The 135,771-nt window shown below is 58.6% G+C and overlaps 6 protein-coding genes across 27 annotated transcripts; 2 read left to right on the top strand and 4 right to left on the bottom strand.

The window, feature by feature from the left end:
* Nucleotides 1–410: 410 nt before the first annotated feature.
* On the top strand, nucleotides 411–46,848 carry UNKL (unk like zinc finger). 14 transcript variants are annotated; one of them, XM_044747683.2, is made up of 15 exons: nucleotides 411–564; nucleotides 1,687–1,896; nucleotides 12,140–12,316; nucleotides 12,730–12,863; nucleotides 16,980–17,115; nucleotides 17,793–17,910; nucleotides 19,296–19,380; nucleotides 20,157–20,242; nucleotides 24,196–24,258; nucleotides 29,764–29,941; nucleotides 40,781–40,873; nucleotides 41,595–41,816; nucleotides 42,635–42,837; nucleotides 42,921–43,178; nucleotides 44,163–46,848. In XM_044747683.2, exons 1-15 carry the CDS (start codon nucleotides 488–490, stop codon nucleotides 44,316–44,318), a joined length of 2,196 nt encoding a protein of 731 aa, XP_044603618.1. In that variant the 5' UTR covers nucleotides 411–487; the 3' UTR covers nucleotides 44,319–46,848. The 14 variants fall into 14 exon arrangements, with proteins under 14 accessions (XP_044603618.1, XP_070341368.1, XP_044603619.1 ...); XM_044747684.2 differs by having other exon boundaries at nucleotides 412–564; nucleotides 1,790–1,896; XM_070485267.1 differs by lacking the exon at nucleotides 41,595–41,816.
* On the bottom strand, nucleotides 46,700–58,579 carry GNPTG (N-acetylglucosamine-1-phosphate transferase subunit gamma). Of its 2 annotated transcripts, XM_044747693.2 has the most exons (11): nucleotides 58,442–58,579; nucleotides 58,288–58,345; nucleotides 58,143–58,210; nucleotides 48,277–48,331; nucleotides 48,127–48,210; nucleotides 47,953–48,046; nucleotides 47,748–47,862; nucleotides 47,595–47,677; nucleotides 47,383–47,514; nucleotides 47,219–47,300; nucleotides 46,700–47,127 (listed from the first exon to the last, which is right to left on the bottom strand). In XM_044747693.2, the coding sequence occupies exons 1-11, from the start codon at nucleotides 58,512–58,514 to the stop codon at nucleotides 47,030–47,032; spliced, it is 942 nt and encodes a 313-aa protein (XP_044603628.1). In that variant the 5' UTR covers nucleotides 58,515–58,579; the 3' UTR covers nucleotides 46,700–47,029. The 2 variants fall into 2 exon arrangements, with proteins under 2 accessions (XP_044603628.1, XP_070341375.1); XM_070485274.1 differs by lacking the exons at nucleotides 58,143–58,210; nucleotides 58,288–58,345 and having other exon boundaries at nucleotides 58,442–58,568.
* Nucleotides 58,580–58,590: 11 nt separating this feature from the next.
* TSR3 (TSR3 ribosome maturation factor) lies at nucleotides 58,591–61,214 on the top strand. 2 transcript variants are annotated; one of them, XM_014848917.3, is made up of 6 exons: nucleotides 58,591–58,762; nucleotides 58,858–59,077; nucleotides 59,448–59,641; nucleotides 60,138–60,314; nucleotides 60,482–60,545; nucleotides 60,816–61,214. In XM_014848917.3, exons 1-6 carry the CDS (start codon nucleotides 58,651–58,653, stop codon nucleotides 60,997–60,999), a joined length of 951 nt encoding a protein of 316 aa, XP_014704403.3. In that variant the 5' UTR covers nucleotides 58,591–58,650; the 3' UTR covers nucleotides 61,000–61,214. The 2 variants fall into 2 exon arrangements, with proteins under 2 accessions (XP_014704403.3, XP_014704404.3); XM_014848918.3 differs by having other exon boundaries at nucleotides 58,595–58,762; nucleotides 58,858–59,056.
* BAIAP3 (BAI1 associated protein 3) lies at nucleotides 61,062–76,527 on the bottom strand. Of its 6 annotated transcripts, none has more exons than XM_070485264.1 (35): nucleotides 76,411–76,527; nucleotides 71,297–71,437; nucleotides 70,935–71,022; nucleotides 70,656–70,736; nucleotides 70,190–70,297; nucleotides 69,706–69,765; nucleotides 69,496–69,562; nucleotides 69,199–69,394; nucleotides 68,781–68,825; nucleotides 68,575–68,652; nucleotides 68,350–68,452; nucleotides 67,937–68,044; nucleotides 67,745–67,840; nucleotides 67,512–67,615; nucleotides 66,974–67,094; nucleotides 66,555–66,679; nucleotides 66,387–66,477; nucleotides 66,147–66,203; nucleotides 65,958–66,055; nucleotides 65,805–65,856; nucleotides 65,583–65,713; nucleotides 65,003–65,120; nucleotides 64,781–64,924; nucleotides 64,577–64,669; nucleotides 64,301–64,492; nucleotides 64,161–64,229; nucleotides 63,983–64,062; nucleotides 63,806–63,914; nucleotides 63,387–63,458; nucleotides 63,176–63,256; nucleotides 62,970–63,090; nucleotides 62,765–62,888; nucleotides 62,483–62,688; nucleotides 62,003–62,398; nucleotides 61,062–61,198 (listed from the first exon to the last, which is right to left on the bottom strand). In XM_070485264.1, exons 2-34 carry the CDS (start codon nucleotides 71,425–71,427, stop codon nucleotides 62,295–62,297), a joined length of 3,453 nt encoding a protein of 1,150 aa, XP_070341365.1. In that variant the 5' UTR covers nucleotides 71,428–71,437; nucleotides 76,411–76,527; the 3' UTR covers nucleotides 61,062–61,198; nucleotides 62,003–62,294. The 6 variants fall into 6 exon arrangements, with proteins under 6 accessions (XP_070341365.1, XP_070341366.1, XP_044603615.1 ...); XM_070485265.1 differs by having other exon boundaries at nucleotides 64,577–64,636; nucleotides 65,003–65,126; XM_044747680.2 differs by having other exon boundaries at nucleotides 65,003–65,126.
* Nucleotides 76,528–83,066: 6,539 nt separating this feature from the next.
* UBE2I (ubiquitin conjugating enzyme E2 I) lies at nucleotides 83,067–97,387 on the bottom strand. The gene is made up of 7 exons (XM_044746666.2): nucleotides 97,232–97,387; nucleotides 92,674–92,750; nucleotides 92,432–92,515; nucleotides 91,160–91,232; nucleotides 86,832–86,941; nucleotides 86,613–86,692; nucleotides 83,067–83,690 (listed from the first exon to the last, which is right to left on the bottom strand). The coding sequence occupies exons 2-7, from the start codon at nucleotides 92,737–92,739 to the stop codon at nucleotides 83,627–83,629; spliced, it is 477 nt and encodes a 158-aa protein (XP_044602601.1). The 5' UTR covers nucleotides 92,740–92,750; nucleotides 97,232–97,387; the 3' UTR covers nucleotides 83,067–83,626.
* A 30,406-nt stretch (nucleotides 97,388–127,793) lies between these two features.
* Nucleotides 127,794–130,865, bottom strand: TPSB2 (tryptase beta 2). 2 transcript variants are annotated; one of them, XM_014848912.3, is made up of 6 exons: nucleotides 130,585–130,865; nucleotides 130,311–130,371; nucleotides 129,998–130,169; nucleotides 129,626–129,891; nucleotides 128,471–128,634; nucleotides 128,057–128,395 (listed from the first exon to the last, which is right to left on the bottom strand). In XM_014848912.3, exons 1-6 carry the CDS (start codon nucleotides 130,675–130,677, stop codon nucleotides 128,231–128,233), a joined length of 921 nt encoding a protein of 306 aa, XP_014704398.3. In that variant the 5' UTR covers nucleotides 130,678–130,865; the 3' UTR covers nucleotides 128,057–128,230. The 2 variants fall into 2 exon arrangements, with proteins under 2 accessions (XP_070341376.1, XP_014704398.3); XM_070485275.1 differs by lacking the exon at nucleotides 128,471–128,634 and having other exon boundaries at nucleotides 127,794–128,395; nucleotides 130,585–130,665.
* Between the last annotated feature and the right edge of the window lie 4,906 nt (nucleotides 130,866–135,771).

A 135,771-nucleotide genomic window follows, 5' to 3' on the forward strand; every position in this document is an offset into this window, starting at 1 on the left:
GGACCTGTCGGCTCCAGCTGCTCCTGGGGCCCAGCTTGGGGTCGCTGTCAGGGTGTGCAGAGTGCGCGGGCCAGGAGTGGAGGGGTGAAGGCAGCAGTGGGGGTGGGGGACCGGGGCCGAGGCCCTCTGTGCGCAGGATGGGGTGTGGACCTCGGGAAGCCCGCGGGGGTGGGGCGATGCTGTGCACGGGAGATGCGGGACTGGCAGCGGCGGCGCGCGCGGGGTGTGTCCCTGGCGGGGCCGGGGCGCTGCGGCCCGTCGCGCGGCGGAGTCGGGGGTCCGCGCGGGTCTCCCCCAGGTGCTGGCCGCTGCTGCGCGCCGGGCCGCCCCCCGCACCCGCGAGGCGCCCGCTGGGGGTGTGGCCTGGGCGTGGCGGGTGGGCGTGGCCGGCCGGCCGGGGGGCGCGGGTGGGCTCGGCGCGGGGGAGATCCGGAGGGGCGGGGGCGGGCCCGCGCGGCGCATGCGCGCTGCATTGTTTTGACTGAAAATGCCGTCGGTTTCGAAAGCCGCGGCGGCGGCGCTGAGCGGGTCCCCCCCGCAGACGGAGAAGCCGACCCACTACAGGTCAGTGCCGGGGCGGCCGCGGCGGGGGCGGGAGCGGAGCGGAGGGCGGCCCCGCGCGCCCCCGGCCCGCGCGCCCGCGCCCCTGCGCCCCTGCGCCCCTGGGCCTGGGTGCCGCCGCCGGGTGCGGCCTGGGGCCCCGCGCTGCCCCCGCCCCCGCCGCGGCCGCCCCCTGCCCGGCGCCGCGCCTGGTCTCTGGGCGGGTGGACCACCATCCGACTCCGGCTGCCGCCGCCTGAGGTCGGGAGGCGGCGCCCAGAGTCTTGGGGTGGCACCTGGGTTTGGGGGCTGGGGAACGCGCCGGGGGTCGGGGGGCCACGCGCCTCTGCTTGGGGGTCGGGGAACAGCGCCTGGGGTCGGGCGCCGCGGAGAATGCGCCTAGGGTTGAGGATGGGGTTTCCGCGCCTGGGCGCCGGGGGAGGGCGGCCATCTGGACTTGGGCTGCCTCCGCCTGGGGTCGGGGATGGCACCTGGGCTTGGGGGCTGGGGCGCGCCCGGGGTCGCGGGGTCGCACCTGAAGTCAGAGATCGCGTCTGTGGTCGGGATGGGTGAGCTGCGCATGGGGTCTGAGGGATCGCATCTGGGGTCGGGGAAACGCGCTTGGGCTGGGAAGGGGGGCGTCTTGGGCCGTCTGGAGTCGGAATGAGAAGTCGCGCCTGGGGTCGGGGATTGGGGTGCTGCGCCTGGGGTGGGGGGCCGCGTGTGCGCTCTGGGGGTGGCTCTTGGGGTCGGGGGCCGTGCCTGGGATCCGAAGAACGCGCCTGGGCTGGAGGATGAGGGTCTGCCGTCTGGACTGGGAGTGAGGGGTCACGCCTGGGGTCCCGGATGGGGGCTGTGCCTGGGGTCGGGGACCGTGCCTGGGGTCCAGGATGAGGGGCTGCTGCTGGGGTCGGGGGCCGTGCCAGGGATGGGTGAACCATGCTTGGGATCCGAGGAATGCGCCCAGGCTGAAGGTGGGGAGGGGAACGCGGTCTGTGGCTATCTGGACTCGGAGTGGGGGGGGGTCGCACCTGGGGTCGGGGCGCCCCGGGCCCGCGGGGTCGGGTCCCCGCCCACGAGTTCCCAGGGCCGCCCGCCGGCGGCGGTGGCAGCGGAAGCGATCCGCAACGCTGTTTGTCTTTTTAGGTATCTAAAGGAGTTTAGGACAGAGCAGTGCGCCCTGTTTGTGCAGCACAAGTGCACCCAGCACAGGCCATTCACCTGTTTCCATTGGCATTTCCTAAATCAGCGTCGGCGCAGACCGCTCCGCAGGCGCGACGGCACGTTCAACTACAGCCCGGACGTGTACTGCTCCAAGTACGACGAGTCCAGCGGCGAGTGCCCCGACGGCGACGAGTAAGTGTGGGGGGCAGCGCCGGCCTCGCGGGGCGTTGCCTGCCGCCCTCCTGCACCTGGCTGACCGGCAGGCGGCAGAGCCCTGGTTCTTTTGAACAGTTGGCACATGAAGGGGGTGTATCTTTACTCTGAAGTTTTTCTGTGACCAGTAAGGGGGCGGGGTGGGGGGGGGGGTGGAGGGGGGAGACGGGACGGGACATTTCCTTGTTTTTAGGCCAGTGCGGAAAAGAATATATGTGTTTCAAGGATAACCCTTGCATAGTTCAAATCGGTTTTGCTGCACTTCCCACTTGTGATTGCAGCACAGTTCTCCAAATTTCTTGCATTAGAACCAGCCTTTTTGAGGTATGGCTTTCAGGCTAGGGACCATTTTGTGGTCGGCTTGTTAGAAGGTTTGCTTACACTATGCAAGTCTATCTGGAATGTTTCCTTCCTTGCTGTTTACATGTTTGATTAAATTGATAGGAAAGTTATTTTATTCGCAGAGTGTCATTTAGGTAGCACTTTTAAAGTTTAAGAAATTAAGATTTTGTTTTGGTTGCCTTTTTTTTTTTTTTACAAGTTTTCTAACCGTGTTATGAACAGATGTCTTTCTTTTGAAAGATGTAGAATGGGAAAACAGGGAAAGTACGGTTGGACTGTATCTTCATGTACTGGGCAGAAATTGGTAGATCTGGGCTTTGCTTTTTTCCTGTGGGCTGTTAGAGGAGGGAGGGGGGCCCATCCTTTTCTGCCTGGAGGTGGCGCGGCATCACTGTGCCCTGGGGCCCTCTAAAAAGAGCTGCTTGTTCAGTTTCTGTCCGTATCTGGGCCTGATTTGTGGGAGGTCCTCAAGCCCCCATTCCCTGATGCTCTGGAGGGAGGTGATTCTCCAGGTGTGCTCCCTTTTGAAGATAGCTTTCACGCTGCCCCACATGGAGGCCAGTGTGGGTCTGTTCCCCTTCATTTTACAAAAACGCTTAGGCCAGGGAGTACACTTTTAATCTATGGTGATCTTGTAAACTTCATACACTTACTGAAAGGTTTTTAGCTGAACACCAGAAAGTTAAAGTGTTGTTGGTAAGGCAGCTTGATGCCTGTTGAATAATGTATCCAGCTCCACTTTTGGTAAGATGGTGTTATATTTTTGTGAAGTTTTAAAAGTGCATTATTTAGTTGCTTCTTGAGCTGATATTTTCTGAAAATGGGTCTTCAGAAGAGATGTTTTTGTCTAGGTGAGGCCTGGCATCAGTTCCCCTGTTTCCCTTGGCCACTTCAGTCATCTCTCTCAACCTTGGGTCCCTGAGTTGGCCAGGGGGGCCACTGCTGCTTGACCCTGGTTCGGGGATCCAGGCACCGGTGTGTCTGACCCTGTCCCAGTGTCCAGTATGGGGGACCAAATGGCAACATTCACTGGCGATGCTTTTAATGCATGAAAAACATGTTTTAACAGCTGTTTCGGGTTCCAGAATCTGGATGTCCTGGTGTTGATTTGGCCCCATTGTTGGGCATCAGGGTGGTGTCCAGTTCTTGTGGGATGAAAGGTGCTGCCGTGAACACCTATCTGTATGTGGTCATTTTAAGCTGGGTTCAAATAGTGATTAGAAATATGCAGGGGCTGGCCCCATGGCCAAGTGGTTCAGTTCACGTGCTCCACTTTGGCGGCCCAGGGTCTCGTCAGTTCAGATCCTGGGTGTGGACATGGCACCGCTTGTCAGGCCACGCTGAGGTGGTGTCCCACATGCCACAACTAGAAGGACCCACAACTAAAATATACAACTATGTACTGGGGGGATTTGGGGACAAAAAAGCAGAGAAAAAAAAAAGAAGATTGGCAACAGTTGTTAGCTCAGGTGCCAACCTAAAAATAAAGAAATATGCAATTATTAGGGCCAGCCCTATGGCTGAGTGGTTAAAGTTCCACACTCTCTGCTTTGGCAGCCAGGGTTCACAGGTTCGTATCCTGGGCACAGACCTACTCCACTCATCAGCCGTGCTGTGGAGGCATCCCGCATACAAATTAGAAGAATATTGGCATAGATGTTAGCTCAGGGCTAATCTTCCTCACCAAAAAAAAAAAAAAAAAAAGCGCAACTATTTATTATAAAAATATTAACGTAGTCTAAATGGCATCCAGGTTATCATTGGAAAACAGGATGAGTGGGAGGATTAGGATTCTTCTTTGACATTTTCTGTTTTGAATGCATCCTGTGTACATCCATACCTAGTAAGGAAGTCCCATGTGTCTTGTTAAAGACTTTGTATCTAACTTTCAATGAGCGCATGAGATGACTTGCTTCAGCCCTTTAGGAAGTGTTTCACAGGCTAGACATCTCCCCTGGGAACCTCTCCTTAGTAATTACTGCTCATTCCATGGCAGAGGGACTTTCTCATCACCCACAAATGGAATGGCCTTGAGTTCGTCCTGTTGAATCACAGAGTCTGGTTCACACAGGGTGGCCGTGGAATTCGTAAATAGGCACTACCTTTCAGAGAGAGCAAGGACAGGGCCTTCCTTTTATTTTAGTTCATTTATTCTTGAAATTTCTATTTTGGGCATATGTACTACTGGCCTATTATTTTAAAATATGAATATGTGTGAAAGAGCTAAGACCCTTCAGCCAATGTCAGGTGATGCAAGCATCCAGCGTTGTCCTTGGTGCTGGCTGGGGGCCCTGTGGGGCTGAGTGGTAGGGCCGGAGGGGATGGGGACCCCAGGAGGTCTCTCTTCTCATGGCCCCCTCCCCTGATGCCACACTCTCACTGTCACCCCTTTTCCTTGGCAGGCAGTCATCCCCCGCCCCTGCTGTCATTCTCCTCCTGTGGGCACTCCTGCTGTCACCTTTGCGTAGCCCCCCACTGTCATCTCCCCCTCTCCACATGCACTCCCGCTGTCAACCCTTTTCCTCATCTGGCGGTCACCCTCCCCCCCGCTCTGTCACCCTGCCTTCCGTGGCCCCCTCCCCCACTGTCACCCCCTTTCATTGGCAGGCGGTCAGTCTCTTCCTCTGCTGTCATGCCCCCCCACCAATGTCACACCTTGTTGGGCAGTCACTCTCCCCGTCTCTGTCACCCTGCCTTCCGTGGCCTCCTCCCACGTTGTCACCCTCCTTCCTCGGCGGGCGGGCACCCTTTGGGGAGGAGGCCGCCTCTGCGCTCCCATCCCGCGGTCCTGGGTCTCCCCGTGCCCTTTGTTCTGGCGGACACGCCCCCTCCCCGGCGCGGCCCGCGATTGGCCGTCCGGGTCACGTGCGCCCGCCCCGCCCCCGTGGGAACTGGCCTCCGGCGGCTGCGGCTGCGGCCGCTCGGTGTGCGCACTCGGTAATCCGCGCAGAGAGAGTTGGCGGTGCCGGACGCCGCCTCGACCCCGGGGTCGGGCCCAGCTCCACCGGGTCGGTGTTCCCACCTGTGTGGATCCACCTCAGGTACTTCTTCGGCTGGGGCTTCGAGGAGAGCGACTCTCTTCCGGAGGTTTCGGGGTCCAGCCACATCCCGGAGGATGCTCTGAGAGGCCTCGGGTGTGGACGGCCCCAGGCCCCCAGCTGTCCTGCTCCCCGCGGGACCGTGGACCGTCCGGGCCGGCCCGGGTCTTCGCACGTGGAGCCCGGGCGCGATGGGCGCCTCTGGCTGCAGGAGACTGCGCGTGCGCGGCTCTCAGCGACGGTCAGGCGCCTTCACAGACGTCGGTTCTGACGTACAGAAAGAAAAGGCCATCCCGGGGGTCCGAGGGGCCCCTCCAGGGGAACATTTTTACTGGAAAACAGTTGGAGCAGTCCCCAACTATACTCTGGAGAAAGTAAACGCCCTCTTTCCTCTGTTAACCCTCCTGCAGTAGACAGGCTGTCGGCGGGGTGGCCCTCCAGACCCCACAGATAGAGATTTTCTTGTTTTGAGGGAGAAATGCTCCCGCCCCATTACCGTGGGGTAACTCTCCAGGTTGGCCTAGAGATCAGCCTTAACCGTTGTAGGGCTCCCTGCCTGGTTTCATTCGGTGGGCCTGGCCCTTCTCCCCACGGGTCCCTCCCTCCTCACTGCACTTGGGGCCTCTGGGGGCACAGGCCCCTCATCCGGGAGGCCCATGACATGTGACTCAATTGGCTTTCCCTCTTGAGTCTGGGAGCCTGTTGACTTAGAGACACTTGCATGTGCTCGAGGCTCGGTGTGCCCGCTGTGTCATATTGGTGCTTCGTCTGATCTTTCTCTTGAAAGATGCTCTTGCAATGTTTAACTTTAAAAACTCCAGTGTCTTAGGACCTAAGGCTTAGGTGAAATTCCATTCACTTCAAGGTGGTTATAAACTTGCTGTTTGAACTGATCTTGTGAGTGACCTCTGCTGGGGTTTTTGGGGAGAGGTGAAAGCTAAGGGCAGGTCTGGAGCGCTAGAGCAGAATGTTTAAGAGGCGGGGGCTGCTTACAGGGCAAAAGACGACACATGCATTTTGGTTACAAATTAGCCGGCTTAAGGGAATTATGGTGAGGTGACTGAGCTGGGTGTGTAAGAGCTCTGTGGGGAAACGTTGAAATCCCTGAGTGATTGCAGCACTTCCATCCATCTGTCCATCGTGCTTTGAGTGAAGGGCAGGGGACCCGGAGGCAGCGCCTGGCACAGGAGCTCTGGTGCCCTCTGCAGGGGCAGCACAGGGTCCTTGGGAGAGGGTGGCAGCTCTGTGGGTGCAGAGGAAGGAAGTGGACTCGTTGCTGGAGCTGATGGTCCATGTTAGGGACTAGTGAGGGGTCACTGTCCTGGCTCGGGAGTCCAGGGAAGCCAGAGGCTGGGGGGCACAATGCTGAACAGATAGCGTGGTCAACATGGGGCTAGCTGGCACTCCCCACCCCCAGTGTCCCAGAGGAGGGGACAGATGTGAGATGACACTTGAGCATCTCCCACCAGCCCCACCTTTTCACCATCCCCACCTCCCTACCCTCCTGACCTCTGCCGTGCCCCCCTAGTTGTCTGTGGCGCACGGGTCTTCCCTTTTCCTGTCTTTCTGCTGTCACTCATTTTCTGTACCGCAGTGGGTTGCTCGATTCTGTTTCATTTTGCCCCAGTCATTTCTGTATTGTATTCTGGTCTCCCGCCTGTGCCTGAGCTCCTTGAGGACGGGGAGGGAGTCATGTTGTACCAGGGGTGCGGGGGTGCCCTCTAAGCCCAGCGTTTCTCCCACCCTGGCCCCAAACCCACAGCATTGGCGGCACCTGGGAGCTTGCCCGTGGTGCACGCCCAAGGGTCCACCTGGCCTGTGGGACCCGACGGTCTGGCCTTAGCAGGCCTGCAGGTGCTTCTGATGCATGCTCCGGCATGAGCGCTGTGCCCAGCCCGGGCTCCCAGACCACGTTAACGCACAGTGGATCTGGGTCTACTGGGCCCCCCTTTGTTTCAGGCAAGAGTGGCCAGAGCACAGGGGACACTTTCAGGCTCTCCTGGGCACTTAGGTGGCAGTCTGGAGCCCCTGGTGTATTCCTCTCTGTTCCTCCCATTCCGGTTCAGTGGTTCCAGAGCATCGTGGAGCTGTGTCCGGCCATGCCACTGATGGAGCCCTGTTTCAGTTACACTGTTCAGGTCACTACTTGTTGTGGATGGGTTTGAGAACCACGGGTATCACCCTGAATTTGGCAAGCTGCGGAACTGTGTCACCCCGGGTCACGTCACTGGTGCGGCAGGGCTGACAGTGGCTTGACTAGTCAGCTGCACGGTGGCCCTGGGGACAGATTAGTGAACTCCCGCTTGCGGTGTTGGGCTGACCCCTGGGGTCTCCCCAGCCTCCTCCCCTCCCTGAGGCGGGTCCTGGAGTTGCCACAGTCTTCTCTGAGGTTCTCCCTTCGGCTCTTACATGTCCTGACGGGAAGCTGTTTTCTTTTCATTAAACGTTCTCTACGGGGCTGGCCCTGTGGCCGAGTGGTTAAGTTCGCTCGCTCTGCTGCAGGCGGCCCAGAGTTTCGTTGGTTCGAGTCCTGGGCAAGGACATGGCACTGCTCATCAGGCCGCGCTGAGGCAGCGTCCCACATGCCACAAATAGAAGGACCCACAATGAAGAATATACAACTGTGTACTGGGGGGGCTTTAGGGAGAAAAAGGAAAAAAATAAGATCTTAAAAAAAATAAATTAAAAAAACCCAAAAACCTTTTCTAGTATCTTAAGGTCAGCTCGTGCTTTTATGTCGTGTCGTAGGCAGAGGTGACATGCTCTGAGTGAAATGACAGTGCCTGTTTGGTGCTCTGCCGGGCAAGGGGGCCGTGGCCAGGCTTGGTTGCTGTGGCGATAGTGCTGGAGAGGAAATAAAGTGATGCTCGGAGGGAACCTGAGGGACCGTTACAGAGCGAGCGAACATCGAGATGGAACATTAGGAGAATCTTAACTTCCCTGGAGCTCAGAATGTGCACGACTCCGGCCGTGCTCCACAGTGTGTCAGCACAGGGACACCCGTGTCCCCCCTCTGCATGTCAGCGATGCTCGGCTGTCTTCCTGCCCCGCTGCAGCTGTGTGAATGGGTTCTGTAGAAAACCCTCGGCTCTGGTGCGCTGGGCCGCTCTCCCCAGACGGTGGGATCCTTAGATGCGACTTAGAGTAGAAGCCTAAGTATTTCTGAAGATTGGAACTGTCTTTGTAAAGTGGCGGCTTTCCTATTAGCTTAAATTATTTTACTTTTTATTGTTGCAAAATGTACAAAACACAAAATTTACCATCTTAGCCTTTTTAGGGGCACCGCTCAGCTGCGTTAAGCACATTCACATTGTTGTCCGGCCACAACCACCATCGTTCTCCAGAACTTTTCCATCTTCCCCAAACTGAAATTTTGTCCCCATTAAACCATAGCTCCCTCCCTCCATAATTTTTTATATGAGCCCATGTATATGTATTCTTGGCCCCACATTCCATTATCAACAGCATGTGGCTCTCCCTTTTCTTGGTGTTTTTGCCCCGACAATACATCTTGGCTCCCGCTCAGTAGTCCACACAGACCCTCTTATTCCCAGAGCGGCACCGAGCTCCCTTGACATCTGTCCACAGCTTGGGTCGTCTCCAGCCTCGCCGATTACAGACGTCTTGCGGTAGCTGCGTTGTGCTCACGTCTGTTTGCTCTTCTGGCCGTTCTGTCTTTGGGGCAGGACCCTAGAAGGGGGATCGTGAGGTCAGAGGGTAAGTGTCTCTGTGGTTTTGTTACTTATTGCCACATTTCCCTCCAAAGAGGTGGCAACACTGGGGGTTCCTGCCGCCCACCCGCACTGTCTGCCTCTCCTGCTGGGAGGTGGGGGGAGGCGACTTTCCAGTATGTTTCTTTCATCATCACAGTCAGATGAGCGCCTCTTGGTGGCCAGGAGCCGTTTGCATTTTCTGTTCTGTAAATTCTCCGTTCCTTTCTCTGGCCCATTGTTCTGCGAGTTCCCAGTCTGTTTCTACAAATTCTTTGTTTATTAGTGACATTGATCTGTATGTTCATGTGAGAAGTGGAGGAGGGTCCTGTGTTCTAGAAGGTTCTCTGAGTGGCAGAGGGTCCTCCACACCAGCCTCAACCCCGTGGGCACCCTGAATCTGACGGAGTGAACGGTCACTCTGTGGTGGGGATTGACCCAAGGGCGCGTCCGTGCTCACTGTAGGAAATAGCGAAAGTGGATGCTCACTGTTTCCCTTTCACCTCCCAAAACGCTTCCCGGAGCTCCTCATCGGGACACGAAGCAGCAGCTTACGCCCGGGTTGTCTTCCGTGCGGGCGCGTAGAGCGCTGTGCGCATGCGGAGTTTCCTTTTCCACTTTTATATATCGAGTGATATAGTAATGATTCTGTACCTTTTCCTATTGTCACAAACTGAGGACCAAGTTGTCTTGTAACCTCCTCTCTCCATTTTCCGCTTTTCCTTTTTCTCACGGATCTGGAGTGCTTGCCAACCACTGCTGGTATTCCGCTGGGAGAGTTTGCCGTGACTGTTCTGGAAGGAATTGACGCTGGGTGGACACTGGCCTGATTTCCAGTTTCTGCCACTTACGAGAGCCTGCCACCGGCCTGCTGCATGTCTTGAGTGGTCCCGGGTGCTGCTTGTGTTCTGTCCTCTTGATCCGGGTTCTGTTACTCAGGTGTGTCGGTTTGTGAAAATGCCACGTGAGGTGTAGGTCTGACCTATGTGCTTCTCTGTGGGTATATTATATTTCGAGACAAATATATAAAAGATCCCTCTCTCCTGTCTCTTCTCTATCTATCTGTCTCCAGTGGGCTTTAAAAAAAATGGTGGGGCAATACATATAACATAAAATTTCCCATTTTAACCATTTTTAAGTGTGCAGTTCAGTAACATTAATTACATTCATGATGTTGGACAACTGTCAACACTATCTTTTTCCAGATTCTTTCCGTCACTCCAGACAGACACCCTGTCCCATTACAGAGTCACTCCCCATTCTCCCCTCCCACAGCCCCTAATAACCTCTGCCCCACTGTCTGTGTGAATTTGATGACTTTAGGGACCTCATAGAAATGGAATATGCAATATTTGTCCTTTTGTGTCTGGCTTCTTAGCATGATGTTTTCAAGGGTTCTTCCATGTTGTGGCATGTCCGTGCTTCATTCCTTTTTTATGGTTGAATGATATTCCACTGTCTGGATGGACCACATTGTGCTTATCCATTGTCTGTTGATGGACGTTTGGGTTGTTCCCAGTTAGAACGATTGTGAATCATGCTGCTACGACCACGAGGTGACAGATACCTCTTTGAGACCCTGCTTCCAGCTCTCTGGGTGCGCGTCTGGGGGTGGAGCTGCTGGGTCCCACAGTGGGCTTCTAAAGTGACTTTAGCTTGGCTGGCTCTGGGAACCTGGGGACTCGCCAGGGCACGGTGTCCTCTCTGTCTGCCCCTCTTGCCCACACAGCCCAGGTGCCCAGTGAGGTCTGGGGTGAGCTGTCTGAACGCAGAGCCTCCATCTCCTCGTCTTACAAGATAGGGGTTCAGAGTGGATGATGGCTAAGGCGCTTTTCTTTTACTTTTGGGTCTTGCTGGTTGCAGCACACCACCCAGCTGTGGTCTTTGTGGGGCGCCGTCCCCACTAGTGCTCCCCGTGCCCATGTCCACAGCCTGCTGGACAGTGAGGCAGCAGCAGGCCTTTCCAGGCCCCACACGGTTCTCCTGGCTGTGGCTGCAGGTGAGGGGCCATGTCCTTAGATTTGGGGACATGCTGTCCTGGGCCCCTGCCTTGCCTCTCGGGCTGCTCAAGGGGACATTGCCGCCTCAGAGTCCTCCTGTGTTTGTGGCTCTTGTCTGGAGGGACCACCCTCAAGGCAAGCTCATTCCCTGCGCTCCACATGTGCCAGAACCTTCTAAACCACCCCTGCAGCTGCCAGCTGCCTGCAGCATGAGCCCCGTCTCTGCTCGGTGAGCCGTACGTGGCTCTCCCTTGGACTTCTGGCTCTGGGGCTGCGCATGGCCCATGTGACACTGTCCCCTTCGTGCCTCCTACCCTCTGGCCAGTCTCCCCCAGTGTCCTCCTCCAGCCATATCCAGGCCCCTGTGTTTCCCCCCAGGCTCTTCCCTCCTTCCCTTGAGGGGTCCCCGAAAGCACTCGGACTCGGGATGGGAGAGGCGCCCACCCTTTATCCGATGGCGCTCGTCAGGGAAAATGAATGAACTGGCTGTGTCCAGGGGGTGAACTTTACTTTTCCAGACTTTATTAAAAAAATTATGCAGGATGATTTTCATGGAAACTCGGTGTTCTGTTTTTATCTTGTTTCATGGAGGGGTTTGCAGGGGTCTGAGCACCTTAGGGGAGGGCCCCAAGTTCAGGGCCGGGTGCTCTGCCCAGTGTTGCAAATCCTTCCATTAGAGCAGGTATTTGGCTGAAGGAAGATAGAACCAGCTGCTGACTGGGTGCTAATGAGAAGCAGAGCGTGGGGCCAGCCCCGTGGCCGAGTGGTTAAGCTTGCGCACTCTGCTTTGGCAGCCTGGGGTTCGCAGGTTCAGATCCTGGGAACTGACCTACACACCCTCATCAGCCGTGCTGTGGCGGCGTCCCGCATAGAGGAGCTAGAATGACCTACAACTAGGAGATAGAACCTTGTACTGGGGATGTGGGGGGAAAAAAGAAAGATTGGCAACAGATGTTAGCTCAGGGCCAATCTTCCTCACCAAAAAAAAAAGCATACTTAAAGGTAAAGTGGGACATGTGGGACTTGCGAAGCTTTGTTAAAAAAAAAATTAAGAGAAGTGGAGTAGGTTGATGCTGAGGGTGATCCCCAAACCGTAAGGCCCAGATGGCGTGTCCCCCCCTCTGCTTTCCAGGTGTCCGTACCTGCACCGGACAACTGGGGACACGGAACGCAAGTACCACCTGCGCTACTATAAGACGGGCACGTGCATCCACGAGACGGACGCCCGGGGCCACTGCGTGAAAAACGGGCCGCACTGTGCCTTCGCACACGGTCCCCTGGACCTTCGGCCACCCGTGTGTGACATCAGGTGAGTGGGCGGCAGAGAACTGGCTCACCTTCCCAGTGTTGCAGGAGCCGAGTGCCAAAGCAGCTCCTTTTCTGGGCCTTGGCTTTATTTCCAGTGAGAAAGTGACACGTTTCCTTCCTTGTGACCTGCAAGGCCTTGGGAGCTCCCAGGGAACAGCCAGTGAGGCCCCTGACACCCTCTGGGAGAGGAACTGAACACAGCCAGCTCTGAGTGTTGGGATTTGGGTCAAGACCTGTTCCAGTACAGGGGTGCACCCGAGGCCCGCGGGACCCCCTCCCAACCCCCCGGGCAGCCAGCGTCTCTAGTGACAAGTAGGCGGTTCCATAAAGTCACAGGAGCAGGTGATTCCATCACCTTCTGGAAGGGCTTTGGCCGCGCCCCCAAACTGTGACTGATATGCTGTTTGGTTGCAGGGAGCTGCAGGCCCAGGAGGCCCTGCAGAACGGCCAGCTCGGCGCTGGGGACGGTGTCCCGGATCTGCAGCCTGGGGTCTTGGCCAGCCAGGCCATGATCGAGAAGATCCTGGGCGAGGACCCCCGATGGCAAGGTAACCCTGCGGCCGCCGCGGAGGGTGGGCAGGGGGCAGCCCTCGCTCTGTCTGTAAAGTGACCTGCACGGTGGACCTCATAGCCCTCGTTTCCAGGTCAGATGGGGAAACTGAGGCTCATTGAGCCGAGTACTTCGCCCTCGGTCCTCAGGTAGCGGGTAGCCGAGGGGGCTCTGAACCCCACCTCTGCGCCCCCCGACTCCCAGCTGCTGTGGACCCCTGTGCCGGCAGCTTCCCTGGGGTGGGGCTTGCATGGCTGGCACGGCTCCTTCCTGCACCCGGTCCCAGAGCCAGGCCGATGGTCACTGCGCCCTGCTCCCGGAGGACGCCTGTGGTTCCGCCTTGTCCCTACCCTCTGGGTCTCCGTGTGGCCTGAAGATCACCAGCATCTGGGTCCCTGGGGTTTGTCAGAAACAGGAGTTCCTGGCCGTGTCCCTCAGGGCTGTGGGACCCGAGTCCCTGGCAGCCTCCACAGATAATGGCTGTGGGCAGTGGTTTTTTTTTTATTGTGGTAAAGTACACATAATGTAAATTTACCATTTTAACCACTTTAAAGTGAATATAATTCAGTGGCATTTAGGACATTGACAGTGTTGCGCAACCACCACCTCTGTCTAGTTCCGGAACATTCCATCACCCTGGATGGAAACCCATCTCCATCGTCAGTCTCTCCTGTCCCCCTCCCTGACCGCTGGGGCCACCAGTCTGTGTCTGTCTCTGTGGACGAGCCTGTCCGGGTATTTCCCGAGGGCAGCGAGGTTTTAGGAAACCCCGTCAGTCACCATGCATCTCCCTGACCCGCTTGGCGGGCACTCACGTGCGGACATGATGCTTTAGGACTGCAGTGTCTCCAGCGATGGGTGCTCCCCTCGCAGGCACCTCCCCACTGCTCGCTGAGCACCCGTGCGGGCCGGGGGCCAGGGAAACTGAAAGTGGTGATTGCGCAGGCCACTCGGGATTCCCTCCCGGCGCCAGCACCTCCTGCTGGGTGCTGTGCTCAGTGTTCCCCCGCCCTGGCCCCCGAGCTACGGGTGGCACGTGCCCAGCCGGTGCTGGGACACTTGACTGGGCCCCTAGTCGGGGTGGCGCTGGGGAGGTGGCCTTTGGTCACGTCTGGTATGGAGACAGCCGGGGGCCCTGTCTGCGTTTCCGGGAACCCGCCTGTGCTGTCGTGCTTGTCCTCGTGTTGCGATGCCTTTGCTCGTTGCTCGGGGCAGAGGCTCCCCACGGAGGAGGAACCACGGGCCTGTGGCTTCCTGCTTGCAGCCCTGAGCAAGGACAGGGCTGTACCAGGTTGTTGTCGCTCTGGAAAAGGCCTGCAAGAAGCTCCTGGTTGTCACTTTGCACCCGAGGGCCTCCCTGGTCGGATGAGCCCGGTCTCACCTCCCTGAGCTGGTGCTCTGGGTCAGGGCATGAGGGGCCCCAGGCCGCCATCAGGTGGGCCAAGTCTGAGGAAGGAGAGCGGGGAGGAGGCAATGGGGTGGGCACAAGGCTTGGTCGGGTCATGCAGGGTGAGCTTGCACCCTGGACTCCTGTCGGAAGCGCCCAGTTAGGAGCTCTGGCTTCTGGGGTCCCAGTGTTCCATATAAAACCAGTGGCATGGAGCTCCACCACCTCCTTCAGCAGAGCCCTTCCAGACTGAGGCTTCCACATTTTCATTTTTCTTTCTTTTGTTTTTTTGGTGAGGAAGATTGGCCCTGAGCTAACATCTGTGCCAGTCTTCTATTTTCTATATAGAATACTGCCTCAGCATGGCTTGATGAGCAGTGTGTAGATCCACACCCGGGATCCAAGCCTATGAACCCTGGGCTACCAAAGCGGAGCACACGAACTTAACCACTGTGCCACCGGGCCAGCCCCAGATTATGTTTCTTAGGGCAGTTTAACAATTGCACAAACAGTAGCGAGTTCCCACGGCCCTCTACTTCCCACATGAGCATCTTGCGTTGATGGTACGTTGTTACAATTGAGGAACTGGATACTTTGTTGTCACATAACATCCAGTGCTGACATGAGGGCTCATGCCTGGTGTGTGCCTCTTTGGGTTTGGACAAATATGTACATGTATCCACCGTTATAGTGTCACACAGAGTAGTGTCACTGCCCTAAAACCTGCCTGCTCAACCGCCTTCCCCCCACCCCTGGCGCCCACTGGCCTTTTTTGTTTTTAAAGATTGGCGCCTGAGCTAACATCTGTCGCCAGTCTTCTTTTCTTTTCTTTTTTTCCCTTCTTCTCCCCAAAGCCCCCCAGTACATAGTGATATCTTCTAGTTGTGAGTGCCTCTGGTTGTGGCCTGTGGGACGCCGCCTTAGCATGGCCTGACGAGCAGCGCCATGTCCGCACCCAGGATCCAAATCAGCAAAACCCCGGGCCGCTGAAGCGGAGCCCGCAAACCCAACCACTCGGCCACGGGGCCGGCCCCACCCACTGACCTTTTGCTCTGCTCTTTTGTCTCCATGGTTGTGCCTTTTCCCAGACCGTCACGTCATTGCAATCATCTGGGACGTGGCCGTTGCAGACTGGCTTCTCTCACTTAGTCATATGCATTCAAGGTTCCTGCGTGTCTTTTCGTGGTTTGGTAGCACATTTCTCTTTAGCACTGAATGATAATCCACGCAAAGACGGACCACAGTCACTTGATCCATCCCTTCCTGTTCCTGAAGGACGTCTCTGAGCCTCGGTGTTCACGGTCACCATGGTGTAGCTCATTTCTGTGCGTTTCGTGTCACTTAGCACGGGACCTCCTATCTGTTCAAGGCTCTTGGTTGATCCTTGTGAACAAATGTTTCACAATTTTTATTTTCTTAAAATCAGTTTTTTGTCCCCCAAACCCCTCTGTTCTCTCCACGCCCTGCTGTGTGGTTAACATCTCTTGTCATTAACATATTATTTGAAGTTGAATTTGGCGTGGACAAATGGGACGGTAATGTTAAATCTCGACTTGGAAACATCCCGCGTGTCGCGTCACCTGCTCCTCCTCCTCTCTCCCTCCGTTGCTCACAGAGGTCAGCTCCCTGGGCAAGAGTCATTGAAAACAGTGCAGGTAAATAAGGTGTCACTTATTAACCAGCCCAAGAACGGATATGATTTTTAGGAATCTTCTCTCATCGGTTACTGCTTTTAAATGATCCTTGGTGGGTTTTTGTCTGTTTTTGTTTTGAGGTAAAATTCAGATAACATGAAATTAACCATTTAAAAAATAGACTTCATTTTATTTTACTTTTTTTTTTTTTTGAGAAAGATCAGCCTTGAGCTAACTATGGCCAGTCCTCCTCTTTTTGCTGAGGAAGACTGGCCCTAAGTTAACATCCATGCCCATCTTCCTCTACTTTATATGTGGGATGCCTACCACAGCATGGCGTGCCAAGCGGTGCCATGTCCGCACCCGGGATCCGAACCGGTGAACCCCGAGCCACTGAAGCGGAATGTGTGCACTTAACCGCTGCGCCACTGGGCTGGCCCCTAGATTTATTTTTTAGAGCAGTTTTAGGTCCACTGGAGTGGAAAGTACAGACTTCCTGTACACCCTATGCCTCCACATACACGACACCGCCCACCACAGCGAGATGTTTGTTACGGTCAGTGAGCCTACATTGATGTGTCGTTGTCACCAGAAGTCCATTGTTTACGTTAGGGTAAAATAAGTATGTTTCAGTGGTTTTTAGTACATTCACAGTGTTGCACAACCTTCACCTTTATCTAGTTTGAAACTCTATTTTGTTCCCCAAAAGGAAACCCCGTCCCCATCATCAGTCACTCCCCAGCCTCCCGTCCCAGCCCCTGACACCCACCAGTCAGCTTCCGTCTATGGACTTGCCTGTTCTGGACATTTCCTGTCAGTGGGCTCAGCCTCTCTGTGGTCTTTAGTGTCTGGCCTCTTCACTAAGCATCGTGTTTTCGGGGTGTGTCCAGGTTGTAGCGCGTGTCGTGCTTCACTCCTTTTTGTGGCTGAATAACTTCCCACAGTGCGGATGGACCGCATTGTGCTTGGCCGTTGATCCGTTGACGGACACTTGGGTTGTTTCTCCTCTTGGCTGTGTGACTCGTACTGCCACGAGCACGCATGTACTCTGAGCACACGTGTGCATGTGCCTGTGTGGACCCCTGTGTTTCAGACACGCACTTCGTGCTGGGCAGCTACAAGACGGAGCAGTGCCCGAAGCCACCACGCCTGTGTCGCCAGGGCTACGCGTGTCCGCACTTCCACAACAGCAGGGACAGACGGCGGAACCCCAGGAGGTTCCAGTACAGGTGAGCCCGGGCCCTGGCCCCTGGGCCTCCTCAGGCCGGAGCCCCGTGTCCAGCTTTTCTCTGAGCAGAGAGCCGCTCTGTTCGTCCAGTGCTGCCCCGCGTGCCCAAGGGCACCGTCCTCCAGATGGGGAGCAGGCTGTGGATGACGGGCACGGTGCCTTCTCTGAGTCACTTCAGAGTCGGGGGACAGAGAACCACGTTCTCTGAGTTTTGGTCACCAGATGTCATCTTGAGAAGATCAGGTGACTCTACTGCATATTGACGGGATGGAGAATTGTCACAAAGTCTTATTTTCTACTGGTGGTAATTTTTTCTATAAATCCAAAGAAGTTACAATGAAGCTGCCAGAGTATTTAAGGAAAAGGATTTTGCTTGGGATTTTCATATTGTGAGACCCAAAGTCTCAATTTTGAAACAACCCCATGAGAGGCAGAGAGCGCTCCCTGGGCCAGCTCTTCTCTGGATGCCCTCATGGCAGCCTGGGAGGCTGGCTCAGACTCGCTGTGCATTTTATGGGCAATGAAAGCGAGCTCCCAAACAGCTCCTGGGCTCAGGACGCCCTTGTGCCATCACGAGGAAAGGGCTGGGCCTCCAGCCCTCGGTGGGCAGACCAGCACCCGAGGATGCGGGAAGGATGTGTCCCCTCGTGTCCTTGGTGACTCCTCCTTGTCCCCCAGGTCCACCCCGTGCCCCAGCGTGAAGCATGGTGACGAGTGGGGCGAGCCCTCGCGGTGTGAGAGTGGGGACAGCTGTCAGTACTGCCATTCCCGCACGGAGCAGCAGTTCCACCCCGAGGTACGAGCGGGTGGGGGCTTCAGCCCCAGGTCATTGTCCCTCACAGCCCTGCTTGCTGTGCTTGGGGGTCCCCAAGACCAGCCTCGGGTCGGGTGACTCACTGGAAGGACTCGGAAAAGCTGTCGTGTCCAGTTATGGCTCACAACGCTGAAAGGAGACAGGTTGAAGCCAGCCGAGGGCAGGTCCACACGGTCCCGCCTTCCGCTCCCCGTGAGTCGTGTGGACAGCACTCACTTCTCCTGGTGACTGTGTGTGGCAATGTGTGTGACAGTACACAGAGTGTTGCCAACCAGGGAGGTCACCAAGCCTTGGTGTCCAGTGTTTTGCTTGGTGGTCGGTGGTGTAGACATGCCTGACCTCGGTCTCCAGCCCCTCCAGGGGTCGAGCCGACGCTGTGTGGCCCAGGCGCCCCCGTAAATCACGTTGTTACTGTCCAGCGCAGCCCACAGCCCAGTAAACAGAGACACTTACCAGGCAGGCAGGACATTCCGGGGGCTCAGAGGTCACCTCCTGGGAGCGGGTCAAGGCCAGTCTTTCCTTTGGACTGTGCGAGTGTGATACCCCAGGCCTGCCGAGCTAACCCTTCGCTGTCCGGTTGCTGACTGGACCACACTTCGGCGTTTGTTAAAATGAGCACACAAACCAGCCCCATTCAGGGCCTGAGACCGTGGGAGAGGAGGGCACGGTGACCGGGGAGGGTGGAGGGCCAGGACCAGGGCCAGGCTGGGGAGGGCCAGGGCTTCCCGTCAGGATGGGTGAGCAGGGGCCGTGGGTGTGCACCGTGGTGCTGCGAGGCGCTGATCCTGCACCCTTGTCCCTGTGAACTAAGGGTGGGGGCTGAACCGGATGGGCCATGAGGGGGCAGCCGGGGAGGGTGTGGGGGTGCAGAGCGGTCAAGTTGGAGAGCAGGAGATGGGGTGGGGCTGGGGGCAGGGGTCAGTTCCCGGGCAGGTGGGGGGCTCTGGGGTTGGAGGGCTGCCCTGTGGCCTGCACGGGTGGATAGGACATGGCATCAGGTCTGGTCATGGAGTGGACGCCTGTGTCATCTAACAGGCATTTCTCAAGTGCCTGTTGTATACCAGGCCCTGAGTCAGGTGCATCTTTCAGAAAACGGCAAGTGGACACACTGACTGTGTGTGCGATTGCAAGGACAGGGCCGGCGGGACCTTGTCCCCCAGGCTGACCAGCTCTGTGCAGAGGAGGGAATTCCAGGACCACAGGCGTGCAGGGGACAGGGCTGCGTCCCCATCCCTCTTTTCAGGAGACCCCCATGACGATCTGGGGCTTAGGTGTCTGCGCCATGGCAGCCAGCTCCGGGCTTCCCACAGAAACCCATTTCCCATCCGGCCTCTCTTTAATTTTATCATCTTATTTCTATTTCCTAGATCTACAAATCTACGAAGTGCAACGACATGCGCCAAACTGGTTACTGCCCTCGCGGTCCCTTCTGTGCCTTTGCACACGTGGAAAGTGAGTCCGTGATGCCCGCAGGCTCCGTCTCGGCCTCCAGTGTAGATGCATGCGAGCAGGCGACTCGCAGCCTCTCCCAGACGTCCCGTCCTCGGGAGCGGGAGCAGGCTCCGAGGACGGTGGGAGCAGGCGGGAGCTCAGCATCCTGGGGGCAGCTGGGAGGCCCCAACCTGCCTTTCAGGGTCTGGGGCTGGGAGGGTCAGGGCTCCTGCCCTGGAGCCCACCCTGGAGCCTGCCCCGTCCTCCCGCCTGCCGTGGGCCGGGCCTTGTGGGGCCCAGAGCGGCCCTGCCCCCAGGCGACCTGGGGTCCTAGGCGCAGCGGCCAGGCTCTGGCACATGTCCATTTTGGTGGCCAGATGGGCCCGTAAAAAGTTCCCGAAGGCGGAAGGGAACCTCGGGGATGGAAACATGACAGACTCGGCCTTTCTTCCATGTTCCTGGGCCTTTGAGCTTGCGCTCCAGTGTTTGTAAGTGTAGTTGCAAACTCAGATTTTACTTTATTTTTTATTTCAATGTGGAGAGTGGCTATTCCTGTTGAAATTTTACATTATTTTGTGGTATTCAAATCGTTCAAGACCCAAGGGTGGCGTTGCTCCGCACGGCTCATGGCGGTGTTCTGCTGTCCTTGTCCCCTGTGGCTTGGGAAGATTGTTGTCCTGAGACCAGGGTGCCCCCTTTCCCTAGTTCCTGGGGTTCCTTTAGCCTGACACTCCGTGCATGGAGTTCTGCTGCCAGCCAGCAGCCGCTCAAAGCCTGCTGCCCCCCTTTCTTGGCAGAGAGCCTGGGAATGGCCAACGACTGGGGCTGCCGAGACCTCACCTCCGCCAGCAGCTCCGCGGCCAACAGTGGCCAGCCCGGAAACGTAAGTGGACAGCGCCCTGAGCAGGGTGCTCTGGTGGCCCGCTCTGTCAGTTTTAGTGGAACTGTTAGGGGCATAGCTGGATGTGATCTCTGGGTGACATGGTTGGAGGCAGTCCGCCTGCGGGGTTGGTGGCTTCTTCTAGAAGAGTCCAGAAGAGTCCTGGCCAAGCTCTGGCCTGGAGCAACTGACCTGGCCTCGCCGTTTGCCAGACACACACGTGTGAGCCACGTGCAAAGGCGCAGTCAGGCTGACCGTGAAGAAGGGGCCCACATCCTGGTGGGTCTCCTCGCAGGGCTGGCGGCCGTGGCAGGGGGAGGCTGAGCTCCGGTCAGCGCACAGTTTCCTGGGCTGGGGGCCTCCCCCCACGTGGCCTCGGCCCACACGCTCCTCAGGGAGTTCTCGTCCCCAGACGAGAGAATGGTCCTCGGGTCCTTCGGCGGGCTCCCCTGCTACATCCTGCACCTGATGCCAAGGCTCCCTCTGGAGTACAGAGGCGGAGTCCAGGTGGATCTTCCTCGCCCGCTGTCGCCCCACTGCTCACGAGCGCCCCTCACCGAGCACCCCTGTCGTCGGGCTGGGTCCTGTGCCCCTGAGCTCCCCTTACACCCACGGAGGGCTGTTGTCCCTGTGCTCACGTGCCAGGCTTCCTCCGGATCCTGAGCTCCGGGTGTTCTGGGCTTCCAGTTTCGGCCGGTTAGCACCTGACAGGGTGGGAAGCCGTCTCCCTCTCATCCCAGGGGCGTGACGGTCGTGGGTTTAGGTGGCTGTCATGGGGTCATGGGTTTGGGTCCCATTGAGGATGCAGGGTGGATGGGGCCTCTGTGGGCGCTGTACCGACAAGGCCACAACCCAGTGTAGGTGGGTGACCTGGGACCCTGCAGGGAGCACCTCCCGGCTGCTGGATGGTGCCAGAACCACGCACTCACCCCTGCAGACGTGGTTGCTTTATGTCGATGTACCCCATTAGTACTAGCAGGTGTCTTGTGTGTTCTTTTAGTTATTTTGGGATTTTAGAAGTTAACCTGCTGGAGCACGTGGTGGGTGCCAGAGCCAGGGGAGGGATGGGGAGAGAGCTCGGTGGGGAGGGTTCCTCTAGGGGATGGAAGTGTCATGAAACTGGGTCGAGGGGGTGCATCGTACGTGTGCTAAAAGCTGCTGTATCCATCTCTCTTAAAAGGTACACTTACGTTGTGTGATTTCACCTCAATTAAAAAGAAAATTTAGGTGCTGGCCCAGTGGCATAGTGGTTAGGTTTGCGTGCTCTGCTTTGGTGGCCCGGGGTTCACAAGTTTGGATCCCAGGCACAGACCTACACACCACTCATCAAGCCACGCTATGGCAGATGTCCCACATACAAAATAAAGGAAGACTGGCACAGATATTAGCTCAGGGCCAATCTACCTCACCAAAAAAAAAAGACAAAAGAAAAACTAAGTGTCTGTTTGGGGCATCGGCTCCGACTGTTGGGCCATCTGCATAGACAGCCTTCTGGCCCAGCAGCGGCCTCTCGCCTGGCACGTGGCTCTTGCTCTGTTGGGCAACTTCGAGGGAGCCCTGAGCCCCTGGTTTTATCTCCCTTAGGTCTGCCCACAGGGAAGGCTGGGTCGGGGGGGTGGCGACAATGTCACCAGCGGCCCCAGAGCTGGCTTTGCACGAGATGATGCTGCCAGGTGGGCATGTGGGGGGGGCGGTTCTCACTTCTCACTCACGGCCAGTTTGTCTTCCCCTCATCCGACTGGTCTCGTTTGTGAGGATGATTACAGATCCCTAATCTTGGCTCGTGTGGAGCGGGTGTCCCCGCTGCTTCCTCTGTCAGTGTAGCGAGGGTCTGGTGAACGTTTGAACCGCGTGCCTCACGCCGCCTCCTTTCAGACCTGCCCCCATACCGGCCACAGTGTGGGGTGTGCACCTCTTGGGTGCTCCTGGGTCTCACCAAGTGTCGTCCGGGGTCTAGGAGTCTGTCTGGGGTTCAGATCCCTTGTCCACGAGCGGGGAGGGAAGCAGCCTCCCCACTGCGCCCTGCCTGCTTGGTCCCCGAGCACAGGCTTCATCTGCCCAGCACACTCCGTGCCCAGAGCCGGCCGCTTCCCATGGCCATGCTGGTGCTGCCCACAGAAACATGCTGGGAAATAACGGGAAACGTGTATTCATGTCTGGCCCTGGTTCCTGACACAGAGCTCCGGAGCCCTGTGATTCCCTGAGTGATTGGGGTGGCTTCTGTTCTAATGAGGTGACTCTGGGTGGGTCTCAAAAAAGACCAGACGTGATTAGAAGCTGGGAACTTTGAGCCCCACCTGCTGTCCTCTGGGGAGGGGACGGGTGAATGATCCGTCTGTCGACGTCTTGAAGCTGCCCCAGACATCCCTACGCTGTGGGGTCAGAGAGCTGCTGGGCTGGTGGTACATACACGTGCCAGGAGGGTGGCGTCCCAGCTCCGCGGGACAGGAGCTCCTGAGCCAGGGCCCTCCCAGACCTCGCCCACGAGCCCCTTCATCTAGCTGCTCACCTGCATTCTCTATCATACCCTTTATTACATGGGAAACCAGTAAATGTAAGTGTGTTCTCCTGAGCTCCAGGAGCTGTGCTAGAGAATGGCTGAACCAAGGGAGGGGCTCATGGGAATCCTGATTTATAGCCCATGGATCAGAAGCGCTGGAGTGGGGGTGGTCTCGCAGGACCGTGCGAACCTCAGCTAGAAGTGACAGGGTGAACTGAATTGTCAGCTACCCAGCTGGCATTGGGGAGCTGCTCGGTTAGGAAAACCCCACACCTGGTGTCAGCTGTGTTGTGCGTGGCGGTCGTGTGGAGTAAAGGAGGAACAGGAGCTTTTCCTTGTCACCCCCTGTGACCTTCATAGAACCGTCCGCCTGCTGCCTCCCACGGCTGGGGGCACACGGGGCTGGATTCCTTTGGGAAGGCGGAACGCTGGGCTGCTCCCCCTGGGTACAGGTCTCGTGGTTAGGTCAAGGTGCCCGGGGTCTCCGGGCCCTGGCCCGGCCCACAGCTTCAGGCGGGGCTGCACCTGGATCTGCGCCCCCGCACCCCCCGCACCCGTCCAATTACATGAGGTGAGATCCAGCTGCGCAGATGTGGCCTTTTGAAAGTGCACAGGGGCATCTGGTGGCCTCACAGCCTGCATGGCCACTGTGGCTCTCCAGGTGGGATCGGCTCCAGGCTGCTTGGCTCTGACTACCCTTCCGTGAGCTCAAACTCCAGTGGACCTGAGGGTGGGGCGGAAGCCGAGGAAGAAGTTAAATGCTCAAAGAAGTGTTCCTTGAAAAGATTTGAGAAAATGTTTCAGTGGGACGCATCAAGACTTCTTCTAGGGACCGCCCAGTGGCACAGCGGTTAAGTGCGCACGTTCCACTTTGGTGGCCTGGGGTTCACCCGTTTGGATCCCGGGCACAGACATGGCACCACTCAGCAAGCCATGCTGTGGCAGGCATCCCACATATAAAGTGGAGGAAGACAGGCATGGATGTTAGCTCAGGGCCAGTCTTCCTCAGCAAAAAGAGGAGCGTTGGCAGTAGATGTTAGCTCAGGGTTAATCTTCCTCAAAAAAAAAAAAAGACTTCTTCTGAGGGACCAAGACACCGAAATTTTGGCTCTTCCTTCTGGGTGACGTTCTTGGCAGATGGGGGAGAGAGTTTCAGTGTGCAGGGGACAGGCGGGAGCGGGCGCGGGCCACCACGGCGGCCGGCTGGGCTTGTGACGGGGCATGTGGTTTTGTTGGCTGTGTGAGTTCTGGGGGCAGGGAGCCTTCACCAGACTAACCCAGAGGTCACAGCGGGTGTCCAGGCATCAGGAGTGGGATTCAGGAGAGCCGACGAGGCCAGACTGGAGTGCCTTCTCCATTTTGTGAGCCTTCAGGACTTGGCAAAGCTCAGGGCTCTCTGTAGATGTCTTTAATCCGCTGCTTTTCCCTTCCAACGTCAGTGCCTTCTCTGTTGCAGGCAAAGCGGCGAGATTCCCCTGCCGAAGGCAGCCAGAAAGCCAGCGACCACGACAGTAAGCAGGTACCTCCCGAGGCACAATTTCCTCTGTCTTTGCCACTGGACGGCGCTGTCCGTGTCGTGACCTTGTACACGTCCTCGGTCACGGTCACCGTTGACTCACAGAGTGCCTGGTTCATGTCCATTTGTAATAGACTTATGTTTTTACTTCCATTCTTCTTAAACTCGTCTGTTTCATGTGTCCTTTGTCTTAATGTTTTAAAAAAATTGTATTGTACCTCAGAAACAACAAAACCTCTGAACGTCTTCTCCGTGGGGACATGAGAGGGGCCCTTGGCGGCCTGTCGGCGTCAGTGTCCCGTGGCCCCGTAACGAAGCCTTGCAGATGGGAGCTCAAAGAGCAGAAATTGATTCTCTCACAGTCTGGAGGCCGGAAGTCCCAGATCAGGGTGTCAGCAGGGCCGGTTCCTTCCGAGGGCCGTGAGGGACGACTTGTCCCACGCTTGTCCTCGGCCTGTAGACGCCGTCCTCTCTGTGTCTCATCTCGTCATTTTCCTTCTGTGTCTGTGTCTGTCTTCAAGGTTCCCATTTTTATAAGGACACCAGTCATGTTGATTAGGACACACCCTACTGATGTCATTGTTACTCGATTCCTTCGGTAAAGACCCCGTCTCCCAGTCAGGTTGCATTCGGAGGTTGTGGGGGTCAGGACTCCAACATGTGAGTTTCTGGGGACACAGTTCAGCCCACAGTGTGTCCCAGGTGAGCCTGGCTCAGTTTCTCCCTGGTCTGAGACAGAGCCCCCTATCCCCAGTCCCAACCTAGACGCATTTTCAGGTCTCAGATAGTTATCAGTGTGTTCCCTGAGGTTCCAGAGACTGTCCCCTCCTCCGTGAGGCTGCTGTGGGGGGCTTCCCGCCATGCCCCCTGGCCTGGGGCTTCAGGGCCCTTTCTCTCTGTTCTCTGTGACCCAGCTTCCCATACACCCGGTTCAAACTGAGTTGCTTTGAGAAACAGTTTTTTCTCTGGACACCGCTGCCCTGATGACTCAGAACGCGCATCTTTCTCTGTCACTGTGAGAAGGCAGAGGGAGCGTGGCGTTCGGGAAGGCCTGGGGCCCGGGGTGGACAGCCTGCAAACGTCCACCCTCTCTGGCAGGGACTTCAGCCAGTGTCGCTCGCCTCTGCTGTGGTCTTTGCTCTGATTCCGAAGTGAAAGAGGCCTGTGTTTCCTCCCCTGCTCCTGGCTGTCTGTGGGGGCCCCCACCTGACAGGCGCCTCCCCGGGACTTCTCCACCAGGCAGCTGGGCTGGGCTCCATTAGCAGCTTGTTTCTGAAATCAGCAGAAGGATAGTTGAAAGAAAAAATGTAACTTAGTTATTTTGTGATTTTTTTTTTAAGAGATTAAAATCCATGAGATGTTCACTAAGAATCTGAAACATGCATGAAATGTTTGCAATATTGTAGCTGATGGGCGTGTTGCCTCGTCTTAGGGAAGGGCCTGGAAGAAGTGCCTGGAACAGGGAAGGCAAACCCAAGCGCACAGAGGGGAGCTGCACGCTGGCCCGGGACACCCAGGAGGGGGCGGGCGGTTCCATGTGGGCTGCCCTGGGGATGTTCCCCTGTCCCTACCTCCCAGTGCATCTTCATGCTGTGACCGTGGTCCCACTCCTTGGGTGCTGTGAGTAAACTGGCCGAGTTCATCCACAAGCCAGCTCCCCCTGCACCCAGGGACCCTCTCGTCCCATCCCATCCCAAAGCCTGGCTCCGGGGGCAGTGAGCGCCAGGCGGGAGCAGGATTGGAAAGCCAGCCCCCAGGGTCCCTAGACCAGGTTAGTGGTTCCCAGTGTTTCCCCTGGATCTGCCGAGGTCCGGCTCAGTTTGAGAGGCCACAGGGGAGGGCACACCATGGCTTTGAGGTCGGCCTGGCCGCTCTCTCGTGGGCGGACGACACTCACACGGTTGCTCCAGGGACCCCCTCCCTGCATGTGGGTGCCTGTCCACTCTGGCCAGAGTGTGCCAGCTCCTCCATCCCGGGACCTCACGCCTCCTCTCCGCGTTAGCTGCAGGTCCCTGTGTCCCTGGGCCCCAGCAGCATGGGGAGCATTGGGCGTGCCAGCATCCGGAGTTTTCTTTGATAAACTGAGGCAGTTCGGTTCCCTGGTCAGTCCAATCCACTCCCCAGTTTCCATCTTCCTTCCTGGGTGGCCTCTTCCTCAGAAGCCTGTGCTCCCTGATGACACTTGGTGGAACGTGCTGAGCAAAGTGGCTTTCGCGCTTGTGGCCCCTCCATCCTGCAGAGCCGAAGCGTCGCTCGTGGCCCACAGTGATGGTCCCTCAAGGCTCCAAACACTACGGAGACGCAGCTCATGGTGCGCCCAGACCCTGGTCCTCCAGGACTCTGGTCCCACCCGAGAGGCAGCCAGCGTGTCACCTCATCAGTCTGGAGCACAGCCCTTGCAAGAGTGACACAGTTGGGCATCGAGTCATGATGCCAACCGCCCAGGGGACTGGGTCCTTGGCTAACACCAGGCTTTCACAGTTGTTCCTTTGATGAGTCACCAAGTCACCCCAAAGTTGCCCTAGCAGCCCGAGTGTGTCTCTGTGTCAGGAGAGGTGGGTTTCCTCCGGCCTGTTACTCAAATCAGGCAGATGGGGAAGCTTCGTGACGCTGGGATTGGCGATGATTTCTTGGAGGTGACACCAAAAGCACAGGCAACAAAAGAGAAGATAGACTGAACTTCATCAAAATTAAAAACTTGCGTGTGTCAAAGGACACTGTCCATAGAGTGAAAAGGCATCCCTCGGAATGGGAGAAAAAGGGGTTTATGTCCCAACAGAGAGAGAACTCATCCAGCTCACATCCATGAAACAAACACCCTGACTCAAGGACGGGCCCCGGGCTGGAGGAGACGTTTCTGCACAGAAGAGATGCAAGTAGCACGTGAAAAGGTGCTCAACACGACTGGGCATCAGGGAGATGCAAGTCACGACCACAATGAGGTGCCACCTCTCACCCATCAGAATGGCTACTAGCAAAAAAAACCCCAGAAAATAACAAGTGTTGGCGAGGATGTGGAGAAGGTGGAACCCTGTGCACTGTTGGTGGGAATGTAAAATGGTGCAGCTGCCATGGAACACAGTATGGCGGTTCCTCAAAAAAATTAAAAACAGACTTTCATATGATCCAGCAATTCCCCCTCTGGGTATATGTACCCAAAAGAATTGAAAATGGGGTCTCAAAGAGTTATTTGTACACCCATGTTCATAGCCACATTATTCACAAGAGCCAAAAGGTGGAAGCAGCCCAAGTGTCTATTGACAGGTGAATGCATAAGCAAGATGTGGTCTGTATGTGCAATGGAATATTATGCAACCTCAAAAAGGAAGGGAATTCTGACACATGCTGCAATATGGACGCACCTTGGAGACCATGTTAGCTCGGGCTGCCATAACCAAAGACCACAGACTGGCCAGCTAAAATAACTGAAATGTACTTTCTCACGTTTCTGGAGGCTGGAAGTCTAAGATCTGAGTGCAGGCAGGCTGGGTTTCTGAGAGGCCTCTGTCCTCGGCTTGCAGACGCTGGCATCCGCTGTGTGCTCGCTCACATCCGTGGTGTCGCTTCCTGTTCATTTAGGGACACCAGTCCTGCTGGATAGGACCCCACTCCTAGGACCTCATTTAACTCTAATTACCTTCCTAAAGGCCCTGTCTCCACATAGAGTCACGTGGGGGCTTAGGGTGTCAACATTCGGATTTTCGGGGGACTCAGTCAGTCCATGACAAAGGCGTTATGAAAGGACCACATACTGTCTGATTCCACTTACATGAGGCCCCTGCAGGGTTATCCACAGAGACAGGAAGTGGAGCGGTGGGGCAGGGCCCGGGGGCTGGCGAGCGAGTGTTTAACAGGGACGGTTTCAGTTTGGGAAGATGAACACGTCCTGGAGGCAGAAGGTGGCGATGGCTGGGCAGCAGCGTAAATGTGCTCAGTGCCACTGTGCCGGCCGTACACTTAGAAACCATTAGAACAGTAAATTTTATGTTATGTATATTTTACCATAATAAAAAAGAAAGGAAGGAAGAAACAGGCAGGCCAAGCTGGCATCAGGAGGGGGCACAGGCCCCCATCTCACTGTGTCGTACCTGACTCCTTCATTGATGGGACCCCACGCTTGACCCATCCTGGGACGTCTATAACCACAGGGCCTCAGGGAAAGGACCAGTGAGGACGTTGACATCGATTTTCAAGACAAAGTGTCACCTGACGTCTTTAAGGAGGCACATCCTCCTGGAGTGTGACTTTTGGGGTGGGTGATGTCACCGTGGGTGCCTCAGGCCTGCGGCCGGGCTCAGTGTGTGGAGTTTACTGTGGGGTGTCTGCAGTGCTGTCGGGCAGGTTACTGCCGTTCCGGCTTCACCTGGGGACAACACACAGCCCAGCGGAAGCTGCGGGAGGGAGAGGGGAGCAGGCGGCCTGTGGTCACACCTCCACAGCAGAAGGGACAGCAGAGCCTGGTCGCGGATGAGGAGGTGGCCCCACCTCTGAGTCTGGGCCCTGGGAGCACTGGGGGCCACTGCCCCCCAGACTTCTGAAGTTTGAGTTATTTTTAAAACTTAGCCTCAAGTATATGACGGCGATAGTGCCTCAAGTATATGATGGCCTGTCATCGGGGCCTCTCTTGAGCAGAGCCAGTGAAGGCAGAGGGGACCGTGAATGCCAAGACACATTTGCTCAGAGAAGCCGTCCTGTGCCAGATTGCTCTCTTACAAAGCGTGCAGTAGCTTCTTTTCTATTATGGGGAATGTCACTCAAGCCGAAAACTGGTAAATCCTCCCCTTGTAGTTGGTCTTCTTGTTGCTGCCCCCGAGGTTAACTTTTCCTCTGTTATTTTGAAGCAAACCGAGACCTCGTCCCATCTCCGTGTAATGTCGCTCTGACGCCTGACGTCATAGTGGCTCAGAGTTCGCATCTGAGACAGAGCGCTGTGCGAAGGGCCCGGGGGCCGGCTCTGCAGCGCGTCGTGTGTCGTTTTGTTGTGTGTTATTGCGCTCAGTGCCCTCTGCGTTATCGGCTGTTTATCCAGGATCGCGCCGGTTCTTTTTCCTTTAATGTGTTCTCTGTGAGGTAGAGAGAATGTGAATTGCCCTGACTTTTCACCTTTCTGAGTAAAGAGGTCACAGACAGTTCGCCCTGTGCCCAGACCTGGGGCTGGCTCTCTACGTCTGTCTGTTGGTGGGTGGCTTTCACTGGCACACGTCTGCTTTTGGAAATCGTTCTCTGCAGAACCGTTCATCACATGAGCCGCTGTCTGGGGGCGTTTCCTCCCGCCCCTGGGGGGTCAGCAGCTAGATTCCGCCTGTCACCGTGTCATAACTAAGCAGACATCTAAACCCCCTCTACGATATTTTGAAAAGTCGGCTTGCTTGACATTTTGCTTTGGGGGTAGAAGTCGGCCAAGCCGTCGGGTCCGCGATTCCCCACGTGTGCTCCGTGACCGCACTGGTCACGCGGCTGCCGTCGGTGTGGGGGCCTCTGCTCACTCGTTTGTGTGTCTCTGCACAGACCCACCTCGCGGTGTTGGCTGTGGTCCACCCGCTCGCTCCCAGCGTGAGCTCCAGTGTGGCGTCCAGCCTGGCGTCCAGCGCTGGCTCAGGTGGCTCCTCCCCCACCGCTCTGCCCGCCCTCTCGGCCCGCGCCCACCCGCTCGACCCCACCGGCAGCACCGTCGAGTCAGTCCCAGGTAAGTCCGAAGCTTCCCTCTCGTATCCCTGACTTCCCCTTTCACTGACCTTGTAGGTTTTGGGGAATAATCTGCTTCAGGACACCTTGTGGAATGCTGGTTTTTGTAGAAAAGCCGGACATGTGTTCTCTGTCACTTTGACTGTGTTGCACGTGGTCGTGGAAACACCTGCCTCACTGTGGGCCACGGGCTACAAGAGGACAAGGGGCCCTCGGGCCAGGGCAGCTGCATGGCTCCCACGGCTTGTGCCACCTGGCCCACAGATGGTCAAGAACAGGAGGCTTTAGAGAAATGAAAATAGGAGGTGGGGACAACAAGGTCACCCAAAGGTGGGCACAGTGACAAGGGTAGGAGAGGAGTGGGGATGAGGCCAGAAGGTGGTGGGCATGACTGCCAGCTCTGGAGGGGTCCTTAGCCACTGGGAGTCATAAAGTTTGGGGACTGATGACGGATGTGATTGGAGCCAGGGTTTGGGGGACCTGTCTGGAGGCCTGGATGGGGGTTCGGAGCCCAGGGAGGGGCTGTCATGAAAGTGCAGGGGAGAGCAGGACGGGCGCGGAGCTGTGCGTGTCCCCTGGCCCCCTCAGGCCGCGGCTGGGTGGTGGGGCACCTGGCCGCACATGTGGAGGGCTTGGCATTGCCGAGCTAACCTGAGCCTGCATCTCTGGAGGCTCATCTATGCCAGAGTCAGCCAGGTGGCCAGATCTGAGCTGATATTTCCTACCGGAGATAACGTCAGTTATCAACAGCCGAGGAGAGTGTGCTGTCAACGTCCCACTAAACTTGCGGCCACCAGTCGTGGGAGCCCCTCGAGCCTCTGGCCACTGCCCTCTGGCTGCGTGACCGAGACAGATTTGAAATGAAGCTGGAGGGAGACCCAGGGCAGCTTTCAAGTTCTCTGTCCCCAGGTTGGTGGGACAGGGGAGCTGTCCAATGGGAGGCCAGCCTGGTCAGCTCCAGCACAGTCCCATCCTGCTCGTGGAGTCCTGGAACTCAACCCCTCTCCTTCCCCATCTCTCCTGGTGGGGACTGGGAAGGGAGGTGGGCTCGGGGCTGCCAGGTCGCCCTCACCCGCCAGGAGCACTCCCACCGTGCGCCTGTGTCAGGCACCACATCTATGCCAGAGTCAGCCAGGTGGCCAGATCTGAGCTGATATTTCCTACCGGAGAGAACGTCAGTTATCAACAGCCGAGGGGAGCGTGCTGTCATCGTCCCACTAAACTTGCGGCCACCAGTCGTGGGAGCCCCTCGAGCCTCTGGCCACTGCCCTCTGGCTGCGTGACCGAGACAGATTTGAAATGAAGCCAGCAAAGGTGGGGGAGGAGAGGGCATCTTTTCAGCTGCCATTTAGGCTGCAAACCATGGACCTCAGAGGGCTATGAGAGCCAGTCACCCCGTGGTGACGCCGAGGGGAGCCACCCAGGTGCACACAGCCTGCTCTTGGGGTCACGGCACTGCCGGGCAGCATTCTCTCAGCTTCTAGTGTGGCCAGGCCATCCTGCCCTGTGCCTGTTTCGGGGAGATCTGATCCCTTCCCATTCTTCAAAGCGTCACTTTTCTAGAAACCCAGGCCTGTGGCCAGGCCTGTCTCCCTGCACAGCCCCGGTGTGCCTCTGTGAGCTCTGCCCTGGGGCTATTTCATCTGCCTAAGAACCTTCCAGAATCAGCCTTGCCCCGCCTTTGGGAAGCTGTGGAAAAGAGGGCATCCTTGATGAAGCCGCCCCCTCCCTCTGCTGGTTTTTTTTTGAACCCTGATGTTCTTTCAGGGCTGGGCACAAACTTCTCCGTGCACCTGTGCTCTGGTCTTTTTTGTAAATTGCCTCCTTGTCGACCTCCATGTCAGAGCAAAGACTCCTCAGTGACTGACCCTCCCTGGGGCTCTGCTGCAGAGGGTAGTTTCTTAAAGCCTTCTGTACTTTGTGGGCGGTTTGGGTATGTGTGTTTCCTTTTAAGCAAAAACAAACCCACGTGTATTTGATCTCAACTGGAAATTGGGGGTAAACCACAGAGGTCTCCGAATGGAACATGCCCGTTTTCATATGGAATTGACAGCACCAGTGGGCCTTATAACTCAAGGCTCTGGGTCTTGCTAAGTGGCGCCCTCAAACTCGCGTGTTCCTGTCAGAAACTTGGAGGTCAGGGATGAGGCGTGGGGTCGAGTTGTCAAAGTTTGCACTTACGGCTAAAAGAACACAGCAGGTAGGCGGCAGAGAGCCCTGGGGTTCTGGCCTGTGACTGGCCTCTCTACCCCAACTCGAGGGAGCGGAGTGATTATTAAAGAACCACTTTCACTGTTGAGTGTTTCTAAGCACTCCCCTAGAGGAGTTAAATGTGAGGAGTTTGGCTAACTTGTATGCTTTTTTTTTTTTTTTTTTTTTGGTGAGGAAGATTGGCCCTGGGCTAACTTCTGTGCCAGTCTTCCTCTATTTTGTATGTGGGATGCTGCCACAGCATGGCTGATGAGTGCAGTAGGTCCGCACCTGGCATCTGAACCCATGATCCCGGGGCACCAAAGCAGAGCACGTGGAACTTTAACCACTCGGCCACGGGGCCGGCCCCTAACATACTCATTTGAAAGGACTGCTGGGATCTAGATGGATGTGGGGCACATGTGTGCAGGAGTGCCTTTTGTTTCCACTTGGAAATGAGCGGAAAAGCCATTGGGATGAATGGCATGTTTTATGATTTTATTGTTTTATGGATGGATAAGCCCCCAGTTTTTAAAAATAAAGTTTATTTTCCCTAATATACCGGTAGTAATAGTTAAATTTGAGCATAACAGAAAGGTAATTAGGAAAATGAAAACCTGCCCCTAAACAGGCAATGCCCACCTGAGTGGAAGCAGAGCTGGGCACCTGTGCTCTGCAGGTGGCCCCCACCAGACCTGCAACGGCTCGAGAGTGGAGCTGGCATGTCTGTAGTTGTTTACTCCAGCCCTTATCTAACACCTCAGGCGGCCCCAGCCTATTTCAGTGCGTCGGTGACCACCCTGTGGGGCGTTCCTTCACTGACTTAAATATTCCCTAAACTGACTACCCAGAGGTGAAGAGGTGCAGAGTTTTTTTCAGGACTAACATTGCCTCCATTTACAGACCATACGTTTGTGTTGCTGCTGTTGTTAAAATGGGCTTCTGCTGTCGGCGCATCCTCCCTTTGTCCTCTGGCCACACTCCTGAGATCACGTGTAGCGTTATATCCCAAGGATCGAGCCCCAGTTACGGGAAGTAACGGGATCCTCAAAGCTGCTCTCTCACCCCAGGAGAGCCCCGGGGGCTCAGGGACACTGGGGCCCAGAGCGACTGCCCCCCTGCTTTGGGGCTGACAGGTGTGACTGGCTTCTCCTTGAAGTGCTTTCATTCAGGTTATGTCCTTACTAATGCAGTGCATAAAAACAATGTCACCTCTAAAATAGAGAGGTACTGTGTCCAGACAAATTCTGTATTTCATGGATTTAGTGGAATCATTTCAGGGCCACCTGACAGATTTCATTTCCTTTGCCTTCCACTTCACAGGAACGGGTTTCAGATTAAAATAGTGACCTGCCCAGCTCCTTGACGGAGGGGCTGGCCGCAGAGGGCGGTGGGAGCCTTCGTCCCAGGAGACTAGATCGACTGGACGAGACGGCAGGGCCTGGTCGCGGGGCTGTGGGCAGCTGAGTCTGTCCTGTTCATCCTGACCCTGGCCTTGCCCGGCCCCGGGCCATGCGGGGGGCGCTGAGTTGAGCGTGTTTTTACCTGAGCGGGGCCGGCGGCCGGCTCCGGGGCTTCCGTGCGAGGACCCCTCCTTGACCGAACACAGCGGCCCCGCGCGGCCAGCGTTCCCGCGTCCCCCTGGGCCCGGGGCCGGGCACGCAGCCTGGCAGCGCGGGGAGCAGCAGGTGCGGTGCGAGGGGCTGGCGGGACCCGGCCGCGCGCACCTGCCGCCGAGACCCAGCCAGGTGCGGCGGGGGGCGGGGCCGCGGCGCGTCTGAGGTTTGCGTCGCCCGGGGGCGGGGCCGGACGCCGTGGGGGCGGAGCCTCGAAGCCTCTGAGGCTTACGTCACTAGAGGGCGGGGCACTCTAAGGCGTGCGCTCTCGGGGGCGGGGCCGCGGCGCGTCTGAAGCTTACGTCACCAGGGGGCGGGGCACTCAGGCTTACGTCTCTCGGGGGCGGGGCTGGCGCTGGCGGGGGCGGGGCCGCGGCGCGTCTGAGGCTTACGTCACTCGGGCGGGGCACCCTAGGCTTGCGTCACCGGGGGGCGGGGCCCGCGCGTGCGGGCGGGGCGCGGGCCGCGTTTGAATCGGCGGCGGCGGTGCGGGGCGGCGGACGGTGAGTCAGCATCGTTAGCCCCGCACCGTCAGGGTGCGGGTCGTCGTTACGCGGAGCTGCGGAGCGGGCCGTGCGCCCCCGCCCAGGTGAGGTGCGCCTCCCTGCCCGGTGCACCTCTCTCCCTACAGCTGCGCAGATCCCCCTCCCCAGGTGCGCTTCCCCCCCAGGTGAGGTGCATCTCCCGCGTGTGCACCTTCCTCCCCAGGTGCGCCTCCCCTCCAGGTGCTCCTCGCACCGGTCCGTGGTGCCCGCGCCCCGGGCCAGGTGTGACAGCCAGGGGTCGGTACCAGGTTTCTCGGGGGCTGCGGAATGAGGTGCATGCAAACGTCCCCTTTAGGGACCTGCTCTGCGGAGGCGCCCGCCGGTTCCCTGCGTGGGCGCGAGCCGGGCTTCTCCGGGGAGCCTGCATCACTGGCGGAGGTGGGGCTTCTCCCCGGCGAGGACAGGGTTCCTGCCTTGTCCTGCTGCGGATCGCCGTCCGCACCGTGGGAAACTCGGACCGGCGGGTGAGCGGGTTGCCAGGTGCTGCTCCATCCTGAAGTTAGAGGGGGCCGGCCCGCCGGGGGGCTCCTGGCCTGGGTGGGTGCGGGGGAGTATCCCCCGGCGTCCGGAGTTCCCCGTTGTGGCCTTTATTTCTCTGCCCTGTGTGCGTTGTCCTTGTGTGTCCCCTGACCCCGGGGACCGCGGCGGCTCTCGAACGTGCTGTGTCATGTCAGGAACGCGGCTTTGCCAGGGCCATTACTCAGCAGCTTTCGGCTCATTTCTCATTAACATCTGGGCGGTTTCTGGGAGTTTGGCAAGGCCGGTTTTGGGTCAGATGGCACAGTTTATGTAACTTGGGTCATTGAGATTTTGAGTGTTAAAGTCTTTTTAAAAGTCAGTTTTTCCTGTAAGAGAATATCTCAGAAGACCTGGGTCAGACTCGGGGAAGAGGAAAGTGTAGTCGGACCAGAGAAACACTGTTGATGGAACTGGCAGCACACACCCCGAGAGTGGCCGTCTCTGCCTCACAAACTGAACCCGGCTGTGGGTGTCAGGTGAGGGTGGCCCCTCTCTGCCCCCTCTGCACGTGAGGGGTTAGGTCAGCAGGCACCTTTGTGCTGCGGGGGGGCCAGCATGGTGAGGTCAATCACATCAAGGTGAGTACAGGCCCCAGCGCTCCATGCAGGCTGTTTCCCACATCCATCCTTCTTGGTTGTGCCTTTGTTGTTTCTGGAAGTCTGCCAGCTTTGAAGCCGACGCTTGTAACCTGATCCCAGCACTGCAGGTACTGAGGGCTAGGTCCATGTTGTCAGGCCGGCTGACCCGGCATATCCAGGACAGGGACTTGGGACCCCAGGCTGAGCAGATGTGCCACACCAGCATGCAAACGGTGGCTTTGAATCCCCATTCGTTTGGCTGCAGCACAGGTTTTGTGCAGGGGAGGGGGGCAGGGCAGGCGTGTACTGGGGCGTCAGGGTGCTTGCTCTCGGGGTGAGTCTGCACATTGGCCAGCACTGGTCCGGGTGCACCTGCACAGTCTGGGCTGACACGTAGGAGCAGGGCAGGGGGTCATTCTGAGAAGGGTTTCAGAGGCTGAGCAGAGGACTAGCCTGGGCTAATGGAAACTGTGCCAGGCTGCAGCCGACAGCTGTGTTGACTTGAAAAGCCTCAAAATGAGTTTATTTGGGGATAGCCAAAAGAATTACAATTCCGGATGTACATGCTTTGGTGAACCATAGGCAAATCCTAAAGACAAAAGAGGGGAGCTGCCGTTGTAGAGAAAAAGGGGGAGTAGGGCCGGGCTGTTGTAAAAGAAGGTCCATTGCAGGAAAGAAACAGTTCAGGGCGGCAACAGCTTCTGATTGGCTGAGCTACGGGCGTTTCTCATTGGCTGGGCTGTTGCCAGGCACGGAGAGAAATCTTCCTTCAGTAGTAAAGTAGTTACACTTTCCTGCCAGATGCAAGCGACCCACCCACCCTCTCTCCTTGTTTGGTGTAACTGAAGATGTGTAATGCAGGTGACAGCTCCCCCTACAGGCCTTCCCAATTCCAGTTTAGTTAAGGTTTTCTTTATTAATTCCCACAATGGGTTATTTTGCTTAATGGACAAAGGAGGGGCATTGCTGGGGTGGGAAGTCAGGTGGGGGTGAGTGAAGCCATGTCCAGCCGGGAAGCATGGACCAGCGCCAAGGACTGCATTCTTTCTGGGAGGCAGGACTTGTGACCTGACAGAGTTGACAGCAGAGGATGGTCACTGCTGGGTGAGGGGATGCCCTGCTGAGGTGGCCGGAGCTTGGGACCCTAACTGGTGTGGGTTCAGGGAGGAGCTGAGGGCTTCTTCTGGGCTCCTGCTCAGCACATGGGCCCAGGTGCACCTGTGTGCAGAGTTTGGGAAGGTGCCAGTGCCACCACCCTGGGGCCTCTCTCTGGTAGGAGGAGGCAGTGTGGCCATGTGGGGCACATCCTGGGGCTTAGGGCTGCAGAAGCCACCTGTGTCTGGGCGTGGACCAGGCACAGAAGGGCTGCTGAGCTCCTGAGGAGGGGGAGGGGCAGGGTGTGGGAGGGCCGCCTTTGACCAGGCCAGCATGTGGAAGAGTGAGATGGAAACTGCTGTCAATCTTAAAACTAAAACAGTCATTTTACCAGCAAAACAACTTTATTCCGGAAAAACCAAAGAATTGCAATTTGGAACCCACTATGGCATGGCAAGAGCCATCGGCAAGTCCAGCAAGCCAAGGAGAGAAATGTTATTTCAGAGAGAAAAAGAGGAGGCTGGGAGGGGTTGTTGTTCTTTCTTTCTTTCTTTTTTTTTTTTGCAGAAGATTAGCCCTGAACTAACATCTGCCACCAATCCTCCTCTTTTTGCTGAGGAAGGCTGGCCCTGAGCTAACATCCGTACCCATTTTCCTTTATTTTATGTGGGACACCTGCCCCAGCATGGCTTGACAAGCAGTGCATAGGTCCACACCAGCGAACCCCGGGCTGCTGAAGCAGAACGTGTGAACCTAACCACTGTGCCAGTGGGCCGGGTGGAGGGGTTGTTTTCAATGAAAGTCCATCAGAGGAGAGTGAATTGGCTGAGTTGTTGGGGTGGGCGATTTACTCCAGGAGATGCAGTGTCCATCTGCCCTGTTGGGGTCTGTAGTTGACTGTCTTTCTATGATTGACCTCAGTGGTGCTGCCTGGGAGCTCCGTCTCCTGGCCTCCTGACTCCATTTGAAGTGGTTTCCCTTTATTACTTTTCACACTGAGGTTGGCCGAGAAGGCACAGTGGGCTTGGGTGAAGGCCTGAGGTCGTGTCCCGGGAGCAGGTGAGGGCCAGAGACTGGCCCCTGTGTGCAGAGTTCACAGCCGCAGGAGACAGGTGCGTCTGTGGAGGGGTCCCTGGAGGTGCCCATTTGAGCCCCAGCCTGGAGAGGACAGGTGGGCGTCTCCATCATCCCCCTTGTGGGTTGAATTATGTCCCCCAGAAAGACGTGCCTCATTCCTAACTGCCCCCACTTGTGAACGTGACCTCATTTGGAAACAGTCTTTACTCATTAAGGCAAACGAGGTCGTTAGGATGGACTCTCATCCAACATGCCTAGTGTCCTTACCAGAAGAACACAGCTGGACACAGTGACATGGGAGAGACAACATGTGACAACGGAGGCAGAGACTGGGGCGATGTGACCAGGAGCCAAGGCAGGCCAGGGAGTGACGGCACCACCAGGAGCGGAGGAGGCAGGAAGGAGCCTCCAGAGGGAGCCCGGCCCTGCCACACCGCGGCCCCCTTGGTCTTGATTCCTGGCGGGCAGACTGGAAGAGGATGAATCCGTGTCGTTTGAAGCTGCCCTGTGCGTAGCGCCCCGTTGCAGCCAGAATACGAATGCCTCTGTGCTTCCGGATGTTAGGAAGAAGCTGTCTGTCGAGTGGGCACAGCTGAGGGGGCGGGGACATTCACAAGGGGCGCCCCTCAGGGGGAAAGAGGGTCCGTGTCGGCTGGAGGCGGGTGCTGCCTCCTGGAGCACCCGGTGTCTCCCTGGGGGACTCGGTCTGTCTTTCTTGTCACGACTCTTGCGTCAGGCCGTCTTCGCGTCGCCGTGTCCTTGGCTGTTGGGTGCATCCCTTGGACCTGTTGGAGGAGCTGGTCCGGTTGTGCAGGTGCTGCCGGCTGTCACACGGAAGAGCTTGGGGTGCTGCCACCCTGGGGCCTGCCCTCTGTTCCTCCCACAAAAGTCCTCGCAGGGTCAGGGATGTGCAGGGCCCAGTGTCACAGACTCAGCCCCTTTGGCCTTGTGACCCTTCAGAGCAGCCAGATAGACTCTGTGGGCTGGGGAAGGGGCAGGCCAGGCTCCTGGTCTCCGGGGCGGCCCTGGCCCAGCTCCCACCTCACATGTTCACCTCCTTTTCAGATAAGACCTTCGAAAGTCCTAAATCTCCATCAGAACAGTTTTTCCTTTGGAGCGAGCAGGGCCCTGGCGCCTCCCCACTGCCCCTGGTCATGGGTGGGGAGGATGGTAGTCTCGGAGTGGTTTGGCTGCCTGACCTCAGTGCCCAGAAAATTCCCCTCGAGGCTGGAATCTGAACTGGGGCTGGGGTCGCAGAGTCATGCTCCCGAGGTGGTGGCCTTCAGAGTGTCCCCCAGCAGCCCCTGTAGGCCGATGGAGCATGACTCCTACTCTGCGCTCCTGGCCGCACTTGCCCAGCAAGGCCAGGATGGGGTCATGTCCGTAGGCAGCGGGGATGAAGCAAGGAAGGAAGCAGACACAAGGCCTGGCCTCACCCGGCGGTGCTGCATGAGGACGTGCACCTGTGCTCTCGGAGAGGCGGCAGCGTTTGGCCACCTGCAAGTGGGCCGCTGAGCGCCTGGCACTGGGCGAGGAGCCCTCCCTGTGGTCGGCTCATGTGGTCCCCATGCCCGCTGAGTGGTGCTGACCAGTCGCGGGTATGGGGAAGGGGTGGTGCAGCCGGGGCCACGCCTGGGCCTGGACCCCAAGTCTGCTCTGCACGTGCGCACTGCCGCTCCTGAGCTCTCCGTGTGCCTAGGCCTCAGTCTCAGCCTCTGTTGCCGCTAACGTCGTAAATCCTCTTTCATTTAAAAGGCAGCAGCCCCTCCCCCGGCTGCAGGCGGGTTCCTCTGTCTGAGAGCCACCCTTTCATCCCCCTGCCCTGGTGCCCGCCGCCTTTGCTTGTGTCGGATGCAGTTGATGGAAACAAGCCCAGCCCAGCCACCCCTTCCTGCAGCCTCAGCCGCTGCTGCGCCCTGTTTCCTGGCTTGCTCGGGAGTCTGGGCCGAGCCGAGGGCGGGACCTGGTCAGAACTGAGCAGCTGCTCCTCTCCCTGGGCCGTTTTGACTTGATGTCACTTGTCGCATGCTGTCTAGGGGACTCTGACGCTTGGCACTAGGCCGTTGGGGGCAGGGCAGAGGCAGAAGGCTCCAGAAGCCCGGCTCACTGATCCGGAGCAGGCAGGTCTGACCAGCCTCCCTGTGGTGCATCCCCTGGGCTGTGGAGAGACGATCTGTCCCAAGGGGCTGGGGGCAGGGATGGCTTTGTGGTCTCTTCACGTGGGACTTGGTACATCTGACCAGGCGTCGTGGGGGGCCAAGCAGAGGGGGAACAGGGCTTGGCTGCACAGCAGAGGCCCAGCTGCCTCTGGGAGGGGGTGCAGGGGGGAGCACGGGACCCCAGAGGTGGGGCAGGAAGGAAAGTGCCAAGTGGGGCAGGACTCCTTTGTGCTGGGCCTGCAGTGCCACCAGGGTTTGCTGCAGACCCGTCTGAGACTTGGGGCTGGGAAGGCCCCAGGAGCCCTGCAGCCTCTCCCCTGGCCCTCAGCGGATGGCGCACGCTCCAGGTCCTCTGGCCACACTTTCCCTGAGCTGACCCTGTGTGGCCACAGGAACTTAGGAGACAGGTTCCAGCTTTAGGGGCTGGTGGGCCTGACCTCCCCAAGACAGCTTCCTGCTCCTCCCCAGGTCCCCAGGGTCTGGGGAGGGAGGGAGCCCCCAAGCTAGGGAGGGGCAGGGTCCTAGGAGGAAGGGAGGGCGGCTCCACCTGCCATATGGAAATGGCCCTGCCCCACTGTGGGACCCGCTCAGTGCCCCCCCTGCCGAGGGCTCTGCCGTGATGGTGCCGCTGCCTCCGCCCCGCCCCCCACGCCACCCCCCCCCCACACCACCCCCCCCACACCACCCCCGCTTGGAGGTCAGCACAGCTGTGGCCTCATGAAGCTGTCTCTGAGTCCCTTTCTCGTGGACTTTGTTCTCCTGGAAAATCTTTCCTCACTAGTCAGGTGTGTTTACTTGGTCAAATTTTACCAAATGATTAGGAATTTAAACTGAGGAGCAAACGTCAGCAAGATGAGGGCGGTGCTGCTGGGGCTGCAAGATGGGCCGGCGGCCTGAAGGCTCTGGCTTTGAGGGAGAAGGAAGCGAGTCTCTGAGGCCCGAGGTGCACTGGGGCCTGGGCACCCCATGCTGGGCCCTCAGCCAGGGGGGCCTAGCCGCCCCCCAACCCTGCCAGCTGCGGGTCTGCGGATGCTGCGGTGACACGGTGTTTTGTCGCGCAGGCTCAGCTTTAGACCTGCATCTCAGTGATGTGAGCCTCGCATCCCTGGATAAAGAGCTGGAAGAGCAGGACGGCGGCGACCCCGGACCCCCAGGTGAGGGCGCTGACACTGGGCCCCCAGTCCTGGCGTGGCTCGTGGCTGTGCTGCTGCTTTCAAGACTCCTTAAGTGGTCCTGGGGCAGGAGGGTCCCGGGCCCCCTCCCCCTGCAGCCTGTGTAGGATCAGCTTCTTGCCCCTTCCTCAGTTTACCTCCATCTCAGCAAAGTAGGCCCTGCAGTCAGGGGCACAGCCTTCCAGTCGCTTTCTGGGGAGATGTTTCAACCGCTGCATTGGCGTAAAGACGAATGTATTAACATTATACACTGAAACGTTTTCTTTTTCCTCAAAGTTTGTGTTTTTCTTGTGATATTAAAAGAAAGTAAACCATTTCTGGGGAACCCTAAAATACTGGGACCACCATGCCAGTGGCTAGGTCAGCTGAGCAGGGCCTGGTGGATGTCTGACCTATGCTGGGACGCCCCCCGACCAAGTGTCTGAGTGGTGAGGGGGCGTGACCACATCAGTGGGTGGGGGGCATGTGTGCTGTGGGCCTGGTCCTCCCGTGTCCCCCACTCTCGGGGTCCTCCTGGATCACCCCCAGCATCCACCACTCTTGGGGTTCCCCCAAGGCCCCCTGTTCCCCCTCACTCTCAGGGTCCCCCCAGTGTCCACCTGCCGTGGCTGCTCCTCCCCAGCTCAGAGGCCTCACACTGCGTCTGGCCCTGGTGGTCACTGCTGCCACTTCTTGCTAACTTGGCCCCCTCTGCTCCGTGCAGGTCAGAGGTCTCCGGGGGGCTCGGCACCTGTCACCATTCCGGGCTGCCTGCCGCGCTCCCCGTCCTTGCACTCCTCGTCGTCCCTGTCCACCTCCCCACTCAGCTCGCTCTCCCAGTCCCTGTCGGGGCCACTCGTCTCCTCGGCCATGACACCCCCCCAGCAGCCGCCACCCCTCACGTCAGAGCCTGGGACACTGGGCCCCTCAGCCTACAGCTCCTTAGGTGAGCCGGGTCCAACGGGGAGGGACCCACCCCTCTGAGTGACGCTGTGCAGCTGAGTGAACTGAGGCGCGGGGTGGTGGGTCCCACGGTGGTGCTGCCTGCTTTCAGGGGCTCCTCCGTGCCACCCTGCGTGGTCCTCCTCATGTGGGTGTTGGCGCTTGTCCTAGGCTACCCGTCTCTGCTGGTTTGCTGTTGATGCCTTGGCGCACGGAGTTGGGTTTGTGTGCAAACCTCTGTCAGGTTCTCATTGTGGCCGGGACCCCGAGACACTGTCCTGATGACACCGCAGCCTGACCCACCTCTCGCTCTCCCACCTATGGGGGAGTTTCTGAGGCTGCCGGACAAGTGATGGCACCAGAGACCCCATGCAGAAGCAGACGGACTTGCAAAAAGAGGAAACAGTGCCATTTCTTAAGTTATTTTTCCATTGGAAAATATTCTTTATCTTATGTAATTTGTTATATTTTAAAAGAACATTTTTAAATACCATTTTAATTTCTGATGCCATGTGTATATGTATCAATCGATGGCACCACGGGAACAGAAGCTCCTTGGAGTTCTTGGGTTCTAAGAGTGTAGTGGGTTCCTGGGACCAGAGTTTGGGAACTGCTGTTTCACGTGATGCAGTCACAGAAACTTTGAATTTATGTCTTTTTCTGTTTGAAGCCCACATGTGGTTGGGAACAGGGCCTGGTAGGAAGCTCAGGGGCTGGTGTCGTCATCAGTGGAGCCCCAGAGGTCCCCAGAGCCTGCAAGGGCGACATCTGTGCTGTCTCCCCGAGACCGGGGCTCACATCTCTCCTGTCTTCCACACCCAGGCTTGAACGGCGTCCCTGGGAACATCTGGGACTTTGTTTCCGGCAGCTTCTCTCCCAGCCCGTCCCCCATCCTGAACGCCGGCCCCGCGTCTTCTTCGAGCACAAGTCCGAGCAGCGCTGAGCTGGCTCGGGTCCGGCGGCAGCTGGACGAGGCCAAGAGAAAGATCAGGCAGTGGGAGGAGTCCTGGCAGCAGGTGCAGCAGGTGAGTTCCAGGCGGGCCGATGGGGGCGCTCCCCGTGGGGCTGCCCTTCTCCGGTGCCAGCGCTGAGCCGCCCTGGGTTTCAGGCCTGTGACGCGTGGCAGCGGGAGGCGAAGGAGGCGAAGGAGCGCGCGCTTGCGGCCGACAGCGCCCGGCAGCTGGCACTGCAGAAGAAGGAGGAGGTGGAGGCCCAGTTCCGGCGGCTGCAGGAGGAGCTGGAGGGCCGGGGCGTGTCCTCCACGCTCCCCGGGCTGCGGAGCTGCGGCGACATCGGTGCCATCCCCCTGCCCAAGCTGCACTCCCTGCAGAGTCAGCTGCGCCTAGATTTGGAGGCGGTGGACGGGGTGAGTCCTGGTTTTGGTTTCCAAGGGACCCAAGGTCTGTCCCTGGCAACTGAGCTCGGCACAGAGGGAGGAGGGGTACCAGTCCAGCACTGCATCCCTGTCCTCTGTCTGGTCCCCACCTTGCCCCAACTTCCAGGTCACATGGCTCATGGGGCTCTGCCCCCCGACTGTGCAAGTCCCCTCTGCCGCCAGCTTGGCCCCTGCCCTTCTTCCTGGGTCGGCCACATCTGCCCCTCCCCTGCCCTTCCTTCTGCTAGCTGTGCCCTCTGTGGACAGGGTGGACGTCCCTCCCGCCCCACGCATTTGGAGCCGTGGTGTGCAGTGGGGCTCTTCGCCACCCTCCAGGGTCACTGGTTACTTTCTCGCTGCCCTCATTCCTCGTCTTTTCTGGCATGGCCTAAAGCCGGCTGCCCTCGGCTCAGCTAGAAACTCCTTTCCTGCCAGGGCGTTTTGTTAGAACTTGGAGCACCTGAAAGTTTCCACGGCCCTGCCTCTCACACTCCTCCCCGTCCGCTGACCACAGCCAGGTTGCCGCGCACTTCTGATCGCCTCATCTCCAAGGCGCTGTCTCCCGGGCTTTGGCTGCTCTCTCAGGAGGGCTGGGCCCCCAGTTAGGGTCCCAATAAGCCCAAATCCTGATGCCCACTGGCCGCTGGTCATGGGCCTCGGCCCACCCTGGCGCTTCCCCAGGGCCTGCCCGACTGCTCCTTCTGCCTGGCTCGGCCCCAGCACCAGTCCTCTGCCCCAGGATCTGGTGGGGAAGCGTCTCCCATCCTGCCTCTTCGTTCCTGCCCCGTGTGTCTCCCCAAGCCAGGTCCTGGAACTGGGGATCCGATTTGTCCACACATGCGTCTTCCTCCACCCCTTGCCCCCCAGGCTTCACTGCCAGCTGGGCCAAGCCTTGGGCCCCTGGGCTTTGCTTCTGTGGGTGGCCAATGGCGGTGGGGAGGCCACCACCCCCACCAACCACGTCTCTCCCCGCAGGTGATCTTCCAGCTCCGGGCCCAGCAGTGTGTGGTGTGCGGGGAGCGGGCCCGCGGCGCTGTCCTGCGGCCCTGCCAGCACCGCGTGCTCTGTGAGCCGTGCGCGGCCGGGGCGCCCGAGTGCCCCTACTGCGAGGGCCAGCCCCTCCCGTGGTGACGGCGCCACGTCATCGCTCACCGACATCGGGCCCGGGCCCTGAGCAGCCCACCTACGGTTTCATGGTATCCTCCTCCCAACCCTTAGAGGCAAACCCACAGAACGCCCTGGAGCCTGACGTCCCAGGCGTGGTCATCACGTAGGGTTTGCGCTCCCGACGCTACTGTGACCAGATCCCTGGGAGTTCGGGTCCCGGCACAGCACTTTGTAACCCGAGGAATTTAGGTGGATGTTACGAGTTGCTACAAGCTGCTTTCTAGGTTCGTGTTTTTTTAATATGCGATAATCTGAAGCTTTATATGTGTACTGTGAACTTAAAATACTTCATATCAGTTTACTGTTAATTCATAGTATGGTAAATATATTAGATTTCATATTCTGAAGTTAGTACTTATGCAATGAGCATTTATCTAGTAGGAAGAAATGCCTAGAATTTTTACAGTTTTCAAATTAAGTGCAAACAAATAGTATTTATAGCAAAGAGTGATTATTGAAAGACATATACATTTAGATGTCTTTCATTTTATGAAAGGAACTCTTCCTAAACACGTGCATGCGCACATTAACTGGAGTTTTATATTCCTCTCTCGTGAAGTGACGTTGAGACAGCTCGATCACGCGTCCCACGACCCATGGCCACTTTGTCTAAGTGCCTGTGCCTTGCAAAAGTGAAGGAAACGGTTGGTTGGGTTTTATTTCCTCCCTTGAAACTGTAAGACAATTGGACACTAGGGACAGAGCAGTGGAGGGGAGCCGGCGGCGGACGTCTCCGCGTCACTCTCAGTGTTGTGCTCGGAGCGCCTGGAACCCGCAGCCCTGCTCTCCAGCTTCTTAGAGCTGGTGGCCGGCATCCCGGCTCACTGACAGGTGGCGTTGGGGCTGAGGCCGGAGACATGCCCACTGTTGCTCCCCATGCACATCCGGGACCTCCAGGACTCCTGCCCGCATGGGACAGGCTGCCAAGCTGTGGTGTAGTCCAGACTCCCGGGCGACATTTCTAGCCGACACTGTCGCCTGGTCTGTGCATCCAGTTACCATCAGTCACTCATGTGACCCCAGGCTGCTGCGCGCTGGGGGGAGGCTGCCCCAAGGACCAGGCGCTGCCGCACATCCCTCCACCCTGAGCAGCAGCCTGGCTTCGGGGCGCAGCAGAAACGCTACTGAGAAAGGGTCAGATTTTAGTGACAACTTGAATCTTCTCTGGTCTGCGTTGGTCATTTTTCCTGGAAACCCGGGAAGAAGTAAAAGGTGTCTGTAGTTTACCCGAACTTTGCTCTCAGAGCAGCAGATCCAGAGCGCCCTAAGAAAACCTTTCCAGAATCTGCCGTTGGGCGGGAGCAGGTACTGGCCCTCTGGCCTGGAAGTGAGCGCTGACGCGTTTCCACCCGCCTGTGGCTTCGCCAAAGACTTTCCATAGCGTTTTTTAAAGTGCAAAGTGACTAGGTAAAAATTTTTATCAGTGACCAAATTAGAATGTATTTACTATAGTCAGAGGTTTAAACATTTTTTAACGTCAGACGAACTGACAGCAGTTCTGTCGTTTCAAGGTGGATCCATGACATTCCGCAGCTGGTCCGCTACTAACGGTAACTATCCACCCGGTTTTAGTGAGTCTACTTTGTTTCTAATTCTGGTGATTTATTAGCTCTTAGAAATTACGTATATTTTGTGCTACTGTTATCACTGTTTAAATTCCTTATTTTTATTAATATTTATGCACTTGTTCCCCATCTCAGGCCTTTGGTCTTTTTTGGGAACCAGGACAATGTTTATCGTCGACATCTAGCCTAGACGTTTTCAAATTATAAACAATTAAGAACAATTAAGCTTTAGGTCTATTTATAAGCTACTCTGCTCAGTTCTTTCTGTGGAGCTGGGGAGACTGGAGGTGCGTGCTCATGGGGTCCCCGGCTGGAGGCGCGTCCCAAGCACCCACTCTTCCGGGATCGGGACTGGCTCTGAGGACAGACATGTGACAGGAAGAGCAGAGAGCCACCCAAGTGAATGGCGCTCCTGGCCTTCCTACCCCTGCTGCTCGCTGCGGTGGCCCTGGCCTTCTGCGGGAGCCACCCTGTGCAGCCTTGCAGGCCGAGGTGGGGCCAGGCTCAGTGTCTCGGGGCTTCACCGCCCTGCACGTGGGTGACCGAAGGAGCGCTGGGTGCAACAGCTGCAGCGTCTGGCGCTGCCTGCGGCCGCTCAGCTCTAACATTCAACACTAGCAGTAACACTGTCAGGAGGCCATTCGTGTGACTGGTCAGCAGAGGACCAACGCAGTGTGGACACTTCATGTGGATTAATTTATGGACACGCTGATCTGTATGTTTGTTTTGCATATTTAGATGAGAATGTTATTGGAATGGAGTTTAACCCAGAAAGTAGTATTTATGACACATAATCATTTACTGGTAGTGAATTGTTTAAAGTTGTTAACACTTAAGTTTTTTTACACTATAGCATTTATGCGATGGTTTACAGAATTCATGGAATTATTTTTATCAGTATGGGAATTAATTAAAACTTTGAATCTTTACTTTGTCTACGTCTTTGAGCACAACCTGTGAGCCGCCTGGCCTGGGAGTCACGGAGGAAGGCGTCCTCTGGCTGCAGTGTACCTGCCCAGGACCTTTCTGCTCTGCACCGTGGTCCCAGCCTGGTTGCCCCTCCCACACAGGATGCCACAGTCTGGTTCTGTCCTCCAACCCTGTCCCAGGTCACAAGGTATTCCCACGCAGTCCCGGGTCACCTCGTAGCTGCTCTGCTGTCCTGTCTGTGGGTGTCTTGGGGCCCAAGTGCTCGGAGCTGGAAGTTTCTGCCAAACACAGGCGGCAGCAGGTCAGGACAGGGCCTGTAGGCGGCAGGTCCCCAAGGGAGCCCGGCCCCTTCATGCAGACATGACTCACCTGCAGGCTTCCCATGGGGGATGCCATGCTGGGTGAGCACGCTTTTCAGTCTCTTAATCTCCTTTGACAGTTCTTTATGTGCCTAGAACAGAAAAGGTGGAAGAGTCAGGCCCCTGGGTGGGGAGGACGTCTCGTGTCCACGGAGCCCCCCGCCCCATCTGTACCTTACTGCAGTTGTCCAAGGTCTCAAACACCAGGCCCTTAGCACCTCCTTCCTGCTGTGCAGACTCGCTTCCTTCTAGGGTCCTTAAATAGCCAGCCTCCTCAAAAACTGCCCTGAGCAATTTCTCATAGCCCTGAAGGTCAAGGAAGAAGAGGGCACACCCAGCTCTTGGCTGCCCTGCCCCCGCCAAAGGGGTGCCCGCCCACACCTCACCTGGGACGTGACCAGCTCATCGGCCAGGTCCTGCTCCACCTGGTCCCATCTCTGCTGCAGGGCCGTGGGCAGGGCCGGATACACTAGGAACCAAGAGAGAGCGGACTTAGCTCAGCCCCTCTGCCCCCGCCCCAGCCAGCGTCAGCATCCTACCTAACAAGGAGTGGGGGTGGCACACAAGGGGCGTCTCGAATGTCAGTGCGTAGACACAGGTGCTGGGCTCAGACACGTGGGCCAGTCGGTTGCTTTTCCCGCAGGTAAGGTCCACCTGGTGGGGAAACCGTGGTGGGTGGTGGGTGGTGGGGGAAGCGGGGAAGCTGGGGCCCTCCTCTCAAGGCCCCCTCCCGCACCGCCCCACCTTGCTCTGCCGGCTCCGGGAGTGGCAGGAGTCGCCATCCCTCATCCACATGCCCCTGAAGGTGTTGTTGGCAATTTCCCACTCGTGCCAGATGCTGGGGAGAAGCAGAGCTGTGTGAGGCAGGTGGAGGGCACCCCCCAGGAGCCTGCGGCCACCTCCCATCCCCCAGCTCACCCAAGAATCCCGCTGTAGGCGTTCCAGCGGAAGGTCTGCTCGTGCTGGGTCACGTTGTGGAACGGGCAGAACTCATACTTGTACCTGGGGGCAGAGCCGCTGTCAGGGGGGCCCCAGCCCCCACCCCCGCCAGCCCCACCCCACACTCACGTGGACTCCACCAGGCTGAAGCACTTGCCAGCAAGTCTGAAGAGATGCGCGGGCCCTAGAAGAGGAGAGAGTGTCACCTGAGTCCTGCACAAAGCAGGCATGTGGGAACGCACACTGGACAGAAAAAAGTGACAACCCAAAAAGCTGGGCCATCCAGGAAAAAGTCAGGTTGGTTTAAACTGTAAAAATGAGACATGAGAGGGGCTGGCCCAGTGCCACAGTGGTTAGGTCTGTGCACTCCACTTCAGTGGCCCAGGGTCCACAGGTTTGGGTCATGGGCATAGACCCATGCACTGCTTGTCAAGCCAGGCTGTGGTGGCGTCCCACATACAAAATGGAGGAAGACTAGCACAGAGTTAGCTCAGGGACAATCTTCCTCACCAAAAAAAACCCCACAAGAGCTTGAGTGATGTCAGCAAAATGTCCGAGCTCCGAGCTTGTTTCCCGTGAAAGCATCAACAGGACAACCAGAAACTGGCTGAACTGATCTTAGAGGAGTTCTAGAAAATGGGGTGACAGCAACCAAGTGAATGCCAAGCCACAAAGCACCACCTTTGAGCTGGTGGGACGAGTTCACTTGCCATGTGCCACCACTCCCAGCACGGTCAGGAGGTGGCCAGCCTTATCTGCCACCTTCCAGCCTGACCGCTGGGAGGACTGGACTCCGTTTTGCCTAGCTCATGTTCTCAGGCAGGAAAAGTGGGCACCGCTCAAGGAAGCTGCAGAGGGCCTAAGGACTCGCAGGTGTCTGGGCAAGAGATTATGGGTGGACACACAACAGACCCTCTAAGGCCCCGACTGAGACTGGGCTGCGTGAGACCCTGGGAAATGAAAGCGTTCCAGAGCAGCCACGGACACAGAATCGCGACTGTGCGGGCCACTCCTGGGCTCAGCGTGCGCCCAGCGGGGGGTCGGGGGGGAGGATGGCCCCAGCACGGAGCCAGGTGGCAAGGACTGGCAGAGGTGTCTGTTTTCTCAAAGCCCCAGTTTTTCAACAACAACAAAATCATGAAGCACACAAACAGGAAAACGTGGTGTATTCAAAGGAAAAGCTGATGGTCCTCTCGGGAGCGGCCTGCACACTGGGTCTGGTAAAGACCTTTAAACAAGTGTCTTAAATGTGCTCACAGAACCAAAGGGAACGCAAAGAACTACAGGACATCAGGAAAACGATGCAGGCAAAGAGAAAATGATAGAAAGGAACCAAAAAGAAATTCTGGAGCTGAAAAATACAACTGAAATGAAATATTCACAAGAGACTTGAGCAGACGGAAGCAGCAGCAGTGACCAGAGCCTGAGGGACCTGGGGCACATTATGGGGGTCTCAGAAGGAGAAGGGAGACAGGATCTGAGGAAATGATTGTCAAAACCTCCCTATTTGACAAGAGACATGAATCTAGAAATCCAAGATGCTCACTGAACTCCTAGTGTGATAACTCAGGGACCCACGTAAGAAAAATGTCACAAACCAAGTCTTGAAAGCAGCAAGAAGTGACTCGTCATGTCAAGGGGTCCTCAGTAAGATTCCCTGCTGACTTCTCTGCAGAAACCTTGGGGGCCAGAAAGTAGTGGGGTGATGTGGGATGAAAGAAAGGAAAGATTCCACATCCAGGAAAACTATCCTTCCAAAATGAGGGTGAAATTAAGACACTCCTAGTAAAACAAAAGCCAAGGGAGTTGGTTATCAACAGACCTGCCCGATGAGATGTGCAGAAGGGAGTCCTTCAAGTTGAAATGAAGGGCTGTAAGAGGCTCCAAGGAAGGCAAAGATGCGAGCAAATCACAGCCAGTTCTGTTGTAATCTTGACTTGTAAATCTACAGGACTGAAGACAGCTGCATAAGAAATAATTATAAATCTGCCTCAGCGGCACCCAGTGTTTAAAGACAGAATCCGCAAGGGCAATAGCGCTGGGGGGACAGAGCACTATGGGAGTAGTTTCTGCATGTGACAAGTAAAGCTGACATAAAGTCAAATTAGACTTTAATAACTTTAGGATGTTATGTAATCCCCATGGTAACCACAAAGAAAACAGCTTGTAGGATGTACACAAAAGAAGAGAAGGAAATAGAAACCTGTCAGCCAGAGGGGCTGGCCTGGTGGCATAGTGGTTAAGTTCGTGCTCTGCTTCAGTGGCCCCAGGTTTGTGGGTTTGGATCCCAGGCACAGACCTACACACTGCTGATCAAGCCCTGCTGTGGTGGCGTGCCACATACAAAGTAGAGGGAGACTGGCACAAATGTTAGCTCAGGGCCAGGCTTCTGTACAAAACAAACAAAAACCTGCCATCTAGAAAAAATTGACACAAAGTAATGGAGGAAACGAGGGACAATCCAGCAACAAGAGGTGCTTTTGCCATTTGTCTCCTGTAAGTCCTTCCCTATCAATGCTTACTGTAAATGCCGATTAAACTCTCCATGCAAAAGGCAGGGATTGGCTGGATGGAGAAGCGAACAGGCTCCGAGTGCACACCGCCTGGGAGAGGCTCGCCGGAGGTGTAAAGGCTCAAGCAGGCTGAGAGCGACAGGTGGGAGGAGCTCCCGCGCACAGCAACCCGACAGCTGGGGCCACAACACCAGGTCACACAAACAGACTGAGGCACAAACTGAACAATCATCGACCAGTGCACCCAGCGTCAGAGCTTGGAAACAGATGAAGCAACACCGACAGAGCTGAAGGGGAGACTTCCGCAATTCCACCCCACTTCTAAGGAGACAGGACTGGAGCAACACTGGACCCGCTGGACCTAACAGGACGCTCCACCCAAGAGCAGAATATATAGGGTTGTTTGTTTGTTTGTTTGTTTTTGAGCAAGATTAGCCCTATACTAACTACTGGCAATCCTCCTCTTTGTGCTGAGGAAGACTGGCTCTGAGCTAACATCTGTGCCCATCTTCCTCTATTTTATATGTGGGACGCCTGCCACAGCATGGCGTGACAAGCGGTGGGTGCCATGGCGAACCCTGGGCCATGGAAGCGGAACATGAGCACTTAACCGCTGCACCACCGGGCCGGCCCCAGAATATGTGTTTCTTTCAAGTGCACATGGAACATTCTCCAGGACAGACCATATGTTAGGCAACAAAACTAGTTCTTAATAATCTGAACAAAGACTGAAATCGTACAGTCTCTTTTCTGATCACAATGGAATGAAACCAGAAATAAAGAGCAGAAGCAAAAGTGGGAATTTATCTTAACTACTGGGTCAGAATCACCAGAGAATTTAGAAAATACTTGAGACAAAAACAAAAGGTACAAAGCTTATCTGGGACCAGTGGAAGCTGTGCTAGGAGGGAACGTCCAGCTGTAAACACACTTGAAACAAGATCTCAAATCAGCCTGACTTTCACACCGTAAGGGACTAGGAAACGAAGAGCAGCCCAAACCCAGAGCTAGCAGAGCGAGAACGTAATAAAGACCAGAGCAGAGACAGAGAAAAACTGGTACAAAACCTAAAGCTGCTTCTTTGAATAGATCAACAACATCAACAAACCTTTACAGCCAGGTGGACTAAGAAAAAAAGACTCAAATTACTAGAATCAGGAAAGTGGGGACTTCACTACCAACTTTACAGAAATGATAAGGATTCTGAGAATACAATGCAATGTACACCAGCAAACTGAGAGCCTAGATGAAATGGACAAATTCCTAGAAACACACAATCCACCAATCCTTCTTCAAGTCTTACCAAAAACCCAAAGCGGGGGGATGCTTCCTGACTCATTCTGCGAGGCCAGCAGCATCCTGATATCAAAGCCAAAGACAGCTACGAGCAAACCACAGATCGAGGTCCTGCGAACACTGACGCAGAAATCCTCAACAGAATGCTGGCAAGCTCAGTTCAATGGCACGTTGAAGGAATTCTACACCAGGACCAACTGGGGTTTACTCCTCAAATGTAAGGATGGTTCAAAATATAAACATTGATCAATGTAATACACCCCATTAACAGAAGGAAGGGGAAAAACCCACATGATCACCTCAGTCGAGGCAGAAAAAAGCACTTGACAAAACTCAACACTCTTTCATGATAAAAACACTCAGCGTATGAGGACTAGAAGGAAACTTGGTCAACACGATAAAGGGCATAGATGCAAACCCATGGCTGACACCAAGTGCTGAGAGACTGAGAGCTTTCCCCCAAGATCAGGACCAAGACACAGATGCTCTCAGCAGTGCCAGTCACTGTTCATCATCCTACTGGAGGTTCTAGCAAGAGCAATTAGGCAAAAAAAGAAAGAAAAGGCGGCCACGACAGAAAGGAGTAAGTAAAACTATACCGCCGTGTCTGCAGAGGACATGGCCACATGCACAGAACACCTAAAGATTCGACCAAAACCTGTGAGAGCTAATAAGCAAATTCAGCAAGTTGCAGGATACAAAGCTGACACTCAAAAACCAGTTGTGTTTCTATTTGCTAACAATGCACACTCCAAAAAGGAAATTTGGGAATACCGTCCCATTTACAATAGCATCAAAAAGAACAGTATTTAGGAATAAAAACCAAGGACGCAAACCACTTGTACACTGAAAACTACAAGATATTGCTGAAAGAAATTAAAGATACATAAATAAATGGAAAGATATCCTGTGTTCATGGGATGGAAGATTTCATAATAATAAGTCAAAACTACCTAAAGCGATCTATGATTCAATGCAATCCATCACAAAAATCAGCTAAAACAGGTCAGAGGCTAAGACTGCAAGACTCAGTAGAAAACAAAGCGAAATCTTCATGATTTCACTGTGGCGATGATTTCTGATATGACACCAAACGCACAGGCAGCAAAAGGAAAAACAGACAAATTGGGCTTCGTCAAAATGGAAAACTTGTCCATCAAAGGACAGCATCAACAGGTGGAAAGACAACCCACAGAAAGCAAATATTTGCAAGTCACGCATCTAAGAAGGGCAATATCTGGAATGTACAAAGAACTCCTATAACAAGAGACAAACCCAAACAACCCAATTAAAAGATGGACAAAAGACTGACTGGACATTTCTCCGAGAAGCTATACCAAACAGCCCATAAACACATGAAAACATGCTCAATATCACCAAGATATTGCCTCACACCCATTAGGATGATCATTATCAAAAAAACAGAAAATAGCAAGTGTTGCTGAGGATGTGGAGAAACTGGAACCCTTGTGCACTGCTGGTGGGAATGTAAAATGGTGCAGCCACGGTTGGAAACAGTTTGGCAGTTCCTCAAAAAGTTAAATATAGGGGGCCGGCCCAGTGGTATGGTAGTTAAGTTCGCACGTTCCGCTTTGGCAGCACGGGGTTTGCTGGTTCAGATCCCGGGTGCAGACCTATGCACCGCTTGGCAAACCATGCTGTGGCAGGCATCCAACATACAAAGTAGAGGAAGATGGGCATGGATGTTAGCTCAGGGCCAGTCTTCCTCAGCAAAAGAAAAAAGAGGAGGATTGGTGGCAGATATTAGCTCAGGGCTGATCTTCCTCAAAATAGGTAAATAAATCAATAAATCCAGCAATATATAAAACATGTATGTATTAATCATGACCAAGTAGGGTTTAGGCCAAGAATACAGGCTGGCTCAACATTCACAAACCAGTGCTGTCTCTAGGTAAACAGCCTGAAAAAGGAAAACCCAAGAGCATCCCCATCAGGTGCAAAAATGCATCTGACAGAATCCAGCGTCCGTGCACGGGACAAAGTCAGCCACCAGGAGCAGGACGCCACTCTCCCGACAAGGGACGTCTACAGACACCCTCGGCTGACCCCGGAGAGCAGGGCAGGGATGCCCCTTCCCCACTTCTCTTGAACACAGGAGCCTGGCCAGGGCAGCAGGCAAGAAAAAGAAAGAAAAGGCTGACAGACTGGAAAGGAAAAAATAGGAGTGCCTTCATTCCAGTTGACAGATGAAGGCAAAATGTTGAACCCTGCGGGAATGCAACAAACAAAATCCAGAGTGTGGGAAACAGAAGATGCCACTTCTGCAATAAATACATTGCAAGGCAACAGAGGGAAATCTGCAGATTCCAGGGGACAGAGCACGCGCGGCACGGAGCCCCAAGATGCCGACTCGACAAACCCGCTATTAGAAATTCCTGAGACGATCAAAGAATCCAAAACACTGAAGGGGTTTTTGTTGATCTGTAAGGAATTATCGCTTTTTTAAGTGTGATGATGATACTGTGGCTATGCCCTTAGGAGATACAAAATATTTACAAATGAAGCAAGTTGTGAGGAATGTGTTTCAAAGCCGCAGCTGGCAGAGAAGACAGGGTGAGGGGAGCTGCGTGAGGCTCCTGCGCCCTCATACACGCTCTGCTTTCACATATGCTTCAAAGTGTCCGCAGCACAAACATTCTTAAGGTGAAGAAAAAAGAAAAAGCACAAAATACATATAGCAAGCACTACAACTGAGTGCAAGCAGAAACACATGGACAGAACGCGAAGTCAGACTGACAAGAGAAAAGAATGACGTGGTCAGCCCCGTACCACGGGGCTTGAATGCCCCACCCAGGTGGTTACATTCTGAAATGAACTGCAAAAACCCTCAAACTTCACTCATCATTTTATGGTTGGTAGTAATACTGTTATAATTCTGAAAGTATCTTATATAAATTATAGGAGAAAGCCAGTTAATATATTTATGTGATTAAGGAACCTAGCTTTTCAGTTAGAGAAAAGGACACAGAGTAGAAAAGAAAGAAAGAAACCCTGTAATATTAATTTCAATTGGAAACTTAAAATCACATGGATTTCATCTGTTCTTCCAGCATAAATATACATATGTGTATGGTGTATGTTTTTTATTTCGAAATAATTATAGACTTAGAAGATGTTGCAAAACTTACACAGAGAGATCCCTGTACCATCACCCAGCCTCCTTCCATGCCAGCACCTTATGTAACAGTACATCTCCAAAACTAGGAAACTGACATTGGCACACTGCAATGAACTAAAGCACAGACCACACACGGATTTCACAGTTGTTTTTTGTGGGGTTTTTTTGAGGAAGATTAGCCCTGAGCTAACATCTGCTGCCAATCCTCCTCTTTTTGTTGAGGAAGACTGGCCCTGAGCTAACATCTGTGCCCATCTTCCTCCACTTTATACGTGGGATGCCTACCATAGCATGGCATGAGGAAGATGAAACAGAGGAAGATGATGCATGTGTGACAAGTGGTGCCATGTCCACACCCAGGATCCGAACCGGCGAACCCTGGGCTGCCGAAGTGGAATGTGCGCACTTCACCACTGCACCACCGGGCCAGCCCCAGATTTCACAGTTTTTATATGTACTCAGCGATGAGAAAAAAACAGTGGTTCATGCAACAACATAGATGAATCCCCAAAACATGATGCTCAGAAAGAAGCCAGACACCGGAGTGTATGTTAAATGACTCCACTTATCTGAAGTCCAAGCACACAGGAGACCAATCTACAGGGACAGACACCAGAAAGTGATGGGGTAGGGGATTTGGAAAGTGACACACAGGACTTTTCTGGGTGATGGAAATGTTCTCTATCTTGTTTTGGGTGGCAATTACATGAATGTGCTCAACTGTCAATCTTCATCAAACTGAACATGTCAATAATATCTCCATAAAAATATGGATTAAATCTGAGCCAATAATGATATTCAAAAAGGAGGGAGAGAGAAAAGAGGGGAAAGGAATGCTCTTTACCAGAAGTCACCAGCTAAGAAATGCAGAAGGCGCGTTGAGAAGCAGAAAACAAGCACTTTCCTACCCCCATCAGGCTGGAGTGGAAGGGTGCACAAGACAGTACATTCAGGACCAAAGGGCTGCTGGCAGGCAGCGTGCTGAGAGCAGAGGCTGGAGCCACCTCCTCAACGGACAGACCCTGGCAGCACTCAGTCGCAGTCCCATGTGGCCCTGACGCGATGCCGTACGAAGTCCACTGCCTCTCTGGGAAGGACTCCCGCCCAAAGTGCTCACTTGACTGTGCTCAGGCTTCCAGGCCCATCTTCCCATTGAGGGAACACACTGGGGAAGTGAGAAGAAACTCTACGACAGCACGAAGCAGACAAATCCAGGGGGTCCAATGCTCCGTAAGACAACCGGCCTGGACAATTCCAAAAGTCAACGTCATAAAAACTTTTTGAAAAGGGGCAGGAGTGGAGGAACCTGTTCCAAGTTTAGACTAAAGACACATAATTAACCACACGGATGTGGGACCCATGACTGAGCCTGGGGTGGGGCGGGTGGGACAGCTGTAAAAGGCATTCTTTTTTTTTTTGGATTGTCACCTGAGCTAACATCTGTTTTTTCCTTTTCTTCTCCTTCTCCCCCAAAGCCTCCCAGCACATAGTTGTATATTCTAGTTGTAGGTCTTTCTGGCTGTGCTATGTGGGATGCCACCTCAGCAAGGCCTGAGGAGTGGTGCCATGTCTGAGCCCAGGATCCGAACCAACGAAACCCTGGGCCACCAAAGCGGAGTGTGCGAACTTAACCACTCAGCCACGGGACTGGCCCCAAGAAGGTATTCTTGAGACAACTGGGGGATGTGGATGTGGACTGGTTGTATTATAGAATTACCTCTAAGTTTTTTGGGTGACAGATTCACACTGGAAGTATTGGGGATAAAGTGTCATTATGTTTGTAACCAACTTTCAAATGGCTCAGAAAATGAAAGTTCACTTTTTACAAAATGAAGACAGAGGAAGATGATGCGCGTGTGGCAAAATGTTAGCTGTTGTTCACTGTCCCATTCCTTCCATGTCCTCTTCGATGCTTTTCATAATAAAAAGCTGGGACAATGCGGTTAGAGTGAGAGCTCACACCTGTTGCCTCTATGCCTGCTCTCACTGGCCCCCAGCCCCCGTGGCCCTGGCCTCCTTGTTCAAGGCCATTATCTGGCCACTCCCTTTGCGCAGCTCCTCTGCCCCCAGATATCCACATCCCTTCCTCCCTGTTCTCCTTCATGTTTTGGCCAAAAGGTCGCTTCCGTCTTTTCCTGACTCCCTAAATAACACCCCCTCCCCCTGCTTTCCATACCTACAGAGCACTGGACAACATCGGTCATTCTGCATTTTACTTCCATCTGTTTACTGCCTCCCCCCCACACTAGACCTTGTCTTCAGCTCTGAGAACAGGCACTGAATGTTTTGTTCATTTCCGCATCCCCAGCACAGACCCTAACACACAGTAGAATCCAACAAAAAGATTCTCGGATTTTTGCTATATTTAAAACTCATTTAATGACCCAGCAATTCCACTTCTGGGATCCTGCCTTAGGAAGCTACTCACACAGGCACAGAAAAGGCCGTGTGAGGGATGTTCTCCACGCCACTGTTTCTCATGGGCCAAAAAACGCAACGACCACAACGCTTGACAATAAAGGAACGCAGAGCCATCTACTAAGCATCAAGTGAAAAGAATGAAGACCTACATCCCACACCATGAAGAGCGCAAGACACACAGTGAGCAACAACTGCAAATTAGCAACCCTGTGTAGTAACACTGCTGCAAAAAACGGCAGCAAAGATCACAAAAAAATTCCTAGACGTTTTTTACTCGTATACTTGTGCACGTAAAAGCATAAAATAGATCCAGAAGGACAGACCACGGAACTCTTAACAGAGATCACCTCTAGAGAAGGAAATAAAGGGCTGCGTCAGGTGATAACTAACTTAGTACAAGAACGCCCTGGAATATTATCTCGCGCTTAAAAATAATTTTAAAAGGCTGACAAACGAACGCGTGATCCTCCAGGCCCGAACCTTCAGGGCCCCTCATCCGAGGCCGCCCTTCCCTCCCCGGCCCCCCTCGAGCAGGCTCCCCAGCGCTGACCCGGCCCCGCCGGTTGGGAAGCCCGGCCAGCCCCCTCCCGGCCCCGCCCCGTCCGCGGCCAGGGTCCCGCACACACCAGACACGGGGGAAGGGTCCCTCTTGGGCTGGAGGCGACTGGTCTGCGGCAGAAACGGGTTGTTGAGCCTGCGGGAGACGGAGGGTCAGGGGGAGGCGGGCCTGGGCCGCCCCTCGGCCGCCCCGCGCGCCGCGCGCCCGCTCACCCGAACGTGTTGGGCTCCTCCACCACCTTCATCTTGGCGGCAGCTGCCGGCGCGGGCCCTGCGGGGAGCGGGCGGTGAGGAGGGCGCGGGGACGGGTCGGGAAGGGGCTCCGGCTGCGGGGGCCTGGGCGGGGCGCGGGCGGCCGGACACTCACCTCGCGTCGCGGGCCCGAGCAGCAGCAGCAGCAGCAGCAGCAACAGCAGCTGGCGCGCCAACCACGCCGCCATCGCTCCGCCGCCGGCCGGGCGGGCTGTCACGTGAGCGTCGGCGGGTCACGTGAGCGGCCCCCGGAACCGGAAGTGGCGCCCGGCGCAGGCGCAGAAGCCCGGGCGCCCCGGCGGCCCGCGGAAGGGACCCGGAGCCATGGGCCGCAGGAAGGTTGCGCGCGGGGCCGGAGCTGAAGGCGGCCGCGCTCGGCGCCCTGCGGGCCGCTCCCTGGAGGCCTTCGCGGAGGAGGTGGGCGCCGCGCTGCGTGGTGAGTGGGGCGTGACCGGGGTCGGGGCCGGGCTGGAGGTCGGATGCCAGAGACCGGCCCACTGAGGCCGAGTGCCCTTCTCTGCCCCGGTGCAGCGGCCGTGGAGCCAGAGGCGGACGAGGACGAGGACAGCTGGGGCCCGCCGCGGCTGCCCTGCGCGCTGGCCATGTGGGAGCTGGGCCACTGCGACCCCCGGCGCTGCACCGGCCGCAAGCTGGCCCGCCTGGGCCTGGTGCGCTGCCTGCGCCTGGGCCACAGGTTCGGTGGCCTCGTGCTCAGCCCCATGGCCTCCCAGTACGTGTCCCCTGCGGACAGGTAGGCGCGAGAGGCCCGGGGACGGAAGAAGGGGGCGGGGGGCCTTCCTGGACGCTCCCGTCTTAATAAGCCCTCGGCTGTAGCGCATCATTCTTTCTAGGGCTCATCTATTCGTACTTATTTGTTTAGTTCGTCTCTATTGCCTAGCGTAGAGCCCAGTATACAGCAGACCTCAATAAACGTTTGTTGAGTGAATAAATGAGCCTGCTCCAGGAACGCTTTCCCCCTCCCCAGCTGTCTGGAAAGTTTGGGCCATGAGGGCGCTTGGGGGGGTGTTTGGCGGTAGGGGAATGATGCCCTTGTATCCCCAGTGAGGCCAGCCTCCAAGGACATATCAACCCGGAACCTAGCCCTTCTCTGCTCCTGGCAGACAGCTAGTGGCACAATCTGGGGTCGCTGTCATCGACTGCTCCTGGGCCAGACTGGATGAGACACCATTTGGGAAGATGCGGGGGGGCCACCTGCGGCTGCTGCCCCACCTGGTGGCCGCCAACCCTGTGAACTATGGCCGGCCCTGCAAACTGTCCTGCGTGGAGGCTTTTGCGGCCACCTTCTGCATCCTGGGTGAGTGTCGGGGCCTGGCAGCCTGGAGGTCTGGCTCTGCTCCCAGCAGTGTGTTTTCTGCTGGCAAGTCCTAGGAGTAATGTGAGGGTATGTGGGGAGGTGGTCAAGATAGACAGGCCAGGGTTTTGATCCCAACTCCCACTTAAGCCCTCGGCCTGTGAGGTTGAGGTGGAGGAGAATGAACAGTGGCCCACAAGCGCTTGTATTTGGCTCCTCCTTGTCATGGCACCACTGCCCTAGAGCCCTCCGTCACCCCTCAGCTCATCCTCAGGACTTAGAGTCCACATAGAGGCCCAGAAGGGCGGTCCTGTGAGACTTGGGGAGAGGGACTTAGTGGGCTGCGGAGGCAGAAGCTGGTGAGGGGGCCTGGGCTGTCTGGACTCTAGGATGGTGTCTGGCAGGGACTCGCAGTTCCCGGGGCAGCAGCACCTCCCAGCAGTGAGGGCGACAGGAGAGATCGCCGTCATCCTTGGGTTGCCTGTTCCCGCACCAACAGGCTTCTCAGACCTTGCTGTTATTTTGCTGCGGAAGTTCAAGTGGGGCAAGGGCTTCCTAGACCTGAACCGCCAGCTCCTGGACAAGTACGCAGCCTGCACCAGCCCCGAGGAGGTGCTGCAGGCAGAGCAGGAGTTCCTGGTCCACGCCAAGGAGCACCCCGAGGAGGAGGAAATTGGTGAGGCCTGGCATGGATGCGAGCCCCTAGGTGGGAGTCAGGACCCTTCAGGCCTGCCACTTCCTTTTGAGAAACCCAGGGGGGTCCTTCCTGCCACAGCTTGGGGGACACTCGGTTCTGCTGTAAGCTTACCTACAGGTACTTTTCTCTTGGCTCTCTCCGCTCAGATCCCTTTGACGTGGATTCAGGGAGAGAGTTTGCAAACCCCAACAGGCCCGTGGCTGGCACCCGGTAGGTCCTTGAGCTTCCCAGTCGTGACAGCCCAGACCCAGGGCTCTCCTCGGCCTCTGGCCTCAGCCCCTCCTGCTGCGGGGGGCAGTGTCCTAAACAACACATGGTGGTTTTCTGACCGTGAACAAGGGAATCTGGACATGCCACTGGAGAGGTTTTGGTTTCAAGTACACAGAATGGGAGGACTCTATCCTCAGCTTTGGAGCTTTTATGGGTGAGCTGGCAGGGATGACATCTTTAGTGAACATACTCTCCCACCACCACCCCCAGGCTGCCCATGGACAGTGGTGACAGTGACGGTGACAGTGAGGATGAGCCTGAGGAACATGGGCCTGATCCTGAGCAAGAAGGAAGCAGCAGCTGCTCCGAAAAGGAGGGGACTCCAGAGCGAGGGGCTGAGGCCCGGGCCCCCACAGAGGTTTGGAAAGGAATCAAGAAACGGCAGAGAGACTGAAGGTTGCGGACACGTGTATTTTTCGAGGCAGAGTGATAAGGAAATCTAGAGATGGCGGCAGAACTCGTGGGAACACAGGCAGGCCTGGTGGCCTTGGCCCCTTGCAGCTGCCAGCAGGACTGGACTCTGTCCAGGTTCTCTCCCAGCACTTCTAACATGGCCTGGCTCTGGGTCCTGCCTCGGAGCCCTGCCAATGAAGCTGCAGACCAAGGAGACCCCAGTGTGAGCCTCTGTTTCTTCGCACTTGGCCTGAGGGTTTGGGGGACTCTCCGCCTCTGGTGAGGCAGACCCTGCCTGGAAGGGTCTGGGCTGTGGGGATGGCAGGCCACGGAGTAGCTCTTGTGTGGGCACGTGTGTGTACGCGAAAGGAGAAGTCGGACAGCCAACCAGTCTGTACGGTCCCTTACACTGACACACCAGCTTCGGGCGACATCCCCAGGCTCACAGAGTGAGCCGAGGGGACCTTCTCCTGGGCCCAGGAGCCAGGTGGGGACTGGAGACTGATGTAGCACTTAGCAAACCTCCCCTCGGCAGGCCCTGTGGGTGGAGGATTCTGGCGCCAGGAGAGGGTGGGAACCCTGTGGATGCTCACCCTCTCCTTCCACCTAGGGCTCTGGGAGCTGTTTCTCGACTCAAACTCAGGCTTTCCTGCTTCTCTGCCTAGTGAGGCCTTGCCCGCCTCCCCTGCCCCCAGGAGAGAGAGCGGACAGAGCTTCATCTAAGACATGGTCTCCTCTGTAGCACTGGTGACACTGGGGCTGGACCATTCTTTCTTGGGGGGAGGGTGCCATCTGGTTCACTGCAGGATGTCAAGAAGCATCCCTGGCCTCTACCCACTGGGGCCAGTAGTATTGCCTTCACCTCCAGTGATGACCACCAAAAATGTCCCCAGGCATGGCCTATTGTCCCCTGGGGAGCAGAGCCACCCCACTGAGAATGCTGCTCTAAGACCAGCAGCCTTGTGCCATGTCTGGAACCCGAGGGAGCAGGTGGGGAAGCTCACCTGGTGGCCAGGCCCACTCTGCTCTGCGTCCAGCGGGGGCAGGTGCTGGCCAGGCCCCACTGAATCAGCCGCCTAGATCCAGGGTGGGGCGAGGCTTGCTGGGCCCAAGGGGTTCACAGCACACACCACACAGACACAGCCAGGCAGACGGGCTGGGGGGTCCAGCCACAGCATGCATGCCACGCAGCAGGGCAAGGGGCGCCGCGAGCCCTGGCTGCACAAAGCTGACCACAGGGCTAAAAAACACCACAGCGACTTGAGGAGGGCCTGGGGCTGGCGGCCACGGGGGTGCTCAGGGATCTGCCTCCATGCACTTCTCCAGCTCCTTGAGTCTCTTGACAAACTCCTGTGCCTCCTTGTTGGCACGGCCCTCAAGCATCCGCAGTGCAGACCTCACTGCGAGAGGGCGGGGTGGGCATCAGGCCTGGACATCCAGTGGCCCCACTCCCCCCCACCCCCACCCCACCCCCCGTCACTCACCCTGGGCTCTGGGCCGACGCAGGTGCAGGGTGATGGGCTGCCCGGCCCTCACGCTCCCTCCCACTGGGGGCCGCGCGACGCCGCCAATGCTGCCCAGGCCAAGGGCCGCCTCCCCAGCAAAGTCGTTGGTGGACAGCCAGTCGTGGTCCATGACTGTGAACAGCACGCAGGCGCCACGGCGGCGGCACGCCTCTGCAGGCACAGAGCTGCAGGTGGAAGGCGGTCACCCAGAGCCCTGCACCCCACTCGCTCGGGGTGGGCTGGGCAGGGCGGGACACTCACAAGTAGAAGAGCTCGTCGTACACGGGATGCAGCGTCCGGCTCTTGACCTGGGTCCTCTGGCTGCGGACCAGCGGGAAGAGGTGTGGAGGGCCCAGCTCCACAATCACAAAGGGGTCGCTCAGGCCTGGGGGACCCAGCAGTGGCAGTGAGCAGACTGCACTGTCTGCCGCGGCGGCCCCCACCCCGCCACAGCCCTCTCCCTCACCGTTGGCGTCCAAGGGGAGCAGGTCAGCGGCGTGCAGCACCTCCACCGCGAGCCGCTGCTCAGCTGCCTCGTAGTGGCAGCGGACACTCAGGCGCCCGAACCGGTTCTGCTCCAGGGACTTCTGTGGAAAGGCCCGTGGCCCAGTGAGCGGGGCTCAGGGACGTCCAGGGGCGGGGCTGCGTGCCCACCCCGGGCGGGTGCGCTACCTGCTTGAGCTTGTCCAGGTAATACTGCTCGATGCACTCGCGAGTGGAGCACTTGTGCAGGCGCAGCTCCTCCTCCAGCCTCTGCGGGCAGCGGCCGGTGGGGGCTGACTCCTCACAGCCCCAGGTCACACATGGCCAGTGGCTGAACTCAGGTCCCCGCTGTCCACGCCTCCCCTTCCCTCCATCAGATACCCTTGGGGCCAGGCCTCACCTTGTAGCTTCCATCCCTTAGGCTCTCCAGGGGCAGACCTTGACCCTCGGCGTGGAAAACACTGACCAGGGCCTGGGGCACAGGGAGAAGGAAGAGATGTCAGGGCGGGGACAGTGGGCGGAGACAGATGAAGCCTTGAGCAGCTCCCAGGAGCCCAGGGCAGAGCCACTTGTCACCCCTGGAGCACCTCAGAAACCCCCAGGACCCAAGGCCAGACCGCTGTTTTAACAGGTGGCCCAGGGCTCCAGGGAGGAACTACGGCCTGGGTGGATCCCCAGAGGAGAAGCTGTCCAGGCTGGGAAGGCCAGGCATCCAAGTAGACGGGCAACAGGGGAACGGGGAGGGTCAGCAGCCTTGTCGCCCTGGCCAGCGGGGAGAGGGCCCAGAGCTGCAGCAGGGAGGGCTCCAGGTGGCCCTACCTCCAGCGTGAAGTGGAAGCGGCCGTAGAAGTCGGCAGAGACGTCGCGGTTTGCACCTAGTGCCTGCAGAATGGCCTGCAGCAGCAGCTCCCAGAGGGCCTCCAGCGCTCTGCGGGGACACTCAGCGTCTGTGAGCAGTCCACAGGCCGGCCCTGCTCCACCCATCCTGGACCGTACCTGCTCAGGTTCTCCTTCACCAGCGAAGCGTTCAGCAGGGCCAGCTTCTCGTCCAGGTACTTCATGAGTGGGGCCACGGCCTATGGACAGGGTCCTCAGGGCCGGACTGTGCCTGGGCCCCCACCCCACAAGCACACCCCCCCCACCATGCGGAGCCCTCGGCCGGCCAGGCGCGCACCTCGTCGTTCTGGATGGAGTCGGGCGAGAGGCTGATGTGCTGCACGTACTTCCTGATGTCACCCACCGTCTGAGGGAGGCAGCGCTCAGCACTGTGGGGCTGTGGGGGCAGCCAGGTCCCCCACCCCCCTCCCTGCCCACCTTGGAGGTCAGGTGCGCCGTCACAGTGTGGGCCTCCTGCTGCAGGTCCTCGTCCAGGGCCTGCATGCAGCTGAGCAGGGGGCGTGGGAGCACCCCCTCGAGGCCTGCGGCCCCCTCTGGCCACGCCAGACCCCGCAGCGCCTGCCCGGCAGCTTTGCGCAGGAGTTCCACGTTGTTGAGGACCACACAGAGCTGGGGAGGTGCGCCGGACATGGGTGGGTTGGCGGTCCTGTGGTGTCCTCCTGCCCTCTCCCGCCTGCCCGCCAGCCCGCTCACCGGCTCGCTCACTGCCTCGCCTGCAGCCCCGGGCTGAGCGTCCACCTTCTTCCGCAGCAGCTGGGTGTAGAAGAGGGCAGCCTCACACAAGTCCTGGAGTGGGAGATGGGGACTTGGGAGCCATGGACCGTGTCCGCCCGCCCTGCTGCCCTCTGGACCCCGATCTCCTCCTGGGCCCTACTCCCCACCCCACAGCCAACGCACCTGGCTGAGCTGGGTGCCCAGCCCCTGGGCCTGGGAAGGGTCCGGCCACGCCAGGCGGGCCCACAGCTCTTGGATGTGGCTGAAGCAGAGGCTTGCAGTGGCTGCGGAGCTGCTGTGCTTGGAGGAGGCATCCATGGGCTCCAACTAGGAAGGCAGGAGGAGGCCTGGGTTGCTGGGGGGGCCCAATGACCCCAGCACCCTCAGGCCTGGGTGCTCACTTACTGTGTCCACGTCCACAGCTCCCTGAAGCCTCCACTTGGTCTGGTCCCGCAGCACCTGCAGCCAAAGCTTCACAGCGGGCAGGAATGGGGCGTGGATGCCAGCCAGCGCCAGGGAGCGGCTGTCCCTAGGACAGAAGGCCAGTCAGAGCTCTCAGACTCAGACACCTTAAGCCAGCACGTCCCAGGTTCTTGAACTAAGGGGGAACCCGACAGAGCCTGCCTCAAAGGGCCCTCCTAGAGGGAGCTGGAGGACAGGTGGGGTGGGAGGATGGGGGGGAAAGGGGACAAGTGGGGGAGAGAAATAAGGGGAAGGAAGGAGACAGGTGGTGCAGGAGGGCAGCTAGGGGAAGGGGACAGATGGGGTGGGGACAGGTGGGGGAGGGGAAAGGTGGAGGAGACAGGTGGGGAGGGGACCAGATGGGGCAGGGGGGCTGGGGGCAGGTGGGGGAGGAGGACAAGTGGACGAGGGGGGAACAGGTGGGGCAGGGGGGAGGGGGACATTTGGAGGAAGGGTAAGGTGGGGGAGACAAGTGGGGACGGTGCCAGAAGGGGCAGGGGGACAGGTGGGGCAGGGTACCCACCGGCCCGGGATGCTGCTCCAGAAGCACTGGATGTCTGCCAAGGTCAGGTAGAGCTCGAAGAGCCCTGAGGCCACCTCCAGGGTCATCTTGGGACTCAGCTCCTCTGTCAACACCCATGCCTCCTCAGCCACCTGCCCAGGAGGATTGAGTCAGGCCGACGCCAACAAGGAAACCCAGGCCCCTTCCCAGTCAGGGGGCCTCTCCCCACTGCCCCCTCCTCACCAGGCGCTCCAGCTGCCGGAAGGTGAGGGTGAAGAAGTCGACCTTGACAATGCTGCAAAGGACACACCTCAGACACCTGCTCGTCCCCACCCCCACCCGGCGGCAGCACTTGAAGGGCTGGGTGCAGGGGCAGCAGGGAGAGCCCGGGCCCACCTGTGGAAGAGGCTGGCGTAGATGCCGTAGCAGGACTGCAGGTCCTCGTAGACGGCGTCAGCCAGCTCGACCAGCCCCACAAGGCGCTGCGGCCCCGGCTGCAAGGAAGCCCGGTTCACACTGACCTTTTGGCCTGCACTCACCTGCCACCTGCCTCCCCTCCCCTGTGGCCATGGCCCTGAGCGGCACCTGCTCACGAGGACTCTTGCTGTTCAGGAGCCTGTCGTACCATTCCCGGTTGCCTCTCTGCAAGGCAAACCACCAGGGCAGCGTGGTGGAAGGGAGGAAGGGCAATGAAGTGTGCAGTACAGCAAGCCAGGGCCAGTGGACGGGGCAGGGGCAGGAGTGGGGCATGGCATGGGGGCAGGGCAGCTGTGGGATGCAGGGCAGGGGCTGGACAATTAGCCAAGACCAGGCTCCTAGACACACCTTCAGGGCAGCAGCGATGTCCATGTTGAGCTCCGTCTCGAACGGGCAGATCTCAAAGGCAGGCTGGAAGAGCTGCAGCTTGCCAAGACACCTGGGTGAGGGGCCGCCTGCTGATGGAGGCTGCCCCACCCGGTCCCCTACCCCGACCCCATGCACGGCTGCACCCACTTCAGCAGCAGCTCCAGGCGGTAGACGGCCGTGCTGTTGGTGGCAGGGAAGTAGTCTCGGAGCTGGCGCAGCAGCCGCAGCCCAAACTCAGAGAAGGCGGAGAAGCTGTCGGCCAGGCTCTCTTCCTGGGGGGACAGGGCCCTTCAGAGCTGATCCCTCAGCGCCCTCCCCTGGCGGGGCCAGCCCGTCCTCAAGGCTCTGCCCTTTGCACGGCACCACAACTGTTTCCTCTGCCCCACTCTTCTCTGTTGCTCTGCTGACCCAGGTGCACAGCCTCTCTCACCCGTTTAACTCCATATCGACTTCCCAGGCCGTGCTCCCGCCAGGGCAGAACTCGGCCCCTCACTGTCTGCCCAGCCCGAGCAGGCCCACGGCACACCCTCCAGGAACGGCATTTTCAGCAACGCGGCCGAGCCCACCTGCTCCTGGGGCAGCGAGGCCGACTCCTCCCAGTGCGCCTGCATGTCCTCCAGCAGCCCCAGCAGGTAGCCGTAGTCCAGGGTCCGGGTCTGATGGTGGCGGCTGCTGACCTGCCAGTGCCTGTGGGGGCCCGGCCCACGATTGGGACAGCGGCGTCATGTCCGGTCCCCCAAGACCGTGTCCCCCAAGTGGCCCGGCGTGAGCCTCCAGCTCCCACCCCGCCCCCTCGCGGCCCCATCCGCTCAAAGACCCACCTGCCCAAATCGCGGTCCCGCCCACTAGACACCCCGCCCCTTCCAGAACCCCGCCCACTCGCAGCCTCATACCTTGCCAGGCCCCGCCCACTCACCGCCCCTCCCCTTATAGGGCCCCGCCCACACAGCGCACCACTCCCTCCCCGGCCTCGCCCTAGTGCCCTGCCCGCTAGGGGTCACACCCACTCAGTCCCGCCCACCGGCAGCACCGCCCCCTTCCCTTGCCCCCCAATCACAGCACCGCCTCTCCCCACACCACGCCCTCGCGGCCCCGCCCACTCACAGCACCGCCAGCTGCAGGGCCGACAGGTTGCTCTGCGCGCCGTGCAGGCACAGCACGGTGGCCGCAGGTCCGCTGAGCTCGCCGCGCCAGCTGCTCGAGTTGGGCTGGGGAAGAGGCCGAACGTGGGTGGAGACAGAAGACCCCCATCCCCTCCCAGCCCCGATCTCCGGCCTCCCCGGTCGCCTTCCCTAGGCCACGCCTGGCCGCCCCCGGGTCTCTGGGGACACCGCTACCTCGTCAGTTCGGTGCTCGAACTGCAGCAGACGGCTGAGCAGCAGCAGGTAGGACAGGAAGCCTGACCGCCCGCGCTGGCTCATGGCTGTGTCCCTCTGGAACGCAGAGACCGCCCATCACCAGCTCTGCCCCAGCCCACGGGTGGGGGTGCAGGGCAGGGGGTGCAGGGTGGGGTCCCTGAGGCTCCCCACCTGCGTGGTGATGAGCTTGAGGACCAGCTGGCAGTCGCCCTGCACGCGGGAGGCACTGGAGCGCGGTTCCAGCTTGAACCAGCGGTCCTCGCCAGCCACAGGCACCTCCTGGAGGAAGGGGGGTCACACAAGTCCTCCTCCCTCTTCCTCCCACAGACCCTCCGGGAACTGGGAGAACACAGGCCTCCTCTCCCCCTTGAACACGTGTGACCAGCACACAGTGAGTGCTCAGCATGCCTGGACACAGGAAGCCCTGGGAAGATATCCTGCCCCCCCACCCAGCACGGTGGCCCCCCAAGCCCAAGAAGGATGGGAGACTCTTGGGGGATCACAAGACACAGCCATGGGCAGTCCCCCAAGAGGGTGGTGCAACCAGCAGAGGTTGCATGAGTGAAGCCCCTGTGCCCACTCACCCTGATGGGTATGTTGAGGCACCCAAGGAAGTCATCGGTATGGTCCTCCGTGGGCCCTGCTGTCCCATTTGCACGGGCTGACTTGACAATCTGTTTGAAATACCTGGGCAGAGCAGGATGGGCATCATGTCTGTGGTCCCTGGGGAGCCAGCCACCACTCACTGGCCCCCGAGGCCAAGCTGCTGGTGCAGGGTCTGAGGGGCACAAGGGTCCCACCTGACATACCTGCTCATGCCCTTCAGGCCAATGACTTCATTCAGCTTCCTGCACGCTTCCACCAGGGACACGTCATCATCATGGTCCCTGGGGGTCGGGACAAGAGGGGGGGGCCTGGCTTGCCTGGAGCCCAGTCCAGCCCTGAGTACACCCCCCACTCCCCCCAGACCAGAGACGCCCACACCCCCAGCCCTACAGGGCACAGAGGCCAATACCAGATGTCCAGGTGGAGCTGGTCCGTGCTGACATCCTCGATCTCACTATAAGGAGAACAGAGTGATGCCCATGAGGGTTCGGGGTGGTCCTCAGTCCAGGGCTGGGGCAGGGACAACTTCCAGAGCCACAGGGAGGGGTCATGAGCTCCTGCTTTGGAGACAGGCTGCCCAGGTTTGAATCTGGACTGTGTGGCCATGGGGGCATGATGCCCCTCTCAGAGCCTCAGTTTCCTCCTCTGGAAAGTGGGCATATGACCAGCCCCCCTCATTTCCCTGGGGCAGTCACTAAGACCAGGGACAGCTGTGAGCTGTCACTCTCAGGTCACAGCCATCTGCATGCAGCCCCAGGACCAGCTCTGGCCCTGCAAGCAGCCCCATGCCTGACCACTCTGCTGCCCAGCTGGGCGAGGGACCTTACAAGAGGAAGTGCTCCTTCCAGACAGGGTTCAGGGTGCTGCTCTTGACTTCGGTGACCTGGATGCACTTGGCTGGCAGTGGGCCGCCACGCTTGCTGCCCTTGCGGAAGCTGAAGCGCTGCTCCTTGTGCGAGCCCGGCTCCCGCGGGGTGCCCGAGGCCGGCAGGATGCCCAGCATGCAGTATGGGTCACTGAAGCCTGGGACACGGTGGGTGCTTCAGCCTCTGACCCCAGGCCCTCCATCCCTCCATGGCCACAAGGCCTGGGTGCGGCCAAGGTCCCGGCTGGTCCCCACTCACCATTGGGGTCTTTGGCCAGCAGGTTCTTGGCACGCATGACGGAAACTTTCAGGGCGTACGTAGGGGCCTGCAGGCAGAGGGGTGCCGAGGGACCTCCCAGGGCTCAGCATGGACATGACAGGGCCCTGCCCTGTGCCCGCTTCACCCCTTCACCCCTGGCCAAGGGCACTGCGGCAGGTCAGTGTCTGCTTGGGTGGGCAGCAGCCTCACCTTGGCCTTCTTCACGCGCTCAATGGCCTCAGCATGCTCTTCGGGGCTGGTGCTGAACACCTGTGCAGGGCAGGCAGGTGTGAGGGCCCAGGTGACCGCTGAGGCGGGGCTGGCCATCATCCCGGGGACCTCAGGGATGGCCCCAGGCAGGGATGCCTGGTCGCAAACCTCGCGGGTCGGGGGAGAACACAGGTGAAGAGGAAAGGTATGTCTGTGCATCCATCCTTCCTCCTGAGTGTCCATCCCTTGGTTTGTCCTTCTTTCTACCCTTCTCTGTGTGTGTCTGTCCATCGCTCCATCATTCTGGGTGTGCCTGTCAGCCTGTGTGTGCGTGTCTGCCTGCACGCACATCTGTGTGTGTGTGTGCTGTTCGGGTAATGAGAATGTCAGCAGGTACAGGAGTGGGTCAGGGGTGGGCAGTGGTCTCAATCCTCAGAGCGGGGCAGGCCTGGCCAGCAGGGTGGGCGGGGCTGACAGGGCTCACCTGCTGAAGGTAGCTCAGTAGGGCCTCCTGGTCGTTCACCTGCTCAGGGCCCATGGTTCCTGCGCGGTGAAGGACCGTGTACAGGGCTTCCTCATAGAGCATCTGCACCTGTGGGTCGGGTGGGGAGCACACCTGAGTCCAGGCCACCCCGCCCTGTCTCCCTTCAGCCCTGGCCACAGAGGGGTCTCAGCCTGCTTGTGTCCACCCCCTGCATGCCCAGCCCCCAGCCTTCAGCAGCCCCCCTCACTGGCAGAGCCCAGACTCTGCCTCAGTACCTTTACACCTGCCATGCCCTCCACTGGGGGCCCCTCCTCACGTCTGACCTCCGCTCCTTACTCACTTCCATGGGAGGCCTGAGCCATCCACTCCTGCCACCTTTGCTATCCACCTATCCCCAGACCCTGGGCCCAGCACACAGTAGACATGTTCACAGCCCCTCCCTGGGGCCAGACCCTGTGCCCCTCACCTCCTCCTGGGTCAGGGCTCTCAGGCCACGGTTGGGATCCACGGGCTCAGCGGGGGCTGGTGAGCCGCTGCGCAAGAGGACCTGTGAGGAGGGCACTGGGGTGAGGGCCTCCGAGGGTAGGGATCCTGGCTGCCCCCCCAGGATCCAAGGCCAGCAGGCAGGGATTGCTCCAGGGAGGGAGGGAGTCGAGGGGCGGAGGCTGGAGGCAGAGGGGGAAGGCTCTGGGGAGGCCTGGCACGGTGCCCCCATGCGGTCAGCAGGCCCGAGCCCTGTCCTCACCTCGGGGCACGGCAGGCCCTGTCTGCCTTCCCCCTTCTTCAGGATGCGGCGCATCTGGGAGAAGAACTCCACGCCATCCCCAGGTTTCCTGTGGGAAAGGCCAGGCTGGAGGTCAGCTGATGCTCCTGGAAGCTCATGGCTCACAGCACGCACCAGCCCCTGCCCGGGACCAGCAACCAGCCCACACGACCAAGGGGGGCCTCCTGGGTCTCTGCACGGCTGGGGTGTAGTATGACGGGCACAGTGCACCCCCTGGCCTGGGGTTTGGGCCCTCCTGGGCTCTCCTGGGGGCCTGTGCTGGGGCAGCTGGTGTGTGAGGTCCAGTGAGGATGACTGTGTGGGGTGGGGCCGTGGGCACCCACCAGGCCCCTGTGGGGGGCTCCTGAGGGTCGGCGCTGGTGCTCCCCGGCTCCTCCTCGGTCCTCCGGCGGAAGGACGGGCACACCTGCACCTGCCTGAGCACACTGCTCTTGATGTCCAGCAGGGTGGACATGGCGGGCGACCTGTGGGTAGAGAGCACAGCCGGGGCCTCCAGTTTCCACTCGTTCATTCGGTCAGTGGCACTGCCACACTGTCCCCAGTAGTCACGTCAGGTGCTACATCGAGCAATTACTGAATTAAGCAAAAACCCACAGAAGAAGCCGCATTCCTGACGGGCCGGAACAGCCTCCTGATGGGACTGCCCGTGGTGCAGGAGGAGGAGCGCCTCCGAGGGAGCAGTGGCTGGTGGAGGGGCACCTGGCACCATCAAGGCCACCAGAGGCGGGGGTGGGGACAGCAGAGGCCCGGGAGCCCACCCCCAACCCTGGACTGTGCTGGGTACCCAAGGGGCCATGAGAACTCCTGCTGGTGGCCTGGGCAAGTTGCTTGGTCTCTCTTAGCCTTTGTGTCCTCATCTGCAAAATGGGAGACCCCTGCAGGGTAGCTCTGGGGATGGGACAGGGCTGTAAGAGGTGATAGTAGTGCTGGGCACAGTCCTTGCTCCATCGCTGGGAGCTGCTGGATTTCACTGGGGGGGGCAGTTCTTCCACACTCCCACCCCCTATCCATCCAGGGCTGGGACCCTGGCCGTGTCCCTGGGATCTTAGGACAATGCGACAGGGAGTGCCTCTGTCTCCTGGGGGCTTCGCTCGGGGGACCAAGATGTGGGAGAAACTGTCTCACTCAGCACCCACAGGCTACTCTGGGCCAGGGCAGGCAAAGGCCCTGGAGGAGGCAAGCCCTAGCCAGAACCCCGGAGATGTCCTGGAGAAGGGCCTGGGCAAGAAGAGGCCAGTGGGCACGGCCAGTGGAGCCGCAGCCACCACACCTGGGGCTTCCCTGCAACCAGGCCTTCAGCCCACGTGGCCAAGATGCATGAGAGGACTCACTGGGGGTCCTTACCCTCCAAGCACAGCCAGATCAATACCCTATCCTCACCCCGTGGGCTGCCCCCCGAGCAGAGCCTGCTCCCCGCAATCAGTAGAAATGAGCCATGGAGCAAGTCCTGCCCTTCTGGAAAGTGCTGGGGTGGGGGCCACAGCTCCCACTCCCAGACCCCCGTGTTGCCATGGCAACCGAGCCACTGTGAGCATCCTGCTTGCAGCAGCCCAGATGTCTCGGCTGGGACAGCGGGGCTCTCTGCCAAAGGGAGGAATAGAGCCTGGGCCCAGGAGCCCCCTGCCCACGCACCCGCTGAAGCCACCTCAGTCCTGTCGTCCTGTGGTGTGGCCAGAATCTGTGTGCAGCAGGGCAGGGCTCAGACTGAGCAAGTCTGCAGTCCGGGGAGGGGCTGGAGCCGGTGACCCCAGCAGTGGGCACCTATGAGTAACAGGACACCTTCCTGTCCAGGTGGCAAGGCCCTGGGAGTCCCCTGGAATGTCTTGGCTCGTACTCACGGCTGTTTCCAGTCTCCCCTAGCCCAGCCAGCCTGGCTCAGGGAGGAAGGCCGGCTCGCTGTCACACCTGCATGTCTCCTCCACATGGACTCACTGTCCCCTGAAGACCCCAGAAGGAAGGGCAGGATGACAACTAAGCGGCTGCAGGCCCTCGAGCCCGCCTGTACCACCGCATGCCCAGGCCCAAGCACCCACTTCTCCCTGCGTCATGCAACAGCCTCGGGCCCTGAGCTGCCCCCGAAACCCCTGTGTGGTCTCCTCACTCTCCCGGTTAAGACTACAGGGGAAAGGGCACCTCTGCCACTCGGTGCACCCCCGGGCTCCCTCCCCAGGCTTGTGGCTTCTGGGGTACAGGACACATCATGCCCCCGACTATGCCCCATGGGGGCATTTGCACTCAGGGGCCCCTTCCTAGCTGATGCTCATTTGCCAACAGAGGCAACTGTCATCTTCATTTGACAAAATAGAAAACAGGGACTCAGCCAGATCCAACTCTACTCGCCTGGATCTCCGGGGCAGTGAGTGGCGGGAGGGCCAGGTCAGAGCCGCCTCTGGCCGGTGTGCCCGGGCCAGCTCCCCAGGCCATGCCCGCTGCTCAGAGGTCACACCCGTGTTGGGGGCAGTCCCCGTTTAACCTCTACTGCCTCTTTCTCCAAACCTTAGGCTCTGCCAGGAGAGCTGGGGCCCGGGGCACGCCTGGCACGTTGTGGTCCTAAAGAGACTTTGTTGAGTGAACCAGACCCCTGCTCTCAGCTGTGTCTGTCTGTCTGTCTCTCAGTGGTCCAGGGCTGCTGGCCTTGGTCTGTACCCACTCCCAGCTCAGGCCACCACCCCAGACAGCACCCCATCCTGCTTCCTGATGCTCCAACCCTGGTCCTATGGAGCCAGCAGATGTGCTCTCACCTGGCCAGACCCGAGTGCTGGGGACAATAAGGGCGAGTGGTGCATCCCCCTGTGGGGGCAGAGCTCGAGATCCCAGAAATCAGCCCCCTCTCCTTCACACGTGTCAGTGCCTCCCCCCAAAGATGGGGGCTCCGCAGCTTGGGCATGCGCTTCCAGAAGCTGGTGCCCCTGCAGCCAGCCCTGAGGTCCCCAGGGGGCCGGTCGTCACGGGTCCCCCCTTCCCCTCCATAGCTGAGCGGAAGAGGCCGCTCCCCCCGCAGCCCCCCAAAGCCAGGGGAGCAGCCGCCAACTGAGCTGTTGCCAGGGCAACCGCCAGTTGCGTCTGCATGCGACAGGGGCTACAGGGGCTCACAGTCCCAGAGACAAATGTGACGCAGGAGCCAAGGGACCTGAGCTGCAGGGACTGAGGGTGTCTTTGAGTGAACAAAATGTTCCAGGTGGGGGGCACCCCTCCTGATGATCCTCAGACCAGCCCCAGAGAGGGGGAGCTGCTCTGCTCCACTCATCCGGACAGGGAAACTGAGGCCTGGGGTTAGGGACCTGTCCAAGGCCACAGAGCCAGCAGGAGGCCTGGGATGGAGTCCAGGTCTCCCCGGCTCTGGTGTGCAATCACTGAGCCCCTGGGATGTCCCAAGTCCTGGGGTCCAGGTGGGCTGGCCTTCCCCTCTGCTGAGCGGCACCTCCTGTGCCCTCCCTCAGGCTGTTGCCAGGATGGGGGCAGCCGTGGTGTCTGGGCACAGGTGTCCAGGAGAGATGGCACATCCTGGGGTCCCAGAAACTCCTCCAGTTCCCCCTGGAAATCCTGGGCTGCCTGGGCAGCTGATGACCTTGCTGCCCCCAACAGCCCGGCCCCTCAGCCAGCCGGCACCACACCCAGAGCTGTCACCAACAGTGGGCCTGTGGCCGACCCCCAGGAAGCACGCACTGGCTGCCGGAGGCCCTCAGCCCGCAGGGGGCAGGAGCGAAGTGGGCACAGGGCGGCAGAGGACCCCCCCGCTGTCTGATGGGCCCCGATGGGACTCCTTCCTGAGCTCTCCATCGCCATCCCTGCTCATGCCTGGCCACCAGGACCAGAATCACAGCTCCCGTTTGTCCAATGAGCAAAGTGAGGCCAGCCAAGGCGCTGATGCCAAGCCAGCACCAGGGTCGAGCAGAAACGGACAGGCCTGCCTCGTTCCAGGGCTGTCCCCGAGGTCCAGGTTGCATGGGAAATGGCAGCTCTGCAAAGCAGATGTTACTGGCCCATTTCACAGCCCAGGGCTGGGGTGACCTGCCCAGAGCCAGGACTCAAACCCAGCACTCTAAGCCAACAACCTCCTGCTGGTCTACTTGGGGGCTCAGGTGGCACCGAAGCAGGTGAGTCTGGGGGCAGCAGAGCTTAACCAGAGAACCAGACGTGTCTCCCTAGTCAGTGTCCCCAGCAGCTGGCTGGCCACCGTGGGAGTGAACAGACACCTTCAGAGTGATGGGGTGCTTCCTATGGGAATTTGGCCCCTGGGGACTTGGGGGTAGGGGTCCCTGGTGCTGGCCTGGGTGTGCGGCAAGTGGCCCACTGACTTGGGCACGCCCCCTGCCCCCCACACATGGCCGTCTTCACTCTCCTACTGGGTTTCCAGCTGTCTTCTCTGTGGCCTCACTGACTCCCCAGTCAGTGCTCCGTTGCGCACAGTGACCATTACAAATGCTCCTCCCCGGGGGGCTCAACCCAACCTCATCCCTGGGGAGGGGCCTGGGAATCTTTATTTTAACCAGCTCTGTAGGCCGACCTAGCACTCTGTGAAGCCTGAGACCAGCTGTAAATGGCTAACCAGATGCTTCTAGAACGAACGCAGGAAAAATGAAATTGCTCCTGTAAGTTCTTGCTCCGATGCCCCTCCCACCCGCCAGCCCAGCCCGCTCCGAGCCGTCTCACCCACCTGTCTCTACCGCGACGTCCCTCCATCCCACTTCTCTCCCCGACATCCCCTCGCCCCTCCCTCCCGTCCCCCCTCTTCTCAGTGAGCCTCAGGGGGCCCCCCAGTTCTGTCGGGGTCTTGCCCCCATTGGTGGGCGGGTGGTCCGGGGCAGTCTGGAAGCCGGTCCGGTGAGTGTGTATTTTTTTTAACATCCCCTCCAGACAGGTGAAGGGAGGTGCGGGGCTTGCACGACCGGGGACTTCAGTGAGGCTGGGGTCCTGCGAGGACCGGCGGGAGGGTGGGAGGGACCGGACGCCGGGGGCGTCTTCCCCCCCGCGGGTGGCCCTGGGGTCCTCGGCCCCGCGCCACCTGCGGCCTCCGCCGGGGTAGGGACGCCGTGGTCGGAGCGGGGTCCCCCTGCGCATCCCCGGGCCGGCTCTGGACGCGCTCGGCGGCCCGGGCAGTGGGGAATGGAGGTCGTTGGCGTCCTGTCCCCTGTCCCCCGCGCCCCGCCCGCTCCTGCGCTTCTAGGGGACGGTCCGCGGCGGGCGCCAGGCGCGGGCAGAAAGAGAAACGCCCCCAGACCCGCTCCTCCGAGCTCGCGCCCGCCTCAGTTTCCCTGGGGCCCAGGGTGCGTCTTCGCGACCTCCCGCCACCCTGCGCCTCGGGGGCCTGCCCGCGCCCCCCAGGGGTCCCGGCGGAGGCGGCGCAGGAGCCCGACCCGGCGCGAGGTGGCGGCGGCCGAAGGGGGCCGACCGGGCAGAGCTTCGACGGCGCGGGGCGGGAGCCCGCGGCACTCACCGGGGACCGGGCCGCGAGGGCGCGGGGACGGGGCTCCTCGGGGCGCCGCGCTCGGCACGGCTCGGGGGACGCCGAGGCAGCCCGACCGCTCGCAGCAGCGCGCGCAGACGACTGAGCGCTGGGGGCCGAGCGCAGCGGCGGGCGGGGGGCGCGGGGGCGGGGCCTGGGCTGCTCGCTCCGCCCCCGCCCCGCCCCCGCGTCCCCAACGCCCAGGGGGCAGGCGAAGGTCCCTGCGCCCCCGGGGCCTGGACAGGGAGCCCCCTCCCCCGGGGGGGAGGCGCGGAGCTGTCAGTCCACCCACAGGTGGGTGTCGAGCAGGGAGCAGGCTCCCCTCTGCGTCAGGACCCCCTCCCCGGGGCCCCAGAGAAGCCAGAGTCACCGAAACCAGCAAGACATGCCCGGCACGCAGCGCAGACTTTTCTGGAGGGCTGCGCAGCCGTCTTGGGAGTGGCCCTCCCAGCCCAGCACTGTCCCCAGCATCAACCTGGAGTCGGCCTGGGTCTGGGGACTGTGCCACTGCAGGCCTAACTGCTCCCTCTTCTCAGAGGGGATAGTCCACACTCGGGTGAGGGGGTTCTGCAGACATCAACCCAGGACCTCCAGACAACCCTGACCACCTGTTGAGGTGATCATGCCCATGGCCTAGGGGAGGGCCCCGACGCCCACGTTGTGCCACGTGCCAGGCCACAGCCAGCTGGAACCCCCAGGCCTGGGCTGCACCCTGGCCTGGGCTCTTGCCAGCCCACCCTCGTGGCCCCCTCTCTGGGCCAGTGCCCCCCTCAATCTCCATCGCAGTGTTCTGGATTCGAGTGGTGCACTGCACAGTGGCCAGCTGGAGAGCTTGTTAAAACAGATGGCTGGGCAGCCCCAGACCCGCTGATTGCCAAAGTCTGGGCAGAGATTGACCATCTGCATTTCTAACAAGCTCCTGGTGGGCCTGGGGTCCTGGCAACACACGTGCAGAACTGTGGGCGCGGCTCTGAGGTTCTGGGCCTGTCTGAGGGGCACAGGGTCCTTGGATCCTGGCCCTGCCTTTGGCTGGTCCTGCTGGGTCCTCAGAGCACCACACACTCGGGGGATCAGACTGGGATTTGGAGCTTTCACCACAAAGGACTTCACCTCTAATGGCGGGGCTCCAGGCAGCGTGGGGAACAGAAAGGCCTGGAACCCACTCCAGCTCAGGCCCGGAAACAAGGATGGTTCACTCCGGGGAGGCCAGGGGTCAGCTGAGCTGAGTGGAGGGCTAAAGGCTGGAGGAAAAGGATTCCAGAGCAGCTCCATGCAGGGAGGCCCCCCCTCTGGAAACAACTCCCCTGTCATTCCCCAGCACTGCCCATTACTTGGCGGGAGCGGGGGGAAGCATGGCCCAGCTTCCCTAGCCCAGGGAGACCCAGGTGCTTCTCCCCTCACCCTAGGATGGGGAGACACTGCTCTGATGGGGCCACCACCTGTCGCAGCTTTTAGATCCAGACTCACTCATATCCATGCAGCCGGTGTCTCTGTGCAGGACAAGCCCCAGAGCCACTGGGGTAGAGGGGAGACAGCACTGCAGGGTCCGGGGACAGAATGCAGGGTGGGGGATATAATGCAGGATGGGGTGGGACAGAATGCAGGGTAGGGGGGGTAGAATGCAGGGTTGGGGGACAGAAGTGCAGCACGGCGGAGTGGGTCCTCTTAGAAGCTCTGCCCCCAGGCCCTGCTTCCATTCTGACCCAGCACAGCCAGGCAGATGGGGGTGGGGATGTCAGGAAACTGCTTGGGACAGAGATGAGTCAGGCGACAGGGGAGGGGACCTGGACCTGGTGCCATAGCTGCCCCTTGGCTTCTTTCTGCAGGGGACGGGAATCGGGGTGGGGGCTGATGTCCTTCCCTGGGGGCTGGCAGGCTTTGAGCCAGGATCTCAGAGCTGATGCCCCCAGCCCCGCAGTCTTGCGTCAGGTTCTGCCAACCTGTTGGCACAAACACAGGCCTGGTTGCCATGGTGATCGTAATGGCTTTGGGGTGAAGAGATGAGACTCGGCAGCTGCTGTAAACAGGAAGTTAGGAGGGGCAGCTGCCTGGGAGGGGGCCCCTGCTCCCACCCCTGTCCCAGGCCCTGAGGGGCTGGGCACCGGTGGCATTGAGCAGAGGAACCAGCCCTAAGAGGAATACTGAAGCCTGTTGGGGCAGAGGGCCCCCAGAGACCTCACCACCCTCTCTTACAGATAGGGAAACTGAGGCCCAGAGGGGGGAAAGGGTTTGTCCAGGACTTAGCCTTGGGCCTCAGCTTCCCCAGGAAAGGATAACCCCCAGGGCTTCCCTCCACAAACACTTCCCCGGGAGGGAGCGATGGTCCCATTCCTAGCCGACCCCTTTATTCTCCCGATCTGTTCTGAGACTGAAGTCGGCCCATCCCCCTTCCATCCCCACTCCCCGCGCTGCCTGGGCCTTAGTTTGCCTCACTGGTAAAATGGAGATAGCGCCTGCGCCCACCCCTCAGCGGGGGGTCTCGCGGAGCCGATGCTTGTTAGCGTCAGCTGCGCCCTCCTCCAGCCGACGGGGGTGGGAACTGCGGCCTCCATCCGCCTCGACCTCCAGGGACTTGGGGACAGGCTCTTTCCTTCAGGGACTGTTTCCGCCTCCATAGGCTGGGGGTGGAAACCCATCCTTGTGTGACCCCACAGCCGGGAAGGAGGCGGGCCGCCCCACGGTGGTGCCTGTGGCCCAGACCTGGCTCTGAAGGCGTCACCGTGGCCCTCTGCCCCAGACCCCGACAGCGGGCGGAGCCGTGCTTGGCGGGCGGTGAGGGGGCAGCGCGGGCGCCCATGTCACAGCGGGATAGGGCACAAGACACCCTGCCTAGAGGGGTCAGGGCTGGCCTGCGAGAGGTGGGGTGCACACTGGGTAGCTTTGGGCAGGAAAGGATCTGGCAGGCAGGGGGAGTGGCTTTTCCTCCTTAGGGCCGGGAGGAAAACACCAGGCTCTGAACAAACACTGTGATTTCTGCCGAAGCGCAGGGAGACAGGGTCCACCCACGGGAGGTGCGGGGACGGCTCGGGGAGGCCCACGGTTTTCGTGACGCGCGATTCGCGCCCCCTGGCGGCAGCCCTTGGAATTGCAGGCACAGCCTCTTGGCAGCGGGCTCCTCCCACCGCCCTCCGGGCCCCCAGCAGCTGTCAGGTCAGAGGCAGGGAAGGGGGCGGGCCACGGAGCCGTGGGGGCAGAACCCAGGGACTTGGGCCAGGGTCCCCGCCTGCCCCGGGCTGGAGGACCCTGAGGACTGAGGACCCTGTCCCATGGCCTTCACCATCCTGGGTGGTTCTGCCTGCAGAGGCCGCTCCAGGTGGGAGGGGGTCTGGCCCAGGTCTGGTCCCTGGCCTGAGATGCTGGCTCCTGGGGTGCAGTGGGAAGCTCAGGGAGAGTCCTGTAGCTAGCAGCTGACAGGTGGGGCCTGCGCCAGGCTGGGGTGCTCTCGGGCCTCAGACCTGAGGTTTGTGTGGGACCCAGGGGAGTGTGAGGGCCAGACAGGGCTTTGCAATTCTTTGTGAGACCAGGGCAACCTGGCCACAGAGCGCCATCAGTTGTCTGTCCATTGGGCCTCCCCGTCAGGTGGTGGCTCATGGGTGAGTGTGCCAGGGGCCACCTACCAGCAAGGGCGCCTCCTGCACTCACCCCTTTGTGAAGGGCCCAGGGGGCAAAGGGCGGGCCATCTCAGGAGGCAGAGCTGGGAGTGGGCCGAGCACGCAGCTCCTCCACCAGCATCATTCTCTGCACAACTGGGGGCTGAGGTGCCCTTGTCGCCGGCTCTGGGGGCTCCAGATTCCTTTCTCAAAGGCAAGACCCCCTTGGAGGGGTGGGCAGCATGAGCACGGAGCAGGCCCCTCTCCTCAGAAGGGCATCCTGGAAGGAGGGGTGGAAGGGTCACCTGGAAGGGCAGAGGCCTGGGGGGACAGTGACCAGCCTGAGCCCTGCGACATTCATTTGCTGCTGGAGCTCAGGGAAAACGACCTCCTGACAGATGCTAGAGCCCTTCGGGTCTGGGGACAGCAGGGTGGATAGGACCCAGCACTCCAGCCCCAACCGGCCCCATGGTCCAGAGCCAGCCCCCTCCGTCGGGCCCATGGCCTCTGCAGACGGAGTCATAGCATATGGAGACCTCCAGGTGAGCCTCCTGGGCCCCTGAGGCGGGACACCCCCAGACTCAGCAGCAGGGTCAGCTGGGGACAAATCCCCAACCAGCACTCCTTGGGCTCCTCCCTGCTGGAGCCAGCTCAGACCGGTTCGAGCCAGCCTAAGTCAGTGCTGGGCCCTCCAACCTGGCAACTTGTCGTCATGGCAACCTCAAACTGGAGGCTGCCCGGCTCGGAGCCTGAGCAGGGTCTGATGCACAGCAGGAAGGCCTCGGGCTGGCCAGTCGGGGCACGAGGTGCAGGCGGGCAGGCGTGACACCGCCATGCTGGACTGAGTGGGCCAGTCCAGGGGGCCCCAAGGGGACCCACAGCCTGGCCAGGAACCGACCTGGAGGCTCCGAGGAGTGGTTCCTCAGGAGGTGGAGGCTGAGCAGCCCATTCCTGTCGACCGGGTCCCTGGGGGCCCCGAGGCCAGGCTCTTTGCTCTGCACCTACACAATGGCTGGCCTGAGCCCCCGCCAGTCTCGGACACTGTCCCAGGGGCCCCGTTAGAGTCTGAACCAAGGGCTCATGTGCACCTTGGCATCATGAGGATGGTGTCCTGGCTCCCTGAGGAGGCCCACACGGCTGGCGAGAACAGCCTCAGGTCCCCAGAGGGTGGACTCTGCTCCAGCAGGCCAGGGAGGTGCAGGCGAGATGCAAGACAGGGCCAGCGGCCAGCACAGGACGCACGCCCAGCCTCGGTTGCCCGTGCCCAGTCTCAGAGGGGGCAGTAGCAGGGAATGTGACCCTGGCTCGAGCGGCTGTCACCCTCCCAAACCCCGAAGGCCACAGTGGGTCTGAGGCTGGACGTGGCCTTGGGAGCCTCTCTGGGTGGCACATGGGATCAGCCACCTGGGCTCCCCTGGGCAGGGCGGCCCGGGGCTGGGGGGGTGGCCCGGGTGGGACAGGGCGGCAGAAGGACACATCCTCAGGCGGCAGTTTGTGGAAATGTTTTAATCAGAGGATTCTTAGATACAGTGGTTAATCTATTGCCCACAATTCCTTACTAATTATTAGGCGCCTCATGCTGGGAACACACTCTCTCCCCTTACAGTAGAAACAGGATGATCACATTTCATAGCTCTCATGTTACAAGATCACATCTTTGTTAAGCCAAGGACTGTGGCACAAAAGGACATTTCATTAGCCAAAGTCACGACAGTTTGCTAGAAACATCAGTTACTTCAGAATGCTTTAACTAGAAAATAGATTGAATTTCCATATATATTAACCATATACATGTGTAACTATTTCTAAGTGTAGTCAGTCATTACAAAATAAGACATTCTGGGAGAGGGTACAAACACACGCCCGCTGAACCCCCGGAAGGCCCTCTGCGTTAGAAATAATCATGGACATCCAACCGAGAGCTCAGCAACCGACACACGTCCCGCTGAGCAAGGGACAAGGCACAGGGACCTTGGGGCCACCAGGTGCTGACAGCTGAGGGCTGCAGGTTCCTGGGGCAAGCCAAGGACCACCAGCCCTCTCGCCCCTTTGGGGGTTACCACCCTCCTCATTCGGGGTGGAGCCACAGGCCACTCAGTTCTGACAATAAGGGTCCTCAGGGTGGGAGGGTGAGGCCAACTGGTGCAGGCTGGCTCCAGGCCTCCGGTCTGGTCAGCACTGTGCTTCTGGTACCTGAACGAAGGCCAGGTACCCGCCTCACCAAGGCTGGGATGTGGGACACTGGGCCTGTCCCCCTCTGCTACTTCCTGTCTCCATATGGCACCTCCCTGCTGAGCCGGGCCCCAGGCCCACTTCCCACCAGAGCAGCCAGCAGCTCTGGGAGGCTTGCAGTGGGCTCAGGGTCCGGGCCACTTTCTGAGGACAGTGGCTTCCGTGGGCAGCCCAAGATCAGAATGGTTCAAGAAAGAGGAAGAGTGTGTGGACAGTGGCCCTCACAGCTGCTTTCAGGGTGTCCTGGCGCCAGGGACCACCCGCGCCAAGGGGTGGAGGCTGACGGGGTGAGCATGGGAAGGCTGTGGCCACGACATGCAGAGGCCCGAGGGCAGCCACTGAGGCCTGGGCCAGCAACGCACTGCCAGACAGGAGGAGGCCGCATGCCCCACCCATGGGGAAGGCGCCACTGCAGTGGCCCAGCCACCTCCAGGGGCCTGCGCTGGGCACTGAGGGCGAGCTGCTTGGACATGGTCCTCACGGCCTCGACCTGGCCTGGATTTAGGCACCTCATCCTCCTAAATGCCCGGGCGCACTTTGGAAGGGTCTCGACACCAACTCCAACGTGACTAGATCTGCACTCTCTAGCACCCTACGGCCCAAAGACTCGGGCGGGGGACAGAAACCCTGGACACACACCGTCTCTGTACACAGCATTATTTACAAAGGACCAGGACGAGCGCAACGCAGGGCCTGGGCGCACCCAAAGTGCAGACAGTGAGCCGTGCTCAGGCCGAGGCTGGTGCTCTGCAGGGCCTGCAGCCGAGCGGGGAGGGCCGGGCAGCCTGGCCGCCTCCTCACACTTAATGATGATAATGCAACAAAAACCTTTATATAAACAGTTTATTTACTCTAAACAGCAACACAGACAAACGCCATATAAACACAAAGGAAGTGATGCGGAGACGAGGCGCTGGCTGACTTTGGATCTGGGGCTCGTAAGCAACACAACCCGGGTTCTGCAGAGAGAACGGTGCGGCGGGAGGGCCAGGCGGGGTCCTTCCTCATGCAGCCAGCTGGGGCCGCGCAGCTGACCGGGAGAAGCATGCCGCGTCCGCGAGCGGGCACCGAGCGCTGGCGGCTCGTCGAAGTATAAAAGTTTATAATTTTACAGCAGTTGAAATACTGACATCAATATTAAAATAAAAGCAAGTTTTACATAACAATCAAAAATACAAAAGACTGAAGGAAGAGACCCTGTATGAAAATCTGGGCAATTCAGCGAGTCGAGAACTGTGTACCAGTGGCGGAAATGGAAAATGGCGCCCGTCCAACCCTCCCCCGGTGACTAGTAATTGTACAGAGCAACGTTAGATTTGCAAAAAGGTTGTAAACAAGTTCTTGCCAAACCAATCCCTTCCTTTTAGATGCCGCGAGGTCGCTGCTTATGAGGGTGCAAACTTCTTGGCCTGTGCTCGAACTCTCTTCTCGTATTCCACTCTGTTTTGGCTGAGGGGTCAAGAGAGAGACACGTTAGAAGGGGCAGCGGCCCACGGGGCCTGCACCGGGAAGCCCGCAGCCAGACAGTGTCCCCTGCCTGGCAGGCCCCGGGGTCCCGGGTGCAGAGACGACAGAGGCTGCCTGCCGGGTGGCGCCTCGGCCCAGTAGGGCCTGGGCGACAGGCCTGCGCTGTGGGCGCCGTGAGGTGCAGCCTGGCTGGAAGTCCACTTGTGTAACCAGTGACCAGGGGCTTCCTCTTTAAGTTTCAAACAGCATCGTTTGGGAAAGAAGGTAGATCGCTCGGCACTATCCTTTGCTTCAAAGTAGACACAAACTTCTGGTATTTTCCCCGTAGGGCTCTTGGTCCTGAGCGCCAGGTGCGGAGGTCGGGCAGGACCTCGGGTGGGACACCAGCATGAAAAGTGCCACCTGGGAAAAGGGGGCCGAAGGGGCAGCATGTGCTGCCCAGGCTCGGGGGGAAGAGGCAGACGGGATGGCAGCAAACATGCCACTGGGGGATCAGGGTGACTGCAAACAACGGGACACGATGACATTTAGGGACAGCGCTCCTTGCTGCGGCGGGTCAGGGTCTCGGCCAGCACCTCAGGGCTGGCGTGGGACCTCCTCGGAGCCCAGGCTCCCAACAAGCACGCGGCCTCTCGGAGCGGGGCTCCCAGCCCTCGGCACAGCCGTCACCTGCGGCCTGGGAACGGGGCTGTGGGACAAAGGGCCACCGTAGGATTTCCGTCAGCTCCACCCCAGCACCGACGACGGCTCTGTGCCCCAGGACCCTCCTCGCCGGGAGAGGCTGGAAACCTGCCCGAGCGTGCCCTGTGCCGGCACAGCGCCAAGGCGCACACTAGCCCCGGGAGGCCAGTGTCAGCACGACGCCCGGCCCCTCTGGGGAGCGAAGGCCACAGGAGTAGCGTCGGCCACTGGGCCATGCTGCGGACAGTCTGTGCGCAACCCAGCTCCCTCTGAGGGAAGCTTCCGGAAGGGGCCGTGTCAGACATGAGGCCCCAGGGCAGACGGCAGTTGGATGGAGGGCTCTGGAAGGAGCAAGCAGGAGGAGCAGAGGCAGCCAAATGCGGTGCTGCCGTTTACCAAGTCAGGCTGGGGACGGGCCGCTGGGGCACCTGGCAGTGTTGGACACGGCCTGCGACCTTCCAGAAACGCGAGAAAAGAGATCTGAACTCTTCAAGCATGTTTCACAGAAGGGGCTTTAAAGTGGATGCTCACATGAAGATGGTCCCAGCCCTGAGCGAGGCTGGAGCTGCACAACCGACAGCTGGGCACACGGCGCCACAGGAGTGCCATCAAACCCACAGAAAACTCAGGACAGCCCAGCACGAGGGCATCACGTCCACACCCGATGCACACCGGGGCCGGCACGCTCTCTGAAGGCCAGAGGGGACGCTTGCAGCTTTGCAGGCCTCGTGCTCTCCGCCCAACGGCTGAGCTCAGACAGTGTAGACCCAGCAGCCTTATTTACAAAGCAGCACGGGCCACCGGGCCCACTGCAGACAGATGTTGTGGCAGAAACCACATAGCACCCAGCCCAAGGGTCAAGGGGGGAGAGTGGCTGGTGTGCAGCAGCCATGGGGCACGCACAGATTGAAGCGGAGCTCCACCATCACTGACAGCCGTGCCCCGCTGGCTGGGGGTCTCACAGAGGAGACTGAAGTCTGAAGTGGGGGCAGCCAGGTAGAAGGCGGGACTTGCTGTGGGTGCCGGGGGTGCAGGCACATGAACTTGGCCCCTGCCCAGGAGCGTCTTGCCACCTTAGCCACCAGGGGGCGCACCTGACCAACACCTGGGTTGGGCTCAGGGACCCCAAGCCACAGGGGCCGGGGGCTGGAGGTGCTCCATCTCCTGCACCCTGGCACTGCTCTTCTCAGCTGGACTCAGGGCGCTTGCGTGCCCGCTGCTCAGAATGGCCCGAGGACAGTTCCAGCCTCAGCGCTCACCCGCTGACCAGCTCCAATGCCAGAAACACCCTCGTGGAAGGAACAGGCCCTGCCACCCTCTCCCCTGTGGATCTGCCCCCTGGGACCCAGGTTCCTGAATGTGGGCAGATTGAATAGCGGGGGTCAGAATCCCCAAGCTGGTGTAAGGCCCCCACCAGACCAGCCCAGGAGGCTGGCCACAGGGCCAGGGTCATCCCCACTGTCCACTCAGCCAAGCGCACAGTGCCAGCTTTAACCAGCGTTCACCTCAGTTGCACCAGGCCATCCTCCTTCAGTATGGACAGTGGACGCGGGACCACAGGACTCACCTGGCCACCGCAGTGTCACGCATGACAGGGCTGGGACGTGAAGTGGATGCCCAGCTCCTGGGTGGGGATGTCACAGCAACTGGGTGACCAAGAGCAAGCCAGGAGTGCCACACCCCGCTGGACCACGCCCATGGGAGACACCACACCCAGGTGGACCAGGAAGAGGAGCAGAGGGGGCCGTGGTCTGGGGTCCCTGGGAGAGCCAGGTTGTTGGACACACCTCCTACGCTCACTGAGGCACCGGATTTGCCTGGCCATAGCTCATCAAGGGGCCAAGTGGCCAACAGGAGCCCATGTCCCCCGACCTCTGTGCCTCCTGCACGCCCCTCGATGACACTCCTGCCACATCAGCTCTGGCCACCCGTTCCTGCCACCACAGGCCCCCTGCGCACGCAGCTCCAACTGCCGACACAGCCTGCCCTGGCCGCTTCCTCCTCGGATGCCTCCCCTTCGCAGTGCTGACCCCGGCTGCCACCCGCGTGAGCTCAAGTCTCAGGGCCTCCCTCCCTCCCAGGCTGCCAGGAGCGGCAAGGACTGTCCCCCAACTCATAGCTTGCCCGCCGCTCCCCTCTTACGGGCAGCCTTGACCGGACTTCCAGGAAAGGCTGTGCAAGCTGACGAGAGGTCGTGGCAAGCAAGACGAGACCGCTACTAACCAGTAAATTGTGTAGGCCTCTGCTTGAGCTGGATCTTGGATATTTGGTTCATTTAGAAGTTCCTGTATTCCTAGTAAGATCTGTGTGAAAGACATAAACAAGGCACGGGGGAGGTCAGCAGTGTGAAGGGCACAGTTCCAGGACGTCGGCCTCAGATACTGACGACCACAGTCCTCTGGTCCCGGAGGAGGGTCGAGGCCAGCCCCTGGCGCTGCGTACCTGCTTAATCGTGATGGCTGGCCGCCAGTCCTTGTCTTCCTCGAGGATGGACAGGCACACCGTGCCCGAAGGGTACACATTTGGGTGGAACAATGGTGGTTCAAATTTGCCTGGACCACAGAGAAGAAAGAAAACATGTTTTCCGCGGCAGCTGTTGTCCTAAGAATCATGCCTTCCCCAACAATGCCCCATCCCCTCTGCTGGGCACCTTTCTGGTCACCAGACATTTGGCCAAGAACTATTAAGAGTAAAACCAATGTGGCCACAAGGTGGGAGGAGGTGAGAGTGGTACAAGCGTGCGCCCTTCTGACTTGGTGTGAAGCCACGTCCCTCCCCAGGATCCTGCCCCAGGATGGCAGGCAGCTGGAGCACGGGGCCCCAGGACGGCCTCCCCGACATCCCCCCAGCCGGCCTGGACTCAGCAAGATGAGGAGGGGCTGCCGCAGCCGTGGAGGAAGCTCCTGGGCACAGTCACACCCTTTCCATGTAAGCGGCCACTTCCAAAGCAGGCCACCCTGCTTCAAAAACAGAAGCTCTTAGGATCTCTTGCATTCTTTTTTTTTTTTTAAAGTTTATTTTCTTTTTAAAACATGAATACATGTAGGGGCTGGCCGAGTGGTTGAGTTCACATGCTCTGCTTTGGTGGCCCAGGGTTTCACTAGTTCGATCCTGGGCGTGGACCTGGCACGGCTCATCAGGTCATGCTGAGGTTGCGTCCCACGTGGCAGAGCCAGAAGGACCTACAACTAGAATATACAACTATGGCCTGGGGGGCTTTTGGGGGGGAAGAAGAAGAAGAAGAAAGAAGGATCGGCAAGAGATGTTAGCCCAGAGCCAATCTTAAGGAAAAAAAAGAATACATGTAGAAAATTTGAAAATATGAAAGAGCAAGAAAAAAATTGCCATTAGCCCCAGCCAGAGACTGTTAACCACAGCTGACATATTAGTGCATTTCCCACCCTTTATGTGGGTACTTTTCCCTTTATTTTTAAACATTAAGTTATACTAGAAAAGTGCAGCAAATCTAGCACAACTTGACCAACTACCAAAAAGCGAACACGCCCACTAACACCAACGGCTTCCCGGAAAACTCCCCAGACACCGCCCACTCCGCTCACCCTTGTCCCAACCTACAACCCCAGCGAGGACTCCTCGGCTGCACAAACGGACTTGCACAAGGACTCCTTGCTCTGCTCTCGTGGGTCACACGTGTCGCTGCAAGTGCTGTGGTCACTCACTCCGGCTGCTGCACGGGCGTCCACTGGGCGAGTGGGCGCCCCACAGGCTTGGCCAGCACACGGCAGGCACACACGTGCGCTATTACGAACAAAGCTGTGAAGGTTCCTACGTGTGAATTCTGGGGCACGTGCATGTCTAGGTGAAAACGCTGGGTCACAGGTGTCTGCAGCACTTGAGCAGACACTGCCGGTTTCCACAGCGGCTCTACCAACTTACATCCCACCAGCAGGGGCTGAGTTCCCACTGCTTCACAACTCTGCCTACACCCGGTGGTGTCGGTCAGGAGCTTCAGCCACCAAAGTTCGATGAACAGTGGCTGCCTCTCGTGGTTCTAATATGCATTTCCTTTCATTCATGCACCGCACCTGCTCCTTCATTGGAGAAGTTCTTGTTCAAGTCTCTTCACATTTTCCCACTGAGTTGTCTGTTGTTGATCTGTAGGGGCTCTTTATATATTCTGGATACAAGCCCTGTATCAGTTAAATGCCTTGCGAATATCTTCTCCAACTCTGAATTTGCCTTTTGCTCTTTTAATTCTACTTTTTGATGAACATAAGTTCCTAATTTAATCTGACTTATCTTGTTTCTTATCCTGAAAAGTGCACGAAGGATGAATACCCGCATCCACCAAGCCCCCCATCCCCACTTCCAGTCACCCGCTGGCTTCCCTCTATCCGACAAGGTCACCCTCCTGACCTCCAACACTGCCCATCACATGGCCTGCTGGCCTTCAAGAGGAATCCGGCACGAACTCCTTTGCTGGCTCCCCACTCAACATCAGTTCAGGAGATTCATTGCTGCCGTGCATCCCTGGACGTCCTTCCTCCTTGCTGCTGCAGACCCGCCATCTATTTACCCAGTCTACTGTTAACGGACACTCACACTGTCTCCAGCTTTTGGCCACTACAGACGGGGCTGTCCCAAATATCCTTGCCTGTGCCTTCTGGCGAGCACGTGGATGCACTTCTACTGAATGTTTACTTGAGTGGAAGAGCCAAGGCCCGGGGGAGGAAAAACTTTAGCTTTGGTAGACACAGTAGATGGCTTTCTAAGGGAAATTTTCAAAATTTGCACGCTCTCCAGCAAGCACCTGAGGTGCGCTGCCCTGCGCCATCCCCCCGCCCCGGTGGCCTGCTCATCCACTCTGCAATCATAATCTGGGACTCTCTGGTGAGAAGCTGGGCTTCTTTTCCTATGCCGACTGGCCAAGAGGAGAGCTTCTTTTGTGAAGGGCCTGTTCAATCTAATGATTGTTTGCCTTTTTCTTACTGATTTGTAGATGCTCTTGATATATTCAGGATAAATACTGATGTGTTTACACAATCTTCTCTCTTCTTCACTCTCACTGGTGTCTTTTGGTGGGAGATGGTCTTAATTCCAATGTAGTCCAATTGATCAGTTTTCCCCTATGGGGGAAAAAGCACTTTCTGTACTTCCCTGGTTAAGAAATCTTTGGCTACCCAGGTCATGAAGATATCCTCCCGCCTTCCTCTAAAAGCTGTACTGTTCCACCTTTCCATTGGGCACCACGACTCGTCTGCAAGGCTTTTGTCTATGGCAGAAGACAGAGATGGAGTTCTCTTTCTCCACGGGATACTCCGTTGACCTAGTCCATCTGTTAGAGTACCACCTTCTCCCCTGAACCACAGGATCACCTGTGTCACACACCAGGCCACCACACATCTGTGGTGCTTCTGGACTCCGCTCTGCAGATCTGCACCTCGAGGACCGTGCCTCTGGAGCAGGTCTCCATCTGGTTTACGCCTTGCCCGTCCTGCTACCGGGTCTGGGTACTCATTAGCCAACGAGCCTCACAGCCCTTCCCTCCTGGAACCCCAAAGGCCACAGCTATTCTCAACACTCTGCATTTCCTGTATTTTAGAGTTTGCGTGACAACTTCCTCAAAAACCTGCTTGGATCTGACAGGGATGACAATGAACCTGCAGAGCGGCTTGGAGAGACCTGGCGTCTTCACAACACCGTGTCCTCCGACCTGTAACCGTGGCCCACACCGCCAGGCATTCAGGCTTGCCTCACCTTCTTTCAGGAGCCTTTCTCAGTTTTTAGTATAGAGCTCTTGAACGTCTTTTGCTGGATTTATTCCAAGGTATGTGATATGATTGTAAATGGTTTACTTTGAAATCTTTTACGTATCGCAATTATGCAAGAATACATTTCATATATTAATCTTTCATCCAGCAACCTTACTAAGCGGACTGAGAGGAAGGCCACCTGGTCTCAGTCCTCCTGCCCCACTCTTCTTTTCCTTGCCTTGCTGTGTCTGCTTGGAACCCCGATACAACACTGAGCAGAAGTGACGAGAGGAGCCACAATTCATCTGATTTTTCTCTTAATTAAACAAAGAAAGAAAGTTCTCCTGGGAGACGCCACTGTGATGGAAACACGCCCCTGCCACTTGAATCCCGAGCAGGAGGGCAGACCTCGACAGAGGCTCCCTCACCAGTGCCACAGGCTGGGGAGTGGTAACTCACTTAACTGACCCGCTGTGGACAGTCTATGTGGATTTCCAGCTGCAGAAGGTAAGGGATTCGGGGCCCTGCCCCTCCTGAGATTTGCTGAGCTGCGTCAGGACGGGCTGACAGCAGCACCATTTCCAACATGGCTCGGCCTTTCCAGCCTGCTCCCTTCTCTGGGGGCTTCCATGCCCCTCCGTCCAGGCTGCACATGCAGTTCTAACAGACAACAGATGGGCTGGTGCAGGTCAGGGCAAACCAAACCCTCTAAGGGTGACACTCTGGACGGCAGTCCTTCTGCAAGTCTGTCCCTCCCCAGGCTGAGACGCGGTGGCACCTCGTCCCCGACGGGCACCGAGGGCCAGGAGCTTGGCAGTGGATCAGAGCCGGGATCTGAGAGATTAGCCTGTTAAGTGCACCTCCCACCGCTGGGGCTAGAAACAGACTTGAATCCACAGCCAGTGCAGGGATCACAGGCTTGGAGCGGCCCCCTGGAGCAGAGCATGACAAAAGCCACACCCCAGGAGGCCTGGGCTCTCTGAGGAGGACTTCACATCTGAGCCGGAACGTGGCTAACTAAGGCAGACTGACTTTCTACGACCTTGGTCTACTCACATTTTGGTGGTGAGGACGGATAATCGTCTTTGAAAAGCATCCGTAGCTTAAACAGTCCTCCTTCCCACGGCGTCTGTGGGAGAGAAAACTGCGATTAGGGGCGCTGCTGGCTGGGCCCGGGAGCAGGAGGGGCTCGCTTCTGCGGCAGAGCCCCCTGGACTGCGAGGACCCCACAGAGGCGAGCAGCCCAAGTGTCCCCACCAACAGGACTCTGGGGACCTTAGTGTGAGCTGGAACGTGTGCTCCTTTGGGAGGGGCAGGGCAGGAGCTGGGATTCTGAGAAAACAGGCCCCTGGAGGGCTGGCCCCTCTGACTCTGGGGTGGGGTGAGGACTTGAGTGAACTCAGTGTGTACCTGTTCCCCTAGAGTGGCTGCTTTAGAGTGACATTCTGGGAGGCCCCTCCCTCAGGTCCCACCTGTCCCCAGGCAGCCTCCCAGTACCACAATCCAACACGCCCTGGGAGGGAGGCGGCAACAGCACACCTGCCTTGCCCTAAGACGAGGGGCCAAGAATGGGCTTAGCAAAGGCAGGGTGCACACTGGGCCTCAGCAGAGCCTCAGACGAAGGGTAAAGCCAACCGCATCACCTCACGGACAAAGGCAGTCCTAATCCCACGGCTTAGTGCAGGGGGAGGAGACTGCCAGGAAGCACTGAGGCTGAGCTTGCGTGATGTCACAACAGACCATGGGTGGGGGGAGTGAGGTGCTGAGGCCTCCAGTGTAACCCAGGCACCTTGGGGGCATCCTCCTTCCTTTGGAGTCACCTGGAAAGAGCTGTATGTGGGCTCATGGGGGACTCTCACACTCAAGTGCGCCGGTCCTAACTGGCCCAGGCACCCTCGGGGGAGCTGAGGAGGCAACCCCGGGGGGAGGACTGGCCAGTGCGTGGAGGACACGGGGCCCCAGGCAGCCATCTCAGGATGTGCAGCTGCCCCAGGCTCAGACGCCCCCACAGGAGCACCACTGCGTCTGGGCTGCTGCAGCCCCAGCACACCCTGCAGGCCCAGCCCGGAGCCCCGCGGGGCTCCTCCAGACCCTTCTCCACCCCACCCCCAAGGCTCCTGTGGTCCCAAGAGGTAGCAGGTGCTGCGTGGGAGCAATACCTCCCCATACCTGAGGGGGTCACATATCACCCTAACCTTGTCCCCCCATCTTACGTCCCCCAGGGTCCGCATGACCATCGTGAATGTCACACACACTCGAACCTCTGTTGCTCTGTCCTGCTGCTTGAAACCAACAAGCGGTGGGAGCGTGTGGCCGCGGGTCTCTTACCCCTTTCTTTCCTGGAATGGCGCACTCCCAGTTCATGAGGTTCATTGTGCCGTCGGGGTTTTTTGTTGGGACAGCCACAAAACCCTGGGAGAAAACCACCACACAGCATATCAACCACGGTGTCTCATTCTACCCACCCAGGGTACGAGCCTGTGGCCCACCACCCACCCGCACAGAGGCAATGGCCCCGGGCTGGCAGGCCTCGTCTGCTGTGCTACGCGCAGAAATAAAGCTTTCCTTACAAACGGGTGGTCTTTTCTCCAAGCTTTCCTCTCCTGGGCGAGTCTGCTGAGGGCGATCCCCGACATATTCAAAGTCCCTGGAAGAGAGGGCAGAGTGTGCGATGAGAAAGGGCACACCTGGCTCCCTCGGTCCTTTCACCCCACACCCGGCCCCACCCTCCTCCCGCAGGGGGTTCACCAGGGGAGAGGCAGCCGGCTACTCCTGAGCCCTGGGCCTGCCGGAACAGCTCCGTGTGGGGCGCCTTGTCTGCCTGCCTCCCACCCCCAGGGCTCCATGGCACACGCCGTGGCCTCTGTTTCATGGTGACAGAGGTTCAGAGAAGCGAAGCCACACAGCTGCTAGGTGCTGTGCGGGGAGGGGACACCGAGCTCTTCCAGCAGACACCTGCCCATCTGGCCCGCCCTCTTCAGCCACACGTGGCAGTGGGCTAGAGGGACAGGGATCCCAATGCTGTCGTCAGACTCCGCAGAACGGCAGAGACAAGGTAGGGACATCCAGAGCACTGGCCCGAGACCCAGGAGGGGCAGTCATGGAGCGCTCCCTGCTGCTAGTGCAGGGATGTGGGGGTGCTATCAGGCCCCCAGCTTAGAATCAGGGGCTCAGAATTCAGATTCGGGTCGAGTCAGGAAGATAACCCTTATCCCTGAAAGGCCACCCAGCGGAAAAGTGCCCCAGGGCAGAGAGTTGTGGCCAAGTGCAGAGACGGCTCCCCGCCCCAGCATCCAACAGACCCAATTGTCACCAGGGCCCCAGGCTCCTTTCTCCGCCCCCTCCACCTTCACGTCCCACAGCCTCACCCTAGGACCTGCTGGCACCCCACAAACAATGAACGGATCAAGGCCTGTCTCCTATTTACTTTGGGAAAGTCAATGAAAGGGGGAACAGGCTAGCATGGAGTGCCATGCACAAGCGGAAGACACCTCCGAGGGCCCGGCCCACCTGCCCCCCAGTGCGCCGTGGGAGGGGTGCTCACACGCCCGTCATTCCTGGATGTCAGGCTCCTCCTACCATGGCCCCTGCCCCCTGGGACTAGAGACCCTCGAGGCTTGGTGCCTTCAGCCGTTCAAATCAGTGGCCCGGAGCCCTCAGCCTGCGCCGTCTCGAGCTTCCTGCAGGTGAAGCAGCATCTCGGGGGCCACTTACCCAGCAGCACACAGCAGACCCTCAGAAGTCATAAAACTTGCCCAAGAATCAGACCCTGTGTTTGCTGATCTTCAAAGTCCATGGAAACACTGAAGATACCCGCTGGAGGCCCCTCCACCCCCCACTCCCCTCCTGTAGCTACTCCCGCGGCCTCCCCAGTGCCGCGCAGGCTGACCCACAACTGCCTCAGCAGTCCCACCGCACCTTCTCCCTGCCACCCCCCACCTGGCCGTCCTGCCCCCAAGCCCCAGACAACACAAACAGTCCCCGTTTGTGCAGGAGGGGTGAGGTCAACAGTTCAGCAGCAGACCAGACGGGCCAGCCCTCCACCCCTGCAGTACAGCCACTCCCAGTGTGGTCCTGGGCAGGCGCATCACACGGGTGCCCCCTCCCAGGAACTCCGGGCAGGGTCTGCGTTCTGGGCAGTCTCAGACGACTGTTTTCCCAAGAAGCCGGCAAAGTGGAAAGGGGGGGTTTGGGATTGCCATCGCAGCGCCACCAAGAGCCCAGGGCTCAGCCAGCTGGGCAAGTTACTACAAACCCCAGACCAGGCGGATGCGCTGCAGTTTCAAGAAATGTGTACACCTACGTCGCCATGAGAAAGCGATAGTCAAAAATCAAAGGCCTCCAGTCGGGAAGCAGGGCTGTCATGCGACAAGAGACAGATGAACCAACTCAGGGCCCGGCCCCCAGCTCCATGCTCTGACCCCAGAATGCACCTTTTAAAAGACTCTGACCTTACCCGACCTCGAGATTAGTACAAAGTAGGTAATGCCAAGCTTGGACCCAACTGAATTTCTCTTCGCCACCACCCATCCCAGAATTCTGCTCTGCCCACGTCCCACGGGGTGTGATGCGACCACTGAAGCTCACACCCACCCGGGGTCTCCTTCCCTGGAGGGCACGTCTGTCTGGAATACCCAGTTCTTCCTGCAACACAAAATCAGGAGCCAGCAGCCGGGAAGCAGACAAGCACTGCCGCCCGGAGTTCACGAGAGTAAGTCCCGTGCTGGGAAACGCTGGGTGCCTGGAGGCCCACAGCAGGACCATGGGATGGCGACACACTGGGGATATGGAGGCACCCTGGTTTCAAATGGTGGCTGGGTAGGCCACTCGAGCCCAGACTGCAGAAATCAGGCAGGATGGTCAGGAACAGACGAGCCGCGTGGGCCGGGGGGGCGGGGAGCCTGGGCACTGACCATGAGGGCCTGGTAAGCCACTGTGAGGACCCGGTCTTGCATAGCAAGGTGGGAAGCTGGCAAGGTCCAGGGCGGAGGAGAGCCCCAGCTGGCTTGTCTTTAAGGATCTCTCTGGGATGACTAGCTGCGAGGCCAGAGGCTACGGCTGAACGTCCTGCATTTGTACAAGTTTCTCAAACCCGTCACTTCAACCAGTTCTGCCAAATGAAAGGACCCAGCTTCATCGCCATCCCCAACGGCAACACCCCTCCTTTGGAGGCTTGAGGGCGCAGCACATACTAGCCCCCAAAGTCCTCCTGCCCCCTGCCCGCTAGCTTCCCCCACTGGAGGGGCACACACAGAATGGTCTCTGCAGCAGGTCCCTCACCCCCAGCCACGGCAAAGCAGACAGTACGGGCTGGCAGCCCAGCCCTGCGGCACTAATGAACACAGAAGTTCAGCAACCAATACAAGCAGTTGTGGAAGTGAGATGCAAGATCCTACACAAGTCTGAGCTGGGACAGGATCAAAAAGACCGGCTCCATCACCAGGACAAAGAGCCACAGGTGCACACCTGCACCGTCCCAGGCCTAGGTGTGGTCCCAAGAGGATGCTTCCACTCCCACTGGCCTCCTGGTGTCCAGGAGAAAGTAGCCAATTTGTTACATTTTAATTACAACACAGAAACACTCCTTCAGAATCCCACTTAAAATGCAATCTTCTTCCCCAACTAACAGGGGCACTTAAGGAGCAGTTAAGTGTCCCCAGAGACTTCAGAGCAACAAAGCTACAAAATGCAAAGATAAAGGTCTTCAGGCAAAGCAGCGGCGTCTGCCCTCCACCGCACTCTAGGGCCCCCAGGGTGGGCTGTACTTAAACTGCTCTTCTCAAATCACGCTCTGCTGGCTGACAGCACAGACCTCAGAGCTACTTACCGGCTGCATGAGGGCGGTAAGGTGCTCATCTACCCCAACCTCAACTTTTCCATCTGTAAAACAGGTGACGGACTATGACCTCACAGGTTTGCCCACGATGAAACTGATACTGGATTCAAAGCCCTGGAAGGGCCTTTCCTACCCAAACTCGAACTCCCCCAAGGGAGATTCCAAGGGGAAGGCTCTCACTTCTCCTGACCCCAGCACCCTGCAGGTCTCCTCTTCTTTCCAGACATACCTCCCAGGACCCCGAGCTGTTTCTGAAGCAAAGTCCCAAACCCCAAGACTCACCAGTCAAAAGCACAACAGCATGCAGACTTCACCCCTAAGCCACCCCAAAAGGCGGCAAGCAAATCAGGACAAACTTAGAACCCATGTCCCTTTTCTGTCGGATAGGTCCTCAACCCAGAGGCTGTGTTTCCTTAATAGCAAGAAACATGAGAGTAACAGTCTTTACAAGGAAACAAACAGCCAACTTTGCAAATACAGTAACAGTAACTTTGCAAACTGAGGAACTAAGCCTATTTTCAAATCATACAACCCAAACCAGCTAATACAGTGATTCCGGGGCGACGACAGGCCGGGACGGTGAACGCAGCTAATCATCCCCTCCCTTCCTCCTACTCACGTAACTACCAGTTCCAACCTCCGCTCAACTGGTACAAAGCAACCTCCGAAAGAAAACTCTCCCTCGAGTGAAGCGCCCATGTTCAGTGTCCCACCAACTGCAGGTGGAGCTCTTCAGAGGCGCAAGAAAACTCACGCTTGTTGTGATTTTCAGACATCAGACACCCCCACCCCACCCCCCCGAGCCAGCGATTCTGCCATCCAAGACTTTTAACTCCCGGTGCCGCGCGCTGTCCCCCCGCTGCGAAGCGCCACAGGTCTGCGCGCAGTCCCGTGACCCCGGAAACCAGCCTCCCCGGTGGAGGCGGATCCGCGGCGGGGCGGCCGCCCTCCGGCCCGGCGCCTGTCAACACTGGCCGCGGCTCTCCGCTCTCTGGAGCCCCTCGGGCCCCGCGGCCCAGCACGCGCTCTCCCGCCTTCCAAAGGGAAAGTGATGGGAGCCCGGGGCCGGGCCGCGAGCCGCCGAGGCCGCAGGCTCGGGCCTCAGGGCTCCGGCGGGCCGACTCCCGGGCGCGGCGCCGCGGGCCAGCCGGGCGGGGCAGGGGTCCGGACGCGCGGCGACGGCGAGTCGGGGCCGCAGGGCCGGGGGCGGACGGGGCGCCCGCCGGGCCAGGCCCGACGGCGGCGGAGGCCCCGCGCCCGCACGCTGCCGCCGCCCCCCCGGCCGTGCTCACCTCGGGCGGCCGCGGCCCGGCGAGCGAGGCGGACGAGGCGGCGGCGGCGGCGCTCCCTTTGTCTCGGGACTTCCCTCCCGAGCCCGCTCCGCGCGCAGCCCGAGCGCTCCGAGGACCCCGCGCGGGCGGGGCGCGGGCGGGGCCTGCGGGAGCTGCCCGCCGCGCGCCTGCCCCGCGCGCCGCCGTCACCGCCCCGGGAGCCGCGCCGCCGGCTCCGTCGCGCGCCACCCGCCGCCTGCGCCCCACCGCCGCGCGCCCGCGCCCCGGGCCCCGCTGGGGAGCCCGGCCCGGGGGCGGCTTTCCAGTCAGGCGGCGTCCCGGACACCTGCTCCCTTAAAGGAGCCGCGTCCCCGATGTGAGGGAGCGTCTGCAAACTCCCCTTCGCGACGCGCGCGTCCACTCGAGGACACGCCGGCGAGCCTCGCGGGGAGTGGGAGGCCGAGATCTCCAAGGGCTCCGCGGATGCCCCGCGGGCACCTCTCCGGGCACGGGTCCCGGAGGTCTCCTGGGGGCTAGGGCCCGGGGCCGGGGGGCAAAGGCCACTGAGGCCTAAAGATCCCCCGCAGCGTCGCAGGACGGTGACGATCCCCCGAGTACGGCGCCCTATGAAACCCCTTTCAATTGGCCATTTCGGGGCCCTGGGCGGGGCGTCCGTCGAATCCGCCCAATGAACTGACCCGGCACAGAAGGCCGAGTGCCGGCCGGACCGACGGGAGGAGAAGTGCGGACGCTCCCTAACCTGGGGCTGGCCGGGGGGAGGGGCGCCGGCGCTGCGGGCGGGGGAGGGGCGGGGGGGAGGGATGGGGGTGGGCCGGCCCGGCCCCCGGCCCCCGGCCCCCGGCCCCTGCAGTCGGGGCCTGCGGTCCACCCCGAGCCCGCAAGCGACGCTTTCCCTTCCCGGCCTCGCCGGGAGCCTTCCCGTCGGGCTGCCCCCATTCCCTGGGCCCAAACCCCAGCTCTCGGGGCGGAGAGGGCGCTTTCCAAGGTCAGCCCGCCCCACCCGCGGGCGCTTTGGGATTAGGCGGGGAGAGTGTCCAGCGCCCCACCCGGGGCAGCACGGCAGTGGAGAGCTCCGGGGGGCAGGCTGGGGCCGCTGGACAGCAGAGGCGACTCCCCTGTGTTCACTCCTTTCCCTCCTTTTTCCTTTCCTCCCTCCTTCCATCTCCCTCCTCCTTCTTTCACTCCATCTTCCTCATCTTCCTCCATCTCCCTCTTCCCTCCTCCATCCCTCCCTCCATCTTCCCCTCCCTGTCTCCTCCATCTCCCTCTTTCCTTCCATTTCCCTTCTCACTTCTTCCTCCATCTCCTTCCTCCCTCCCTCCATCTCCTTCCTCCCTCCCTCCATCTCCCTCATCTCCCTCTTCCTTCCTCCACTCCGTAGTCTTCATCTCCTTCCATCTCCCTCCATCTCCCTCCTCCCCACTTCCTTCGCTTCTTCTTCCTCGACTCCCTCTATTTCCTCTCCTCCCTCCCTCCGTCTTTCCATCCCTCCCTCATTTCTTCCCCCAGAGTTTTCTATTTGGCACTGTGCTGAGGCTGTTGGCGTCCCCAGGGGCAGGGACCATAGGTCTCGTGTCCAGTGGCCCTCATCTGGCCCAGTGTTCTCAGCGGGTGCTCGGGATGAATTCCATGTGTTCCCAGCCATCCTGTTATTCTGGCGGAATAAAGTGGGGGTGGCCACAAGCCCTGAGATGGGGTGTCTAGTGGGTTTGCTGGCTCTGCTGGGCTGGGGAGGGGGTCTGCCTAGGGTAACTCCTGGTCAACAGTGGCCCAGAGAGAGGGCCTGGCTATAGTGACCACGGTCTCAGGTGACAAACGCCAGAGGGCCCAGCCCTCTTGAGCAGAATGTGAATTCCAAGTCTCTCCCAAACTCTGAACTCCAAAGGGGCTGCCCACTCCTGGGTCCCTACAGTGACCCAGCATGGGCCTGGCCTGGGGACACTGCCTCCTTCTGCCTGTCCACTGAGACAGCTGTAGTTCTCAACCTCAGAGTACCAGGGTCTTTGGGGGCTTGTCTGAGACACCCTTCCTCTGGGCCCCCAGCCCTGGTTTGCCAGCTCCGAGCAGTCCTGGGAGCATGCATTTTAACAGGTGCATGTGGTCGCTTAGCTACACTTTAAGAAACCTGCTTCTGGGGCCAGCCCTGTGGTGTAGTGATTAAGTTAATGCTCTCCACTTCAGTGGCATGAGTTCTTGTGTGCAGGTCCCGGGCATGGACTTACACCACTTGTCAGCCATGCTGTGGCAGTGACCCACATACAAAGTAGAGGAAGATTGGAATAGATATTAGCTCAGAGTGAATCTTCCTCAGGAAAAAAGAAAAAAAGAAAAAAGCCATCTTTCTGGTGTGGATGCCAGGAGGCTTACACAGGGGTGTTTGGGGAAGGCACCCAGCAAGTAGCAGTGGCCAGTAAAAGGTGGTAGCCATTGCTGGAGGAAAGAGAGGAGAACCAGGATCTACGTGGGCTCGGCATAGCTAGGGAGCAGAGAGAAGGCAAGGCTGGCCAGGTCAGGGGGTTTGGAGGGGTAATGAAGGGTGTAGTTTGGGGAGGCAGATGAGATGTGGCATGTGGTTGTGGAGGGCCTCGGCCCGATCCTGTGGGGTGTGGGGAGCCGTGGAGCAGGAGACACAAGACAAGGTCCTGCTTCCATGTTTGCGTGTGGTGGGGGGACACCTGGAGATGGAAGAGATGTGGCCTCTCAGCCCTGCTTGCTGAGCTCCACCCAGCAGAGAGAACTCACATCCTGGTGGGAAGTGGTGTGAGGCCCCAGGCCCCCTTGCCAGGAGGAGTGTGGGGATTGGTGGAGGGAGGGTGGGGCACTTAGGTGGAGGGTGGGTTGGACGAGGGCAGGGGGCAGGCAGAAGGCCACCTCAGATCTGGTATCCTCAGCCCAGAAGCCTTCTGTGAGCAGCCTGCACCCTACACACACGTTCTCACGGCCACTCAGTTGTCCATTCATTGGTCAGTTCACAAACATTTATCCAGCACTAACTTTGGCCTTGAAGAAGCACACTGCCCTGTTGTAGACGGGGCCACATAGCAGGGGACAGGAGGCAGCATCCAGGAGCAGCAAATGGCCCTCCACTGACAGCCAGCAAGAAAGCAGGGACCTCAGACCTTCAGTAACAAGTTGAATGCTGCCAATGCAGGAGGCGCCAAGTCTCAGACAGGGGCTGGAGAATGCAGCCCCAGCCTTGCGAGACCCTGAGCAGAGGACCCCCCAAGCCCGGGCTCCTGATGCCCAGGAACTGAGATAATGTGCTCTGTTTAAAGCTGCTAAGTGTGTAGTGATTTGTTACACAGCAAGAGCTAACTAATACACCTGGTTTAGACAGGGCAGTCAAGGTGGCCTCTGAGGAGGTGACGTCCAGACTGAGATCTGAAGGGGGAGCAGCACCCAGCTGTGGGGAGGGCTGGGGGAAGAGCCTTCCTGTGCAAGGCATGGGTGGTGGGGTGAGCTGTGGGATGAGCAGGAACTGCCCCTGTGGCCCAGGCAGAATGAGCAGGGAGGTGGGGTTGGGGGATTGGAACAGACCTTACATAACATCTCCCGTGTGCTGGGCGGTTTGCTGTGTGCACAAAGTGCAGCAGTTCCATTGGGAGACAGAGGGGAGTTGATTGGGAACAAAGGAGAAACTGAGGCTTGGACAGGGTGAGGGCTTTGTACAGAATCCATGAACAAAGCCCCAGGGAAGGATTCTGGCTGACTGTGCCAGGTCATGTGCCCACCCTGTGGGAGCTGCCTGGAGAAGGGCAGGACTCCCAGCTCCCCTGGGTGCCTACTGGGGCCAAGCTGTGAGCACCTAGGAGGTTTGCATGCAGGGGCCGCTGCTCCAGGGGAAAAAGGAAGATGATTCACGTGCAGAAGAATGAAGCTGCATCCTTCCCTCACACCACATACAAAACTGACTCAAAACCTAAGAGCCAAAACCCTAAAACTCTTAGAAGAAAACATAGGGGAAATTTTCCTGACACTGGATTTGGCAATGGTTTTTGGAATATGACACCAAAAACACAGGCAACCAAAGAAAAAAATAGAGAAATTGGGCTTCATCAGCATTAAAAACTTCTGTGCATCAAAGGATACTATGAACAGAGTGAAAAGGCGACTCACAGAATGAGAGAGCATATTTGCAAATCATGCATCTGGTAAGAGGTTAATATCCAGAATATAGAGAGAACTCCTACTACCTACCAACAAAAAACAGACAGCCCACTTCAAAACGGGCAAAGGGTCTGAACAGACATTGCTCCAAGGAATTTACACACACAGCCGTCGGCATACGGCCAGATACGCAATAGCACAGCCACCAGGGAAACGCAAATCCAACTGCAGGAGGTACCACCTCACACCCATGAGGAGCCCAGAATTGACAAACAAACAATGAAAAAGCCCCAGAAAATAACAAGTGTTGTCAAGGACGTGGAGGAATAGGAAGCCTCGTGCATTGCTGGTGGTTATGTAAATTGGTGCAGCGCTGTGGAAAAGTCTGGAAGGAGGGGAGGCCCAGGGCCTGGGAGGGGCTGGATCTGTCTCCCTGAGCTCAGGAACGGTCCATGGAGGGTGAGGAGCCCCAGCTTCTAGCTCTGGGGCGTGCATATGGATTGCAAGGGGGCACTGGGGAGGCGCTGGACCCATGGCCACTGTCCTCTCTCCACAGCTTCTCTCTCCTCCTTCCCAACCCTGGTGTCCTCTGCTTCCTCCTCCAGGCACTGGTGCCATGCTGCCCTTGGGCTCTCCAGTGGCACTGAGGACACACCCTGAGTCTCTGAGGGTACCCCCACCCTGCAGCCCAGCCTCGCCAGGCTGAGCCCTTCACAAGATGTTCCCACGTAGCAGGGACCCGCGATGACTCTGGCTCATGACCCCATTCCAAGGGACTCCCCTTGCAAGCTCCCAGAGGGAACCCTCTGACCCCAAAGGGCTGGGGCACCCCTCAGAACCCCTGCCTGGCTCCTCAGCACCTGGCCTGGCCCTACAGGGCAGAGAGGGTACCCCCAAGCTAGGATGCTGGGGCCATGTGAAGGTGTCACGTCCCCCTCACCTGTGCATGTGTGAACCTGGTCAGAGGTCCCCGAGCTCACTGATCCTTGTCCACTGGATGTTTTTGTACATTAAGATAGAGGAGGGAGCAGCCTGTCCCCTGCCCCTTGGGCTTGATGGCTTCTCCATGCCCCAAATAAGAAAGGAAGATGGTCATTGGATGCCTGTCAATGCCAACGGCCAATTCGCCACTGTCACTCAGAGAGGCTGTGACCAGGCTGGGTTCTCAGAACCTGGCAGTGGACAGACATCCTGCTGTGTGTCCCTTGCAGCTCTTGGTGGGGAGGGACGCTGTGAGAGGGCAGAACTCCATTTCTGCTCCGGCCTGGACAGGAGAGAGCTGGCCGGGAGAAATATCCAGTCATCATGACCTGCTGTGAGTAGAAAATAAAGGGACTGCCCGGCACAGCTGGGATGTCCCCCCAACCCCAGTGCAGAAAGAACCTGGCCCTAACTCAGGGTTTGGCCCCCAAGTCCCCTGAGACAGATGGAAGACGGCAAGACGGACTGCATGGTGGTGGCCTGTCCTCTCGCTCCAGGCCCCTTCCCACTGGTCGGGCACTCCTCTCTCCCTCCCCGTTTACTGAGGTGGGGCCATGGACGGGTTTGTCCATTTTCATTTCGGTTCAAGTAGGAGAATGTGTTTGCTACTGCAGGAGCAAGAGGGAGCACAGGGCATGCCTGGAGTACCCGGCCCCCCTCCCCTGCAGCCACAGGCCCACGCAGCGTTTCCAGACCCTCCTCTCAGCCGCAGCCTTGGCCCAGCATCTCCCCCTGGTGCTCCTCACACTCAGCCCCCACATCTAAAAGAGGCATCCTGAGGACCCCCGAGCCACTGCCAGCGCCCATCCGGATCTCTATCCCCACTGCAGCCAGCTCGCCCTCAAATGAGGGGACTAAGACCCCAGCCCTCGGACAGATGTGGAGCCCAGATCGCACCCCCACCTTGCCCCCAACCTGCGCAGCTGCCTGCTTGCAGGGTCCCCTCCGCCGCAGTGCCCTTCCCTCCCCCAGCACTGCAGCCAGGTGGCTCCGTCCCACCTCCCCTCCCACCTGCTCCAAATCCCAGCCCCCTCCTGTGCCACCCCCAGCCCCTGGAAGGTCCCCCCAGCTTGTGCTACAACCATCTGTTTGGGGGTCTGCCTCCCAACCTGCGCCCAGGTGGGGAAAGAGTTCAAAATATGCCAGGCGGAAGAATAAAGGAAAACGGCGCTCCCTGGTTCGGGTTACTCCCATGCGGCATCGGCGACTCCTGGCCCAGGCACCCTCAGCAGCCAGATGGTAGCAAAGCGCCCGCTGGTCCAGCCCTGCAGCGGCAGACAAGGCTGGTTCGACTGCGCTCTCTGCCTGGCGCCTCTGACCTAGTCGTTTGTTCACTGGCTTTCTCATCTGGGTACATAAAGGAGACTTTCTATCACGACTGGATAGGGACCGTCCCTAGGCCTGGCACTCTGCTAGAAATGCAGTGCAAACCCCACCGTGCTCCTGGTTTATGGCGGGATATGGATAGTGCTGTGTGCCAAGATTCTGCACCCCACTGGCTGTTTCTTGTTAAAGGCGGTCATGGCAGGGAAAGGATACCCAGACTTGGAGAGGCGTTAGAGTAACCACAGCGGCCCAAAGGGGAGCCTTTCTCTTTGTTTTATTCAGAAAGACTACGAGAAACAGAAATGCCTCCCTCACTCTATATACTTCAGTGGTACTTAACGCCGGCTCCTTGAACCCCAAGAACCGTCTGTGCCATGGTCTGAGTGGACGCCAACATGCTCCAAGGCCGTTGTGACGTGTCCCCTTCTGGTTTCCTGTGTCTCCACATCCTGGACTCCAGGTCCCAGGGAGGCTCAGGACCAAGGGTGTGTGTCTCCTCAGCTGAGCCAGATCTTGGTCCCCCCGAGGAGGGGGACAGTCTCAGAGAGGCCAGAACTGCTGCCTAGAGCCCTGAGGCCAGAGGGCAGCTCAGCCATGCTCGGACTCTCTGCCACAGGACCAGCCCCGCCGTCTTTCCTGGCACCAGGGGCTTGTCCACTAGGGCCTCTCCCAGGGGCTGGCAGCCACATCTGCCACCTTCCCGGCCCTGCCTGCTGGCGCCTACCTGGCAGGCTGCAATGCTGACTCCCCCAGGTGTGCCTTCTCTAGGTAATGAGCTCAAACCCCTGAGGGGCATCCAACTTCACATTTATTCTCTGTTCCCTTCAAGACAACAGATGCTCACCAAGCGTGTGTTCATGCTGGGTGCCCAGCTCGGAACTGGGGTACAAGTGGTGACGAATGAAGAGCCATCCCTGCCGCCCCAGAGCCGACAGTCCGGGGGGAGGCTGCTCAGCAGAGGGGGGCTTGCCGTGCAGTGAGTCAAACAACCAGGGGGACGGAGGAAAGGCCCAGCACTCCCTCATAGATCAGGGCAGTCTTCCTGGAGGAGGTGACATCGAGGCGGGTGCTGGAAGGGTAGGGAGGAATTTTGCAGAAGGCGAGGGCAAGGGATGCAGTCAGAGAGGGTCGGACTGGAGAGTGAGTCGGAATGGCCAGCGTGGGAGGACAGGGATGGGGGTCCAGCAAGGAATTCAGGCTTTCTCCTGTGGGCAGAGGGGAGCTGTTCAGTATGGGGGCAGATTTGCATTCTAGTTGGATCACAGAGCGTGCACCACAGTTTGGAGAGGGCAGGACCACAGGGAGGCCCCCTAACTGACTCCTGAAGAAAGCGGGGGTGGGGATTTGGTGGCCTGGACAGGGAAGGGGAGAGGGGTGGGTGGGTGAAGGGGTATCTGGGTCTTGGATTGGTGGGGGGTGGGAGAGCAGGGAAAGTCAAGGGTGACCCTGGCCTTGAGGTTGGGCGGCTTGGGACTGGCGGCTGGCAGTGCCACGCGGGATGCCAGAGTCTGCAGGGCCAGCTGCCAGGCTAGGGGAGGAGCGCAGTTTGGGGCATGTTGGGTTCCAGGCGCATGAGACACCACCTGGAGGTGCAGCCCTGGGCGTCCTCACTGTGCAGGTGATCTGAAGCCCCTGGAGGGAGGAGATGACCCAGGAGAGAGTGTACACGGAGGGCGAGAAGGCCCGAGTCAGGATCCAAGAACGCCATCAGTGACAGGGTGGCAGCAAGGGGCTCCAGCAGAGGGCCCCGCAGAGGCGCAGACGAGGAGCAGGAGGAAAGTGGAGGCAGCGTCCTGGAGGAGAGAAGAGCAGGTGCAGGCCGCTGGGAGGTCAGGTAATCTGGAGGGTGGCCAACCCAACCAAACCCCAGTTTGGTTTCGACATTGAAAGTCCCTTCTGTACGATGACCCACGACCCTGCTCTTAGGGACAGACTCGGAGGAAGTGAAACCACGCACTCTCACAAAACCGCGTTGGGGAATCTTCCTGGTATCGCTGTCACACCCGCCAAAGAGCGGGGACAGCCCACGGGCTCCTCAACAGACACGTGGTTTAACAACCGAGCTCCGTCCTGATGGCGGGACGTGGCTCAGCCGCAGACGGAGAGGATCCCTGACGCTGACATGCCGCGACGTGGACAGCCGACACGCTGAGAGAGAGAAGCTGGACGCGAAAGACCACTGTTGTGTGATTCCACTCACATGAAACGGCCAGGACAGGGAGACCCAGACACAGAGGGCAGACCGGGGGTTCCCAGGGCCTGGGGGAGCGGTGGACTTGGAGCGAGTGCTTGGCAGGCATGGGGTTTCCCTTTGGGGATGAAAGTGTTCTGAAACTAGATAGTGGTGATGGCTGCACAACCTTGTGAATGTACTGAATGCTGCTGAATTGTTCACTTAAAAAGGGTTACAATAGCAAGTTTTCAGTTCTGTGTATTTTACCACAATAACACTAACAAACCCCTGAAACCTCGCCTCCTGGGATCCCCTTGGTTCTGGGAAAGCCAGGAGAGCTGGTCACGACCGTTAGAGGACTATGACGGGAGCCCGGGACCTGGCGGTGGAGGTCGCCAGTGACTTTAGCAGACTAGGTGGAGTGAGGGCCGGGCTGCGGGGAGAGGGGAGGGCAGGAGGAGAGGCCAGCGAGCCAGCTTGTGTGACCAGAGCCTGCTGGCTGGGAAGCCAAGGAACAGGGCGAAGAGGAGGCTAGAGGAAGGAGCCTGTCAGGGGAGAGAGTTTTGCTGTTTTGTTTTTAAGTCTGAGTAATTCGAAGTGTGGGTCAAGAAGTGCAACGCATTAAAAAAAACCTTTTTTTTTCTGAATGCAGAAAGAAAAATATTACCAGCAAGAAAGCCCCAAGAAGAGGTAAGCAACCTTAATAAAGAAAAAACTTGGGTGCCAGCCCTGTGGCCAAGTGGTTAAGTTCACGCGCTTCACTGCGGCAGCCCAGGGTTTCGCTGGTTCGGTTCCCGGGTGCAGACATGGCACTGCTCATCAGGCCATGTTGAGGTGGCATCTCACATGCCACAACTAGAAGGACCCACAACTAAAAATATACAACTATGTACCAGGGTGCTTTGGGAAAAGAATTCAAATAAATAAAAAAAGGAAAGAAGACTGGCAACAGATTAGCTCAGGTGCCAATCTTTAAAAAAGAAAAAGAAAAAACTCAGCAAAACCTGAAAAGCTGGTTGGCTAAGAAAGACCGGAGACCGTGATTCACGGGAGCGGACCCAAGGCCGCCCAGGCTGAGGCAGAGACTGGCACAGAGCCGGGGCAGGCCTGTGTCCGGGGGCCTTGGCAAGCCTCTCAGCTGGCCTTGCAGGGTGGGGTGTGTGAGCAGGAGAGTCTGGGGAGCAATTCTGGTGAAGCAGAGTGGTGGGGACGCCCCACAGGATGCTCCCTCCTGCCCAAGGTCCAGGGGCAGCCCCGGATCCCAGACCCGCTGCCACTTGAGGCACCAACCTGCCCATGGACAGGCAGGTGGCCCAGATCCCTGGAGCAGTCAGGTGCGGGGCCCGGCTGGGTTTCCACACTGTCTGCTCTGGACTGGACTGTGTTCCCCACAAATCTGTAGGTTGAGGCCCTAACACCCAATGTGACTGTTTTGGGAGATGGGGCATTTAAGAGGTGATTACGGTTAAATGAGGTTATAAGGGTGGGGTCCTAATTCGATAGGATGGATGGCCTTATAGGAAAAGGAAGAGAGAGAGGTCACTGCCTCTCTGTCTATGGGTCGAACACACAGAGAGAAGGTGGCTGGCCATCCGAGAACCAGGAAGAGACCCTCCTTGGACCTGATCTCGCCTTCCAGCCTGCAGAACTGTGATGTGTAAATGTCTGCGGCTCCTAAGCCACATCTGTGGGATTCATTGTGGTGGCCCGAGCACACCAAGAATCCACCCCCGCTGCTCTGAGGCCACGCCTGTCTGGCCATCAGTTGTCCTTCCATGTGTCCAGCCCGGGGCCGCCTGCCTTCGGGGCCTGCTGTTTAAATGGTGCCCCGAGGCGGTCTGCGATGGGGAGGGTGAGACGGCCGCTGCTCGGTCCAGGCAGAGGGCTGAGAGCTGAGGAATGGGTGCCCGCACAGCGGGAGGAGGCAGGATGCAGAGGGGTGGAGAGACCCACAAAGGGACTCCCTCCAGAGCAGCAGGACAGCAGCCCTGAGGCGGGGGGTTATTAGGGTCCAACCTCCTGGATCTCAGCATATAGCAAAAACCTTAGGAGAGGCATGCTGAATGAACGAATGAATGAATGAATGAAGGGCATGGAGTTCCCAGAAAGGAGGGGTCTATCTGGGAGGTCTCAGAGCTCAGAGAGCCCAGAGGATTTGTTACCAAGGCCCCACAGGAGGGAACAGGGCTCCCGGAGCGGGCGGGAGGAACCTGGAATAGACACAGGAACATTCCACAACTGCCAGGAGCCTGAGGCTGAGCGGTGGGTCTGGGGGCCTCATTCAGGAGCCCCGAGGTGATGGCAGGGACTCTGCATGGGTTGGGACAGGTTTCCTGGCTGGAGTAGGGGTGTGGGGTGGGGGTGGGAGGTGGGAGAAGGCCCAGCCTGTGTCCCAGCCCTAGAGACCCTGTGTGCCGAATGCTCAGGGGGTCTGGGTGGGCCACAGCTACGGGGCACAGAGTTCCAGCACAAGCTCTACCCAGACTGGCTGTGAGGCCCTGGGAAGATTCCACCCCTCACGGTGCCAAGTCACATCGCCCCAGCAGCAGGGCCACTCGGACCAGCCCGAACCTGCTGCAGATCCCTTTCTTGCTCTGGGCCCCACTCAGAATGGGCGGATGATAAGCGAGTTATCGCTTGACAACTGGGCTGGAGCAGAAGTCCCTAGCGTGGTATACTCTGCCTCTAAAACCCAAAGGTGCCACTCAACACTGTGCTTCTTTTTTGGTGGCAGGAGGTATAACCTATAGGTTGTCCTTTATCTTGGAAGGGACAGCATGCCCCCAAAGCACTGTACCCTCAAAACATCATCCATGTGTCATGCCCCTGGCAGGCACGTGTCTTACCAGCATGGCATCTACGGTTGAAGTTACCGACACCCACAAGGATCCATTTGGTTTGGCAGGGACTCTCCTGGAGAATTCCATGGGGAGATGGTGAGGACCACCGCCCTGTATCACTGAGCTCTTTGAGGGCACTCTCTCTGTCATTCCCCCGGGATGTCCCAGTGCCTCTGACTCACAGACTCAGGGGTGGGGGGTGGGGTGGGGAGTGGCATCTCAGGAACCAACCTTTCCCATCGTGATGGCTCCACAGTGGACAGGAGAGCTCCCCCTGGAAAAACTGGAGACTCACTGCTGTTTCCTCTTCTCGGAGTCCGGGGATGGAGGCAGCCTGTCACCCTGATGGACAGCAGTGCACAGTCAGAATCTGCAACAAGGCTGCCTCCTCCGTTTCCACTTTTGTGTTTTCTTTCTATTTATTTATGACAAGTGACGCTGGTCTTCCGTTTCTGGTAGTGCTATACAGTTTTTTAGTCCAGGTCTTATTTGAAGGTTTGATCAAATTTAGAGCAAAGATGTGGAGCAGGGCGCCCGGGCCGGGACCGCCCCTTGGTGGCCGCGCCCTCACTCGCGCAGTTCTCTGTTCGTGTCTGGGGACCGCAAACTGAGCGCCCACTCCGTGTCCCCCCCCCATGCTCCCAGGGGTCCAGAGACGAACCGGAGACACGGTTCTGCCCTCGAAGGGCTCTGGGACAGCTGGTGGTTTGGAGGAAACGGCCGGAGAGGGGCGGGGGTGGACGGAAGGGCAGTTGCCCCTGGGCTGCGCTCAGCGCTGAGCCAGTGCGGACCCCTCCGAGGACCCTGGGGTCCTGAGCCCGGAGCCGCGTCTTCAGGTGGGCTGTGGTGTGTTGGGGCACGGAGGACAAGCTTCCACGAGGACCGCGGGGCGCTGACCTCCGCGCGTCGACCGGTGCCTGTAAAGATGCTCGAAACGACGGGCCTGCAGTTACTCCTCGTGGGCACACGGGGGCGGCCGGGCCCGCGCGCCCCGGGCGGGAGGGGCGTGGCCAAGGCTCGGCTGCAGGTGGGCCCGGGGCCCTGAACACCTGGGCGCCGGGCAGGTGGGGGCTGGGCTGCTGGGACTCCCAGGGGCGCGACTGACAGGCGCTGTGAACCTCCCCCCTCCCCCCCCCCCACCGCCGACTTTTAAACTGGAACTTCAGACTTTCCGCGCTCCAGGAGAGCAGGACGTTTGTCTACTGCGTAGTCCCAGAGCCTGCAACAGTGCCTGCGAACGAACGGTGGCCGCTCAGGAAGTACTTAATGAATGAATGAATCGGCCATCCCTCACCGGTTATTAACTGAAAGTGTCTGGACTGAGTTGGCTGAATCAAATAGACCCGGGGACCCGAGAGGGAAAAAATGATTTCAGTTAATTTGTAAAATTAAGTTCCACCTTTGCACCGATGGTTCCCGTGGACACTTGTAGTAGTGAAATATGCTGCATTCCAGGATTCCTCCCGCCCGAGGAGACGGTGCTGGGGGTGATCCTGGGGCGCGGAGTGGGGCGCTGGGGCGGTCTGCTGGCTGTCAGGAGGAGGGGAGGGAGCCCAGTGGACAGACAGAAGGACCGTTGGCAGAGAAGATGGATCTACTCATATTTCAGCCCTGCCTGCCTCGAGGGAGTTGAATCAAGACCCAAAGGAAAAGACCAAGGGCCCTACCCCTTGCATTGGGTGTTAACGCTTGGCGTTTAACTTCCCAAGTGGTGTCAGATCTGCCTGATTGTCCGTCCCTCTTTGCTGCGCCCCCTGGTGGAGCTCGGCTGCTTCACGCCCGCGCTGCCCCCTCGGTGCCTCTGGTCCTGGATCAGGTTCCCGGAAGCAGAGCTGGAGCGGGGATGCTGCTTCAGGCAATTCCTCTCGCTCACCAGGATGCTTTGGGGTCTAGCCGCGTTGCTGAGTAAACGCCTGCTCTGAGACACTCCCCTCTTTTGAGGATCCACCGTCTTATTCTCCGTGCAAGAAACTTCTCTGGGCTCTCTGCCCACGGGGGTAAATTATCTTCCAGGACAGATGTACACGTTGGTACCCACCCCCTGTAGTGGGTTGAGTGGTGGCCCCCCAGAGGTAGGTCCGGGTCCTAATCTCTGGAACCAGCAGATATTACGTTATCCAGCAAACGATGCGATGGAGGGTCTTGAGAGGAGCTTATCCTGGATTATCTGGGTGGGCCGTTAACGCAACCGCGCTCGTCTTTATAATGAGACACGTGGGGACACAGAGGCACTGTGAATGCTGAGGTGGAGATGGCAGTGACGCGGCCATCACTCCAATAAAAGAGAGAAAGTCAGTCCATCAATGCCTGTTTTCAGCCTCCCACCCCAGGAACCAGCACGCCCGCCTTCGGAACCCCGGTTCCTGCTGCTCCGTGTTCTCCCTGCCGTTGATACTGCCTGTGTGTTTAATTTTTCCCTTCTGACGGCTGTAATTTTTAGAATTCTGCCTTCCACGTGCACCAATATCATGCTTGCTTTATTTCAATAACTGTAAATTCTCCCTCTTTTTTTTTTAAAGGCAGCTTTAGTGAGGTATCATTTAACAGCGTTCACCAATTGTAAGTGTTCAGTGTGATGAGGTTTTTGACAATTGTACACAATCACACAAGACTTCGCGTTCCACGCAGTTGACGTGGCAGAGAAAGTCTGGAGCGACTCAGACCTCTGTCGTCCCTGCCGCCAGCGTCCCCTGGTGCCAGGAGCCATTTCCGCTCAACACCAGGCCTTTGCTGTCCTCTGTGTGGCCGGGGAGCCCTCCCAGCCTCCGTCTCACACACCTTCTCCTTCCTGGGGTCCCCACGCTCAGGCTGGGTGTCACTTTCCCAGGGCCACCCTAACAAAGCACCACAAACGCAGTGGCTTCAAAGGACAGCAATTTATGTTGTCTGGATCCTGGAGGCCAGAAGTCTGCAGTCAACGCGTAAGCAGGGTGGTTCTTTCCAGAGGCTCTGGTGGAGGATCCTCCCCAGGCTTCTCCCAGCTCCCACTGGCTCCCGGCAGTCCTTGGGGTCCTTTGGCCTGTGGACACACCTCTCCAGTTTCTGCCTCTGTCTGCACACGGCCTCCCCTCTCTGTGCGTCTCTGCTCTCCCCAGGACGCTGGTCATTGTGTCTAGAGCCCACCCTCATCCAGGACGACCATGACTTAGTTACATCTGCAAACACCCTAGTTTCGAATGAAATCACAACCCGAGGTTCCAGGTGGACGTGATTTTGAGGGGACCCCATTCTGACCCACTGTGTCTGGCAAAGGGAGCCAGGAGTCTCTGTGGACCTGTTTCTGTGCAAATGGAAGCTGCACCCCAGCATCCTCTCCTGAGATCTCTTTTCTGCTTTAGTCGGCTGGAGCTGGTGTCTGCGGCAGGCACCTGGGGTGTCACTGAGCCGGAGTCAGCAGGAGGTGTAGCCAGGGGCCTGACTGGGGCATGATGAAGTCCCATAGGAGTGAGACGTGGGAGGGGTGAGGGTCCCCATCCTGCAGGTTCGCTCGGCTCCCTGGGTGATACATAACGCTGATCCGTAGGATTCCTGCGCATCTTCCCCCATGGACATGCGGCTTCCTGCAGCCTGGGCCCCTGGCTGTGTGGTCAGTGGGGGTTGTGCGCCCCAATCCGTCCCCTCCCCCCTCATCTCCCCACCTCTGTAGCAGTTCCTCGCAGCCCGTGAATGTGTCCCTGGGACTTTCAGGGTGTCCTCGTGGAGGCCAGATGGTCCTCACCTTGCTTCCTCTCCCCCTGGGTGAGGGGAAGCCCTGCAGACCCGGGTGCAAGGGTGCTGGCGTCCTGCATCTCAGCCACGCGATGGGGTCCACTTCTCACTCATGTGGACATCATGGGCTAAATGGTGAGGGTCGCTCCTGCCACTTTCTCCCCGTGACAGCTCCTCCCCGACATCAGCTGTGCAGCGCCAGTGTCTCCATGACATCCTCCCGCCTGCCCGGCTCACTATGACAGTGTTCGTGCCTTCCCTCCACACCCTGCTCTGTGACGCCCCACTCCGCCTCGTCATCTGCACACCCGGCACCTCCCTCGGCTCTCCCTCTTTGCCTTGAGCCTATCTTTTTTTTTTTGCAAGATTAGCCCTGAGCTAACATCTGCCTCCAATCCTCCTCTTTTTGCTGAGGAAGCCTGGCTCTGAGCTAACATCCATGCCCATCTTCCTCTACACTATATGTGGGACGCCTACCACAGCATGGCTTGCCAAGGGGTGCCATGTCCACACCTGGGATCTGAATCAGCGAACCCCAGGACACCAAAGAGGAACATGTGCACTTAACCACTGTGCCACTGGGCCAGCCCCTTGAGCCTATCTTATACCTTCTGCTTTTTCTAACAAATTTTTTAAAAATTAAAATCAATTTTATTTTTTAGAGCACTTTTTTTTTTAAACCAAATGCTGGTTTTTTTTTTTTTTTTAAGATTTTATTTTTTTCCTTTTTCTTCCCAAAGCCCCCCAGTACATAGTTGTATATTCTTCGTTGTGGGTCCTTCTAGTTGTGGCATGTGGGATGCTGCCTCAGCGTGGTTTGATGAGCAGTGCCATGTCCGCGCCCAGGATTCGAACCTTCGAAACACTGGGCCACCTGCAGTGGAGTGCGCGAACTTAACCACTCAGCCACGGGGCCAGCCCCAAGAGCACTTTTAGGTTCATAGAAAATTGTGCACAGAAAGTCCCGTCCCCACATGCACTTTTGTCTGTTAGGAACATCTCTCACCAGCGAGCAGCATTTGTTACCGTTGGTGACCCCACATCAATGCGATCTCATCAACTAAAGCCCCCGGGTGACATTAGTGTTGCTCCCGGGCTGTGTGTCCTGTGGGTTTGGACAGACGGACAATGACAGGTATCCACCATCACACTCACCTTCCCGTTGAGGTTCCCACCAGGCACCCTCCCGTCTGAACCGCCAGCCCCCAGGGGGCTTTCCTCACATGAAGGTCCAACCCGACAATTACAGAAAAGCATCTTGTTTAAAAGCTTGCACCTCAGCCCTGTCACCAAGAAGAGACTGGATGACCTCCCTGTAGACCCCCGCCAGCCCCTGAGGCCGAGGCTTGAGGACAGGGCAGTGTGAGAGGCTGTCCTCTGGCCCCGGGCCCTTGGCTGCACCCCAGGACCAGGACTGCTGGGTGGATGGGCAGGTGGGTTTCCATGCCACCAGCCTCTGGTCTCTTCTGTTCCCCTGTCGGCAAAAATAATCCATAACCATTCTATAAATGAAAATTTGGGAGAGTTTATTCTGAGCTAAAATGTGAGGACCGTGGCCTGGGGTCTTTCTTCCTGAAGGAAGGACGGGCACCAAAGAAGTGGGGTGTACAGAGTGGTTATATACCCCCAAACAGGATGTTTCACATGTGACTGAAATGTCCCTTTTACAATAGTCATGAGACTGCTCCTTCGGCACAGCGATTGATGGACACAGCAGGTAGGTCTGCTGTCTCGGTGGACACAGCAGAGTGGCAGGTCTGTTGTTTTGAGCTGGGTGGTCACAGGTGAGCTGGGTGGTCAAAGGTGAGCACAACAATCAGCTCCCAGCCTAAGGAAAGATGCTTATCCTTAAGGAAAGCCAGTGTTGGGGGAAGTTGCACCTTTATCTTAAGGGCCTTTGTTCTTGCCATAGGAAATGTTTAAAGCAGATATACAATGCATGCTTGATGACCATGTCAGGCCCCTTTGGAAAAAGAAAGTCAGGCCGAATTAGGTTTACACCAAATGGCTTCCTCAGATACTCCATATATCCTATTGCTTTCCATATCTGTCACCCCAGAGTCACTGTGCTGCCCACCCACCTGCAGTAGGCACGCATGCAGGGGATGGAGAGGCCACCTGCGACCAGCGGCACCACACACCTCCAGTCACAGCTGCGGAGGCAGGAAGATCATCCAGGACTACACGCTGCGTGCAGGAGCAAGGGCTGGACGCCTGCTGTGGCGCCGTGCCGTCTCCGCCCCCGCCCTGCCCTGCCTGTCACCCTCGCACCTGCAGGGTGAGAGGTTCTTGGCACTTGGTGGGAGTGGTCAGCCCGGGCTGTGGCTGTGCCCCGCGCAACATTCCTGGGTCTACTCTCGTGTTCAGACCTCCGTGCCCTGGATCACACAGCAAACCCAGAGGTGTCCCTGATCCAGCCCTGCTGCCTCCAGTCTGGGTCAGCCTGGAGGGGTTGCATCTTCCTCCTCCCAGAGCTCGCTGCTTCGACCTTGGTCCCACCCGCCCTGCTGTGAGCTCGACCTCGTCTTCTAGCCTCTCTGCTTCCAGGACTTCCCTGACCCTAGGACATGGAGCAGGAAGATGCCAGGGCAGGGCAGGGGTGAGAGGCTCTGAGGCTGCAGAGTGCCTCGCTCTGCTGTCTCCACCCGACTGAAGAGCTTGGGAAGTGACCAGAGTCTCCATGGGATGGGACTGAGTGGCCAAGGGCAATGTGGCTTTTGGGGGAGAGGGTGTCCCCAAGCTCTGATGTGTAGAGGGCTGAGCTGGGGCTGATGCCCTTCCAAGCTTGGAAGGGGAGAGTGAGGATCTCAGTGTCAGCTGCACTCTGGGGCCACAGCCCCTACCTCTGCCCTCCTGCACTGGAGCTCACCATGTGATACTGCGGGTGGTTCCAAAGGGAATTTATCCAAGTCCCAGGATTGAATCTACCCACCCTTCCATCCATCCATCCTTCCTTCCATCCTTCCATCCATCCATCCATCCATCCATCCATCCTTCCATCCACCCATCCTTCCATTCATCCATCCACTTATCCATTCATCCTTTCATCCATCCATCCACTCATTCACCCATCCACCCAACTATCTATCCATTCATCCATCCATCCATCCACCCAACCTTCTATCTGTCCATCCATCCATCCTTCCATCCATCCACTTGTCCTTCCATCCATCCATCCATCTATCCGTCCATCCATTCCTTCATCCATCCAACTTCTCTTGTAAGGCAGGGTCTGTCCTCTGAATTAATGAGTTAAAGTGACCCTGATATGATGCAAATATCTCTTCTCCTCCTCTGGGGAGATGTTTGCTCACCTGAGTACCATTCAGGGAGAGCCTTCACTGACCCTCCCAAGGTGTCTTCTCTGGTTGAGCCTGAGTTACAGATGCCCGGGCAGCATCCAGGAAGAAATGCCCCTTAGGCATCTGCGTGTGGGGCTGGAGGCTGAGTGAGAAATCCGGGGGTTGTCTCAATAGGGGTGATGCTTGGACCCAGGGGTGCAGAGGGCTGAGGCTGGAATAGGATTCAAGGAATTGGAAGAAGAGGCCAAAATGTGGGTGTGCTTTCCTGGGCAGCCCAGAGCAGGCACCTTGGCCACTCTGGAGGAGGCTCCCAGGCACTGGTGGACATGGTCCTCTTGGGGGGCAGAGCCTGCACCTCTTCTCCCTCCCTTGGCAGAGGTGTGAGGGGGCTGGCCCCAGGGACGGGTCATACCCCTTCCCAGCCTTGCCCACGGTCCAGAGTGACTGCTGGCCTGAGCCCTGTGAGGCCCTGTGTTTGTCCCATTTCTGTAATTTCCATGGGTCTAGGCATCCAGTAGAACCAGAGAGTTTTTTATATAAATGAATGAATGAGTGAATTACTGAATGAGGGAGTGCCTCGGTGGAAATGGGATGGCTGGATTTCTCCCTCCATGGGTGAGTGGGCCATGTAGATACGCACTGTGCCTGCCTGAGATGAGGCTGGCAGTTGGCACACAGGGTTCGGGGTGTGACCTGGACCCTGACATGGGTTTTCCCAGCTGCCTCTCACCGCTGCCAAGGGGGCCATAAGAGAGGCAGTTGTGTCCCCCCGCCCCGAAGAGGGCAACGTCTCTCAGTGCCCGGGGGCTCCTCCAGGGTGGGAGCTCCCTGGATTTGGGCTGTGTCATTTGTCAGTTTGGTGACAAATGAGCAAAGATGAAGATGCAGGATGTTCATTTTAGCGAAGGATCTGGAAGAGGGGGGGCAACGCTGGGTGGTGGGGCGTGGGGTGATTTTAGTTTCTTCCCCATAACTTCCCAAATAGCTGCATCTTCTGTTTTGAAACATATCATGTTTGTAATCAGAAAAAAATTAATTATTTTCATCATGAAGACAAGAGAGAAATTTTCTCGTTAGGTTTTTAAACCACGTAAAAATGTGCTCACAGCACATCGCTAAAACAGTGTCGTCCAAAAGCCCCTGGCGGCTGGGGGAGCAGGGAGGGACTGCCAATGGGGACAGGTTTCCATTTAGGGGATGGCCGAATTCTGGAGCCAGATGGCCACGATGGTCGCACAGCATCGTGCATGTGCTAAAGGACGTCGAACTGTACATGCATAATGGTTCCAATGGTAAAATTTACATTATGTGTATTTTACCACAAAAAGTAGTCCCTGGCACACGTTCACTGCATTTAAAGGGTGGCCCAGCAAGGCGCACGGCTCTGGGCATGGCCGGAGCCTGGACAGAGGGGCGCTGGCCGGAGCTGTTCTGCGAGGTCACAACCCTCTCATTGCTTGCACAGCCGGGTGGCTTTCTAATCCTGATCAGCACTGGTCCCTCAGCCTCTGCTTTAAGCCTGTCCCGACCCCACAAGACCACTCCTTCCACCACCCACAGGCTCCGCTGGGAAGATCACTGTGATGGGAAGCTGAAAGGCCACTCTGGGCGGGCGGGAAGGGGAGTGACTGGCCGAGGGGCCAAGAGATAAGAGAGGCTCCCAGGGACCGTGCTCTGAGGGTCAGGCGGCTCCGGGAACCCCCGCTCCTTCCTCCACCATGTTCCCTCTGCACCTGGACCAGCGGATGCTGAAGGTCATGCAGCCTGGGATTCCCGCCTCAATTCCCACCTAGGTTCCTGAAGCCTGATCCTGGGGAGAGGGCCGGGCAGGTGTGGCCTCCCCTCTGCCGCCCCGGGGTGGTTGTCTCCCTGAGCCTGATGCTGGGGTCCAGGTGGCAAGGGAGGGACTGGGCCCTCCTCCCTGGGGACGGCAGAATGAGGAGACAGAGGGGTTCGGCCAAGAGGGGCAGCAGTTGAGGACAGGGTCATGGCCCGCCAGGTGGTCTCAGCCACTGACGAGAAGGTGAGAGTCTCCAGGGAGGACGCACAGGGTGCCGGGGCAGTGCCTCATACTCAGAGGGTACAGAGCCCAGGCCTGATGGAAGCTACACCCAGACCAGGAGAGACTCACCCCGCTGCTTGGGGTGGTGCCGCTCAGAGCACTGGAGGTGGAGCCTGAGCAAGGAGGCTGGACTAGAGGCAGCAGACCTGGTCGGCGAAGGGACCCAGCCCGGGGCCCTGGCCAGACCGAGCTCTCAGTCCAAGCAGGGCCCAGGTGGCAGGGGAGGGCTGACCTTTCTTATCTGCAGCCTGGCTGGGCAGTGAGGGAGCGAAGAGTGTTCCCGGTCACCTCAGGAATCAACCAATCACCATGGCCAGCTGCCAGCACCCAGAGAACCCTGAATGCCTGTGCCCCCAATCCATCCTTCTGCTCGACCCCCCCTGACATCCTTGTGCAGGCTTCATGGGTCTCCACCCCAGGAACCAGGGGCTTCCGGGGCCTCCATGGGCAGGTAAGAGGTGCAAGGCCCGGGGGGAGGGGCTGGTGTGGTTCCACCGTGGGGTCACAATAACACCAGAGTCAGATGGCACGAAGGTGCAAGAAGAACTGGAGTCCCTGCTGGGCTCTCAGAGGACGTCTCTCGGGGTGAGGGGGTCTTCAGAGGGCAAGAGGGGTAGGCCTCCCCTTCCCCCACCTGCCCCGGCCTCCTGGGCCTGGAGTGGTGTGGGCCCCGACAAGGCCAGGGTGGCAGGGGCAAAGCTGGCTCTGAGCCTTGTGTGGGGCGGCAGCCCCGTCTGTACTTTCGCCAGACCCCTGGTCTTTCCAGCGGGGGAGACTCAAGCAAAGGCATCCTGGCCATGGGCAGTGTCAGCACTTCCAGCTGTGGCCAGAGGGAAAGGCTCAGGAGGGCCGTTCCTGATGCCCCCAGATGCTGGGGCTTGAACGCCCTCCACCCTTTCTCTGCCCGCAGAGGTGGCTCCTGGCGCTCCTCGTGCTTTCCTTCCTGGGAGAAAGGGGCGAGTCCTGAGGCTGGGGCATCTGGCTGCCCTGGAACCCAGGCCCTGACCCGCTGGACACAGTGCAGGGGTCCGGCCACACCATCTTTAAGTGTACAGCTCAGTGGCAGTAACTACATTCATATCATTGTGTGACCATCCCCACGGTCCATCTCCAGAACTTTTTCATCTTATAAAACTGAAACTCTGTCCTCATTAAATACTCACTCCCCGGGGCCAGCCCGGTGGTGTAGTGGTTGAGTTCGCATGCTCTGATTTGGCAGCCTGGGGTTCGCAGGTTCTGATCCCTGGCACGGACCTATACACTGCTCATCAAGCCATGCTGTGGTGGCATCCCACATACAAAAATAGGGGAGGGTTGGCACAGATGTTAGCTCACGGACAGTCTTCCTCAAGCAAAAAAGAGGGAGATTGGTAATGGATGTTAGCTCAGGGCCAATCTTCCTCAATAAAAAAAACAAAAAAACCCCTCACTCCCCATCCTCTTCCCTCAGCCCCCGGCGCCCACCCTTCTACACTCTGTTGCTATGAATTTGACTCCTCCAGGGACCTCCTATGGGTGGACTCATACAGCATTTGTCCTTTTGTGTCTGGCTTATTTCACTGAGCATCGTGTCCTCACGGTTCATGCACGTTGTAGCAGGTGTCAGGATTTCCTTCCTTTTCAAGGCTGAATATTATTCCATCATGTGGATGGACCACATTGTGTTCATCCATCCATCGGTCGTTGGACACTAGGGTTGCTTCCGCCATCTGACTATTGTGAATGATGTTGCTGTGAACATGGGTGTGCATGAAAGCAGAAAATATTTAAGGAGCAAAATGCTCTTTGACAATACTGGAAAACTAAAACCAAAACAAAACCATCATAAAGCAACTCAACACTGAATTCCACACGAAAATAATTCACGATCAGGGACGGTCACTTTCAAGGCTGAACTACAGTTGCCAGCTTGACCTTAGTAAGTGCGATAATGAATGCACAATCAGCTGGTCCCAGGTGTAATTAGGGGGTAAATAAACCTTTCATGAATCTGTTGGTGCCAGGACACTTCCTGGAATGTTCTTGGTAGACTCAAGTTCTGGAAAGAATGACCAACAGTTACTAGGGCTTCCTGCAGGCATGCACTGTTCCAAGCACACTGTGTGGATTATTTTTTGCTCATGACAACCTCCGGAGGTAGGTACAATTACCCTCACTTTCCAGATGGGGAAAGTGAGGCATAGAGAGGTTAAATAATTTGCCTAAGGCCGTATAACAAGCAAGTGGCAGATGGAGGACACAGACTCAAGCAGTGTGGGTCCCTCCGCTGCCCAGTGAGCCCGACCCCTTGGGAGGGGCATTGGGAATAGGAGCAGCCCCGCTGGGCTGACTTTAACCTCCACCCCTGTACTGAGGGTGCGGGCATCTGAGAAGGAGCATGGGGTATCGGGCAGAGGCCGGCCTCCTGGAGGAACTCAGAAACACTCGGATGGAGGATTCCCTGCCTCACCTGAGCTTTCCACACCCTTCGTCTCAGCGGGCACACCCGTCCCCACCCACCTCTCAGGGTAACTTCCTCAGATGCTGGGGAGGGAGCTCCCAATGTGCTTGACCCATCCCCCAGCCCCAGACTCAGCTCCCCTCACTGGCACCTCTGCCCTCTCTGGTCCAGCAGGGGCCACCTGCCCCTCCTCCTGTGGAGATCGCACCTCCGTCCTCACTTCCTGCCCGCCTCTCTGCACCTGGCTGCCCATCACCCACCTCACCCTCTCAGTATCACCTCCCTGGCTGTCCACCTGGTCCAGGAAGGATGCAAGGTGCATCGGTTGTGTCCCCACCAGTACAGGCCCCGCCCCACGGGGACTCTCCATCGGCAAAGTTTGAGTCGTCTTCTCACATGGACCTGGGTTTTTACACCGGGGTCTTTTCTTCCAGCCAGACTGGGTTTCTCAGGGACAAGGACCCTGGATGGCGGGCCCTGTCCTGGGTTCCTCACGCCAGATCCTACTCAGTGTGCCAGCGTTGAGCAGAGGGTCGTTGTGGGTCTGAACAAGCTTCCGAGCACATTGCCCTCTCCCTGCCAGAGCCAGTCTGAGTGTGGACGCCACCAGACTCACAGCCCATCATGTCCCCTCCTGCTTCCTGTACAGCTCCACGAGTCCAAAGGACCTGACCGTCCCGCTGGGAGAGTCCGTCCTGTAGACCGATCCCCAGCACTTCATCTCTGTGGCCATCATCATCATCATTTGGCACCCCTCCTTCAACGGGATCCCACTCCAGCTTGGGTCTGCCGTTCTTGCATCCTCTCTCCCAAGATGCCCATTTCCATGTGTCCCTTCTCCCCTCTGTCCTGCTGTCCCTACCTCTCCAACCCACTCACCCCACCCCCCTGCACTCCCTGCCCCCCACCTCCCTCACCAACTCCATGTGGCCAGAAGACAGCTGGAGGCAGAATCCTGGCTTTAGGGGAAAGAACGGGAAGGCAGGCCAGCAGCTGGACTTCACCTGTTTAAGGCAAAGAGCCAGGGCCAGGATGGAAGCACAGCTTGGGGGTCCCTGGGGGCGCCAGCACCCACCTGCAGAGTAAATGCTTGGTCACCTGCTCTTCTAGCCTGTTCATTCAAACAACCAGGGAGGGGTTGCAGGACGCTTGCCCGCGCAGAGACCGCGAGGGGGGCACGGCGTGCTGGGGGTCTGGGTGTGGGGCGGAGGGGCGGCTCTCAAAGCAGAGGCCTGAGGCTCCCCGGGGCGGGGCAGGGCGCACTTCGCAGGGTCCCTCTTGTAAAAGCCAGGAAACAACTGTTTTCCGTTGTTTTAGAGTCTCTGTCTTTGGGAGCTTTCTATTTACTATTTAACGTCTGGCTCCCAGGACACGGGGCCCCCGCGGGGTGAGTGCAGACCCCTCCGCGCAAGGTGGGAAGCAGGCGCCCTCCCCGCTCCCCGTCCCGGGACGTCGGGACCTACGCTCGCCTAAGCTTCCGCGTCGCGAGCTCGGGGCCTGAGCGCCCTCCGAGCGCGGAGCCCCCCCAAAGTCCCCCCCCCCGCCCACCGCCCCCGAGCCCCGGCCTCCTCGCGGCTGCACCCGGCGCTAGGGACCCCAGGGCAGAGGCCCGGCCGACCCCCACCCGCCGCTGTCTGCGCCGGAGCCGGCTTGGCGTCCGCCCCGCCCGCCGGCCGCCGGGAGGGAGGGAAGGAGGGAGGGAGAGCGGCCCCGATTGGCTCCTGCTGCCGCCCCGGCCCCGCCCCGCCGTCCCTCCCTCCGGTCCCCAGGTCCCCATCGCCGCCCGCCGCACCGAGGCCGGGCTGGAAGCGGGTCCCGGCTGTGGCTGTCTGGGGGCTGGGATGTCGAGGGTCACGCTGGGCTCTCGCCGCCCCTCCCTTTCTTCCTGTCCTCCCGCCGCGCGCAGACTAGGAAGAGGGGCCCAAGGGACCCTCCTGGATCCCGGTCTGGACAAGTCGAGAGGGCCTGCACTGGGGACTGGTGGCCTTGGAGTTTCCTGCTGGACCGTCGCGGCTCCTCCCGCGTCCGGTCTGCGCTCCTCTCCCGCCCCGAGGGCCGGCATCACTGCAGAGCCTGCCCTGCCAGGGCCTGGGAAGGCCTCTCCCCTCCCTGGGGGAGTCCAGGGTCTTCACTGAAGGCTCTCTGGGGCCCCATCCCCCTACCCCCAAACCTGAACGTCGTGGTGGAGAGGCAGGATGCACGTGGCTGCCACCTGATCTTGGTGTCTCATGGAGAAGGGTCCTGGGCCTGAGTTTGCTGATTGGCTGTGAGAATGAGCCGGCTCCAAAGGGGGCGCTCAGGTGAGGAGCTGCGTGGATCTTGACAACCTCCTGCTCTCACTGTCTGCTGTGTGGACCCAGGAAGGTGCCATCCCCTTGGTCCCCAGTCTCCCCATTCATGCAAGGACTGTCTGGGCTGGATGCTCTGAGTCCTCCCAGGTCATCGAACCTGCAGCCCCAGCTCCTCCTCCCTGGGTTCCTAGTGTCCACACAAAGCCTGTGATTCACCCATGTGGGGAGGGGCCTGCGTGAGAGTTAGAGCTGCACACATGCGCCCTCTATACACAGCCCGGCCAGGAGGTCCCCACTGCCCCCAACCACGGGGAGAGGGGCAAAGCCAGCCCCAGTCCTCTTCGTCCTGGGTTTTGCCTCCAGCCCAGCACCCCCTGGGACTTGGCGTTTTCTTCCTCAGCCAGTGGCAGGGACGCCCTGGGACCAGGCTCCTTGTTGACTGGCACACGCTGCCACTGCTGTGACTCAGGTCACCTCTCCTGGTTAGGGTGCAGGCGCCCCGTGGAGGCTCTGGGCACATGAGCCATCTTCCAGCGTCTGGGCCACATCCTCCTTGGAGCAGACTGCTGTTACAGTGGGGCGAGGGTTGGAAGGAAGGGGAGATGAGAAGGGCTGGCGAGGTGGGCTGGGAGAGGGCGGAGGGGCAAGCAAGAGGGAGCAGTGGCTTCAGTACCTTCGGGGATTTCTCCTCGGGAGCCAAGGTTGCAGAGGGTCAGCCTAGGGGTCAAGGCATCAGAAATTAGGAAGGAGGAAGGGATGCCCAGGATCCTGAGGGCCACCCAGCGCTCCAGACTCTTTGCACGAGGACACTTCACCTGATACACTCCCGAAGGGCAAGCTGTTTATAGATGAAATAAGCTGAGGGCCTGGAAGATTTGCTGACTGGCCTGAGATGGCACATAGCTGGAAATGACCACGTCCACTGCTCTGGGGGCTGCCTCGGGAATATTCATCAGCAGAAGGTCTGTGTGCCCAAGCTCGGCCATGGCAAGTTCCTATTTTTCTGGGAGAAAAGACGTGTTGGTGCTCAGATATCTCACGACCAAGATCTTTGGAAAAAGACTTCCATGCTTTAAATTAAAAAAAAAAAAATAGCTTTATTGTTGTATAATTGAAGCACACACGTATTTAAAATTCGCCAATTTTAAGTCAACAATACAATGAGTTGGACAAATGTATATAGTCACGTGACCACCATGACAATCCAGTCCCCTCTCCACACCTGGGCTGGAAGGGCCAGGAGAGTCCCCTGGGGAGGGAGGGAAGATGGAGGAAGAGCTGAGGGCCAGGCTCCTCGGGAAGGCCCTGCCTCTTCCTTCTGCACACCCGAGAGTGAGGGTCCCCCTCCGTTGGTCCCACGTGGAAGCTGTCGCCCAGCAGCGAGTGGCCGGCTCGGGGGCGCACAGTTAGAACACAGCAGGGCTAGCTCGGACCCCAGGCATCCTGCCTGCAAACTGAAGCCTTTTCTCCTCACCCAGGCAAGGGTGGGGGGTCAGTGCTGCCCCCTCCAGGAAGCCCTCCCTGGTTCCTGTGGGGCACACTGTCCCCTCTCCTCTGTCCTCCAGGAGCCTGGTCCTGGGGGTTCGTCAGGAAGGTCCCAGCTCGAAGCCCAGATGGAGCCAGGAGGAGACAGCTCAGGCCCCCGCGACTGGAGTCCCTGTGCCAACCCACCCTCCCCAGTGTCCCTGTCCCCACCCCCGTCCCTGGGTCCTGTGGTCTCCACCACAGATCAGATGGGCACAGCGGCCCAGCCCAGGACAGGCCTATCCCAACCGTCATCTGTGCGGCCAGGGTCTGATGACCAAGCTGATTAGGGGACCCTGGGACTTTCCTGCCTCCCCCCTCCTGCCAGCTCCAAATCACAGGCGGTGTTGTGGGTGCCTCTGAGATCCCCTCTTAGATGTGGGGAAACTGAGGCACAGGTGGGGGGAGTTACCTGATGATCCACCAGGATGTGGCTTCTCGGGGCATAGACTTGTCCCCTCCCTGCCAGCACTGGGCCCCAAGCCGCGGCTCAGAAGTGTGTGTCCCACGTTTGATGTGACGACGAATAAAGTGGACAACAGCACCACCCTCTGTGTGCGGGGCCTTTGCTGAGCTTGTGGTGGCCACACACCAGGGAGGGGGATCTTCCCCGGTCAGCCCAGAACATGGGGAGCAGGGTCGGAGTCCAGGCTGCCCCTCCCAGGGCCCAGGAGGCCTGCTGTCACCCACTGTAGGGGGCAGGGGCAGGTCTGGAGGAACCCAGGTCCTCTTCCCCCTGAACCCCCAGTGCCATCCATGGGTCCCCACAGGAGGGACCTCAGGGCACTCACGTGTCCGGTTCTATTCTCCTGCAGCACTGGGGACCCCTCCACCCCTGCACCCATCACGCAGCTCTCTGCAGAGCCCGCGATGCCCCCAGGATTCCAGGCCTGCTGTCAAGAAAGAAACTCCAGACACTGTCCGAGTGGCCCCCTCGATGACTCTGTGACACGGTGCCCTTTCTCTCCCCGTTTGTCAGGAGAGCAAGCTCAGGCAGAGGGGGCATCCCGCCCTGGAGGGCCTCCCCCATGCCCTGGGGTGGCGCTCCTGGCCTGGAGGTCTCCCACAGCCCAGCAGAAATGGTCATGTGGGTTTGCGTGGCGACCCCCTCGGGAGGACCCCTGGACATTCCCATGTCTTGGATGGGACCCTCCTCCAGGCCGCCCACCCCAGCACCAGCCGCTCCCGTGGCTGAGGCTGCCTGTGGACCCCACCAGGAAGGGCGGACCTGACCCTGCCTGGCGCAGTCATGCTCACTACTGTCTGTAACAGTGGCCACACTGAGATGGGTCCGGTCTGAGGGACATGAGGACACCCCGGGTGTAAGTGTTCCCCAGCCTGCTCCCCTCCCCCACCCCAGGCAGCTCAGGTCTGCGGCTCTGGGTTCCAGCGCCCAATCCTCGTCTTCCCACCCCACCCCGTCCACACTGAGCCTTTCTCGTGAAACACCCCTCCCTCCACACTCCATCCAGCCCAAGGCCAAGTGATACAGGCTTAAGAAAGTTCTGGAAGTCATCACCCCAGCAATGGAGAGTGATGGTCCCTGAGTAGGATGGGGGAGGAGGAGTGAGGGTAGGTTTTTGGTTTCTTCTTAACATGTTGGTGTCTTACAAGGGTTTGTGGGGGGCGTGTATAATGTTTGTAATTAAAAATGACTTCTGGATCCAGAGGAAAGCTGAGTGGCCTCGGCGCCAGCGCTGTTACCAGGTTTCCCATCAGAGTCGGAAGCTGCAGGAGAGTCTGACTGGGTGGAGCCAGGGCCCGGGACTCCTGTGCCTTGGGAGGTGGACTCCGGGTGCCCCTCCGTCCCCTCCCTGGCGGCTGCAGGGGCAGGAGTGGGGGGGCTGGGCCGGGCTGGAAACGCAAAAGAGCCTCCTGCCTCGGTTGTTCTAGAGCCTCGCCTGACACGGACCCCAGCCTGGAGAATTAGGGTCAGAGTGGGTGTGCGTGTGTGCATAATCAAATCCTCAATCTATAAACACAAACACCTCCAACTTTAAAAAGCAAACAAAAGAATTTTCAGCAACTGTGGAAAACAAAGGGTTAATGCATCCATTCAGTTAAGAATCCCAAAATGATGAAAAGAAACCCAGAACTCTAAGAGCCTAATTGACAGAGGAGGAGCAGAACCGCCAGAGGAACAAACTGCTGACCAACGCAGGGCGTGGCCAGCTCCCCAGGAAGGAGAGAAGTGTAAACAGCAGACACAAACAGCCCCGGGGACGCTGTTCCTTACGAGAATTTCAAAAGTTGAATGCATGTTGTGCTTTTTCCCCATAACGCAGCATCTGACACTTCTGTTGTGTTATGTCTTATGTATCACGTGTCATATCTTATGTATCACAGACAGGGTGTTACAGGTTGTTAACTCCACCCACGAGATATTGTGTCTCACGTTTGTATCCAATATTGGATTCAAAGAAAACCAGGCGGACAGAAGTTGAAGGGGTGAAGGCACGTTTTCTTCAGACTATGAGACGGGGGGAAGGCGACCCCAGCGCAGAACTGGGCTGCGTTCCAGACACAGCGGGGACAGCGGGGAGGGGAGCCGGGAGCAGGGGGCCAGTGGACAGGGCACTGCCGGGAGGTCTGGGCGATTCTGGCTGAACCAACCCAATGGGGCTCCCGCCCACAGAGGCTGGCACGGTCGGTACCAAGGGCGGCAGTGACGGATTTCTGTCAGATAGTGAGGGTGATCTGGGACCAAGGGCCGGGGATTCCTGCTACCCTGACTCAGAGAGTTCTTGCTAAAACTGGATTCTCCCTGGAGGTGCCCAGACGGGCCCATGAGAGGGTCCAGGAGCCTGACTCAGGCTTGGTGAAGCCGAGAATCTTCATTGCTGGCTGGTGATGAAGGGAGCTCGGTGACCCATGGCTGGGGGAGGAGAAACGGGAGCGAGCCTGGTAGAGACAACGCAGCATTGCCCCATGGCAGCTCTCGGGACATCTGCTCTAGACTCCATGGTCCCACCAGGGAGCAGCCCAGGAACCCAGACAGTACTTGCGGCCTTCCGTACATGAGCAGAAACAAGGATGTGCACACGTTTCTGCAACTGAGAGGTGTGAACACATCTCAGTAAAAGAGATTGGAACACAGGCGCGTCCATTAATGAGATGGAACACGGCAATCTCTGGGGACCAAGATCTGACAATAGAAGGTCGGCCCTCCCCTGCCAGCAGGTGTGTGCTCCCTTCACGAGCAGGTGCTCAGCCTCATTAATAGTCGCAAAGAGGCGATTTAAAACCTCTGTAATCTTCCGCTATGCCCATGTGAAAATATTGAATGTTGGCCTGCATGGGATGTGATGGTCATTCTCCCGAAGTGCTGGAGGGGGCGTGAGGGAACAGCCCCTTCGGAGATGAGTTTGGCATCGTCTAGAAGATGGATGACGCTCACACCCCAGTTCTCAACAGCCTCCTCGCTGGCTCACGCCGCAGACATTCGGGGTTTGTGTGCAGGCACGGTCACCTGGTCCTAAGACCCCAGTGGGGACATCCTGAGTCCCCAGTAGCAGCCTGGACAACAGGCACCACTGGGGAGTCCAGGTGGAGGTGAGAAGCGATGACACCTGCTACAGGCAGCAGCTCGGGAGACCATCACAGACATGCATGCAGGCACAGGTGGGGCTCAAAAGAGCGTTCCCATCGATTACAGTCACACAAATGAGAAAATGGGGCCAAAGAGCCATCCTGCACAGCCCATGCCCAGTGTGGGCCTGCAGGGAAAGGGGGGGATGATGGTGTGAGGGGCAGGAGGGTTGCGGGGAGTGGGGGCTGGGCTCCACATCCTGACCCCCTTGCTGGGTGCCTGGGTGCCCGAGAATCATCTTTTCAACGGTCCCAGTTGCTCTATGTGTCCCGAGTGCACGGTGCCACTCTCCAAAGGAGACGTGAGCCAGCGTGCTGAGAAGCCGGCCTGGGACACAAGGGGCTGGGGAGGGCCCACCCCCACGGCAACACCCAGAGCTCGAGGGCTGGACCCCCGGGGACAGTGGCTGCGCCCGGCCGTGCCCTGCACACCCTTCCTCTCCCTCAGTGACACCCCCAGGCAGAAACAGTGACGGCCACAGCTGCTTTCCATGCTCTTTAATGAGGACCAGTGTCCACGCCTGCTCCCTGGGCCGTGCAGGGAGGTGGCTCTGGGCAGGGGACGGGAAGGACACCACCTGGACAGGAAGCAGTGGTGTGGGGACAGGAGGGGGCTGGCTTCTCTGCTGATCCAGGTGGCAGCCCTGGGGACGGGGCTCAAGAGTCCTTGGGGACATACTGGTAGATCCAGTCCAAGTAGTAGGTGACACGGGTATAGACGCCCGGCCGGTTGGGCTGAGCACAGCCGTTGGCCCAGCTGACCACGCCCGCCTGCAGCCAGGTGCCCTTCACCTTGCACACCAGGGGTCCTCCGGAGTCGCCCTGGGGAGGAGAAGGGTCAGCGGTGGCTCAAGAGGCCAGGGTGGGTTGGGGCTGCGGGGGGACACGAGGGCCCACCTGGCAGCTGTCGTGCCTCCTATTCCCTGCACACAGCATGTCGGCCTGGACAATCCGGATGTTGTCCCCCGTGGACACGCCAGTGTGGTATTTCCTGTCACAAACGCTGTTTTCCACAATGGGGACTTTTACTTCCTTCAGGGGAAACGGAGGTGGCAGACTGACTGGGGGGTGAGGGGGAAGAAGGATCAGCAGGCAGGGCGGGGGCACTCAGAGACCCTGTCATCACATGGCGCGGTGGCAGAGGGATGATAACAGGAGCGATGCTGGGCGCCTGCTCTGGGCCAGGGCCTGCCAGCTGCGGGACTCGCAGGGGCGAACACTGTGGCTCTGGCCCCTCCTTCCCGGGGCTGGACCAGGATCCTCCCGCTGTGGGGAAGGGAAGGGCGGGCCGCTGGGGGCTTGCAGAGCCCAAGCCCTAGTTCCACCCAGCTTTGCCTCCTGCCAGCCCTTGGCCCAGGCCTCAGGTGTCCCCTCTGTGCATGGGGCAGTCAGACAGGATGCTGCGTCTCCATCGGCCCTCCGGCAACGACACACTCAGCTTCCCGTGTAAGGCCCAGGGGGCACACCACAGGGCACCCGCTCCCCCAAGGCTTTGCTCTGTACTGTGGGTAAAACGGGGACCAGAGCTTCTAAGAGAAGTGAAGGTGGTTGTGCCGGAGGATGAGCCAGGGCTGCAGCCACCCCCACCAACACTCCACCCCGGGCAAGACCCTGGCTCCCTGGCGCCTCGGTCCCCTCATCTGTGCACACAGGGACACGATGTCGGCTACCCTGCCCAGTAGTGGGCATTGTTCCCTTTCCCTTAACAATAATAAGACACTTTATGTGTGCCGCTTCTCTGTGTCCTCAGATCACATCCAGGAAATACCAGCTGTGACTGTACTCATTGCCTGCAAGGGGAAACTGAGGCTCAGGTGCGCCGAGTGACTTTCCCAGGCACCAAGAGGGGTGGCACTGGGTCTGATGGGCTCCCAGCCCCTGGGCGTGGCACATGCTGCCTCCCACCGCCTCTCCCCCTTCCCAGAGTCTGCAAACTCGCACTCCCTGAGCCAGCCCTGCGGGACCCTGTCCCCAGAGGGACCCCCTGGGGATGGGCCGTGGGTGTGACCAGGTCCCCGCCCACCCAGCCCTCCCGCTGTCCCTGATATTCACCTCCATTGTCGACATCGCCCCAGCCTGTCACCCAGCACGGCGTCCCCGGGGGGAAGGTCTCAGAGGCAGGGGGCAGAGTGACCACCTGGACATGGCTGGAGATGTTGACAGGGTCCTGGAGCTCCAGCAGGGCAATGTCGGCCCCGTTCTCAACTGTGTAGTAGTAGGGGTGGGGGAGGATCCTGCTGACGGGCAGCAGACGGTCTTGATAATAGAGGTGCTGCTCTCGCAGCTGCACCCTGATGTCTCTGAAATCTTCAATGTCCCTGGGGAGAGGGGGCCCCAGCTCAGGGTCCTGCGCCACCTCCTGGACGCCCCTTGGCGGGGATCCCCGGGATGGCTCCCACCCTGCCAGGCCCCGTGGAGACTCACGGTCCAACACAATGCGCCGCCGTCAGCACCCACTGGGGGTGGATGAGGGAGCCCCCGCAGAAGTGTTTCCAGTATTGAGTGTTCTCTCTCAGGCTCACCTGCCAGGGCCACTTGCTCCCAGAGGCCTCCTGTCCTCCTACGATGCCCTCTCGCTCCAGGGCCTGGCCTGGGGCTGGAGCAGGAAGAGCCTTCAGGACAGGCTACAGTCCGGGCCCTGGGCTCGGCTGTTCCCTGGCCTGCACATCCCTGGGTTTCCCTGAACCACCCTCGGGCCTATGGGGTGAAGGGGCAGGCCTCAGGGGTCAGGGCTCACCAGGGGCCGCGTGGCCCAGGTTCACCAGGAGGGTCAGTGCCAGCACCAGCAGATTTGGCATCTGGAAGGAGGAAGCAGGGGCAGCATGAACCTGGCTGGCGGCTGGGCCAGGCCCGAGGTCTGCAGGGTGTGGGGTGCCCGTGGAGTTGGGGCCGCCGGGGACTGGTGGTCAGCCCGGGCCTGGGAGCTGGGGTCTCAGTGCTCCGGATCTGAGGCTCGGCCACTGTTCTGCACAGTGACACTTGCATCTCGGGGTGTTGGTGGGGGCCCTTACCTTGGCTGGTCCCTGCTGCTGTAGACCCAGCCCACTCTCCCCTCCCCATTTATCCTTCCAGACCAGGATGGGGTCAGAGGAGGGGCACTCCATCCTCCAATCCAGAGTGGAGGAAGCGATGATTCAGACCCAGGGTCCGAGAACCCTGGGCCAGGAAGGGGCCCTGCTTCCCCAGCCTGAGGTGACAGACCCAACTCCCCTGGGGGCGGGGGATTCCAACCACGACCATTTCTGGGTCTTCTCTGAGCAGTTCCGCTGATGGCAGCGGTACCCTATTATCTGGGGGATCTGAACGCCACCAGCAGAGAGAGAGGCAGAAGGAAGCGATGGTGAGATAACAGAAGACACCAGTGCCGGCCCTCCTTGGACACTCCCCCACCAGGCCCCACCACCCCATCCCCTGTCCTCCGCGGCCAGGGCTGACCACTGTCCCTGGCTGTCCATCCTCCCCACCTCCTCACTCTCCCTAGGCTTGCTGGTCACCTTCGGCCTGCAGCCCAACCCACCCCACATAGTCCGTGGGCCATCCGTGGGCCCCTCCTGTGCCCTAGGGGAGCCTCACTCTGCCCCGACACTGCTCGACTCCAGCCTGACTGGGGGCCGCCTGCCCCCAGCTGTCTCCAGCAGTGTCCGTCCCAGGTGACCGAGCGCTCAGTCGGGCTGCTCTCCACATGGCGGGTTAGAAGTTTGCCTGTGACCTCAGTTCTCCGGTTGGGTCAAGAAAATGTATTGATTTGTGGTTCGTTCAGGGGTGTGACTGATGCCCTTTCCAGCCATCTAGGTCTCCGAGCCCACCCAGGTTGTGTGTATGGTGTAAGGTCAGGCCCAGGCTCTGGTTTTCCCATAGAGGGGTCTCACTGTTTCAGTGCATCGGCTGAAAGACCGTCCTTTACTCTCTGGATGACTGTGTCTTTCTAAAACATCCACTGGCCTCGCCTCTAACTCTGGACTCTCTCTCCAGTTCCGTTGATCTGTGTTTCTCCTGGTAAATGGGGCGTGCTGTCTTGATTGTTTGCTGAGAATTTCTATTCATCACGAATAGGTGTTGAAGTTCGTAAAATTCTTTGCATCTAAGGACATGATAATTGTTTTCTTTTTTGTGTTTTAACGTGATGAATTATGTTGACTGATCTTCGAACGTTAAACCAACCTTGCATTCCTGGGATGATTTGTAGCTGGCCGTGAGAGGTCATTCTTTTTATATTTTGAGGAACTTGATTTGCTAAAAAAAAAAAAGCAACTAAAAACAAACAAACAAGGGGCTGGCCCCCTGGCCGAGTGGTTAAGTTCGCGTGCTCCACTGCAGGGGGCCCAGTGTTTTGTTGGTTTGAATCCTGGGCGCAGACATGGTGCTGCTCATCAAGCCCCGCTGAGGCAGCGTCCCACATGCCACAACTAGAAGGACCCACACTGAAGAATATACAACTATGTACTTGGGGGCTTTGGGGAGAAAAAGGAAGAAAATAAAATCTTTAAAAAAAATTATCAAACAAACAAACAAACAAGAAACCAAAAAACTTCTCTTGGTCATGATGTACTATCTCCCTTACATATCTCTGGATTCAGTTTACTAATACTTTGTTGAGAATTCTTGCATCGATGTTGATGAGGGGTATTGTCTGTAGTTTCCTTTCTATTGAATGTCTTTGTCTTATCCTGACCTTATAAAACGCATTGGGAAGTGCTCCCTCCTATTCTGTATTCGGGAACAGATTATATAGACGTGGCATTCCTTCTTCCTTAAATATTTGGTGAATTTATCTGCGAAATCATGTGGGTCTGAAGTTTTGTTTGGAAGGTTTTTGACTACAAATTTTTTTTTAAGGTTTTATTTTTTTCCTTTTTCTCCCCAAAGCCCCCCGATACATAGTTGTACATTCTTAGTTGTGGGTCCTTCTAGTTGTGGCATGTGGGATGCCACCTCAGCATGGCTTGACAAGCGGTGCCATGTCTGAGCCCAGGATTCAAGCCAGAGAAACCCTGGGCAACCAAAGGGAGCGCGGGAACTTAACCACTCTGCCACGGGGCCGGCTCCTCAAAATAGTTCTTTGTTGTCCATCTACTTTGTCTCACATCTTGTTTTTTTCTTTTGAGGAAGATGAGCCCTGAGCTAACATCTGCTGACAATCCTCCTCTTTTTGCTGAGGAAGACTGGCCCCGAGCTAACATCCATGCCCATGTTCCTCTACTTTCTATTTGGGACGCCTACCACAGCATGGCTGGACAAGCGGTGCCATGTCCGCACCTGGGATCTGAACTGGTGAACCTGGGGCCACAGAAGTGGAATGTGCGTGCTTAACCTCTGTGCCACCCGGCCGGCCCGTGTGTCTGAGGTCTGTTGAGGCCCCCTTACACTTCGGGCTGGTTTAGTGCCTGCGGCTTTGCTTCCCCGAGGCTTCTAGGGAAGCTGTGAACTTGCAGTTTGTGTGTTTTTTGGAATGGTAAGAGGGAGGCTCTTTCCAGTCTTTTACGCCCCTGGGCAGAAACGAGAACACGAATTCATTCCCCGTGTGCTCAGTTCCCCTCAATCTAGTCTTGAAAGGCGAACTCCTGTCGAATCAGGAGTCTGATTGCTCCCGTCTGCCCACACTCACTGCTTCTCCCTGCGGTGTCCTTTCATCCACAGTGCCCCGCACCTGGGGACGTGCTGGCTTATGGATGTGGCTGCAAGGTGAGGTGGGGGAAGGTATGAGGGCCTCCGGGCCTGTCCCGAGCTGGGATGTGGCTTTGCATTTCTCTGGCAGGAGCCCAGGGGCTGGTGGGGGAAGCTGGGAGGGCAGGCAAGCAGCCTGGACCAGCCTCAGGCAGTCTGGGGGAGCAGGGCCGGTGCCTCCATGGCCGGGAGGCCTTGGACGGTGGTGACGGAGCAGCTGGAGGGAAAGCCCAGGTCAGAGGGGCCGGCCTTGCCCTCTCCAGCTTCCTCCTGCCCTCTGCGGGTGCAGCCCTGTGGCAACACAGACCCCGGTCCAAACCCAGGCCCCAAACATGGCCCTCGATGGATCTGACCACAAGGACCCCTGTGCCCAAATAGATGGAGAGAGGAACAGTGACCGGGGCAGGTGGGAGAAAGAGCCAGAGGCTCTCGGGAATGAGGCCCATCGGGCTCTAAGGAGAGCTGGAGGCAAAGGTCCCCGCAGACAGGACCCTCATGTCCTCGGGGCCGAGAGCAGGGAGGGCCAGGATCCATCAGGTGAGGTTGGTGCTGAGCACCCCAGGAGGTCCCCACCCTGAGCGAGCCCTTGTGGCCCTTCTGTGGCTGGGAGGAGGCTGCTGGTGTAGCCCTGGCAGATAACAGGGTCACTCAGGAGAGACCAAGTCACAGCAGGCTGCAGGCTGGGGGAGGGGAATAGGGAGGGGCTGCGGCCAGAGAGCACCTGCCTCTCCCCGGGTGCCCCAGACCCCTCCCCCCAGGATGGGCAAAGGGTGGCCTCCAGGGGGAAGCTCCTAACTGGAGCAAGATTCCGGGCAAGTGACTTCATCTCTTTGTGGGAGTTTCTGCATCTGGCCACCCCGGGCCTTGGCGGCTCAGCAGGGCAGGGTTGGGTCTCCCGCCCCGGGGCTTTCCCCTCATCTGGCCTGGACCCAGGGCGGTTTACAGATAGCAAAGATAGCAAAGGAGCATTGGCTCTAATCAGGGAGGGTCAGGGCTGCGGGGCCAGGATGAGGCAGAAGGGGGCGGGCAGAGGGGCCCGCAGAAGGTTAGCCCCTCTCTGTGGCCAGCCTGGGGATGGGCAGGTCCTGCATCCTCCCGAGGGGATGGTGCCCGGGTGGTCAGGCCACTGCAGACAGACACGACCCTACACTCCTGGCCCCGCGGGCCTGGGCAACAGAAGACACCCCCCGCCAGGCCAGGTGGGCGTTGCAAGGCTGGGAAGGGAGGCCCTCTGGGCCAGGAACGCCCTCCCTCTGCCTCAGCTTGCTCTCCTGACAAACAGGGACAGAAACAGCACTGTGTCACAGAAACATCAAGGGGACCACATGGACGGTGCCAAGGCCGGCCTCACTGGCTTGCAAGCTGTGCCAGCAGACAGCCCCAAGCTCGGAGGGGCCTCACGCCCGGCTCACTGCTCTGCTGTCACCGTCTTGAAATTTGTAAGCATTTTTGAACAAGGGGCCCTGCATTTTCAGTTTGTACTGGGCCCCCCAAATTGTGGAGCCGATCCTGGCTGTGTACGTGGTGCTTCTCCGTAGACAGCAGCCGGCATCGAGCGGGCATCCAGGACTTTGCAGGAGCCATGGCGTCCTCGTTTCCTGTGGCTGCTGTAAGAAATTGTCACAAACTTGGTGGTTTTGATGACACACGTTTGCTATCTTACGGTGCAGTAGGTTTATATCTGACACGGGTCTCAGAGACTGAAGTCCAGGTGTCTTCAGGGCTGTGCTCTGTCTCGAGGCTGCAGGGGAGAATCTGGTTCCCGGCCTTTTCCAGCTTCTGGAGGCATCCCCCACCCCGGCTTGGCTCCTCCGTCTTCACAGCCGGCCATGCCGTCTTTCTCTGACCCCGCCTCCACCATCATGGCCTCTTCGGACCACGGCTGGGAAGAGGCTCTGATTTCAAGGACTCGGCTGATGACACTGGGCCCACCTGGGTGATCCAGGCTCCTCTCCACCTCAGGGTTGTCGCCTTAATCTCATCGGCGAAGCCCCTTTGACCCTGTGAGCTCGTGTAATCACAGGTTCCGGGGCCTTAGGACGAGGGCATCTGGGAGGGGCCCGCCTTCTGCCTCCCACACGCGGGAGGGGGTGCGGGTGGAGAGAGGCGTCCCCAGTGCTGGAGGTTAATAGAGTCGGGACAGGTGAGGGCCCTGAAGTGCCCTCCTGTGGGGACCTGGGGGTGCCACTGAGGGGTCCAGCAGGCAGAGGACCTGGGTTCCTCCAGACCTGCTCCCACCCCTGCACTGGGCGACATCAGGCCTCCTGGGCCCTGGAGCGGTAGCCTGGGCTGGAGAGGCACCCAGAGGGTGGTGCCACTATTGATTTCATCGATCATCTGGGCAAACATGGGCCAGACACTTATGAGCCGTGGCTCTGAGCCCGGTGCTGGCGGAAAGGAGACAAGTCTGTGCCCTGAGAAGCCACATCCTGGCCAATCAGCAGGCAACTCCCCCCACCTGTGCCTCAGTTTCCTCACATCAAAGTGGTGACCACTGACCTAGAGGGTGTCAGAGGCTCACAAGCCCGGCCTGT

This window comes from Equus asinus, chromosome 14, assembly GCF_041296235.1.
Source record: "Equus asinus isolate D_3611 breed Donkey chromosome 14, EquAss-T2T_v2, whole genome shotgun sequence".
NCBI lineage: Eukaryota > Metazoa > Chordata > Mammalia > Perissodactyla > Equidae > Equus > Equus asinus.

Coding starts and splice junctions, on each gene's coding strand:
- UNKL (XM_044747683.2), top strand. CDS start 488: ATGCCGTCGGTTTCGAAAGCCGCGGCGGCGGCGCTGAGCGGGTCCCCC. Junction 19,381..20,156: donor TGCCTTTGCACACGTGGAAA/GTGAGTCCGTGA, acceptor CTTTCTTGGCAG/AGAGCCTGGGAATGGCCAAC. Junction 42,838..42,920: donor CCTGGCAGCAGGTGCAGCAG/GTGAGTTCCAGG, acceptor CCTGGGTTTCAG/GCCTGTGACGCGTGGCAGCG.
- GNPTG (XM_044747693.2), bottom strand. CDS start 58,514: ATGGCGGCGTGGTTGGCGCGCCAGCTGCTGTTGCTGCTGCTGCTGCTG. Junction 58,211..58,287: donor GAGGAGCCCAACACGTTCGG/GTGAGCGGGCGC, acceptor CGTCTCCCGCAG/GCTCAACAACCCGTTTCTGC. Junction 48,211..48,276: donor TTCAGCCTGGTGGAGTCCAC/GTGAGTGTGGGG, acceptor CTCTGCCCCCAG/GTACAAGTATGAGTTCTGCC.
- TSR3 (XM_014848917.3), top strand. CDS start 58,651: ATGGGCCGCAGGAAGGTTGCGCGCGGGGCCGGAGCTGAAGGCGGCCGC. Junction 59,078..59,447: donor TACGTGTCCCCTGCGGACAG/GTAGGCGCGAGA, acceptor TGCTCCTGGCAG/ACAGCTAGTGGCACAATCTG. Junction 60,546..60,815: donor AGGCCCGTGGCTGGCACCCG/GTAGGTCCTTGA, acceptor CACCACCCCCAG/GCTGCCCATGGACAGTGGTG.
- BAIAP3 (XM_044747678.2), bottom strand. CDS start 71,427: ATGTCCACCCTGCTGGACATCAAGAGCAGTGTGCTCAGGCAGGTGCAG. Junction 69,395..69,495: donor GCTGGCCAAAGACCCCAATG/GTGAGTGGGGAC, acceptor ACCGTGTCCCAG/GCTTCAGTGACCCATACTGC. Junction 66,204..66,386: donor ACATCGCTGCTGCCCTGAAG/GTGTGTCTAGGA, acceptor TTTGCCTTGCAG/AGAGGCAACCGGGAATGGTA.
- UBE2I (XM_044746666.2), bottom strand. CDS start 92,739: ATGTCGGGGATCGCCCTCAGCAGACTCGCCCAGGAGAGGAAAGCTTGG. Junction 91,233..92,431: donor CCATTCCAGGAAAGAAAGGG/GTAAGAGACCCG, acceptor TCTCTCCCACAG/ACGCCGTGGGAAGGAGGACT. Junction 86,693..86,831: donor CAGCCATCACGATTAAGCAG/GTACGCAGCGCC, acceptor TCTTTCACACAG/ATCTTACTAGGAATACAGGA.
- TPSB2 (XM_070485275.1), bottom strand. CDS start 130,371: ATGCCAAATCTGCTGGTGCTGGCACTGACCCTCCTGGTGAACCTGGGC. Junction 130,170..130,310: donor CCTGGGCCACGCGGCCCCTG/GTGAGCCCTGAC, acceptor TTCCTGCTCCAG/CCCCAGGCCAGGCCCTGGAG. Junction 129,892..129,997: donor GCGGCGCATTGTGTTGGACC/GTGAGTCTCCAC, acceptor CCCTCTCCCCAG/GGACATTGAAGATTTCAGAG.